Here is a 144179-nt window from a genome sequence, read left to right on the forward strand (position 1 = left end):
TATAGCAATCTGTCAAATTGTTATAAAAAGTTTGAGGTTTGACTTGTTTTAGATGGTGAAAAGCGACACTTCGCCTGAATGACACATCAAAATCCCTCCCTGATTCTCCAAACTGAGAGCTGACCTGTGTCTATTTCAGGTAAGACACTGAGTACTCATAAGCAGTTCACAAAACCTGTATTAAAAGAAGACAGCAAGCAAAAAAAAAACGTTTCATGTTCAGGTAATATCAGTGCAAGTGATATTGCAATTCCAATGTAGTTTTTGTTGTTTTTTTAAATTCTTAGTCTTGCCTATATGTCAATCATCGTTCACTGGTGTTTTGTATTTATGTGTTCAAAAACTATTTCTTTAACGAGACACATCTTTCCAATCACGTAACAATGGTATGAAAGGCTGATCAAGAAAAATTCACAGATACTATCTCTGGAGAGAGCACCTGTCCTCAGAGTTTGGATTTTGTGGTACTCAGAAGTGGACATAAAATTTCTAAGTTTCTGAATTTTAGGCTCTGGGTGATGACAAGTCTAAAGGGGTTTCTGTGAGATTTCATCAGTTGTAGAATGTGAAAAATGAGATTCATTTGAAAACTTTTTTTGTACTCCAAAATAGCTGTTTGCTAAGTGTAAGTGTAAAACTGGTTGGTTGTTTTTTCTCCAGCAATCAGATCTGATCTGAACACATCTGGTCAGAAACATGAATTTGATGCGGGCAGTGTTGGGTTTTGCACTTAAACAAATGCCAGTTTTTCATTCAGATGCTTCACACTGCTGCTGTGCTTTCAAGGCTGAAGAAGATTCCAATATATGTATTTACACAGAAAGGTGCTTACACAATAGTATTTTTTTTTGCAGATTTACAAAATTACAGTAACCAATGGTGCTTTAATGTTATAAAAATACAGTAAAATTCAATAAGAAACTGAAAATACTATTATTCTCATGGCCTCAAATACTCGATTATAAAGAAGCATTAGTGAGAAGCAGACTGACGGCATTGAAAGAGATGATGCTTTGCTCATAATTCTCCAGAGAGAGACCAACTGTGTCAATTATTACTGATAAGCTTGAGAGGATCATGAAAAGAGACTCTGCATTCCTGTTTTAAAAGTCTCTTCTCATGATCCTCTCAAACTTGTCAGTAATAATTGACATGGTTTGTCAGGAATTAGCTCTTCCTGCTCTTCCTGTTCATCTCTGATAAATAGTTTTGCACATAGTTTTAATTTATTTTGCATATATCAAGCGTTTGATTATGAAAAAGAAAAAAAAATTTTTTTGGTTTTTAAATAATGTCTTTATAAATGTTTGTATCAATTGTATGCAAATACAAGACTTTTTTTCACAGCAGGAACATTTTTAAATATTGAAGAAAATGCATGTAGTGTCTGAGCATGAGGGGACCCGGCTGTTGTGTATGGTGGTGCATTGTCAAAGATTACCGGAGCACTAAAGGAACCCCATGTCATTCATCACTCTGCTTTTCATGTTGTGACAGGTGCTTTTGAAAGGTCTAATATATCATTCCATCCAGGGTTTTATTGTGCTTCAGATCTGAACTTTTCACAGTGTCCAAGATTTCAGTGTTGATCATGTTTCAGCCTGTGGCTCTGACCTTGTATTTGTGGACATTTCAGATACCGTAGGTATTCATTCTGGAAGCACTTGAGGGTGATAAGTCCTTTGTAGTTTTATGTCAGATATTTGCAAGTCTTACAGTTATATCTGTTATTTTTCAGATGTTTTCTAAGAAAATACTTGATTAGCCAAGGCCAAGGGTCCCTGCTGCATGTGTCGGTTCTGGGTGACCAGAGCAAAACGATGCAGAGCGGTGTCTTTCCTTGGGGAAGAAAGCTCTGGTAAAGGCAGTGAATCCTCTCTGCCATGCTCTTGAATTTGACCCAAATAACAACAGGGTGTATAACTGAGCTTATTATGAAGACTAACTCTATTCCAGCCATTCATCTGAGAGAAACTGGTATTTCATATTGTATTAATTTAGTTAATAAAAATATTATTCAATATTATTCAATTTATTTCTCTTAACTCTTTCATCCTATATTAATGTGTAATTAATTTGTCAAAAGTTTTTGGCCACGACAACACAAGTGGTGAAAATATGATGTTGTGACATCCCTATTGTTTAATAAGTGACATCTAGCTCATCAGCATGCGATGATGCTGAAGTCTGACAATGTGATGAACTCAAAATTCATGTCTCAATGTTTGACATATTGCTGTTATGGAAGGTTGGATGACCCATCTGTGGTGTACCCTGCCTTTCTCCTAATGGCTGGTGAGGTAGGCTCCAGCCCCTGGAAAACCTGAATTTAATTAAGCAGGTATAGAAAATGGATGAAGATGGGATCCAATCCACCAGCATTATCCATCCATCCTTATCGCAGTAGTCACTGGGCAAGAGGCAGGGTACTCCCTGGACAAGTCACCAGTTACTCAACATGCATATTTTTGGTAAGTGGGAGGAAGCCAGAGTACAGAACCCACACATGCAAACTCAACACAGAAAGGCCCCAGCTGGGATTCAATCCAGGAACACTCTTGCTGTGAGGTGACGATGCTAACCACCACACCACCATGCAGTCCAACTGGCATCGTATGAATATGATTGCAAAGAATTTGACTAAACTGAATTGAATAGGCGTTGAACAAACAAAGTTGAACTGAATCCAGTGGTCAGAGTTTTCACTCCGTGGTGATGTAAATGTTTGACACTGTTGATTTGGCCACAAATGCTTACAATAACGTAATAAGGGGTGAACAGAGGTGTCAGTCTGCTGACTCCCAAATAATAAGCACTTTGACCCATACGCCCTTGTGTGAGGATACATATTACACAATCTTACACAATATTAATATCTTTTAAATACAGAACAACACTATGAAAACATTGTTGTCACTTCCAGATAGGTTTAAGCAATATCATTTACTGGTTAGGATTTAGAAAAAAGATGGTTAGGGCTAAAATTATATGACATAGCAGTTACCTTCATAGACGCCATTGTGTTGGTTGCCCATGTCATATGAAAAACATAAAATGCTACAATAAAACTTTGTCTCCCCTTGGCTGGCTTTAGGCAATAACAGCATATGGTTACGGCTAGAAATCAAAATTATTTTGGTACATTTAGAAAAAATATAGAAAAGGCAAAAAGGCATTATCATTATGTGATCGTCACCCTGTAGATGCCATTTTTACATGCAGTTGATCTGACAACCACTATTCTTAGTGATGTAATTATAGGTTATATAGTATATGAACATACAGTATGATCTTTGGAGACATTATAAGGAGGAGCCTGAGATGTTTTACAGGTTATTGTTGCCCCTGGGCTCTGTTTTTTTTTTTTTTTTTTTTAAATTAAGGGCTGAAGTTTTGAAAGCTGATGATTCACAGGTCTGGCTGAGCAGTTTCCCATCCAGGATTGGTTACATGCTCTTGACTCCTCCCTCGCGATTCCCGTCTGCATTCTGCTCGGACTGGTCTTCTCTCTCCTCCACTCATCGCTGGAAACGGCCTGCTATTTACCTTCAGTTCGCCTGTCATTAGTTGGGGCTGCGATTCAGATGTATTCTTTCCACCATAGGTGTGTCCTGTTGTGAAAGATTTGTTTATTTAAATATCACTCATCTTTAAAAAGGATTTGGGCTACCATTTTGATTCTTCGTTTTTGTACAGCCAGGTGCAGGTCACAGGTGACTCAGGGCCAAGCTGAAACCTTTGTTGTCTGCTTCGTGTGTAAACTTCATGCTTCTGGAGACAGGCTGCATTGTAAACAGCACATGAATTAGAATTTGTTCACTTATTTATGACATTATGAAGATGTGCTGTGTGGTCTGATAAATTCCCTGTGCGCAGGCTAAACAGACACCAACCCTGCTGAGCTTCATGAGTCAACTTACGCAAGCCGAATGAAATATACAACAACTCACAGTGACTAAAGTGCCTCATAAGCAGCACTGCTGTTGACGTCTGACTTTGCACTTTAAGAAAATATATGCCCCCTTTTGACAAATACACAAAGAGCATGCAGATTTAAACAGTACAGTATCCCCCCAAGCATCATCTCCACACCTTCATTAAGGATGCAGTTTTTAAAAAGCAGAAGCATTATGAATATTGAAATGAATAATATATGCTTTTGCTTTTGGCTACACCATGATCTGAGTCAAGCTGGCTTGCTCCCGCTGTAAGTTTAAAGGAATTTCAAATGTCAGTAATCTTTTTTCTTTTTTTTATTATTCAAAACGTACATCATAACTTCATGTTCTACTCGTACTTAACAGTTTTACACTGAAACAAAGCATTTTCCAGGCATAGACAGAAGGACAACATTTGTGATTCAGGGTCATGTAAATAGTGTTTTGCTCTCTGCAAGGCATTCAAACCAATATTCAAACCCTGTCGCTGCAGACACATATTCAATATGTTATGCTCCCTTGAGCTCCCTTGCACAAGGCTGCATCTCAGCAGTCAATGCACCACAAAGTTGGCATTCATTCATTTAATCTAATTTAATTTGAAATACAATATATACAACATTTGAAATGATACGTGTAAAAAAATATATGTCATCTTACAATACAGTACCAGTTAGAGAACGATAGAAAGTAAAATGGACACGGAAACAACATCTTAACACACTCGCGCCACTTAACAATACACGGCACGTGAACCTGTAGTAAGGTAGTATCGGTAGGCTTTCACATACAAACTCAGTATAATTTCATTAGCAGAAGCTGAACAGTGAATCATAGACCCTGACATAGAAAATGAGTTGTTTTATCCACTGAAAATACTTTTGTTCATGCACTTTGTACATGCTCCACTGGAAGACAGCTCACATTTCAAATAACTCAGAACCCATGTATCAAATTCCCATTCATCACTTGCAAAGAGCTTTGGGGACTGGACCCTCACAGCCAACATATATAACCAGCTTATGTGCTTGTGTACTCTAACTTGAGGACAGACTAGTTTTTAAGTATACACAAAATGTATAACTGATTCTGTTCACACTGCTCACACTGTGTAGGGGCCGAGGCTTCCAAACATGCTGCCAGTCACAAAGAATGCTGTGCACAGCAGTTTGCTGACATCCACTTGAGGAGTTTATGCAGCTTTTGTTGTTATCCTCAAGATGTAGATGTGTTCATAAATCTGCAGCGTGCAGCTACTTCTGACTGGCATCTTATTTCAAATAACGATCAGCGATTTTTACTCCAGAAATATAAGCAACACAACTCATATGCCTCGGACATAAGGCATATCAAAGCCATCAATTCCACTTGCAGAACAGCTACAGTAACTGCCCCGCGGTGACATCATGTGCTTACAGCTTACAAGCAGGTAAGACTAGGCGAGAACAGGCATCGCTGTGTGTGTCAAAAAGAACACCACAAGCACAGCACAATATAGATTGTGTTTCTGAGTGTCATCCGTTCTAAAGACCCCCACCCCCCCACCCCAAAAGGAGCTGATCCATGCAGGTCATGGAGACATTCACTAAAATGAATAGTGGCATTCTGAGGGAAATGCTGAGGAAAAACAATAAGCCTCAGTGGGAGACGTTCTAATTTCGTTTCAGATGGGACATGGGGGATTTGCTGAGGAATGATTTTGAAGGTGGTTGTACAAGCCTATCTGTGGAGGGTCCCGATCTGTATCACTGAGCAAGACCTTGAGGGAAAACATGGAACAGGTGGCTATCGTAACAGTGGAACAAGGCTTGACAAAACCGTTGCTGCATGCATAATGATGACCTGTTTAAGAACGCCAGTGTCATGTAAACATTTACCTCTTATATTGCATCAGTGAGCCATTTCAGTGTAGCAACTAATCTGCCTTCAAACATTGCTTATTAACAGGCTCTAATTACACAAACATGGAAAATGTTCAGGTTACTTTAAAAACGTCTCGCCAAACTGCTTTGAGTATCCCCTAGATGATGAGTTAACATGTCATGTGATGCATTAATTCTCACACGTTACACTCACACTCTGTGTAAGAACATACCATAGCGCAAGGTGGATATTTTAATCAAAAAGCATCTTCAGAAGAGAGCCAAGCGAGTTTCCCCGGAGCTGCTGCAGAGAGTGGGAACCGAGAACAAAGATCACAGAGGGGCAAGCATGTAGGAGCTGCAGGAGTGAAGCTATGAGAGCGCAACATCAGGGAAAAAAAACAAATTGAGATCCTATTGCTCCGGGGAAGATGTTGTTTTGCTGGTGTAGGGAGCGAGGCAAACACAACCCAATTTACTGAGGGGGGGGGACAAAAGAAAAACAAAACAAAAGAATAGACCTGGACTCTTCTTCACTGTGCAGTCTAATCTCAGCTCTTGTAGAAGATGGGTGAAAACAAACATAGTTCCCAGTCAGTCAAACATAGTTTGCCCTGGCAGAACATACAGTTCTACTGAAAGTCGAGTCACAGAAACAACCAGGAATGTGAAGAAAGCAGGCAAAATTGCTTAAAATACACAAAGATTGGTGTGATATGACCAATATTCAAGGCAACATTGACCTCTGCCTTTCTTGTGGGTTTCAAAGGAGTAACAATAATCAGCACTGAAGAGGGGACGTTGTTCAAGAGAAACCCCGGGGCCACGTTTCTGTAGGTTCAATATCAGTCTGATAGGTTGTTTTTAAGGAGAATTGTTATCATTAAAAGTATGTCTCTGAATAGGTATCATCCCTCTTCATTTGCAAACAATTCTAAGTTAAAAATATTCAACAAACTTAACAAAACACAGTAAATCAGTATTACACTCTTCCCCCAACAAGATTTGTGTTCATTACTCACTTTAAGCACCTTTCTGAGGAGCCTTCAGAAACATTCATACATAACAGCTCTTTCAAGCTCCACTAATGTCTTCTGTTATCATGGCTGAGTGATATGACTGAAATATAATATGATCATATCAAACCAATAGGATGAGAAATTGACAAATAGATATATAATATGACTAATGTATACAGTCATACATCAATGAAGCTACTCAATGTTGTGTTTAATAATTTACACTATAGTAAATGAGTGAAACAAAACCAGTAATGACACTTCTTTTCTTGTCATTTAACTTTAAATCAGTAAAGAATGAGACAGGTGAAAATTCTAGATCTTGGTTCATTTCGGCAAATCTAACGATAATGTCCAAAGCAACTCTGTTCCATCAGCCTCTCAAATACTTTAAAAACTTTGCCGGAAGCCCATAAGCTCCCACTGAGGATGAGGTCCCAAAGTTTTACAAGTTTCTTTAAAAGAAAAGCATATCACGAAAACAGCTGGATGCTGTTGTATTTTAAGGAAATCTCACAGGAGGAAACGCTAAATTACTTGTGGATGATTTTCTGTGGTGGCTTAATATATTTTTTGTTTCTGTCACTGTAAGCAACAGCAGAAAGTTAGTGAATAGTGGGATTGAATATTGTTTGGCTCATTGTTCATGGAGTCTTGCGTTGCTTCAGGGACACAGACAGGTCACAACTCCACCACTGTCCATTCATCCTCAACTCTGGTGTGTCCCGAAACATCAGCCCGCTTTACACCCAAGGGCGGCATTCATTCAATCTGCCAGCTCTCTGCTCACTACATCACTCGTCTAACTGGCTATTCCAGCTCGTAAATGTATCTTCCCACCTCCCAAGCCTCCTGTTGCATTTGACAATCGTTTGCTTTCCTTCATACTAGGTTTATTCAGTTGCTGTAACTGACTCAGCTGTGTTTCAGGGTCGAAGGACAGACTTCACAGATTGTTCTAAAGTATCCCTCCAGGAGACTGGATGCTTAATACAGATGTGAGTTAGGTGACAGGTTAACCTGTTCTGAGTGAAATTGAATAGGTTTTGAACTACGGATACAACAGGCTTAAGAATATACATTTTGTCAGCCTTTTTCATGGGATTTGATTACAGAATGAAAAGATAGAATATCTATAGGGTTGCAGGAGTCTATCCCTGCTGTCACAGGGCAGGGTACAACCTGGGACAACTGGACAAGTTGCCAGTCCAACACAGAAACAAACTATATTGCAGTCATGGCAACAGTCAATTTAGAATCACAGATTAGCCTAGCATGCATATTTTTTAACTGTGGGAGGAAGCTGTGGAAAATTCTATGGAGGAACAGGTAGAACTCCATACAGAAAGATCACAGCTGAGGTTTAAACTAAGAAACTTTCTGTTGTGGGGAGACAGAACCAACCACTACACCACCATGCTGCCGAATAACCTGAAAGAGTGTAACACCAATTCAGTTTTGGGAAAGTATATTTGTTATATAACAACCCAATACGATCCTATTGTGATACTGAATTATCGCCTAGCCCTATGATGGCAACTGCTATCAGGTAAAGGCTACAAGGTACAATGAATAAACCAAAAAATAGTTAATGACTACTCTGAGGTCAGCTGAACAGTCATTGAGACTGACTGTGAGGATAGATCAACTTTTAGATATGAAAATAAATAAATAGATAAAAAAAAAACAATTTGATTTGGCAAAATGAGTATAAATAAATACATACAAAATGAACAAATAAACCTGGAGAAACATACAATACTAAATAATAAAAATCTTTGCCTCTATGACATACAAGTCCTTGTGTATAGTCCTCATTGGCTGGGTGGTTGTGTAGTCCATAAACTTATACTTCTAATAATGAGCCATTCTTTCTGACTGGCAGTCACCACAATGCGAACACACTCAATGTCAAAGGCAATCTTGTGGTCAACATCTTGAACCTCAATGTTGCCATTTTTAAACTCCCCTAATGTAATGTAAGAGGAACACTGTTTCCCTTTTTTAGTTCCAACTAATTTCTCTCCTACTTCCACAGCGCCATGGTGAAGGAAGTCATTCTGTCGGTCGTCAGATCCAGTAGCGATCTTAATTTTGCTAATTTTGGTTGATTTGTTAAAGACTATAACAAAGAAATCTCCAGTCGAGGGTGGCTTCCCCCAGAAGTATTCGTCCACTGTGCTGTAAGCCTTGGTGGCATCGTAGTTTTCAAAGACATTGATGTTTGTGTAAAGGCTGGCAGGGGGGTTGTCAGGAATGTCTATGGAGTCTTCCTCAAAATCATCATCCTTCAGCTTGTTCTCTGCTCCTTTATAGGAGGAGTAGTAGCCCATGTGCTGGAACAGTGAAGGTTTGAAGCGGATCACGTCCTTCTGAGCCAGCAGCCCCCTGAAGTGGATGAGGAGCCAGTCGCAGGGCATTTCCTGGTAGAACATGAGGAGAAAATGAGCCAGACGTGGCAGGTCTCTGGAGTGGTACAGCTTCCCGATGTAACCCAGCTTAGAGAACTCCAGCATCACCCAGTAGGAACCTTCTCTGGATGTGATCACCTTCTTCAGCGCGGTCAGGAAGTTCCTGGAGCAGCGCACATCGTCCTCCAGCATCATGTAGAAGTGTGACAGGTTTGTGCAGAAGTTAAGGAGGAAAGCGTAGTCCACATTCTGCTTAGAGCGGAAACGGACCCGGTCCTCTGGGTCATTGTAATTCCTTTTCAACCCGTCAAGAGATGGATAGTACTCCTCTGGGGCCTGGATGACCAGGAGGCGTCCGGCTATGATGTGGTGAGCAAACTTTCTGGTTATTTCCTGGACCAGGTTCTCACACCAGACCAGGTCAAAGTCTGCCAGATGGACCACAACCACAATCTCTTTCAGTTCCTCGTAACTGGACTGATCAAAGATGGATTTGATCGTCTCCAGCAGGTAGTTTCCTCTTTTTCTTTTGACTGACGACAGTCCAATGGTGAGATACTCTGTGAACAAAATATAATATTCTATTAATCACTATATGAAACGTGACGTTTGCAGAATGCAAATAAGAATACAATGACCTCCTTAGAACACAAGCCTCAGTAAAGCATACTTATAACTAAAGTGTGTAAGTATTTGACATTGGGATCACCACGGTAGAATTACTGGTCACTTCTTGAGCTTTCAAGCACCTCTCATTGTCTTCATCAGTGCATCTTCTAAAGACAACCACCGATTATTACCTCCCTTAAATTCCATCTTGTGCCATCTGCAACTGAGAGACAGCTGGATGAGTACATCAGCCTGTGGAATCGTATAAGCCATGTAGCAACTCTAGAACTGGTGCTTACTACTGTTGAGGCAAAGAATGTTTGTGTACCAGTTTCACTTTATTTTTTTAAAGCTTATGACACAGACACATGTGACAAATGTGATTTTATATATTCATAGCTCATGATCACTTATATGAAGTAAGTCAATGAAAATTAATTTTTTTAAAGAAGCACCTGACTTACTCTTGCGGTTCAGAGGGGTTCCAGCGAGATAGCGGTATGTAACATTAATGGTTCCAGAGAAATTACTAAGGTCTCTGAAGGTGTGACCATATCGTTCTGAGCTTGGCGGATGGACTGATGCTTCCCTGAGCTGCCTTTTATCGCCTTCCTGGAACACAACACGAAAACACACATTACGAACAACAAAAAACAAAAATTGAACAGCAAATAAAAGAAAAGGGGAACAAAACATCTTTTTAAAACCTTCACTCTAAAGTTTTGTCCAAATTTGTGAAAAAAGTACTTCAGATATACCTGAACTAATCCTTAATGTTTGGAGGAAAAATAAATCAAAGCTTTTCCAGACAGTTTGTAGAGTTGAGCAGATGGACTTCAGAAAAGCACCAGTGAGATGAACACGCAAACGGCCCATTAATAATTCAAGTGACAAACACAGATAATGTACCATGATCACCACATTTTGATGGCATCATGAATAAGAAATAAATCATCTGGATGATTTCAACTTGGGTCCATGTTATGAAAATTTAAACATGCCTTCCTTACAACAAGTCATTATAAAAGGGAGAAACAATGGAACTGTGAACACATAGATCACATTTGAATTCAGTGACATGTTTGATCACATTCCTTGTTTAGACATCAAGAAGAAACACAACTGTGCAGAGAGTGTACATTTGGAGAATGCTGAGAAAGAGGTGCACAAAAACTGGCATAAAAGGGTTCCAGTTTTTCTCTAAAGTTCTATCATCTGTTCCAGTGTGGGAAATACTGGAAAGTCAGTAATCTTTTCAAATTAAAAATTTACTGCCAGACAGATGCATCAGTCATGCATTGTGATCCAACAGAATGCGCTGTAGAGTCTGCTTGATCTGACGCCTACTCTGGTAACCTCTAAGTAAAATAAGCCAATGTTATGTTTGCTATGTTGATTCAAAAATGGGGGAAACTAGTGAGCAAAGCTGTGTTGGAGAGGCAGTCATGACACTAAATTATCTGAGAAGCGATGTTTGAAATTCTTTTGGTTTTCAAACCATAAACAGCATCATAAAGAGCAAAAATAAGGTACATTTGTTGACCTTGTAAAGCAGCTGTTTCACTCTACAATGACAAAAAAATCTGCAGACTTATCTGTCCGCTTGGTAGTGTGACACAAATTAATGCTTGGTCACATTATGTTCTGTATTATTTTCCTTATTTGTTGTTAAATAGAAAAAAAAAACTACATTTGCATATTCTGTAAATGAAGTCTAAGCAAGAAGGGGGTCTCGCCTCCCTGTTGAGCTTGGACTGGGAAAAATGAGAGCTGGAAACACATTACCTCTTGTCCATTTAATTTTTCCCCTGTTCTTTACAGGTTAGTAAATAGCAAAACAGCATTATGTGCCCAACATAATTTTGGCACAACAAGAAGGCAAATGCCAGTTTTTGGTTATGTTGGGCTACTGTTCAGGAAATAGCATGCTAATGTAGTGCACCATGCATACTATGGGTGCATGGTGCTGTGGGTTTATGTGATACGTGTCTTCCTTCAAAGTTCTCTTATGAAAATGTTTGCTTGGTACTCTCCTGTACATTTGGTAATTAAATTTTATAAAGATGTTGTTTAAATTTAAATTAAAGATGTGTTAAATTTGTTCAAATTGTGTTATGCTAATCTCATTGGCTCAGTTGTTTTTTCAATAGGATTTCATATTGTGTGTCTAAGTTGTTAGCATCGTGCTAAAGAACTCTTACAGTTCAGCCAGTTCACCTGGAATATAATAGATAATAAGTGCATGACTGAGGCTCTAACCAGCAGACCCAAAAATGGAATTTCTGTAACTCATACCAGGAGAATATTGGCGCACAAGTCTCTGTTGTCTTTGTCTCTTTGTAATTTGTCCAGGAGAGAGATTCTTTATTGTTCTGAACTTTGACTTTTCTAATAATTTTTTAAAGAAAAATGAAAACCCTGAATGCAATCAAAATTCAACTGAAACATATAACACATGAATAAATCTCAACATTACCAAGAGCGAGAGCAGGACACATACTTTCTTCTCATTATTTTCTGGTTCTTTTCAGAGACAAAATATAATCTTGTGACAGGCTTCATGCAAACAGCATCACAGGCTTCATGCCTAAAGCCTGTGATGCTGTTTGCCACGCAAGTGAGGCAGCAGAGGCGCCACTTAAAAGCATGTCAACACAAGGCAATCAATGTCGCCCGACTGCCTGCTATTTGGGAAAGTCAAATACAGCAGGACATTTCGAGGAGCCTCGAATAAAATGCCACCACTGACAAGCTAGCAAGATATTTATGGAGTTGTATGTGCCCCATCGGGATTGTTTTAGTATTTTAAATTCATTAGAGCTTGAAAAAGTGCCAGCTCTAATACACAATGCTATTTACTAACCAGCACATAGCCATCTTCAATGTAGAGGTTTAAGAAGAGGAGGAAGGTGATGAGGAAGCCGAGAAAGGGAATAGCGGAACGTTTCCTTAGACACCTCATTTTGTCAAGGGATTTCCACACCAGCCTCATTCTGTACTCACTATCTCTGGGATCTGCAGGAGACATGCATGAGAAAAAGACTTATTAGTCATGCTTGAGTTGAATATGTACAGCTCGAAATGCAAATAATTAGCCTTTTTTGATCAAGCGTGAACAGATTAATGGGAAATTAAGGGTAGAGCCATATGACCATGTATTGTGTGATTATCATCCATGAGCATCATAATGATTCTTAACAAACTTCTGATAATTTGTGATCGAGGCAGAGGGAGAGATAATGAGCGTGGGAAAGATGTGGACTAAACAACTGCTTAACATATCACATGAGAGAGAACCTGGAGGCAGTCCAAAACATGAAAGATATTGATGTGCTGATTAAAAAGAAGCCTGGTTGTGTAAAGTTGATTTTCTTTTTTCTTTTTTTGTCCAATAATCATGAATTCAATGTGCAGCAAAACCCATTAGATTATAAGGGGCTGATCAGCAGTTAGAGACTTAAACTTCCTTGGTAACAAAAAAACTAAATAAAGTTTGAAAATTACAAAGGTAGAGAAAAAAGAGGATACAAAAGACAGCAGAGAGTATAAAATGGATTTGGAGGTAATCGTTACATAGAAACCTACTTTGGCTGCAACACAATCCGTTAATAATCCATTTTTCAAATCAAGCAACATATCAAAACATTTGTGAAAATGACAGGGATTTTTCTTTTTTTTTCTCAGTCCTTCTATTATTAATTTACTCATATATTATTGAACACATTTTTAATCCAGACTGATGTAGACAGGGACCGTTACTGGTAGAGGCAAACCCAGACGAGCATAACTTATTGTAAGTCACTTCATTTGTGATTCATGCACTGGTGCTCTCACTAAAGTTGTGTTATTTACAGCAGAACGCAAAAACCGTGTGATTATTTGGGAACATGTTACGGTAAGGGTACACGGATTATCATTAATTCATTTCAAGACAGCATTCAGTGTATGTAAGATCTAATTTGCCATCAGGTATGTACATGAATTTACAGTATCTCATGCATGCCTTAGTGTAAGAATAAAAGCTTAATCAATGCATTAATCAAGGTATTTTTTATTATCATTATTCAAGAATGAGTAACTGTGTTCACATCATACCTGCAATACATGAAATAGGCAGGAAAAAAATAGCAGTGATGGCAGTGAATGTGAATACCCACAAAAATAGTCAAAGCAACCATTCATTCTCAGGTGTAATCCATCTTTGCGACCTCTCAAATAAAGCCAACGCTTCTGTGTATTAAAGTTCAGGTAAATCAGAAATAAACCTGTCTGAAATTACAAACGCACGCTGTAATATTTCCTCACCTTTCAGCTGTGAACTAAATAAGCAACATTGTTTTAACATGTAACCTTGACATTTGCTTGGAACGGCCTGCTGTGATGCAGCTGGGACTGACACACTGGCAGCAGAGGGACGCAATCTGGCTATTTCATACCGTGGTAGCCATGCATCTGTTAATCCCAGCTGTCTGTGGTGAAAGTTTGAAAGCCACCAGGTGAATAATGAAGCTCTTGTTGGTGGCGATGCTCAACTTTCAATCACAGTGAAAATCAAATCAAATCAAATCAAAGTTAGTCTGCTGAGCCTCTACTGACTGCAGCTGGCCCTTTACTTATATGGTGTGCTAACAACTGTGGGGAGGGATTGTTAACTTTACTCTTCAATCCAATGAGCATAAATAGGATTCTTTAAACTGGTGTGGTAGCCCCTCCAACATCTGCAGTACTGTGTTTGATCTTGGAACACTTAGCTTGCTAGTGGTCAGATACACAGCTAGATGGCATGGTTGGCTGGTCCTAGGTCAATGCATTTTAGTGAGTATCTATAAGATTACAGTTTTAGGGGCAGGGGCAGTGTTTGCTTCTTTAAATAATCTCTGGGTTGCACCATTACACCCTGATTTCAAACCTGCCCTGAATATCCAAAACAGAAAAACTGTAAAAGATGTTTTCAATTGATGTCTAACATGCTTTAAGAAGTTATTGTTTGACACATATAACATTTTTTCATGCTAATCTCTGAATTTGTTTTGCTCTGATTTAAATGGAATCATCTTTATAGAAAAATTAAATGCAAATTTAGTTTCATCAATGTTTTCTGGCCCTGGATGGATGGATGGATGAACAAAGACTGACAACTTACATTGCTCTTCAAAGCCAAAATCAATTAAAAGCTGCTATAAACAACAAGTGAAATGGGAGCAGTGGGGTTGTGAGTGGTAGGCTGGACATGGCATCTGTCAGCTGTGTACCTGAGCTATCTTATACAATCAATATCCCCTCTGAGAAGTTGACGATATTCAATTTCTGAGTCAGTCATGTTAATACTGTTATGTGTACTAATAATAATAGTAATAATAATAGTAAATAAGGCTTTCTTGATCTGCGACACATGTAGGATGTCTCAATCCCCAGCAAAAATAATACAAACACATTCTGTCACAAAAGCTACATCACTTATGGTTTTAGCACATATTTATGAGTCAGTCTCAGACACAACATACTGACAAAGTTCTCATAGCAACTTCAGACCGACTGAAAGAGAAAAAGTGCATCAACAGCAGCAGTAGATGTAAACACCTGTCAGATGTAACAACAGTGTTGGTCTTTTCCTTGCCAGCAATTAGGCATCAGCATGTGCTTTTGTTCCACTGCTGCACAGTCCCCAAGATGCCTAATAGAATACAAACTACATATAAGCTAAGTTCAATGACCACACACATCGATCACTCGCACCAAGAGCCAGCTTTTCAGCAGGGATTTGACTTGTCAATACCTCTTCGTGTACACTTGAAAACTGAATTTAACATATCCATCAGGCACAGGCTCTTCTGTGCAACTTTAAACTCAGAGGCTTTTAATATGGATGGCCATTTGAAGAAAATATGACATTTAGGGCAAGTTTTTTGCATTACTTGTTGTAGAATTTGAACAAGTATGTTTTAGTAGGGAAATAGAAAGCATTATTCATTGACCCTTGTTACTTGGTGTCACTGGGTTCATAAAACTGAAATGTTGGCGGCACAATCAAGAATAACTCAAATTTTAATAAAGTAGTCGAGATGTAATGGTTTAACATTAGATCTTTACAGTGTTTTTTTTATGTTGAATAACAAACTACTTTGCATTAAAAAAAAAGAAACAATTCAGACTGCATTTTTCAATCTGGTCTCATTAGAGCTTGTTGTCCTATGCAACAATGAAAGACTGTGAAAATAACTGTATTATATTCTATCAGATTAAATCGGTGAGACAACAATAATAAGAAAAAAAAAATGTTTTCACATCCTTAAATACGAAGTCACTATGACTGTACAGAGCTATAGCTTAAGTAGAATACACTGCATTGTCTCTGCTGCATGTGTGGCATGTCTCCTGTAAATTGAAACATACTGCAGGAGCACAGCAGGTTGATGAGAAGAATCATTAGGGCAACTCAGGAGGAATCTCTGCTGATGGCTACAACAACCAGAGTTCTCCTGACAACACAGCTCAGATGGCTCTCTCTGCTCCTCAACGCCCACAGATTCCTCTTTTGTGAGGGCTCTCAGCAGCAGATTTTTCTTATTGGACCAATAAAAGCTGTGTTCAGATCCCTGGCATGTAGTAAAAGATTTTTAGTTTTTTTTCTGTATCGTTCTACAGGAAAGCTACAATTAGACAACTTCTGGGTTTCATGTTGGGAAGAAATCTGATCTCACAGACTGGAGTCTTGACTGTCAGTCTAAATGAAACAAGACAAAGAAAGGCACCTCTCTTATTTCAATAATTCAGTAAGGACTCCGAGCAGGAAGAGAATGAGATGCTCATACTTCCAAAGGCACAGCTGGGAAACATGCTTCATTCTGCTACCCTAAATTGAGGCACGGCACAGCATCGTCCACTTTATATTCTTGGAAATCGCGAGAATGGGTATACAGATCAATGGATGATAGTGTGAAGCAACTGTCAGAATCCATTAACAAGAGATGTGTGTATGTTTTATTGTGTTCGTTCTTTTGGCCTGAATGCAGACTGGAGCTGCAGCAGTGAAATGGACGATGTGTGTTTTAATGGGTGTGTCATCCTGAAAAACACACAGTCCCACACGTATTCCCAACACCATTTCAGAACACAGCACACTTCCAGAAGCCTGGAGCTGTTAAACATTCATTATGAACCACATGTAAGTGTGTGAACAGGGCCAAATAATCCACAACACTGCCTCTCTGCTCAGTTTTGCCGTCCACCACCCTGAGCCTTTAACACATTGTGAAAACTCTGCTGTCAGTAAAAGGTTCAATCCTGTTAGACTGACATAAAGGAGCTCGGTAGCAACACAACTGTGACAAAAGCCGAGCGTACAAGACAAAGACCTCAGATATTCAGTTACAAATTCAATTGTCATTGTCTTGAATAATGTTTAGTTGGATTAAGATTTCAGAAGCCTATAAATTTACTGTACTGAGCTCTGGCTGTAACAAACAGTCACACTCTGCTAGAACCTTTTGGGATAAGTCGCTTCTAGATGAGATAAGAAAATATACCTAGACAGCCTCCGAAAAATCCTCAAAGGAAAATATCACCTGTTTGTATCACACTAGCACCTTGGAATTTGGAAATTGCTCTCAGCTGAAAGTCTGCACATCAGTCCTTGACATCAAAGGAGGCTGATAGTTATGTTCTTGTGGAGACACATGAGTACTCCAGGGAGTGAAAATAATAAACATGGGACTTGGAAAATTACGTGAAAACTTGTCTCAAATTGACGATGAATTTATTTTTCCACTGTTAAAAGAAAAATTATTATCCATATAGACTTCAGGATATGAAAATAGAATTTTGGGAGGTAGAATGAGCTTGAATAATCATAAATATTATCCTGAAGCCAAAAGAGTGCATAATAAAGAAAGTCTTAACATAGTAACCATGAACTATTTTTAAAAGATGGATGGTGCTATCACCAATTCACAGATGGTTGATTTTAAGACTCGAGTTCAGCATTAAACTTTTACTATCTTCGGTTTTTACAACCAAAGGTAACAGGGATGGATCTGAATAAAGATTTGAGGACAATATGCACATGCATCACAAATCATAATGTACAATTTTAAATGATGCATAATTAGAAATTAGCCTAAAGCTGATTTGAACACCAGTTAGTAGAAAATTATCACCAGCCTATATTAATTTCTACTGCATAGAAATGTGTATTAACATGAGGGTCAATGGGGTTTGACACACAATCAAGTGTCAAGTGGCCAGTTAAAGTCAAACTGATGGCTTTTTTGCACTTGATACACTCACATATTGGACAATATCTACTCACAGAAGCATAATTTCAACATACTCTTGTTAAAGTGGTTTATTTGAAGAATAACATATTAGATTTTAGTGTTGATAGTTGGTGTGACTACTTACGTAAGTCAGTAACTTTGGTCAATATTGTGGTGTGCGTTACAAGGTGCAAAGTGCACATGTTTTTTTTTAACATAAAGAAGTTAAATGTCAAATGATTGCTTGACATTTGCTGTAAAACCCTTCTAAGAGTATTATTTAGCAACTTGGAGCTAGCTATCAAACAAATACCCGTAGCTATCAAAAAAGCTAGCTCAATGTAGCTAGTTCTAAAAGCTCATAATTCATTCATCAAGAAGCCAGAATATCTGTACAAAACCAATGCATCCATGGGGAGACCATACAAACTCCACACAGAAAGAGCCTAACCAAGAGTCAAACCAGGAATCCTTATACTGGGAGGCGACAGTACTGACCACTACACCACCGTGGAGACCAGAGTGCACATAATGACACCAATGAGTATGAAAATATAAGCCTTGTTTACGGCCTCCTTAACAGTCAGCTATTGCATCAGATACACTACATTTATTTGAGAGACTACATGATTTTCTAGCAGTTTCTCATAGTTTAGGGTAGGGTTCCAGGCAAAAACTACCTAGATAAACTCATTCTCAATGTCTTCCATGTGCCTTTGGCAGTGACTATGAAATTTAATTGATCCACGAATTGTCTTCTTTTCCCCTGTTACACTCTTCTCCTCTAATGGTGAAATCTAATGGAGGCAGACTTCAAATGGAAAACAAGGAGCTCCCCAATGCGGAAAAGGCAATTATGTGTTTGGGCCTGATGTGTAACTTTATGCCAAGCTTTTAATGACACACATGAAGCTAAACAAAACAAAAGGTGCCATCCCCTCTCCATTTGTAATGGCTCTGTTGCTGCAGAGTGGTGACAGTCCTCTTACCACTTGATTTTTGTTGAGTCCCGTGACAGTAAAGCAAAGAGCCAGAGTAAATAGAGGAATGCAAAGGACTGTGCTGAACAGCGCTGACATGCCTCAAACCTGAGTTTTGTTCCACAGTAATTCCACTTCCCATCTTCCAGAGGTTGTTCTTCTTCAGCTCATTCCCACGGAGGTGGAATGACAAAGTAAAAATATGATGGAGAACACTCGTAACCTGAATTGGAAAACAAAACTGATATAAAAAAAATCAATAAAACTAACTTTTTTTTTTTGTTTCATTTTGTGTAGTATCAGCTTAATGAATTAATTCATTTAATGCCTGCAGGGAACTGAGAAAGGCAGAATAATGAAGATGAGATTTGAAAATAAGATATTCTCTTCTCAGAGCCTGAGGTACATGCAGCTGTGAGTCCTTTCATATGTTATTCAGAAATCAAAATAACCTTCTAACAAACAATTTTCCTACCAGCTTGAATCAACACTCAACTTTTGATTTGTGCAACGTTTTTTGAATGTGAAGTTCCGTGTTTGTAAGGGGAAAATCTAAATGGGAAACTCATTGTGAATAAGAAAAAGGGAAAAGATTAATAAAAGGGGCAGCAGAAAGCAATTCTCCCACATTTCATCTTGTTATCTATTTTACATTATTTCCCCCGGGTATCCTGCACCTTGCAGATATACAGCTCGGCACAAATAATCAATTAAGCCTGCAGATTTGCAGGGATTCAGCAGTTGCTTTGTGTCAGGCCTTCAGCCACTTTCAGTGGATTTTCTTTTTCGATAAAAAGCTGAGAGTAACAGAGGCTTTTTTGTTGATAACAAAATTGCAGCATGGGGTGGAATAATGAATGTCTCTAATATGAAATGGCTGTTTTGTTAATAATTCAAATTGGTCAAAGTGTTTACCAATTACTACATTGTTATAGTCAACAAAGACTTGGTGACCCTCGCCAGATGAAATTAGGGAATGACAGTGATGGCCTTATCCATGAACAGTGTCCTAAAAAATAAGAAGCTTGAAAGCTTTTACTGGGGGGATCCACTTTGTAATTCCTATAAACCCCACATGTCGCAACAAGCTAAATGTATTTGAAGTTGCTGACCTGCCATTTCTGCAAATGTAATCTCCCAATGGGACTCATCATGTCACTGAAGCTACAACACAAACTTTGCTTCCTGCTGTGAGCTGCCAAGTAGTTTTCAGATCATGAAACAATCCCAGACGTGGTGTGCTTTACCAGCCCCGGCTGCATCAATCTCTCGAGGCCAGCCGGCTGTGCTGAGCATCCAAACAGATGTACCACCGACCACAGCAGCAGCACTGCCCTTCCCTCCATTGTCTCCAAGCGCTGAGCCTGTCACTGCTGTCAACAGTTTGAGCTCACACAGTCTAATGGGAGGAGGAGGTGTTGTGGAGGTGGAGGTAGAGGGGAGGGAGTGTGTGTGCTGAATGTGATGCGTTCCCCACGGACATACTGTCCAAGTGTACCACTTTCCCTTCACATAGCCACAACCAACTACTACATCTAACTTTTCTGTGGCCCTCACAGGGAAGACAAGCAGTGACAATGGTGCTTCCAGCTGTTCTCCCAAAAAAGAATTGTTGACAAACTTTGGATCTTAAAATACCCGAATGGTTTCAGACAATCAGACGTTCTGATATGAGAAATTATATCTAAACAGCATCAAACAGCCGTTTTGTGAATTCCTGGTGGTCCCTGTGTCCTTGCCTTTATACGCTCTCACAGTGAGAGGACAGTGCATTGTTCCAATTCCAGAATGTGTTGGAGACATCAAGAAAGCCTTTCAATTCATCAGCACTGGCACAGGTGGTGCAAACGATTGGACTGGAATATATTCTCATGAAATATCAAGCAAGTACGAGCCGTTGAGGCAAGCTTCAGAAGAATCCAGCATCAAAATAAGCAGAACAAACAGCTCTGGTACTCTCTGCTGTGCTACAGTTCAGCACATATTTTCCCCTCCCTGGTTGATTTCTACATATTTGGCTGGAGAGGAGAAGGCATCATAAAGTTCATAGCTTTGAATGGACTTGTATCATCTGGGAGAGCTCATCAGTATTGTGGTAAACAGGCTGCTTTTATCATGAGACAATCAAGGAGCGTAATGTGCAGATTGGGTGGCAACTTAAACAGTGCTTGCTTCATCACGGAGAGGCTCTCAGACTCCACAGTGGTGATCAGAGTAGCTAAGTCTCAAAGCGAAGCAGATCAATGATGCAGTGGTCACCAGGGCTTTGTTAACTGCTGTGTGGTTAGAATATTGCCTGTATGTTCGTGTTTAAGGTTAAGAGGACGTGTAAAAGCTGTTCACTGTTCCTGCTGTGGTGTTTATAATGAGGACGAGGAGATGTGAGACATGATTTGAATCGGCCTCTCCCAGGCCCTTCTAAGCAGTTAGCACTTTGACCCAGATTAGCGCTCTGCCAGGGGTGCACTTGGGAGGGATGCTGATGGAGAGCCGAGCAGTGATAATGCCTGCATATTTCCACTGAAAACACACACTTGGCATGTGTACACCCATGTAAAAATGCAGACACATGCATATGGTCTAAGTTTCTTCTTCATCCCCTGTGTGATGTGAAGATGTGGCCAGTAACAGAAATGAGTACTTACTGCCTACATCTGAGACATGAAATGATTAATATTTGAATATTGTGAACTCCTCTCAAGGGCAAAGACATTCAATTAGTTCTTTTGTTATATCACATCAGGCCTAATGGACCGTGTCTTTTCCTAAACTCAAACTCCCCAACTGCCCACTGTCATGTGTCATAAACATATGCTGCTGTGCCGCTCCCCTGAAGCCCTTTACTACATTAGAAACATAGGCCCATGTAAATTAGCAGAAAATATCCTGTCATCTTTGCTACTCTATGAAGAAAAACTGAACAGTGGCTACAGGCAAGTGAGAGAATGGACAACACAAGAAGGAAAAATGGTCAGTGAGGAATAGGCCAGAAACAAATTCCCTCTCCCACTCCTTTTCTCTCTTTCTCCAAGAAAAGGGTTGAGAAGACTTGGCTCTGCCTTAAAAGCACTTAAAAAGCCAAGGTCACCTCCCGGTCAAATCTGTGAAATGAGAAAATGGCTGAAGGGGCAAGAGGCCTGTGGCAGATAACATGAGAATGCACTATCTCCCCCCTACACATTTAGTGAAGGGGAGGAAGCGGCACTGGGAGGCTTTTCCGTGTTGAAATGAGGACTGGGGACACAATAAGATGGCCCAGTTTCCCCCACTGTGACAGCGCATACATTGAAGTGCTTTTAGGGAATGAGGTTTTTGGTCAAGCAGAGAGAAGGAAGTAAGAGAGCTGAATGTGAGCTCAAACAGCTGAGTTTTGAATTTAATCATGCAGGTAAATTTAAAAAGACGTAATCTGGGGCTCCGATGCAAGTCAAGAATCGTTAGCATCATCACAAAAATGTACTGAACTGAACTGGCGCTGTGATCATCCAGCGATACAAAGTCAATATCTGCTACTGTCATCGCATGGCCGTGTATGGAGGTGATCCGTCAATGCCACATTATCTCTTGACACAGATGGCTCATAATTCATTATGCAGTATATATAATACAAAATTATATATATTCATGAAAACAGCTTGCAGATGTGACCAACAAAATGTGTGCATTTGCAGGTCTAAGTTTTGTCCCTGTTACAGCTTCATAATCATCTGGTAGAAGTCGTCTCAAATTTGTCACATACACTTCCTGTTTTGACTTCCCAGTACCAAAGCTGGTGAGAAAGGCTGTTAGAACCCTGCTTTACAAAAAAAAAGAAAAATCTGTATGTTTCTTAGAAGCTATTGGATGAACATCAGAATTCATAACAGATTTTATCTTACTGTTTTCAACAGTTTAATAACAGCAAGCCACAACAACTTTATATGGAAAATTTTGCATATTAGCTTTAGGCAGCTCTTCTAACTGCTAAATACTGGTCTATATCAAAGCATAAATATAGTCAGGGTTTGCTTTGCAGTTCACAGTGGCACTGGGTTTGTAGATGCCCCCAAAAAATATATGGATAAATGTCAAACTCTGATTGGACAGATTCTCTGAAGTACATTTTGTTGATGGAACTAAAACTTACAAATAATTTAGTACAGTTACATGCACAACTGATTTGATCTATGGTTAGAGTTTGACCTAGCCATTTCATTAAACCACCATCCTTGTCCCTGTTTACAAGAGGGGAATTGAGTTATTGATCAAAATACGTCAAATGTTTGTTGGTCTGACCAACACGACAATTTGTTTTTTCTAGTGTCACATAAATGTGTTGAATGTTTTGTGTTGAGCTAAATACACTCATCGGAATCAAGTAGAACATATGGTTATGTTTCTACCAGGGGAGATGTCATGATGGGCTTCTGCAAATGTATAAAGCAGTCAAAAGAGTGTCAGGAGGTCCTGGGATAACAGCCACTACTGAAGATACTGTATAAAGCACGTAAACTGTGAATCCAAAGCCTGTATGGAATTGTAATTAGCAACACAGTTTGTATGTTTAGAAGAAAAAGATAAGCTTGAAATCAAAGAATCAAGCGCTGTAGTTTTGTATTTCAATTGTCTGTAGTATGTTCATATTTCAGACTAAAGGTCATTTTGACCCAGACATAAACATCTTAAACGGGTGTGTTTTGGTCAGAACTGCGAACACACCATATGTTGCAAGGGGATCCAACAACAGCACACGTTCTGTGAATCTAAGGCTGTAGACCTCTGGAGTTCCTTCATTATCCCCTGCACTGGCACTGTTGAGTTACTTCAGGATTCATTTGTTTACAGCAAATTTGATCAACTGAAACTCTACTTTAAACTGGATGGGACCATGTACATTTTTAAACAGAACATAAATAATATAGAAAAACTTAACACATTTATTTGGGAAATTATCATCATGCTTGAGTGAAAGTGACTGCAAAATTCAGCATTTAGGTTGCTCAGTGTGAACAGTGTTAGTGTCAAAGTAAATTAATTGTACCTAGTACAGCTTTCTGGAAGCACAGCATTTGAAAGAAAAAGAAACCAGGCTTTTACTGAGTTTACAACCTGCGGTGGAGTGCAGTGCTGTTCACTATTTAAATCCGATGTCTGTAATCTGAAAAGAATTAGACATAAAAAGGTCTTCAAACGCATTTGTCCTGCAAACAGGAGATTAAGAAACAACAAAAAACTGAGATGAACAGCACAATACCTCGTAGGAGAAGCCCATGTTTCCGGCCAGCCTCTCCAGTTCTCCTGGAGGCCTTCTCTCAGCTGATCCATTGACCATCTATCCCTGCACTCGACTGATGGGGGAATATCCTATAACCCTGCATCCTCGGATTCTTCCTTGTCTCCATCATGAATATTTGATGAAGGATGCGTGGGAAGGCCAATCACTAAAAGACATTTATCTCCAATACCCCTGACTCTGCAGCCCCTGCTGAGCCTCTCAGCGTCTAATCAAAAACAAACCTTTCATGGATGAAAAGGGCCTTTCAAGAAAATCATCGATGCCACAGTAATATATGTGTGGAAGACAAGCTTGACTGCATGCTGTGAATGCATTAGGAATTAGACATGAGATATTCTTTTTTTTTTTGTCAATCTAACGCTTATTAGTTCTTCTTCAAATGTAAAATGAAAGAGTGCAGTCTATTGTTTGTACATTGTGCCCGCCGGGGTAGATTGTGTTTAGCCTCCCATAAGTGTCAGCGAGCACATGGTGTATATTAATTAGTTATTCTGGGACTTGCGTCCATACTTACTCAATCTTAATGGCCATGTTTGTGCAATGGCAACACGAGTGTTCAGCAAATTCCTGCGGTCAGTGCCCAGACCTTGAGTTTTCCATCATCAGCCTAATATTTCATAACCTTGGTTATGCAAAACACTGTGGCATTTGTGATGACAGAAACGAGCTCACAGGTCCTCATAAAACCCGCTTCCAATTCTGTAACCTTTTAATTATGCTGCGACAGGGCAATTCGTCACTCTAGTTTAACTACAACAGTTCATTCTCTGATGAAATTGTGGATAATTTGAAATTTCTGCTCCAAATCACAGTTGCTGTGGAGGGCTAGAAATGTAAGCACTTGTTCAAGAGATATTGTCCAGAAACTGTTATTAATCTCCTCACCCCTCCTGCAAATGCATTGTGGTAATTTTGTGCTGTGGGGCAGGAAAAGTCTCTATAATTACTTCTTGCACCTTTATCTTCTTCTGTGATGCAGCAAACAGCCTAGTGTCCTACACTATGTGCTGTAAAGCAATACAATATTTATAATCAAATCTGTTGCTACAGAAGCTTTCATTAATTGTTTGTCTAACTCTGTCATTTTTTTAAACAGTGGAGGAATTTTATTGCTATAATCAGACGGAACTAAATGAGGCACCAAAGCAATGTGACAAAATTACACTTTAATTAACAAGCATTTCACTCTTGTGTCATTAATGGTCAGAGCTAAACACTTGTGTCTCCAAATTGATGGCACTGGCTAATTTTACAGAATGCATTTCTTTTTATTTGAACACCAGTCTTATTCATCCAAAAACTTAACAATAACTGGGGCAAAATGCATACGCAGTGTGCAAAAAACTAAGTACACTCTTACTGTTTCCATAGGAATTAAGAGGGTAAATAGCAGCCAAGTGCAGTTAATTTAGCACCTCTATAAAAGTCAAAGTTTTGGCAATTTTCAGGTCTGGAACATTCAATGCCAATACATCAGCAATGATCTTAGAGAAGCAATTGTTGCTGCACATCAATCTGAGAAGGGTTACAAGAACATCTCCAAACAATCTGGAGTTCATCATTATACAGTGAGAAAGATTATTCACAAGTGGAAAATATTCAAGACACTTCAATCTCGTCCATCTTCCCAGGAGGGGAAGTCCCAGCAAGTTTGCCCAAAGGTCAGACTGTGCAATATTCAGAGAAACTGCAAAAAAAGAAGAAAGTTCATGACGGTACAATTAGAAAAAGACTGAACAAGTATGGCTTGTCTGGAAGGGTTGCTGGAGAAAGCATCTTCTCTCTAAAAAGAACATGGCAGCACAGCTTAGGTTTGAGCAAATCTGAACAAACCACAAGGCTTCTGGAACAATATTCTTTTGGACAGATTAGACCAAAGTGGAAATATTTTCTCATAATGCACAGCAGAAAGTTTGGTGAAAACCAAACACAGAATATCAGCACAGACACTTTATACCAAATGTCTAGCATGATGGTGGATGGCTGATGATGTGGGCTTGTTCTGCAGCCATAGGACCTGGGCACCTTGCAGTCATTGAGTCCACCATGAGCTCCTCTTTACACCAAGATATTTGAGAGTCAAATGTGAGGCCATCTCTCTGACAGCTAAAGCTTGGCTGAAACTGAGTCGTGAAACAGGACAACGATCCTAAGCAAAAATCTACTACATAATGGCTGAAAAAGAAAAGAATCAAGGTGTTGCAATGACCCAAAGTCCAGACCTCAATTTTAAGAGAGCTGTGCATAAACAAATGCACTTTTCAAACCGCAATGAACTAAAGCAATGTTGTTAAAAAAGAGTCCTTGGCAATGATGTGAGAGAATTAATTCAGAGAGAGTTAATTCACGTTATTGCTGCTAAAGCTGGTTCTGCGGGATACAGAACCATATGGTGCATTCATTTTTCACACACAGCTTCTGGACTTAAACTTAGTTTTTGTTTTACAAATATTGATACAGTATAATAAGCCATGGGTTTTTGTTAGTCTGTGGTTGTATTTGCCTCAATTTAAGACCTGATGCTTTTTTACTATGTCCTGATACATAAAACCTCAGACCGTAGTCTAATTTTCACATGACTGGATCTGACCAGAGGTCAGTGAAATTGCGTCCTTTGTTTTTTAGATGTAGAGCCAAAGGGGAGGCTTTTTCTTTGAAACAGCAGCTGCCTGCAATTACACTTAAGGTGGATCTGTTGCTGTCAGCTTGGGATGCTGACAAAAGATGCCCTTTGCCTTTGAAGTGCTTCATCTTGCCCCAGGTAAAAGAGTCCATAACTTGTTAAAAAGGAAAACTTTTTGTTTAGTTCTCCGCCTCAGGCAGGCTTTCAAACCAAGTGAGCCCTTCTGATGTTGAAATATACACATTACACATCCAAAATAGTATGTCAAAGGAAGAAAGAGACACACATCACTACTCGGTACATGTGCAACCCGGCCACTCTGTCAGGAGAGTATGTTGCACATTTCCTCCTACCTTTTGAAAAAGCAGATCAGAATCCACTAAAAGCTTGTCCGTGTGCATTATTAATGCCTTTTGAGTGAAAGAAGTAGCCAAGAGTATGCCTTGAATCCAAATTATCACCCAGAAGTGCATACATCCTGTAAATGTTTCAATGTCTATAATTCACATGTTTTAAATATTATTTAGTGTATCACAATGCTCATTTTAAAGGCTAAAACACAATGACTGCAATATTCCTCCTGAAGGTGAGAGCGGTGTTCTTTCAGCACAAATGTGTTTCGCAGACACAGCCATTCTCACCTCCAGAGAAGAGGCTCTTGTGGTTTATTATTCTGCGTAAGTCGGTACACCAGCCCAGCTCCACCTTTGGCTCATTTCCGAACAATTTCCAAGCTTCCTGTAAAATGAATATGCATTGGCTTTCGCAGCGAATCCATTTGCAAGACAGAATGATAATGAGGAGAAAGTGCTTTAAAAAAAAACCAAACAATTAATCTCATGTAAAACGGCTGCTCAATGCCTCTAATGAGATGCCATTTTAATAAGCTGGTATGTTGAACAACAAAGCCATTTGGTAAACATTATTGTTTATTTGTTTGATGACATGCAGGCAATGGAACAAATTGGATTTTGTGCAAACTAAACATTTATTAGTCCTTGATGCAAAGAAATTGCACTTTTTAACTCGTGATGTGCCGCCCGCAAACTATGGAGGTTGTTACTGAAGCAGAGTTTCACACAGATAATGCACGTTCCGATCAGTTTTGCTTGTCAGTAGCTTATACGAGGCAGCATTAGCATTAAATAAGTTGTAATTGAAGTTAAACTTCAGCACTTTGCAAGATTCAAGTGTATTCAATGAATAATACCTGATCAAAATCTAGTTTGTCTCCATCATAAGGGGTTACTCAAAAACTGATGCTAATTTAGATGGAAAATATTTATAGGAACCTCACAAGCACAAGCTTAGAGCAGGCAAAGGTTAATTTCTTTTTTCCTGCATTATGAAATCCACCTTTCTTCGGCTGCTGCTTGGACAAGTGGAGAGGAGAAATGTGGTTGGACTGGAAGCCGAGCTGTGTCAAAGCCAAATGAAAACTGTTGAGAGATGGATCAAATTTGAGGGGTAATCGGTAGCTTGTAAACAACGCTGCCTCGGAAAAAAACAAATCTACTTGTTATCGACTTGAAGCATGCCGACTGCATCTCTGCCTGCTTGAATGTGTTTACTTATTCATCAAGGTGGAGAGGGCCAGTTATTTTCCTCACACTCTGGGTCTCAGTGGTTATCCTTTTCCTGCTGTCCAACAAGAGGGGCAGAGCCAGTTAAATATGCATGGTAACCATTGAGTTGAGATTGAAGTTCTCCAAGCGTTGTGCTTGCCTTGTTAAGTATTCATGACCTCTACACTGTGTCTGTGTGGCCTGCATGTGCAATTGTGTGAAGGCACTCCAACCTCACCTGCCCCCCAGGAACAAAACGAATAGGTGGGCGGCAGGTTCAAGAGGTTCTGAGGGAAATCTTCAGACTGTCTTAGATGAGATCTCATTCAGTTGTAATGGGTGGTTGGGGACCTCATGTTGTGTTATCTGACCTGTACTTTCTACTGATTGCTCAGTATTCAGGGAGTCACTTGCTAAATGAGGGATAATAGTCTAAAAGTGCCATGGGTAAACTGTGCAAGGAAATTAATACATGGAGATGGACTGGAAAGGCCTCTGGGTTTTACTGAGTCTCTAATCATCCGATGCACAATAAAAGTCTTTGAGTTAGCTTAAAGTTTAGCAAAATTAGTTTTGTGGTCAGATCAAATGACACAGCAGTTGGAGACACTTCTTGTTTGCTGCTGCTATATAACCCTGAACTTTTTACCAGGGCAGCTAAAGGTGAGCCATTGTGTTCATATTAGGAATTCATCAGGTCACACTGTGTCTAATGGCTGGCAAAGACTAAAAGAGTTTTGGGGGAATTTGTCCCAGATTCACCCTGCTGACATTCAGAGGAGACCTTGGTCGGTAGTGGTAAACATTCTTGCCCTGAAGACTAATGTTAGCTAGACAGTTTTGACAGGTATCAAGACTAACAGTCTGTTATTAACCTCCAGCTCCTGCGGAAGAATAGACAATCCCTGTCTCACCAAGTCATCTCTCATCCAGACTCATTAAACCAACTGTATTTTCTTTTCCACAGTAAAGTATTATTGACCTTAAAGCAAAGTGTTTTGCAGCAATCACCAAACATCTCACAAGGTGTCTCATTGTCCCCTGGATTTCTCCTTTGGTCCAAACTAAGGTACATGTTTTTGTACACTGTACAGCCTACATTCCATTCTAAGGCTGGTTTCACACTAAACTTTATAACTTAACTTTACTAAACTGTTATAACAATAATATGGCATTGCTACCATGACCACAAATTTAAATCTCCATACATAAGGCTAGTTTGAATTCATCCTCATCATATGAAGGCTGTACCAATGTTAACAAACAGAAGGGGGGGGTGGGGGGGGGGGGTGGGGGGGGGGGGTGTTAAATGCCTTAAACACCTTTCATCATAAATCTTTTCATGTTGAAAAGTCTGAAAGTCTGGATCAAACGAGTTAAGTGTGAAAGGCATCGCAGATAGAAAAGATTCAGGCACATTCCTGAGCCTGCAACTATATTGAACAAGGTTACTAAAGTCTGAAGTCTGACAAAATGATAGAGACAACAGGTGGAGAGTATTGGTTGATGGCTCACTCACCAACTCTAAAATATCTGGTCGTACTTTGAGCTTCACAGATCCTGTCTTTGAGGCGTTCACATCACACATACTGTAGTGATTGGTGGCTGCTGACAGAACACCAATTTGCCTAAGATCTGTGCCATTTATCTGCAACCTCTAAAATTTGTCTGTGAAGTGAAAAACTGGGCTTAGAATATGGTAGTGAGCAAGACTTAAAACAGCTTCGAGCAGAGCGGTAGTTATCTTCAATCAAATGAATTTCATATGCCAAACTATAAAAGTCAAACTTGGAATTTTGTGAGTGAAAGGAAAATGCGGAACAGAAATGATTAAGAAATGGAATAAAGAGGCTAATAAAATAAAGAGAAAAAACTATCCAGGTTGCTAGGTGAAGCGGATGTCGTGAAACTGTACACCTGTACACCATCATGAAAAATCTGAAAAGATGGCTTAGAATCAGTGGTTTATAGCTCTGCAGCCAAAAAGAAGGTGAAAAAAAATCATGGTCTTAACACTGTGGATGTAAAATTAAACAATGACACAAATGGGATGACTGATGTAACAGCAATGGGAGGAAAGACAAATCACTGTCACCACATACTGGTCTGTTTACCTGTTTTTTTGTGTGTCAGCATTTGAGTGTCTGTTTAGCCATGTTTTTATTCTTTGGTATGTGAATATAGTAAATGTCCTCTGTATGGATGTGCTAATTAGCCATGTGCTCTGGTTTTCTATATGATGTTTGGCTGTGCAAAGCTGCAATAAAGCATGTTGGTCTTGTGAAAGCTGCAGTTTTTACAGACTGGTTATTCACCATGGACGAAAATTCAACACATTCTAAACATAAATCCTTGGATCTCTAATTTACACAATTAAAAAGTAATCAGAAGATTTCTTTAAGGCTTTAGTTTAACTTGCACTAGATAGATAATTTGAATATATGCATATATATGAATATATGATCATTTGAATATATGTCTTTCTGAGGTTCTTTCTAAATACTAGGGGCATTTATTTTATAAATTTTAATTCAGTGACAGATAACCACAGAAATGGTAATTTATTCTTGGTCCTTTGCCATCAACGTGATGTATTCATATTTCGTTTTAAGCCAGTCAAAGCATTTCAGTCCAGTTAATAAGCCATCAAAGAGAGCCTAAAAATATCCTGTAAGCCTCTTTTTTCTGCTCTATTCACGTCTCAAAATGGAATATGACAAATGATGGTAAAACCTCACTGTAACTGCTTTAAGTAGCTTCAGCACTGTTAGGATGCCTTGACCCACAGTCAGATCACCATACTCACTCTGCGGCTCCACTTCAATGCATGTTTTGTTGTGTTTAGTGGTCTAATGTTGTTGAACTTGGGGTGACCAGAAAATATACAATTTTTAACAAGTGCTGTGATGTTAAATGTGTCTGGCGTGTCATTGAGCGTCCTTTCACATTTCCTCCCCCCGCAGTGGTGCTGTGGCGCTCGTTTTCTCACCTTGTTTTATTCTCGGCTGAGGTTGGGGATGCATGGGCAATTCAGGAGGAGTGACAAGGGATGTTGAGCCACTGCCTGCTCGAACTTTCATTTCTGTCTCACTGGCTGAGAATTACCGCCCAAATTAACTTTATATACAGCATGACAGCGATAGCACAGTTCAGACTTCTATGGATGTAGAGTCTGTTTGAAAACAGCTCCTGTACATTCCAGTTAAGATTTTTAACAACCTGGCAAAAAAATACAAACAAATCTGCAAATATCGGATAATGAAAAATTTGTAACAGTGTGTTAGAATGTTGCTCTTTGCAGCTTAAGCTGACCTGACTGAGTGTAAATGAGCCTTTACCTTAGTTTTCCAAAAGGCATTTTCATTATTATGCCCCACTTATCAAACTGGAACAGAGTATCTCTCTGACACGGTGCGGTCACCACTTCTGTGAAATCATAAAGCAGAAAATCACCATCCATCTGACATTTTTCACAGGGGAAATGGCGGCAATAACTCCTGACTGAGTTGGCATTTGGAAGTTGGACGCTTGCGCCTCAGGGACAAGACAGAAGTTGTGGGTTCAGAGTCAAGAGGGAGCACAGAACAAGTTTTTTTTCTTTTTTTCTCACTGTTGTGAAGAGGATCCGCTTTATCAGTCCCAGCTGCTGGGGGACTGGCCCTGTTGGGCACAGACGTTTGATGAAACCCCTACATTTCACTCTACACACTTCGTGGCAGGGAGTCTCCCAGAATAGAACACAATAATATGCATGGTGGGATCTTTGCGGGGGAACTGTAACACACCATATGCGAGCAGCAGCCTGCAAAATATTGAAACATTGCATTAGGTATAGTTGTCTGATGCTGCTGATAGCTTATGTTTCTAACTCTGACAGCTTAAAAGCAAGGATTTATTTGAACATCTCAAGTCTTGGTAACCTTTTGGATGGGTGAGATTAGATAACAGGAAATCATCTTCATGACTGTTTAAAATAAAGTTCAGAGATGTATGTAGGTTTGCAGATATTTCAGTATGAATGAAGCTGCTTCACATTTATGCTTCTACTATTTCTAACCACTTTGTAAAGTACTGTATGAGATTTATTGGACAAAAAAACTAAACTCTGAGACAGGACCGTAATTGCTAGGATCCTTGTTGGTGACCCGCTAAAACAGATACAAAAAGTACCAGGGCTTTAGAAAACTTCTATGATACCTCATCTGTTGCTTTTTTCTGCCAAAATTGTAACACCAACTGTATTACTCGTCCTGAATCTCTCCATTTTTCATTGTTGAAATCCTGTAAATCCAGAAACTCTGTACTGTCTGGAATTCAAAGTATGCTCTCAGTGTAATTGTCTGGTAACGTAAAGTACAGTCTACATAGAAACAGCTGCCTACATGGGGTTAAAAAGCAAGTATAATTCTGGCCTCATCCATCCTGCAACCGTGATAGGCTAACAAAGTGTAATGTTATGTTACCAAACATGACTAATGTTATCTAGTTGTTGGTCTTTCTTTTGTCTTTAACCTCCACTTCAATGCGTCAAATAATGAATATTTGACCCATTGAATACCCATTGTATACCCTCCAGCTACACACCAGGTCATCAAGGAGACCTATCAAGAAGATTTAACATGCAACAATTTTAACAAGCTCCTCTCAGTCATACGCTGCTTTCCAAGAATCACATGGGAATTGAGTATGTTGATGTAAGGCCTGAATGAACACTTTAGTGCTTTCCTATCAGGTTTAGTGACAATACTGTTAACTGTTAAGTTTGATCTTGTAACGTGTTAGGATCACATTTAATGTGGCACAAGTCTGAACTACAAAGGACTTGTTGGACGGCAGTGGTGGGCTGATTTGACATATGATCAAATTTGTTCAGATAAATCTCTCAGACCGCATTATTAAATAACAGTGCTGACCAAACTTCCTCTTCAATAGTTTCATTCACTTAATTAGTTGCTGCAACTAGTTATTTTTTCCACTACATTTTACCGAGTGGATTAGAGAAAATTTTTTCAAAACACTAACTATTCAGGAGGTTTTTAGATATCTTTAAAATATTATATTTTTAGCTGATTTCATCCATTCATAGTATTTAACACTATGCCTATGGCACAAGGACCTTAGTGGTATACCTCAATTAATCTACTATCTAATATCCAGCTAACTACAAATATAGCACAGAGACCAGCTTCATCACTGTTGAGGACATGTATGAATAAAGCCGTCAGTAACAACGCAAAAGTGACCAACGTCTGAATGACGGAATGTCTTCACTTTAACAGACTGATCAAACTATTAATGATGTCTCAACTGTACTAACACCTCCCTCTATTCAAACTTTGTGCTATTAATAGTCACTGAATTATATAGTCCCTCTTGACATTCATTCTCTCTCTATTTCATGCCACCCATCCTCCTTTTGACATTAAATTAGATAAACAGCTATGGTTTGGGTGGGCTAAAGAAATGGATATTGATCCACTTAAGCCTGTCCACAGCCCTTTAACCGCAGTCCTCTTCTAAAGTAAATTACCATCAGCCTAACCTTGTGTGGATGAGACTTGTCTTCAAAGAAAAAATGTCCCACATTCACATGAGCCTCAAAGCTAGGAAAAACAAGAGTTATCTTTTATAATATATTGAAATTACAGTCTTGTCAAAAGAAAGGCAGACGGTTCAATTAGATGCTGGGCTTCCTCCTGCAAGCGAGCAGCACAGCAACAATCCAATCAGAGGGAAAGCTGGCTGGTTAATATGGCCTGTCACGTCTGAGCTCCCTTATCGCTGGCTAATGCCACTCAACGCCAAAGGGGCCTTGCAGCCAACTGGTTCGAATTGATTTAGAGAGCATCAAGAAGAAACCATCTTTATCTGAGGAAACACTATAACCTGGTTGAAGTACATAATGACAGCGAGGTGGCTTTAATCCAGCCCACATAGCTTAAACTGTAAGCATTGCTTTGAGATACTCACCACTGACATTTAACAAAGACTGCAAAGTGACCTATGGGGCTCCTCTCAGATCATAAAGGTCAAAAGCTGAACTTGGGGTTTCACAAGCAAGCAGAGAACAATGCTAACAAGCTTTTTGTTAAACATTGATACCAGTTACGCAATTAAAGTAGTTGTTCCTCCACTGCCACTGTGATACAGATTCAGAAGTAGAACTGGGACAGATTAAAGGTTATAAATGAGAAAAGCTCACAAATGATGAACCATAATCATGAATGCCTTCTTACCCAACTGTTGTGTTAAACTACAAATACAATTACAATGCTTTTACACAAACCTGGTGACATTTGCATTCTGTCTTTTTATAATGTGTTCAGGAAAAGGCCATTGCAGCAAAGAAAAAGAGAGCTGTTAGTACCTTGAATTGGCTCAATCAGCAATGAATAAACCATGCAGCATAGTGACAAGGGAGTCAGCATCTCCCATTCATTGGTACACAGGGCTTGATGCTCCGGCTGTTGAGCTAGTGTCCCAGCTTCGACTGCCGGTTGTAATTCTCTCAAGAGATTGGAGCTGACAATCTTCGGCGTGCCAGGCACAAAATCCTTTTTATCTGTCAGGACGAGTGGCTGTGGCCCACCACTCTTTCCCAGCTCTGCCTGTAAGCTCTCTCAGTAGACAAAGTCTTAGACAACATGAAGACAGTAACTAAGGTCTGATAGCACAACTCACTGTTATCTACACTCCTGACACCAGGACGCTTGGTTGGTTGAGGCATACCCAGGACTGCACAATTTGAGTCTTTGGTAAAATTCAGATTTTAATTTAATGTTATTTTGAAAGTCCAAAAGAATAACAGAGATTTTCTATTTTCATAATAACTTAAGGTTAAACAGAAATTGCTTTGTAAGGAACTTTTGACTGTCATTTTATTTTCAGAAGTTGGCAGCTGATATCAGATTAGCATATCTGATCTCTCATTTGACATTGTACACATGGTGTTTCGAGGCAAACATCTTAAGGTTACTTCCGAGATCAATGTTTCTGATGGAGAGGCTTACACAAAGCTTGTTCGTGTAAGAAGGACACAAGAAAGATTAAAGAGCATAAAATATGGTCGAAGAGGACAAATGTGGAGCTAGGTGAGAGATGGCAGCTGTACCTGCATTGTGAGCCAAGGTGCTGGTAGAGAGTGAGAGGGGAGTGTTGATGGGCTTGCTCGCTGGAATGGAGTGATGTGAGGCTAAGGTCGGCAGATGGTGGCCGATAATGAGGGTGAAGAGGTGTAGAGAGGACAGGAGTCGTGCTGTTCTCAGGCTCTCAAGCTAGAGCTTGGTAGCAAAGGCTCTGCACTTGATTCAGGACCAGTCAGTGAGAAAAAGAGAGTGGGAGGTGGAAGGAGGAATGATAGAAAAGGCCTTGTGACGAGCGGAAGCCCAGCAGCTCTGTGCAACCTTTAACAAGCACACCCATCATCCCATGACATCTGCACTCGAAGGCACCAAGCAGTCACTTAAATGTTAGAAATATTCAAGCATTCACTCAGTTGAATTTCTCCATCTCCTTGAGGTACATTCAGTCCTAGAATTTGTTTTCCAAGTGTCTTGACCTCACCTTCATTAGTTAGTTGACATTAATACATAATTAACAAGCAACTAATGAGGATGTGCTAATAAAGCAGCAAGAGGTGTGACATGGAGAGCACAATTGATTTATTTTTTTATTTAGTTTGCTCTTGGGTCCTGCTAGTGGACATGTTTTTATCTACCCACCTATACTTTCTCACATTCAGTGCAAACAAAGTGTCTGGAACCGTGGGCCTGGAATAAAAAAAAATAAAAAACAGCAGACAGCGATATCAGTGGTGATGTCTTCATACATACCAATATTGAAATAAAGACCCAGGACCAATGAGCAGCTAGAACAAAAATAGGATCAAATTTCTCTCCCAAAGGTCCAGTAACTGGTCTCCTCAATTCACAGATGTTTATGAACTGTTGTTAAAAGAAATTCAAGATGAGCTATTAATTGTCACGAAGTAGTAAAATTTCTCACTTCCAATGTTTGAAATGTTTCCTTTTTATATATATAGATGAAATATTGGTTTAAGAGATTGGCAAATAAAAAAAAAATCTTACACATTACAACTATTTTGGAATTGGGTTTGTCAATTGCCTTCCTGTGTTACGCCGAACTCTGCAGAAACTGATGTTGCTAGATCTTGTGACAGAAACCAGTAACTTGATCTATGGAGAAAAGTCTTGAACAATCAGCACTGTTGCTCATAATAATCAGACCTGACAACCCTAAGAGGAACTGTAACAGAATCAGAGGTTGTTGCAGCAATATCGTCTAATCATCACACATCTTAAGCCCCTTTTCAAACGAGCCAAAAGCTGTGAGCACAAGAAAAAAGGAAGTTGGAAAATGAAAATCATGTAATGAAAGGATGTCAGCAAATCCTGAGTAGATGTCATCATTTTTGTTGGCAGAAACATGTGTGGCTTAGCAGTTTCACATTAGCATTCTGACAGGATTTCTCATTAGTGTTGACAGTGCTCTTTACTAATTCTTCTTCTTAAAAAGACAAATTACAAGTTCTCTCTTAAACAAATATTCTGATTAGGCTTCATATTTTTGAAAAGGGAAATTGTGCTTCATCAAGTCCCCTTCTGCCACCCCTCTCTCCACCTTATTTGGATGTGATGACAGCTGACAAGCTCCACTGATTTTTTCATTAACAGCTCATATCATCACCAAAGTGTTGGTGGGACACAGGAAATGATACTCCGGATGGCTTCTCACACACAATGCATCTCAAGTAGACCTCAACTCTGACACGTTGTCCTTTGGGATTAGCCAGTGATGAACCTGCATTATCATTATTGATCTGCAAGCCAAATCAAGGGGGGTCAAAATCAGCCACTGCTTCGCACCTTCACATCGCAAAATTTTCATTGCTCACGGTTGCTAGAGATGCTGAGCGCCGTCACAGATCATGATAACAGTCAATATTTTTTTAATCTGAGGCATTTCATCATCTTCTCGATGATTTCACAAGAGAATCTTTGTTTTGCAAGAGAAAATGTAATTATGAGGCTCATCAGAGCGGCGCTTGATTTGTAAGGGAAAGTTACCAGCATTCTTCATCTTCATTTACAACCCCACATCTGATACACAGATATGCTCCTGGGGCTTCTGAGTCAATAACTGTATCAATTTAAAACCTTTCATTAAGGTAGGTATAACACTTCAGTGGCTACCTTATTTTCTCCTTTATCTTGAAGGCTGGAATGAGCAAATAAGGCACAGGCGAAAGCCTCAGCTCCATAGGGGATAAAATCTATTCTCTATTATTGCACTGCCGTTGCTTGAGGGCCGTCAAGCTAAAGGTAATGGCATTGCTAGTGATAAATTTATGGCTGAGCTGCTCCATGTCCATGAGGGATATAACTGGCTGGGAATTGTCCAGATTGTTGGAGTCACAACTAAAATGACAAACAACTCTCCAGTGACAAATCAACAATTCCCGTTTAAATGACTAAGTGTGCTTTAATGGCATTCAATGCTTTATATTTGCAGAATGCAGCGTGAACAGACAAGCTGTACAGAGAGCTGTCAAGCTTCTAGATGATTATAAGTAAGAAAATACAAAGATGAGTAGATTTGATTTGGGTGACTCGATGCAAGTTGCCTTGGAAACCTGCGGCATGCCATCAACAGGATGGCACTCGGCGGCCGACCTAGCAGCTGGTGAGAGTTGAGGCCTTGCTAAAGTCTGCAAGTGGACCATCAGAGAAATTTGGCTTTTGTCCCGTTCATTATACCTGCTCTCAACGGATTTGGCTCCCTTACTTTTCCATGCTATGCTCAATCCATTTTCATCCCTTTGTTGTCTCCCTTTCACGGAGTCAGTCGGTGAGACGGTTCTGTGCCAGTTAATCAATACTCAGGCTGAAGCAAGCTGGCAGTTTCAGCACAGCCAAGCTAATAGGGTGCTAAAACGACTCTACATTTCCATCTTTTATGTGGCATAAGACTGTCTATTAAAACAGGACATGGCTCCTCTAGGACCTAACTTTTGTCATCACATACTCTTATAGTAATTGGTTTACCAAAGGTCAATTGCTCAATAGATACCAGGCCATTGGATATGAATTGTGCTGTTAAATGCCTCTGTTATAGCCTGTACTTCTGTTATAGTTCATTTGTCTTAGAATGAATGGAAAAATTGGATCCCAAATGACTACTAAAGTTGCTAACTGTTGCATAGAGTCTATTCAGATTCGACTCACTGTGTATCAGTTGCGAATTCTCTAAATAATACCTTGAGCCGCAGCAGTTGCTATCTTTCATTTACTAATTGAGCACATTTCATGATTAGTTTTTTTTACCCCTACAGCTTTTCATCCAGCGTTAGCTCTGATAGATATACACAAGTCAGCAAGATCAGCCGCACATGGGAGCTGTGTCTCCCTTAGCAGATAATAGGAGCATTAAAATGCCAATCTGGGATTTTGTGAGTACATCAGTTATGCATATTAATTCTTATATTCCTCAACACCATGGGCTGTACGGTAAATGGAAAATGTGCTCTTTGCAAACATTTCTCTCAATTTGAAGTTAAACGTGTCTATTAGAGCTATTTTTCTCTAGTGTTTGCAAATCAAGTGAAAATAATTGATCTAACTGTATCTTTAGTGAAAGATGAAACCTCCTCATTTTAGTGTCATTCATACATGCATCAGTAGGTCAGCAATTCACATTGAGAATGGTATCTGTCACCAAGTGAGAGCTTTGCTTCAATTAGATTATTTGTTCAACACTGCACTGGGAACAACAAAAGGTAGTATGGCAGAGGAAATATAGTTATGTATTTAGAGTTTTTGCCATATGAGGAATATTCTTCCGACTGCTGACACAGTGACAAGGGAACAATTTTAAGGTACATCCTGTCAAGAACACAACATAATGGAGGCTTTAATAAATTATAAGGACAGCATCCATTCCCGCTATCAGCTCATTCCAAAGTGACTGAGGCAGAGTGTATCAAATAAACCTGCCGCAGACGTCTCTTTCCTGTTTATCAAACATCCCCTGGCAGGTCTGCTGGAATTGCACACTATCAAGTCAACTAAAACATAATTACTTTGTTTATGTGCTTCCTCTACCCTGCCTCTGAGGGCAGATGTGACCCAATTATGACAACTGAGCAGCAACTGATTGGTTGCGCTTTTGCTATTACTGTATGCTCCAGTTAATCTAAACAGGTTATATCAGTGAACTAATGTCAACTAACTTGAAAATATTGGAGACAGATATTCAGTGATTTTCAGGCTTTGCTTTGAGGAAGAATTCCGAAACAGACACAGAACTCTGAGATAATAGCAACTTGTAAAAGTGATAGTCTCCCTCTGCTAAAAATCAACTTTTCACCTTGTTATTGTGTTCATATGGTGTTTTCATGTGTTATACGACATGTCACAAGCACAGTCAGCCATCATTTCTCTGTCCTTCATGCTACCAGGGTCAGAGCCATGAGAAACACCACCAGTAGCCTGGCCAATATTGTTCTATATTTCTGGGCTTTGACCACCGTTTTCTCAAGAAAACACAATGTTTGTGGCACATGGTTCCAAAAGCCTACAGGGAAACGGGTTTTTCCTGGTGAAGGAGCTACATACCTTGTTAGCCTTCTCACACAGTCACCTCTCAAGCATATCCGGTCAGACTGTCTCTCTTCTCCTGGCTGACAGACCCGTGCAGCTGGACCGGTATGTTGTTGAAAATCAAGTAAGTGCAAGCTGTTTCTGGGCCTTATGTGAAAAGCCCATGATTGTGACGTTCAGTGAATGAGAGCAAGCAACCCTGATCATTATTTTATCGCTGTTTGTTCTTTACAAACAGCATAGCAAAGTGAGTTTTTGCAGAGATGGAGGAGAGCAAGACGAAGTGCTGAGAAGTGGAGATGAGAGTGGAGCTCCTTGGCATGTCAACTGAACCCCTGCCACTGAATAAAGAAGAAATTGAAGAGTCATGCCCCATGCAGTATTAAGACTATAAGAGACTATTTTTTATTTTAAAAAATGTAAAATAATACAATTTTCAAGAAACCAAAAGAATTGTTAGGGGAAGTTGGAGCGGGACTTTAACATGTTAGTCGAATACATATTTCCATGAGGAATTACATTTCAAAGAATACTTTTTTAAATTTTTTTTTTCTTTATTTGTGTGAAAAGGTTCATTTAGATTTATTTGCATTGTAGAGATAAGCTGTCAAACCTTGAACATTGAAACTGGGCTTGCTCCTGACACATCCTCAGACTGCAGGCTGCCACAAACACTGATACTAATTTTCTTTATTCGCTCCAAGTGACATATGTCATGGTTGTCCTTTGTTCTCTGTGTTGTATTGCTTGTGAGGTTTTGATGATAAAAAGCAATTTCCTTTGTGGTATCAACACAGTCTGAAACAAGAGCGATAACAGGTGATTTTTTCATTTCACTATATACCTCTCTGTATCACTGTAAAGACTTCTCCTCCCAAAAAACAAGCACAGAGTAAAACCAGGAATTGTGTCTCCATAGTCTCTAACATCGAAGCAAAACAACCCCCCGAGGCAAGGCGTATGATTGAGGCCGGTGAAATTAGATTAACCATCAACTTCCCGCTGTGGTTGTTGTGAGAGATCCTGCTGCCAAACATTTGACAAGAATGTCACGCAGAAACCTGCTGCCACTTTGGTAAAGCTGCCAGCCCTGGCATCTGACCTCTCTCTGCGTCCACGCGGCAACAAGTGCTTTCCATCTTCTCCGACTGCTAAACCTGTCAATCTGCCTATTCAAAGGTTACCCCTTTCCCCAAGAAAAGCTCATTTTCCCTTTCCCTTGGCCCAGTCAGTCTGTGTTACTTCAGTTTAGCTTTCACTGTATCCATGCAGCCTTGCATTAGGGCACCTGCGGAGGGAGTTCTGTCTGCTGTTTTGAAACTGCTGTCCAATTAACAGCGGATGGGATGGAGGATCAAAAAAATTACCCTCACTGAAAAGCTGGGCCCAAGCCTCTGCCCATCAGTGGGACAAACAGTAAAACTGTTTTCACACAGCTTTTTTAAATGTGCACTTAAAGCATGGTGAAACAAATCTAAAAAAATAAATAAGCAAAGGACATAAATGGTTGAAACAGATATACTGTACAATCCCCACCCATCATGTCAACAAATATTAAAGTCATGTTTATTGGAAAAAAAATAATTTTCACAGCTTTAAATGTGCGATACCCAGATGTCCTCTGGTGAGCTGCCTGTTTACAAGGATCCTGTTAGGCCTGTGGTCTGCCAACATCACAGAGAGGTTGAATCTTAATACAGCCTGATGCTTGTCTAGCTTTCAATCTGCTACAGATTGCAAGCCTGTGTGGGAGAGTAATGAGAGACCAATTCTGCCACAGAGATTTCCTCAAAGACTGCTGGATTAGGAATTCACAGGGGCCGCTGCTCCTGCGAGAACGCAACCCCCTTTTCTCTACAAATCAATTCTAATTTTGCTTTCCATGTCGATATCCTGCTCTTTTTTCGTTTAACCTGACTTGCTGTTTCCCATCATTCACTCTTTTAGCATTGTTACTCTGGTTAACTTAGTAACAAGTTCCAGATTATTAAGCAAAGGGAAGACAAAATTCTTCTGAAATTTCTTAAAGGCTCTAGCCAGAAATATTTTGTTGGGAAGGAACATTCCTTGACTTTTGGACAACTACTAAGTTGGGTTAAATAAAGAGGTCCCTTAGGCTTTTTTTTACCTCCTGTCTTCCTATGAAGGTCTCACAGTGTTCTGTTGGTGCATTGCATTTTATCTTGGCCTTCACATCAACTGTCAGGTTACCAGCGTGAGAGCATGTTATTGCAGCACAGAAACTGCCTGAGGCAACATATTAAAAAAGGGTCACAGGCTGGCTTTCCCCAGGGCTGCTTGTCAAATTTAAGATTTGATGTAACAAGTATGTTTCACTTGAGGGTGAAATGTATGCGAAGAACCATCTCACCGGTAGGAGAAATGATGACTCTGACTGCATCAATAAATTGGCTGGCGATACTTTAATTGACCTTAGAAAAATATGTGCTTGATTAGTATTTTTGAGGGAACTCAGCAGGGTTCAGTTCTAAAGAAGAAGACACTGAAGAAAAGAGCCCAAAAGGAATATGTATTATATATGTATGTAGTTTTCATTCTTATACAAACAACTTCAGTCATTAAGGTAAATTTATAGCTTTCAACTGGATCAAAACATTTTTGCTCATTTTTTACACTTGCTTCACGTTGCTTTGCATTGCAGGCCATAATACAGGACAAAATTCACATTAATCTGAAAACTGTCACAAAAAACTATACAGATGAACACACTGTGTTGGGATGTCTTTAAAAGCCTCACTTAAAGCTCAGGTTTATCAAGGAAATTGTTCATTGTTCATCTGATAATGTTTCATCTTGTGTTCTGTCAACCATATACAACCTAATACACAGAAACCAGTAATTACATAAACAATGCATTGGATGAAAGGATGTGGAACTCTTTTGGGGGTTTTGCTAAAGGAGCAAATCAAGCTAGCCCTAAAAAGGACAGCTGCTATCAAATGGGAGAATGTAGCTATCAACCACATAATCACAAAATTGTTCTCGCAAAGGAAGCCAATGCTTTTTTGTAATTTCCTGTAGCTTATGAGTAGCCGAGTAGAAAATTGTCTGGCTCGGGCTCATAGGTACGTACCTGCTCCAGTAACAACTCGGCCCAATTATTTTGTTTGTCGAAGCCCATTTCAGATCCTCTGACTCACTGGCTTTCATCAAATTTTCTGGATGATAGTTTCTATCATAATAGCTCTAATCATCTTACTTCCTCAAACTACAATAATGTGACACTAAAGAGATATGAAATGACAAGTAGGGTAACTCAAAATTGATGTGAACTATGGCATGTAACCAAATAGACAGCAAACATACTCAGAATAACAACAGACAAATAATCTTTGAAATTGATAAATTCAACTAATTACCCCAGGGAGAAGTGGAGTCTCTTATTTGAATTAATGTTGCATTCTTCTCCTTTTTAGGTAATAGATTGTCAGGTTACACAACTACTTATGAATCTGGGCATCTCATATATTGCTGAACAATAACACAGAACAAGGGCAGTAAGTTTAGCATTATTGGGCAAAGAGTTTGTAATAATCATTCAGCATATTGTACTTCAAGTGTTCTGGGGAGGCAATACGTTTCTACATATTCTTGGCTTAATTTTCAGTCCTTAAAAGTTAGTGCATGACAGCAGACTTCAAACAATCTTTTTTTTCCACATTTAGAACCTTTCAGACATAACTGTTTGCACATCCCTCCAGAGTATTTACAAGGACATAGAAGGACAGCTGACTTGACTGGCTCGGAAAAGTGACTCAAAAGCTAGGGATCTTGCTATGAAGTTTGCGATTCAGTATGGCTGTAAAGATAAACCAATAAGAATGAGAACCTAATTCAATTCAAGTCAAATATATAATTGCGTCAGTATGCAGGCTCCTGCGTTGAAAAAACTGTATCCTAAAATGGTCAATGTCCTGTTTCTACATTTAAAATCTGACGCATCAATGTTTTGCTGCAGATCCTACACAAAATCAAAGAAAACTGATGTCAGTGTCATAATAAAACATCATTGTGGGTCTGCACCATGACTAAGACGGTCATTGTTTGTGAAGCACGTAGTGAACCAGGCGAGTCTGCACACCATTTGAACACGGCATCAGCCAGCCCACGTGCCAGATGCTCCACTTACATCTGGCATTAAAGTGGTGTGATGCCCACGGCCATTCCTTGTGAGGTAAACACATGTACAATATGTCCGACAACCAACGATGATGTGTTTTACAATGCACCATCAAATCTAACTTCTTGAAATAATTCTGATTTTATGAAAAAGAAGGAACACTGGACAAAGTCTTTAGAGCATCGATTACATCATCTGTAGCACGACAGATCTGAACACTCAACAGATGAGACGTTACGGTGACTCCTAGATGCTAATACGGAACATACAAGTTAAAGACATGAATATTTAAGACTCATATTAGAAGTTAGCCAGAACTGCACGGGGTCTATAAACTATACTTGTGATTTCCTGTTGTTTTATTAAGTATACCTACAGTATTTGAAGGTAGCAAACCATTTATAGAAATGGTTTTCATTTACAATGGAAAATGAGAATCTGAATAAGCCTAACAGTATCCGATTGCAAAAAATCACGACTTGCATCAAAAAGAATCACTCTGACAAAAATCAGTTTTTCCTGAACATGATCTTATCTCATGTATCTGGATACCTATCAAATTACCATATATGAGAGAGATACACACTTCTATTATTAGAGCATTATTAGCAACACTTGCCTACAGTGCAAAGCAACCAAAAAAAAAGAAAGAAGAAATAAAAAAAAGCTTCTAAGCTTCTAAAATCTTGTAGTATATAAATATTTTGTAGTTATCAATTCAGTGGTTTGTGCAATGTTGTGTGCTATTGACTACTGATAAGTCGACCACAAGGCATGTGTTTTTTTGTTTCTTCTACATGCTAAAATCAACAGTACATGTGTATTTAGAAAACCAAACCTCTAGAAAGAGTTTCTTATGGGATCATGAGCATTCTTATCCCTTGTTATAAAACTCCTGCAACATAAATACACCTTAACTGCCACTCTGTAACAGTGTTACAGGACTATGATTATATCTGTAGTGATGGATCCAAATAGATTACTGTATCATAATGTTGCTAAAAAGTTATCCCATTTAGGTGGTCTATTGAACTGTTCTATAACACAGAAATATAAATATCTAAGGTGGCAATGCCAAGAGAGGCATATCATTCCTTTGTCATTATTGTATGAATTCACACACACACCCACATACACACACATATATATATATATGTTGTGGTAGTAGCTCAAATGACAGTGGGCAGCTGCTTGTGAGAGGATTTGTTTCTAAACTCTGCAATTTGATTGCTTTTGAAGAGTTTGGTCTGCCCCTGTTTTGAATCACACCATAGGTATAATACATAAGGAGTTTAACTCAGTCTCAAACTGACCCAAGTGAAAGTTCCACCTGTCTGTTTAGTAAACCTGTGACCTTGGACGAAGGATGAGATTTCCTCTGATAGAAGCACAGGTAAATGGGTACACTCTGTCCCAAAAGGTTTGTCTCAGGAATACCTAGTGCACTGCTTTGCTGGAGAGAGGGCAGATAATAAAGCTCAGTTAGGATCAGCCTCCACTAACTCTACCCTATTGTCAGATGCCTTGCTCCCTGGGAGTCACTACGCGTTATCTGCGATCATCAAAGGCACTGTCAGGAAAGTGTGGAAGTGGGTCTTCCACAGGCTGTCCAAGACGCAAGACACATTCAAATGAGACAGACTTATTAATTCTTCAAAAGCCACACAACTTCCTTTTCCCCAAGACTCATTTTTGTACATTTAAGGATGATAAAAGCTCAGTCAGGGAGCTCTACCGCCTCTTTTCGCTGTCTCCTTTTCTTTCTCACACATACATCATACATTATGCAGGCATGAGCATTCAGCTGACTTCAAGAAGACATTATTTCTTTCTTTAAAATAGCTGTCATGTTTCAATGTCCTTTGGTGAAATGGAAATAAGGTTGTGCCAGACAGAAACGTTCAGAAAATAAAGCACACACTGTAAAACCTGTGGTTTATATGTTTCTATAACATGCCAGCCAAGTCAAACAGCTCTTAGTGGTACATTTGCTGAAGATAAACCCACACATCAAGAGGGCCCGAGCTAGCAAAATGTCCAACTGCAAAAATGATGGAATCTATACACTTGGAGGTGTTCATTCAACAAAAACAGTTTAACAGCTGAACATTCTGGCTTTACGTAATTCCTTATGTAACCTCTAAAATCTTGAATTCTTCGACAACTTGACAAATAAATAATAAAAATGAGTGGAATAAATGGCCAAAAACTTGAGATGATCGGTTACTCTTTGTCCAAGATATGGGGAACAGAATATTTCCGAGGGAGAGAGTGAGGCTGAAATATTCTGTTCCCCCAAGTAACTTTGTTTAGAAAGGAGCAAACATGTTCAAATTCACAGGAATAGTTGAGTATCATGAGTGGAATAAATGACCAAAAACTTGAGATGACTGCTTAGCGAAGGGTCAATTGGTAAATGCATGACCTGTATGAGACTGGAAAGGCAAGTAAACTGGAACTCCTGGAAACTACATCGCATTAACAGGGGATTACTGGACGTCAGTGAGCAACAAAAATTATCTTGGAGTAACTGCACACCATATAGACAATGACTGGATATTGCAGTTGTTTGCTTTAATAGTTCAACATACAGGAGAATGACACTTTGCTGAAACATGTGCCCAGCATTTCACAGAAGTTGCAGGGGATGGGATAATGCAAAAAATGTGACAACAATTGGCACAGATAGTGCACGGAATATGGTAGCAGCAGCAAGACTTATGCTATATGAACACACACCATGTATTGTGCACAGTATGAGGTCCATTACCATGTCAATCCGTGACTGTCTCCGTGGTTTGGAGACTGTCCTGGCAAAATGCCACAAACTCGTTGGACATTTTAAGCACAGTCCAACTAATGCTGAATAACTGCGACATAAACAAGTGGAGAAGGGGCAGAAGGAAGAACCTCTACTCCAAGGCGTTTCCACCAGATGGAACTCCACTCTGAGCATGATCACTCGGCTTCACAGAAACAAAGATGCTCTTGATGCACTTGACCTCCATCAGCAGAGGAGCACTCCAGCCATGCTGACTGATGCCGAATTGGAAAAAATCAAAAAGTGAAATTCTCCTTGAACCCTGCAGGTAAGCTACATAAAAAATAAAATAAAACACAGTAAAATTTAACTTAGTAACAAGTTGTAACAAAATTGTAACAAAAGTATGATGCTGTTGTTGTAGTTTAAGCAGTTGTGGTAGTTGAAGGAGTAGATAAAGTTGTAGTTCCTGTGTGGTGCTGTAGTAGACTGGACAGGTGTGGTGGTAGGAGAAACTGTTGCATTTGCTGGTATATAAGCTATAAGCTATATGAATTAATTGGATTATGATTACAATGAATTGAATTCCAATTGGCTTGAATTGGACTATATTATTTAAGTGCCTTGAGATGACAATTGTAATTTGGTGCTATATAAATAACATTGAAATTAATTTAATTGAATTGAAATGATAGTTGTGCATCTGGGTGGAAATCCAATTTCATTCAGTTGGGTTTATTCAGTTTGGTCACAAATATTGACTCCTGAATCAGCTCATTTGGTTTTCATTTATTTTGTTGCACATTTTCTATTTTGAGTCTGACGTCTTTCTTGGTTGACCTGTATGTTTTCCCTTTACAACCTTCCCATTTTGTTTGAACTTCCTTCCTTTAGACACAGCTGACTGGGCACAACAAAACAGTTTTGCCGCACTTTGAGTTGAATTACCTTATTGAGGGAGTTTTATAATCCTTTCCATTGTTTCTACTGACAGAGCTCGTGTTAGGGCCATGTTTCCTGTCAATCAGCCAGGTGCAGTTCATTAAGCTCTGTAAACACTCTATGTTTATATATATATATATATATATATATATATATATATAAAACTGTAATATAACGTATTAATGTACTGAAAGGTTGTACTTTCAAATATTTGCAAAAGGAAATTACACTGGTGATCAAGCTAGGACTGCATTTGCACATGCCTGCAAAGTACCTCCTACTTTCACTTTATTGTTCTGAATTATTTTTAAATGCTAATTGTCACGACTGTGGTGAGTAGAAGGGTGGACCCAGATGCAGACTTTCAAAAATAAACAGATTTTAAAAAAAGCACAAAGGCAAAAACAGAGGACGCGGCTGAGCTGGATAATCAAAAACCTAAACTGTGGCAAAACTAACAAGACAAAGAAATAAACAAGACTATGAGATCGAAGACTAAGATTATGGTTAAAACAAAACAAGACTATGGAACTATGAATTTAAATAAACAAGACTATGAATAATAACAAGACTATGATTAACTGTGAGGCAAAACCTGACTTGACAAAACATGGACTTAATGGGGAACTCCGGTATTTTTAAACCTACACCTTATTTCTGGTATGAAATACGTTTATCTACTCACCGAGAACTATTTGGCGAATAGTGTTCTTCGGAAGCTATTTAGAAAACTCGCGATCGGCATATATATACATATAACAGAGTGAACAGGGCAGGGACGATGCGGCCTCTAAATAAGGCATTATCTGTCTTTATTTCACCAATACTTTAAGAAGAATGAATGAACGAACGCGTACTATTGCTCTGTTAGCACATAGCTACTGTTATGTGGCTACTTGCAGCTATAGGAGAGCTAACGGAAGGAATTCTACACACACCTCTACTCAAATTAATTTTGCATTCTTAGGCCAAACCTGCCAAAAAAAACCAAAACACTATAATGAACACATCTCAAGACAAAAGTGTACATTCTCATCCCATCCACTATAACAACCCCACAAATGTTAGAAAATGAAACTTATTTGCAAGCAATCCCATTTGGCCTCACACTGATCCTGGTAAGCACTAAGGAACTGTAAATTGCTTTTTTTTTTAGGAGGAATTGGTAGTTTCCATTTAATAAAAACGATACTCCTATTACACACAGTTCCTATTTTCTAACAAGCTGGCATACTTTTCTGAGGTCTTATTGAATAATGTGAGGCATGCTTTGGTCAAAATATCACTTGGCTTAAGCACAAAAGCTGTCCTCTCGCCCCTTTTGAAAAATGAATTGAAATCCCTGAACAAGAAGGAGCTACTAAAGAGGTTTAGTCATCAAGGCCTCAGCAGTACATTGGTGAATAGTTAGGTATGTTCATATGTTCAATAAACACATACATAATGAAGCTATTTCTCCAGTCACACCAATAATGCTCAATCTTTCTTTCTATATAGACATAGCTACTTTATTGATCACACAAGGGAAACTGTTTAGCACTCTGGAGTGTTAGTGAATGAGTGGAGTGAAGTTATCAGTACCAACAAGCAATGCTCTCTCATCAACAGTAATGGATCATCCAGGAGATGTACACAGCTTAACTCTGAATAATGTATACCATTTATAACTCAGTTTAACCATTCTATATACGTTAATATGATCAAATAACCATACTTGGAGATCAACATCTTCATCAACCCTTTAATTTCCAGACTGAGAAAAAAAGCAAAAGAAAAATGTGTCTATAACTTTTTCATTCCTTTGGGGCAATAATAATCAGAATCAACACTCTTCTTACAAATGACATCACAATTTAAAAAAGTAGTGGCTTAACAAATACTTTCTTTCTAAATCTAAACAGACTGGAAGAGATGGTTAAGGTCGGAAAACGTCTAGAAATTTTTAATAAGATACAATTTCACATTAGTCACATTAATGGGTTAAATATGCCTTTAATAACTACAAAAAGTGACCAGGTAACACTGCACACTGTTTTTGCAATTACGCAAGCCTTGTCATACATCTTATCAATACAGCGGCAGGTTGTCTGCATTACATAATGTAACTTCTCAACAAAAAAGTTTCAGACTTAAGGGGTTTGAAGCAAAGTGCAGGGTTTGTGCTCTCAAGAACAGTAAGTTATTTTTTTCACAACATATCCCCTCTAACACTCAAGAAAAATCAGAAAAGCTGCAAGTTTGAGCATGCTCTTCTTGTGTGCAGTCTTTCTGACTGCACATAAGATCTGCAAGTAACTGGTTGATCAAACGTGAATTAAAAATTAACACACTTATTCTGATAGTTCTAAAGTGCCCTTATTTACCTGCATTAGCATAATCAACACCTCAAATATAATTTATTAACACATTACATATGCATCTTACTACAGTAGCTATTCCTTAACTGTCATCTCTCTTTGCTACAGTGATGAGGCAATCTCTCCATTGCTTGATTCATTCCACCACCATGGCTGTCACATATACCACTTTATCACTTTGTCTCTGTTTGACTATTCTGAACTTTATCTGATGAATTACAACTGTTCTGTAAGATATCCTGTATGAGCAGTGGCTAGGGGTGGGGTTAGGGCTACATCTTGTGACATTCTCTGTATTCTAGTTTCCATCCAGATTTCAGAACTGTTACATCCATACAACATGTTCACAACACTTTCTTTTGCAGAACTACAGAAAAAAGATGGATTTGATGTTTGATAAATTTAATTTGAAAGAAAACCTTTCGTAATTCTTTCGAAATTCTTTCGTAAGTGAACACTTCTATTCTAAATTTGATACAGTGTAAAAATAAAAACTGGTGTTTACAAATCCCTTTTCAAGAAATCCAAAGACATTAAATTGACAATTATACAGTGGAATCTGCCAGCGAACGTGTTTTCTGGCCATTCCACAAAATATATGTCAAAAAGAACTTTTTGAAAGGCTGTTTCACAGCACTCTGTGGTTCAAAATTCCGTCAGTTGCTCCTCTGACCACAGGCAGGATCTGTGATTGGTGTGGTTGGGAGTGAGCTCCGATAAACTAGCACCCGACACCGGCAGTGATGTCATGGTGTACCGACACACCCTGAAGTCCGTGTCTCCTTCACAACAGTAGAGTGTGTTATTTGAGCACTAAAGGTCAAGAAAAGACTGAGTTTTCTGCTAGTGTTTATTTGTTCTTTGTTTGTGTCAATTACAGCTTATCTGACACAGAAAAATGCCTCAGATACTAGTATTTGTTCACTGCAGGGGAATGTGATTACTCTAACTGTGGTAAGTTGGCAATCTATGTTAGAGGTAATAGACTAGAATCAATGCAGTACCAAATAAGTTTTTCAATATTTAATCATTTAAAACAAAAAGGGAAACATTTGCATACAGTTACTTTTACATGAATGTCGATGTAGCTACTGCTAAAAAGTCACAAAGAGGGGCCAATCTTAGAAAGCACCAAGACATATTGAGGATCTTGCCCAGTTGAGTTGTTTAGTGAAGGCTGCCGGGACTGCAAGAGGGTTAGAGGTTAGCGTAAGCTGCTTTGGGCCACTGCAGTCCACTGACTCTGAACAGCAGGGTCAGCTGCAGAGACCCTCTGCCAGGTAAAGTATTCTAACAGAAACACACGGACAATTCAAACATGATTACTGGAGGAGAAAAGGTAGGAAAACTCTTTGATGAGGATTATGACTGCCACCAAAATGGAAGATGGGATTTTCTTGAATTTACACAGTGCAAATTTACATTGATATTTAATTGGCAAAACTCCGTCTAAGGATGTATATGAATTACTAAAGAAAACTAAGATAATCAGCCGTAGTAAGTAATTTATCTCCAAATAAGTCATTTACCACTGTTTTTTGTAAGGACCCCTAATATTAAGAAATCAAACCAGAGGGTAACTTTCAGCAATTAATTTTCAATACACACGAGAAATGTATAATTTAAGACAGACTACAATCATTGCTACATCCTGACCTCGTAGCTTTGATTCCTAAACCAAATCTGTAACAGCAGCAACAGCAAGAGAAAAGAAACATTCAACAAAACTAAAGTGAGTGAGCCCTGTGATGGACTGGAGCCTGTACCCTCCCTTTCGCCCACCGACAGCTGGGATAGGCTCCGGCTCCCCCGCATTGGTTAAAGCGGGTATAGAAAATCGATTGATGTATGGATAAAGTAAGTGAGAAAATGACTGTCCCTGACTCATTTGAAGTTTCATAAGAGCCCTGTAATTGAATCCACAACCTCTCCTGCCTCCATAACAGAACTAAAAAAAAATCTTTTGTATAACACTAAATGATCCAGAATTATGTAAGGTTGTCGTGAGACCATATGGACCAAGATTCATATCTGTATATTTTCAAACTGATGCATTATGTATTACATTTGCATTCTGCTTACTGTCAGGAAAGAATAGCTGTATGTGTATGTTAAATACAACATGTGCTTTGAGAAAACAGCAGAATTTGAGGTCCTGGAATGATAAGAATTTGAATAAAAAAATGTGTGTTTTGACTTTTGTTAAAAACACGTTTTACATGGCAGCAGCAGACATGGGCGACATAGTGCCGGAGGTAACCTTATCAACAAGATGTTTTATATGTTTATTATGTCTGCAAAGACTATATTGAGCAACTTAAGTGTCACAGTGGGCTGCTACAACACTGAACCCACTACCAACATTTGCCGTTTCGGATGAGACCCAATCGGGCGTCTAGCTTGTGGGACAACTTTGAGAATGAAGTTGTTCTGGCAAAACTGTTGTTCATGAGTGAGCTGTTTTACCTGCACATTGAGGGAAAAACAAGTGTACTAAGATTACCTGACAGAGCTACCAAGAAAGTGCCGTTCACATTGTACAACTTACAAAATGATCAGGGGCTTGTTGTATCTGTAATGAACAAACAGGGTCCAAGTTGGTAACGTAACCATGGTAAATGTCTGCAAAGCTTTCAATAGTAAAATGCATTTTATCGTGTATTTTAACCCGTAACCTCAATATTATCCTTTCCTTAACTAAGTACACTCCCCTCCAACCTCCCTGTGCCGTCAGAGTTTCTCCTGTCACCATTTTCAAATGGTGCAGTAGTTGCATAACTTTCTGCCACAGAGGGTAAACCGTGCATTGAAAAGTGATGCAAAGGGCTATTGACTAAGCACCAGTATGACTGGTTGGGAATGAGAACGTGTTGGGAGATGGCACATAAGAAAGCATTTGGACTGTCAAGACAAGTATTTCAGAAACTAGTAAGGCAGGCATGTGCCACTTTGGCGCGGTGTATACACCTGTCGATATTCATCAACTGTTTTGGTTGTTTTTTGCATTTTCATATGTAAAGTGAATGAAAATGATTAGGATTTATTTTTGTTTGTTTGTTTAAACAAAGTATCTGTGTATGGATGAGTCCCCATACTTGCTTCGCTCAGGCACTTATATAACTGACTTTCTATGACAACTGCAGCCGTGACAATGCTAATGTGGAAAATCAGTTCCTTATTTGTGCAGTTATTGAGAAAAATACATTTGAAAATATAGATCAAACATATTTGCTGACATATTAATGAAGCCTGGTTGCCAAGAAAGAGAGACCACTACACAAATACAACTCCTAGGCCCTGAGCATGTTACAAGCTGTTTGATTTTCTCGATGGAGTACCTCAAGGCTTCTGGCACAAACTATACTCCAGTTTGAGGAGCTGGGGCTCACAGTGTCAGGGGCTCCTCTCTCAACGTCACCTTTTCACGTGAACAGATAATTGTCTCCACCTTACCCAGGGAGATTGGTGTATTTCTAAGGCCTGTAGTTGGTACGCTTCCCCCCTCTTGCATAGCCTGAGATGTCATAGTGGTTTGCCATAATTACTTTTGCTGATAGAGGTGAGGGAGGACATTTGCATCAGATGAAGTGCCGAGAGGTTGGGTCTCCCCGCTCCCTATACACAGGTTTTAATGTCACCGTAATCTCTAAAGGTTAGCACTGGCACCACCATGGTATATCTCCACAACTAGCTGAATCAGTAGTTTGGAAATAGATTTGACATTGAGCTCGGGTAAAGGCAGAACATAAACATTCACAGGCACACATACGCATTAATACTAAAAATAACATACAAAGAAAAACACTGGAATTATGTTGTACAGCTTCTCTCAGTCTTATTGAGCCTCTGCAGAGTAAGATTAGCAAGGTCAGGCTGTGATTTCAGCATTTCTCTTTTTACAAACTCTTAATGCTACAGAGATAAACACAGACTGAGTACAACTGGCACCTCTGTTGTCAGAGTTTTTCTTCCTTTACCAACCACTGTAATTTGTTGAAGGTTTTTTTCACCCAGAGCATCTGTGTTTGCAACATAATCACTCTAACCTGAGTATTTTGCAAGTACATTAATGCAATTTGCACTGAAGAACACAAACAAAAATGAAATTGCCTAATGAACATCAAAGAATATAAAGTAATGAAAATTTGACAAAAAAAAACAAAACATCAAAATACCAGTATATACTCTGTAGCTGAAGCTTGTTTAACTGTGGTCAGCATCACACTGACTCATCCAAACATTGGTCCACAAAGCTGTGAGTCAAAGTCAAAAAGTGGCAGAATCTTCCCATTAAATCTGAGACAAAGTTAGAAATGAATTATTTAAGCCTTTCCAACTATTTCTACTGAGAAGGTTTGCTCTTGAGCTCACATGCTACACTTGCATGCAAATTATCCATGCTATTTTTAACAGCTTGTTTATGGAAAAAAATGTGTTACTAACCACAACTAAAGTCACATCCCTGGCAATGTGGTCCTAGATAAGGAAATCTGAAGACAAAAAAAAAAAGAATTAAATAAATCAATGTAAGTGATCATGTAAATAAAAAGACACATCAGGGAAATTCCTTTTCAGACGTCTTTTGTTGGGCAGCAAGACTGTAATGTTGTGCTAATCAGCACCCGAGCTTTTACAGTCTTAGTTTGAACGAAACTGAAAGAACAGATGGCGTGTCAACTTGTCAACTGTAGAAATGCAAAACTGTAAGGGCACAGTCAAGCATGCTTAATTTGGCTGACCAAAAGATAAGGACATGTGACACACAGTCAGCAGCACAACATTGTATAATATAATCACCTGTTCTTTACATTGATCGGCCACAACATACAAAAATAAGGAGAGGTTATATGAATAAAAGTGACCATCTCGCTATTCATGTTGACGATAGTTTGACAAGTTCCACCTACTTAAACTTGTTTGCAGACCAAATAAGTCCAGTTAATCTAGCTGCAACCAACTGTATAATAATGCAGCATATTTTTTCAACTTATATATAGTATTTTGTATAAAAAACCTTTATCATTTAAGTTCTTCAAGTTTGATAGAAAATTCAATATTTCCCTGTGAATTGAAATGGAATAGTAATATAAAGCAGCAGAAAATGAAACCACTGTTGTTGTTTTTTGTATTATTCTCACAATGGGTGAACCAAAAATAATTTTTTCACATGCTTAAATAACAATCCCTGACTTCACCTTACATCAGGCAAACTGATCTTCCTAATTAGTTCCCACTATTATATACACAGTGCAGTTAATGCTGAAAAATGTATAAAAAAAAACAAGTGAAAATGACAGGTACCAGTCAAAATAAACCATGTATCTCAAATGAAACAGACTATTTCCTGGTGATTCTGAACCACAGCCAATCTCACCCAAAATTTTCTGGTCAAATAAACCAGCTACAGAAGCAACTCATGTACATTTAAACCACAGCAGGATATTAAGGAGCAATACTTAAACTTAAAGCACTAGTCAACCCTAAACCCATGAAGAACAACTTTAAAATAGAGATGGAAATACAACATTTTTTTTAGTTTAATCGAGCTGTCTTTATACGATTTGACAAATTGACTGGGGAAAATGGGGATAGTGGGAAAGGTACTGACCAATAAAACAACTTCCTTACCATATATATAACATTTCACTTTCCTAACGTGAGTTTTTAAAGCACCGCTCATTTTTACCTGCCTTAAAAATTACCTCTTTCTCACTAAACATTGAAGATAGTTGACAATGAGAGTAGTTACTTCATAGGTCTAATGTGAAGAGAGGTTTTCTGGTTGTTTTTAGAATCCATAGCTACAAGAGAAATGACACAAACATACGAGACAACAGTGGTCACATCTAATTGCAAATATCATAATGATAATGTATTTACTTCTTCTGGTTTTCAAAACTGACAGAAATGCACTGTTCACCAGCTGGTTAAGCTTGCGAGCAGCCATTAGCCAGGCTCGCTGCTAATGCTAGCTGCTGCCATCACACTGAAGCATAACCATTGCTACCGCCCCTAACTGCTAGCAACCATAGCTGTTTAGATAAAAAAAAAAAAAAAACATAACTGCGCTGGACAGTATTTTTTTCAAAATGACTCATAGTGTTTTACTCACAATTGCACAAGTGAACCAAAGCATTCAACTATTAAGCTTATGTTGAAAGAAAAAAAAAGAAAAGAAAACACACCCCAGAGGGCCACAATTTTGACACGTCCCTGAGTCCACTCAACAGCTGAACACTGATGCTGCAGATGTATGTGGTTCAGCAAGCAAGTCTCTCTGTCTTTGCACCATTGTTTTTATTCCTCACAATCACCCACTCTGAGATAATTCTGCTTTTCAAAGTCTCTAAATCCCACAACTCCCCGAGCATAGGCGTCTATTCATTAAACTTTCTCCATTCTCTTCATGTTTATTTTTTTCTCCTTTTTCTGTTTCTAAGATTTTGGTGATATTTTCACTGTTCCAGATCTTTGCGTTGAGATACTGTGCATGTGCCCACACCTCTTCACCCCCCTGACACACACACACAGAAAGTAGAAACACACACCTTCGCCTGAAGCCAGGCCCCTCTGTGCCAGTCTACCTCAGAGAAGCTAGAGCATAGCTGGCATAGATCGGATGCTCAAATGTATTCTGTGCTCCGCCTGCCAATGCTGCTCTTTTGAGCTGCAGCCAACTGATGACAGATCTACATTAAGCCCATAGTCTTCCCTGAATTCGCTCCACTACTCCTCTCCTTTTTCCTGACATAAGGGCAAGATGCTACTGTGAGTCCATGAACATTACTGGGAATCGGCATCCCTGTGGGGTCGGCTCTGTGAGTCTCTTCTCACATCAAGTTGAGAAATAGCTATAGAGTGCTGAGTGGGTTACCAGCTTGCAGAAAAACACCATGTGGGTGTACAACAAAGTCTCTGCCATTCCAAAAATCCAGAGAGAAGATCTAATGCGGGGCTTTAACAAAAATCCAGTATGTTCTGCTAACATATGAACTTTTTTTCCCCCAATTTTTAAAAATTTTTTTTATGAAGATATGTTTTGTTGTACTCCCTTTACCTCAAACCTACCTCTTAGCAAGAGTGGTTTAGATTGACACATACTCTAGGATCTAAGAGGCTGAAATTGATGATAAAATGCCCCTTACTACGCTCTACGATGGATTTGTTTTTGTTGGATTTGTAAAATAAATGGAGCCCTTGGGTTTGTGTGACTAACGCCAGAAACTAGATGTTTTAAGACTGACAACGGACTGTATTTCACAAAACTATGAACTGCAAAAACTCGATTTTTGCTTCTAAAAGCATATTTCTGACAGGGGAAAAATAAATCTAATTAATAGTTAGATGGAATTTGGATTGCAAATGAATAGGTTAGCTAAAGCTACCAAACAACACAGTATTGTCTGCCTGGGCATTCCCCTGGTACAGTTCAAAATTAATTAGAAAGTGAAAATGAAAATATGAAACTAAACTATTATGGTCAATCTGAAAATATCAACTTTATCATTCCAACAGGTATTTTGCCTTATATATGAGCATGTACCCAAAATTTTAAAAAAAAATCCCCCCACATACCAAGTCAAAGCTTCTCATAACCTTAAAAAAACAGCAATGCTTTGTTGTTGACAAACTCCCATCATCAGCTAACTTGTTGGTCAATTTTCTTACAAACAGAAGTGTATTCATATATATAACATATATTTCATGAATTCTCTCGTTTTGCAATGCAGTAAAATGGACTTTTTTTTTCAGATTTTCAACGTATTCTGGAGTAGCACATTTGCATCATCAGCAGTTAAACTAGAAAATGTTCAGACACAGAACAGTAAACTCAAGAGTCATTTCAATTAATAAGTGAAGTGACTTTGAGCACGGACAGTGAATATAATTTTGCCCCATTGGCTCCAAAAGACATAATAAAACAATTTAAGACAAACCCCACACTGAACATTCTGACACGATATTGACATTTTTCAGACCAACACGTCAGCATAAAATGATCCTAGTTTGTGACCTGTCTGTGTCTCTGCTTCACATTTTCATCAGATCTGGCAACACATATATATCTCAAAACAAAGAAAAACAAACCAAGATAAGACATACTTTGAGATTTGAGAAATTACTTCGCCCATCTATCTGCACTAATAAATACATATAACTCGCACTCAAATCTACTTTCATATGTTCACACAAAACATAATTTGCATCTACTTAGGATTCCAGATGTGGCTAACATTCATACTTTAAGTGCAGCTTGTAATGCGCCATCTTATGTCTCTAAAGGATCTTTGGATAAATTGGCCGCCTGTGAAAAATCACACCGATAATAGCCACGCTTTGGCTCATGGAAGTTTAATAGATTTCAGGGAGCTCATCCAGAGATTCCACTGGCAACAATTCACCAGCATTCAGTTTGTTCCTTCCTCTGCGCAGCTTCATACCACACTGTGAATGTTTCAGAAGTGGAGCTTATTGTCTGCCCAAATGTACAAATTCATTCAATTACATCAACTAAATCATTCACCCTCCGCTACCATAACCCCTGTGGTACACTTCCACACCTTGTCCATGTTGATGTTGTTCTTTAAAATCTGTGGTGTTATAACACCTTGTGTTTTATCAGTGTTTAAAATCCTTTGACTGGTTGATTTCTGGCCTGGTTATGTCTCTGTAATGATATGATGTATGTCATCCGGAGTCTGCACAGGGTATTATGGTCTGATTTGCTACATTCATGTCCTGCTTGTATTAGTACAAAGACTGATGAGACTGTCAAGTTTAAACCCAAATTGTTAATTTAAGATGCAATTGTTGTTCAGTTGTGTTGTGTTTGAACGGAGAGAAATGTGCCAAGTTTAACAATCAGAGGGCAACGCTGCAGATTTAGTGGAAATTCGTGAGATTCAGTCAGGGCTCGTGATTAAGTGCATGTTTCATGGTAAAGCAAAGCTTCACTGCTAACAAATCCAACACTCAACATCTTAAATTTCAAAAAAGTACTTTTTTTCACATTCACTAATGCATTGCTCATTCACTGTCTGAACACCATTTGATACTAAGAGGGAGAAAAACAGAAATAATGAATACATCAGGGGAGGTGTGAATCTGAACACAGCTGAAGGTGTTTATCGAAGACTTGATTTACTTCCCCTGCAGTATTTTGGACTAAAAACTACAACTAATACCTGTTGAGTGTAGCCAAATCACGTCATCAACTCAGATTCCACTGCACATATAAAAAGCGATATACTTTGAGGATTTTTTAAATAATAAATGACAGCTTATTTGAACATAAAAATCTCTTTAGCAAATTGACTTTAATGGAACTAAAATCTTATACAATAAATAATATCATATACTGTAGGTTCTACAGTAGCACTACAAAACAATTTAGATAGATTTTTAGATTTTTATGACAATTAAATATTTGGTATATCAACAAATCAAAGTCATATGATCTCCATTTTACATTTCATTTTCCTGCTGTATTTCTCATGTATTTTCTTTTGTCAGTAGGTCACAATTGACTTGGCAATAAACATTTCATAGTATAAGTTAATGTTTGTATCACGATGCGTTTATCCATCTAATAAGTGCCACGAAAAAAAAAATGGTACCCCGGCAGAGAATGTGTGCGATGGCTAACAGCTGCTGATGAACAAGGAAAGACGGCCAGAGACGGTGCCTAAGCATTAGGAAAAAAACTCAACCAGCTGTTATTTCTTAGCGGTATCATCTGCCTATTACTGTGCCATCCAGCAGGAATAGCTTGCCATCACATTGTTTAGCACTGGAGCTAGCTTTTGGTGTGGTGCAACTTTGTGCTGATAGCTGAAAACACGCTCTTTTTTTTTTCATTTTGGAAACTGATGTTTTCAATCACTTTTCCAGGCACCGTGATTGAGTGTGTAATTTTTGACAATGAAAGGAGGAAAAAACAGCTGATGGTATCTGGTTGGAGCCGTCCATGTTGTCACTACAGAGCTCTGCTTTGATCCGTTGGAGCAAAGCCTTTGTGTGGGCAGCAAATTGGCAATCAACCTGTCACATTACCATTCAAATGGTCACTGCAATGCTACTGTGAGAAGGTCGTGGTCCGTCTCAGCGGAGGACAGAAGTCTATTATGTTGCACTTTTACAGGTCAAATGATGTATTTTTTGGCTGCTGGAGAGAAGCGCCCGCAGACAAACTTTTAAACTGTATACACATTTCAATGCAGCACTAATGAAGATATGATGAAGCTTTCCTTTGCAGCGGTGACTCAATCTCCCTTGACACTAGGGCAAAGGAGGAAAGAGTGTATAAAGATGCGTGACAGAGACAGGACAAATGAGACAGAACAAATGTAAGAGTAAACACGAGAATCAGAGTGCACGAGGGCTCAAGAGGGAGAGCAACACCTTCACCGTGAATACATTGTGCCCATAGTAACGCTGAATTCTTATAGCTCAGTCTCTGCATTCAGTGGATGCACGGCTGTCTGCAAATAGCATGCATTATCACGGCATCTATCGCAGAGCACCCTAAAAATGTCAGCTGAAATACATGCACACCTTTTTTTCAAGCCTTCTATGAGTGTGCTGCTTCACAATTCAACAGGCAGGCAAATGTCAAGGCAGTGTTGTATGGAAATGACTCATCTGACCTATATCAACTCTTTCTTTTTTCGACTAACATGGCTCACTTTGGTATAGTATCAGATTCACTGTATAACATGTCATTTCTTAATGGCTCAGTTTAACTAAACTCTTTGGGTCGCTACTAAAGAAGTCGTTCTCAGTGTATTTTCTTTCCAGCAGGAAGTGAATCCTTTTTGCCAGTTACAGGACCATTGTTATACTAACATTTTAGTTGGGAGGAGGGCATGCGTTTACTCCCTGCCTTTATACAGTAGCATCACTTACAGGTATTATTCTTTGAAATCTGGCCCCTCAAGGCTTTAATAATTTGAAATCTAAACAAACAGTCATGCTCTGTGCCATGCTGTCCTGTAGAAGAAACAGCTGTTTGCATGAATCTTTAATGTTCACCCAAAATTGGAACGCCATTTCAACAGATGAGATGTGGGGGATCACCTTGATTCAAGCTGTTTCAAGTCCCTGCTGTTTCAGAATGTCAAATGTCTCATTCACTAGAGCACAGCACATGAAAATGTCTTACATTATCAAAACAAAAACAGGTATGATAACAGTTGAACTTCTGTATTTCAACCTGGAATTTGTGGCTGCAGAAAAACAGAGAAACTACTTTAGTAAAGACATTTTTCCATGAGGGGCTGAACAGTAGTAGAAATGAATATCAATGCTAAAATAAAATCAAAGGCAATCAGCTCGACCTTTTAAAGGTAATCAACACCCAGATAGACACCTCATTTCCAGAAAAGTTGGGAATTTTTTAAAAATGCAACAAAGATGCAACGTGTCATTTGTTCATTAGAACCTTCATTTAACAGACACAAGTCCAAATAAATGATTTTATTGCAAAAACCAGTGCTTCTGAGCGATGGCGGTGCATCAGTGTCCATGGCATAAATGACTTACATATGTATGAAAACAGAATTGATGCAGTGGCATATATTGGAATATTTGAGAGACATGTGCCATCATCAAAGTGACACCTTTTTCCAGAAGGTCTGAGGTTATATCAGCAGGACAAAGCCAGGCGTCACTCTGCATGACATCCAACAGTATTCCCTCATAGACACAGAGCGTGCGTGCTTGACCGACATGCCTGTATTTCACATCTGTCCCCTTTTGAAACTGTATGGAGCAGCACGATGAGGAGAATCAGACGACGACAACCGCAGACTGTTGAGAAGCTGAAATCTTGTTTTCAGCAAATATGAATAAAGATTACTCTTGGAACACTCAAACGATGTGTACCCTGAGTTTGTGAATTAAAGAAATTATAAGGAAGTGTGATGAGTGTAATGGTAAACAGGCTCTTTATCCCAACTGTTTAAGACTGTGCTGCTGGCATCAAATTATAGATATATTCAGATCTTTTAAAGTACACTTAAGCTGGTCAGTGAAAACTGAAAAGAAAACTGATGTCTGTTAAATCAAGATTCAAACAAATAACGCATTTTAGTTTTTGCTGCATTGTAGAACACTTGACTATTTTTTTCTGAAAACGAAACATGCAAAAAACATTACAGAAATAGTCATTTTTAACATCTATTCTCTGTTACGTCAGTAAAGAGTAACAACTAATTTATTTGTTTTCGAAAGCAGCTCATTTAGAAATATTATGGACTTTTTTGGATGTATGAAATAACATTATGACTTAATCACGACATCTTGTTACTTTATAATAATATAATATTAAATTACTAAATAAACAGTTCATTATGTTGCCCCTGCTTATTGGTTTTACTGACATGTAAACACTGAAACGTGATATTGGCGAGGATATAATTACAACAACAGACGGCCGTGTGGTGGAAGCTGATAGCTGGCAGCTACACACTCGTACTGTGTCGATGAATTGACTTCAACTGTGCGCTAATAATTAGACAAGCTGGTTCATTGAGAGTCACCCACACGTCCTGCACACTCATACACACACACACACACACACACTCTGCAGCTGCTTTGTCAGATTGTTTTGTAGTTATAATTCAGAGGGAAATTTAGAGGCTCCTTCGGGTTTTGCATCTCACCTAAACCTAAATACCTAGTAAGTATTTTCTTTTCTTCTCATCAAGTCCCAGCACTTATACACAGTTTGTCTGCAAAATAAAGCACTCTGATCAAATAAACTAAAAAGTAAACACCATAAGCATGATATGTAGTCCTGCAGAGGAGAGCAATGCGGCTGTCAATATGGCTGTGGGTTTACAATTGTGTTGGCGACTGCTGTCTGTATCGTACAAGTGCAAAAAGCAATAACACCACCAAAGTGCAACTGTTGGTGGTCAATATTTTCTCTGCCTGATAAACCCTGTGGGCAGGAGCGCTTCGTCGTCTAGCCAACACAAACACAGCTTTGCAGTTTCAATCTGTCACACTGTGTGAATATGGAGCCAAAAAGAAAGAAAAAAAGAGTGAAGCTAAACATATATTTATAAACCCTTGTCTTGCCACGCTGCATTCTCACTTTCAAAGACCATTCAAATATGAAGTTTAAGCACTGCCTCAGATGAAGTCATGCTCCTCGTCAGTGCCGAGAGGGTTATGAACAGCTCCCCGCTTAAAGGAAATTAGTCGTCATTCCCTCTGAGCTGTGTGTTAGATGCTGTTTACCTTTTATAATGTCACTTCTCTTCAAATGAAAATCGGCTTTTTGGAAAAGCAAAGTGAGGCAACTGCTCTGAAGTAACAGAAAACACATTTACAACACATGCAAAAACAAAATAAGAAAGAAAAGGATTACCTTGTAAAATTTAGATGGATTTGAGGAGGGGATACATGAACACGTCTGCTTCAGCTGTACCTGGAAAACAAAGGGACCCGACACGCCAAGGTCACTTCACAGCTGTTCAGTTTCCACTGTGTCATGGTCACACATCATTTATAGCATCTAACTGTATGCACACATCAATCCATCAACCTGTGAATCATCTACTATGTGTATGAAGATGAAAACTAAGAAGTGCATGGGAAATATGAGATTTAACAAAGTTTGCACAGATATTGTTCCAACTCACATAAAAAAACAAAACAGAAAAACATCACACTCATTCACGCCCACAGACACACAAAGACAATAAACTAGCTATTAATTCCTAAAGCAGCTGCAAACTCGGCATACTGTGGCTTACTTCTGAGGATAAATCTCCAGAGTCCCCTAAGGAAAAGAACGCTTTGCCAAGGATGTCCAGAAACGTTAACTGTTGCCGTCTCTCTTCACATTCAGATACTGACGGCCAGGATGAGAAGCGCTCCGCTCTTACACTGAGGCAGGGTAATTGGCTAGAGATGATGGGCCATAAACATACATCACAGGGGCGGCGAAGCGCCAAGCAGACAGCTAACTAAGGCTCTCTTTCTACTGAGTGTCTCTTGTTTGTCATATGCACACGTGCACTCACTCTCCTCATTGTCCTCTTCTCCCTGGATATTCACGCTCTTTGAACACATTGGCTGGCCCACCATTAGTACAGCAACAGAGAGGGAAAAACTCTGCCACTCCCCTCAATTTATCACCATAAACTCCAACCAAAACACTGTATTCAGTATCCTGTGTGGACCATGTTTAACATTTTCTTGGCATCATGACCACAACCCAAAAGAGACTCTTTCCTGCCATTATCATCCACTGATATATAATATCTCTACGCATTCAAAATGCATCTTCACCATAACAGATAGGATGCCCTCTGTCTCACCATTACTACCAACACACATTGGCGGATAATAGGCTATCCATTCCTGCGGCGCTATCGCCATGGTGCAGACTTTCCTTCCATTACCATAACACTTCTGTCATAATAAGCAGGGAGATCCTTGCAGTCATGACCATGGCGCTCTGAGAGGAGGTCAGTCATGTCAGACTGTTTGCTCACATGCTGGTAATTGGGAAAAGTAAGGCTGGGTAAGAAAGGTAGCACTGGAGCTCCCCTTTCTTCTAAGTGGCTTGTTGTGGGAGGCCACAATTTTAAGTAATAATAAAGTAATCAATTTTAGTAATCGCATAGTTGCAGCTGTTTGCAACATCTCATGATGTTCTCTCATACATCTTTTTTTTTTTTAGATGAGGAGGATAAGGATTTTAACTACAAAATCAGCTTCATTCATCTAATTCTCATCTTTTGGGTTTCGCAGATTTAGTCTTTTTTCCAGAAACAAGTGACAACCTACACACTCGTTCACTCAGTCAACAGACAGGAACTTCAAGGGGAAGTGGAAAACTGACAGCAGAGAGACGGAGAGACAACATTGGGGGCGCGGGCAATGCACTCATTATTCAGAAAGACACTCGAGGCCACAGGAAATAGCACACTTCATTTTTCTTGTCAAAGTTTGGCTGGCTTAATAGTGTGCTCACAGCAAGTGGTAAAACAAAAGAGGTGGCATGGCCAGGCCGCGACGTGGAAGACAGAGGCTGCCATGAAAGTTGCAGCTACCCGACATTCCTCTCAGCAGTAGACCACCTGAGCTGCTAAAGCTGCTGAAAGTGTTACAGCAGCAAATAAATGCCTCATCTTTCAGGGAAAGGCGACAGCAAGTATACTAGGGCTAGTTTTCACAAAGCAAAATGAAATATGGTCTCAATTACACTGTAACTATAGAGAGGCACAGATGTTCCTATTGTTCCTCCCATTCCACATCCTCCTGAACGATCCCTCATTATTGCCTTCATTACCAGTGCCATCGATATGGCAGGCGGCTGCCAAAAAACCTGGATGTATCCACAACTCATGATGCAAACACCAATTAATCATCCACCCAGCAATTACAGCACGTACCTTGCATTGATTTCTAACACTGACACTTTTTCTATGTAATTTATAGAGAAGCCACTGAGGCTATATAGTGATGCAAGCCATGCAAAACAATCTCCCCCTGCTCTATGTACCCACAAGGCTAGATTGGTGTTTTGATCAGGAAGATGATGGGGCAAGTGTTCTGGTGCAGCCGCGAGTCAGATAGAAGCTTTGTTCCATTGCATTCCATTCTCTAGGCATGGCAGTGGCCTGTGGTGTCAGACAGCCTCTTTTGTTCAACTGCTAATTGGGGTAATTTATTGTCCTAACAGGCAGAGCAGCTGTAGCTTTACAGCGCAGCACCAATTAAATCCAGATGCTGGAATGAAAAGACAGAGCTGAACGTGACTGGGGGACCAATCACTAATATTAATTCAGATCTCTGTGAGAAGAAATAGACAAGCTGGGTTGAGAGATTCTCCTTTATGCATAGCATCTTAGTATTTGACTGCAACTGTTATTATTAAACTTCCCATCTTTAACGTCAGTGGGAAAGCAGTGCATAATTTCTATTAATGGTTGTCATTATTTGCCAGATTTAACAATGAAACTAAATCTGCGAGAACAATAAAAAACGTGGCACTAGGACTGTAACTGCTGTGCATCTGTGATTACTGAACTTTTAAGCCTTGTTCTAGTTTCAGTGTTAAAAGTAGTTTTTCTCTACTAAGTGGCTCTGACAGAGGATCAGGTGAATATGAGTATAGGATCTGGGGAATATGAGGAGCAAGCGAAAGAAAATCAGGTCACTATGAAGATTTCTCCAGGGCAAGGCTAACCCTGACATACTGTGCTTGGCCCGCCTGCCTCTTCAGTCCAGGCTCTTTAGACAAAGAGCCCCGGGGACAGACACAAATGTGAGCAACACAGAGAAAGAAGTCATCACCTCGGAACTGCAACTCACAGTGAGGCAGCAGATTCACAGCGACTTATTTAGATTCAAATTAAGGGAATGAGGAAAACGAGAGCCCCCCCTGTCAAAAGCAACTCTTTTTTGTTCAGCTGTTTCTTCTGTGACTTTTTAATGAAGTGTTTATCTACTCCGCCACCATTTACTCTGAATGGAACCATGCGTGTCTATTTTATTTTAATTCAATTAAGTGCTGTTAAAAAAAACCTTCTTATCAGATTGTTCTTAACAACCTTTCCAAGGCATACCCAAAGTAAATTGAGAGCAATTCTAGAACCTTATTGAGTTAAATGCTTAATTCTGTTTATTTAATTTTTTCAAAGTTATCAGTTTTTTCTTAAACCATCAGAATCACTCTCTGGCCAGGAGATGATTAAAAGTTAGTATATTCCTGCCGTAAATATCACTGTTACGTATCCACACAACTGCAGGTTGTCCTAATTAGATAGCCTGATTATTCAACTAGACAGCCTTCAATTAACAAAGTAATGACGTCACAATAATGTTAATCTTTCAAAAAGTAAAAGCAATAATAAGAAGTTGGATTATGCCATCATTATTACCTAAATTCTTAGCGTTAGCTAGTTCTAAATAAATAAATTGATTAATTAACAAATGATTTCTCAAATGCTTCCCCTATAAATGATTCCTAATTCCTAATAATTCCCCACATCTCAACCTCAGGCACTGAGAGTCTGAACTGATCTCTCTTTGTGGCTCAGTGTCTTCACAAGAGCATCGTTAATTTGGACCATGTTCTTAAAACAGTCCAATGAAAAATGGTTGGTGCACATTCAGTCTTTTGCTAACTCTTGCAAGAACATTGACCTCAAATATAGTTTATCCACTGGGCCCTTACATCCCCTGAGGCTTGGAGTATATGTAAGATGCATGCTCCTTTGTACAGCTGACAACAGAATATCTCCATGCAAAGCCAAATTCATCACTCTTGTAGTTTGGATGCAAGTGGGCGGGGCACAGAGTTTGAAGCTTAGTAGAAGGGGTGGAGTGAACCCAGTGGAGTGATATACATTTACAATGAAAATCTGAATGGCTCGTTGGGTGAGATATTTAAAAAATGGTGGTTTTACAAATTCAGGACAAAGTAAAACCCCACTGTATGAGATGTTTCACTAATTGTGTATGTGTAATAACTATAGACTATGTAAAACAAAGCCACGGCCAGCGGTCTATCAAGTTTTTGACTGAAGTATGTCTGCTGCTGTGATGCTGTTTGAGAAAATGTTCGAGGCATTCTAACAAGACATTCTAACACTTCTAAGTTTCTAGTACATGTAAATATATCTGAATTCACTGCACTGGTAGTTGTCTACTTGAATGGAGATTTTGTCAGATGAAACTGTAATTACAAAACCAGAATTGTATTAGAGCAGATCAACAGTCTGTGAATGAGCTGACACTTAGTCTTAATGGGCTGATTTTCAATTGCGTTCAGCTGTCTGACAGAAACAGAAAATGATGTGAATGATAAAAGCTTTACTGCAAATACAGTGGTTAACTTCTGCTTTAACTAAATGATGTAATAAGATGGAACTTTGGACCATGTACAGAGCACCTAGGTCTATCTGAGTCTAAGCATATACATGCAGGAGTGATTTGAATCTGAAAAGAATTATCTGGGTGTGTTAGTGGCTTCAAAAGATTAGATATTTTTTTATTTCGATAAGACTAACATATTAACATGCACTTTAAAAGTCCACTTTTGGTCTGACTAACATATATTGTTTTTTTCCCTAGTGTCACGTAAACATACTCTACATAATAGCTTGAGACAGTGAGAAGCTGTGAGTTGATATTCTGACGAATGACTGGAACACATTCAAACTTGGCACTAGCGCAGAACACAACACCTAACAATCCCTTCTATTCAGATGAACCATGAAAATGTTCATGGACCCGTGCAGTATGCCTTTGTAACACCTCTCTCTATTGGAATTTAGTTTTGGAACAGAGCACCTCTGAATCTCATTGTGTTCCTTACAGTAGACCAGACTTCAAACAATGAAGACAGCATAAAATATGTGTTTGCTGCAGCCTTGAAAACAGTCATGGTGCTCCATCTTCAACTCAGCGTCTTTCTTCCCTCTCACAATCACAGAGGGACTCGGTCTCAGTTTGAGGGCAAAGAGCTGTAAGCAGTCTGACTAGATGGCAGAAAACCTCTGTGCTTATGAGGATGAGAAGCTCTGACCCAATTAGCTCACTTCGTTAAATAAAATTCCACTGGCCTTCATTTAAACTGCCCCTCATCCCCCTCTGCTTGTGTTTTTATGGTACAAAAGTGATTACAGATTTAATTAGCTAAGGACCTTGCTTCAGGGAAACTCCTAAATCCATATTGATATTTTCTGCAGAGTTTGGGAATAAAGGCCTCAGCTCTGCGATGATGACTTACAAAGGTGGCTACAGAAACTTAACAAGAAAAGAGGATTTGCAACTTTTTCCCTTTACCTTACCTTCTGTTACCTTACCTTAGGCTCATCATTATTTTGCAGGAAGACACTGAGAATTATGCAATGAAAAAAGCGGCTGATCAATGCCATCTCACCGGTAGGGATTTAAACAGACCTCATTTCAAGTTAGTTGCTTTGCAGTTTTTGACACATGTGTAACGAATAACTGTTTACACACCTTAATTCTATATTTTCAAAAATGGACTACATTAGGAGGGTGTTGAGGTGAAACTCTTTCATTCAAATGTAATGTCAATAAATACAACAGTGCTCAAAAGAATATTGATGAAAATACTGTCTGGTAACTGAAAGTTACTGCAGACCAGAAATCTCAAGTGGATGTCACAAATTTAAATCATTAAAACCTGTACAAATGTCACACAACCCACCAGTAAACACAAGCGTCTAATACAGACAAGGTTACAATATCCTGTTACAAGTGCCAGTCATTTCAAATCAGCTAAATTCTGAAAAGCAACATTCAGATAAGTGCCAATGATTCAGAGATAGTTTTGGTCAATGTGTTCTGCATCTTTAGCCATCAACACAATGCCTTTCTGCATTCAACCACACCTTATTCAAACATACTTGGTTAAAAAACTCAGCCAAAGGCCTGAAATTGTGTATCACTGTGGCCCTAAAAATCTGATGTTCCAGTGTGGAGGTGTGTGACAAAGCAATGTCCGCAACAATCGCTCTGGACTTTTGCAGAGATTTTCCAGAACGTTACCAAGTAATATCTCATGAAGATTACAGAGTGATGCCAGCTTCACACTAAGATATGGCGTGAACGTCGCTGAACTGCCATATGTGTGTATCGACACCACCAGCCTCTGTTCAGTTGTTTTGAAACACAGGGATGTGTAATCCATGGATAATATGACTAAAAGTGAAGACATGGAAGTGTTCAGCTATAACTTGAGAGCAGTAACATACAACTGCCCACCACAGCGAAACTCCAATGTGAAACTGACATGAGACAATGTAACACTTTTCTCAGAGCATTTTCTGCTATCAAGGATGCACTGGTAGCAGTTGCTTCTTAATACTCTTTTCTGCTGACCTGAATGTTGCTTTTCACTTGCTAAACAATAGTGTCAATATATATAATATATATGGTATTCATATCAACACAAAAACAAGATGTGCTGTAAACAAAACAGTCATTTCCACAGCATGCTTTTTGCATCATGTCCTGCTGCACTACACCCAAACGACCTTCCTTCGCATTTCCAGCTGTGAGGACACATCTCCAGCAGACAGTCTGCTGCACTGACGTTCACGTGTGAACAGCAACTGCAAAGTAAGTCTGCACATTCTCCATATTTCTACAGATAATTTGTGTGTTATGTGTGAAAATAGCAAGAGACATAATGGGTTAATATTGTTGCATTTGTCTCTCAAACGTCTTAAAGGATTCTTGATCGAAGAAACTGTGTTTGGCAAACTTGTTCTTTATTCTATCATCTTATCATCCTTGTGTGCTTTTTGACCATGTTGTTTTATTTTCATGAACAGCTGTCCAGATTCAAATGATAAAATACTATGTGAAGATGCTCCCGCTGCAGGTACAATTGAACAACACTGTGTTGTTGATATAATTTCTATCTAGTTTATCATTATATTATTACATTACAATTAAAATGCCAGCTGGTAAATTAAGTCTTGTTGACTTTGGTGAGAGAATCGAGAGACACACAAAGAAGAATGTGAAAAGTGCGACTGACACTGAATTCCCCAACGATCTCAAATTTAGATTGAAAGTATTTTCATTATGAAAAGGCTGGAAGAATCTTAAAGAGAATAATCTAAAGTGGCACTTTTATCATGAAAATCTACACAGAAGTATCACACGGTGATAAAAGCTCAAATGAAATCTTTTCAGCCAATATGTTCCTTTGGATCTGCAGTTTTCTATTTTTAACATCCCATTTTCTCAGGTATGAAATGTAAAGGCAGTGTGCAGTGAGTTTCTTTTCATCATGGCTGTACTGAGCATACAGTATATTGCTGAATGGCAGACCAGGGGAGCTGTGAGGTAAAGTGCCGACGCCGGAGAGGAAATGAAAATGAGGGTGGAGAGGGTTTGGAAGTGTCAGAGCGGCTCATCAAACTCCCAGCACATACTGTGAATATTTCACTACTGACATGTCGCAGCCGAGCTGCATCTCTGGAGAAAAACAAAGACAAAGAAACTAAGACAAATACATTCTGTAGATAGATCCAGTAGATAGACAGCTTTATGGATAACTCTCTTTCTGCTCCTATCCCCATACACCCCATGGATAGCTGTCTCAGGCTTCATCTTTCAGTCCTGAATTTCATGAGGCAGGGCTGACAGGAAGAGTTCTCCAAACCTGACAGCACTGCCTTCCAGCACCAACAGGGGCTGTCTGAAAGCTCACCAACATCACACAAGCAGGTAACAATCAGAACATGCCAACAGATGTGCATGCAGACCTGCTTTCAAACACACAACATACTAATAATACAAATTACATTTACCCTAGGCATGTACATACATGAAAAATGTGATATAAAGAGTGTGCTATGGAAATTGTGTCTTTGTGGACATTTTAGTAGATTAAAGAGTCTACAGTCATGCAAGCAATAGTAGTGATCGGAGTTAAAAGCTAATTTCAGGACACAAACGTTCAATGGCACTGCTACCATACTGACAGCAGGTGTTAGTGTGATCATATTAACCAGATTATTATGCTGTACACTTGCTTACATGTGATAATTAGCACATACCCCATTAACACAGAGCAAGGTTGGGTTTTAAGTATCGTAGAAAGTTGTGTGAATATCCATTACAAATTTCACAACAAGCCATTTACATGTTGATTCAAAACTAAGTATGTGAGTGTCATTCTTCACTGGATCAGTGAACATGAACACAAGCAGAGAAATGTAACAGAACATAATGAAGTGACATTAAAACACAAAGAGATAATATGCAAAATGCAGTCTAATATATGAAAATGAATAAAAACAAAAGTCAACCAGAAAAATCAGTAGATCAAGTAAAAGTTATTTGAAAATAATTGGTTTTTAGCTTAGTTTTAAAGGCCCTGATGCTAAATCCTGTTTCCTGAGGAGATGAGCCTAAAACTAAAGGCTTTGCCTCCTATTGTAGTCCTAAAAATTCTGGGGAATAACATTCAGGCAAATATTCTGAGAACACAGAGTTCTTGTGGGGTGATATAGGTGGAATGATAAGATATTTCAGAAAGGATGGAGCTAGGCCATCAAGGGCTATATATGTAATATAAACACGTTAATTTTACATGGAGTCAATGTAGCAAGACAGGAGAACTGGGATCTCTCATGGTGACACCAGTCAGTATTCTGGGTGCAACTTTTTGGATCAACTAAATTATTCTCTGTATATTCACTGGACAACCAGCTACTATAGCATGACAGTAGTCTAGTCTGGATGTGATGGATACTCAAACTAGTTTTTCAGCGTCAATTTGAGAATAAGAAGTTCCTGATTTTGGCAACATTCCGTAGAGGAAAGAAAGCCACTGTAGATACTTCTTTAATATGTGAACAGCCTTACCCAAAAATGATTCTATTGCAAAATTCCAGTCTATTTAGATATTTCAATTTCAGAAAACGATAGTCGTGTTTCCATCAACTTATTTTGATGCACAGAAGAACGTTTTGATAGAAAATGCAAAATCAGAAATTTTCTTTTAGATGGCTCTTACCTTCTTCAAAAAAAAATATCACATAAACTATTTGTTTGGAGTTTTTTTGCCTCTAGAGAACAAATATGTTATGGTTCTCTAGAGTATTATGGTTAATACTAGCCAAATAACAATAGCAAAACATTATTTCCTGCTTGACATCGCATCAATCAGATTTCTGAAAACTTTTTTCTTCTTCTCTGGGCATATTCCTCAATGTCTCTCCAGTTAGCAACCACTACTGTTTAACACACTGTTTAATGTGCATCATAGCTCCCTTCTGATGACACGACACAACCTGGCCTACTTGTTTTAAACATTTGAAGTAAGTCTGATGCACATATTCCCACAAAATTCTGAATGCTCACTTCATAAGCCCTTTTTCGACCTAAGATAAGTAACATTATTGTCTGAAAGAGGCTAGATCTGCTTGACATTTGGATTGACACACAGCAAGTGGTGAAAGACGATGTCATAAGAACAGATCCATAATTACATAGTGCCATAATCAGTGTCTTTTTTTTAGCGCTCTGAGGCTTTACTGAGAATTAACTGTGAATCTTTTGCAAGCTTCAAACTGGTGAGGAGGGTTGGGGGTGCATCGACAAGAAGTGACAAGTAGTCACAGCCTGATGCTATCTTCCATTAGCATTCATGTCACAGTTCTAAGATGGCTAAGCCGTTGCTTAGCTTACAGCTCACAGGTCATTTACCAAATTTCATGGATATACCACAGACTGTGTCTATATGCTTGACTAGTCTGACATCTTTCCACATCTGTATCTTTCTGGTATGTTTTTCTGTTTTTTCAATCACGGCTGTAACTTGTGGGCCTCTTGATGCTGGCAACATTAGAGAAGAGCTGTGAATCGTTAAGATTAAATAATTGTGTCAAAGAAAAACGTGTAATACTTTATGTCGATGCATTGCAAAAAAAAAAAGCAAAGAAAAAGATTATTATTCATGTTGTTCAAGGCAGTTTAAATTTGGTTATGTGGCAAAACAATACTTGTTTATGTGCCAGTAATACTGCAAGTAAATTAGGCAACATAATCCTTCATTTGAAGTGCCGTATTTTGGTGTTGGTCTTTATTCAGTGAAGGCAAATACTCATTATCTATATAAAGCCACAACCTGCCACAGTCCCAGGCTTCTGAGATAATCATGCTCCGGTTTTCAAATAACTTCAGCTCTCATGGAAGAAATCCATCGCTAGACTAATACTTAACCTATTCAAAAGCCTATGAAAACATTTTTTACCTCTTTGGACAAAATGTCACAGTTGCTTTTTGCAAAAATAGCTTGAGAACCCAGCCAATATTTACATAAGAAAGCTTCCCATTGTTGTAAATGTGATCCTCCAGAATTGCCAAAGTATAACAGTTCATTTCTAGCCTCAGACAGAGCTCTTGGAATCCAATTTTCCCCTTGGGGAATTTTATTAATTTTATATTTAGGATAAATAATTAACTTCCTTTTATTTCCTCGAGGTTGTGAAAGTTTTCTTTGCCTTCAAGACTTCTACACATCACTAAAAACAAAAGCCAACACCATGCATTAAATTGTCCAAGGCATCTTTTAATAAAGAGATGTTTTCATTTTGGCAGCTTCATTCAGGTGCCCTGTTGTGATTCAACGAATGTTATGCTACAGTGATCAATAGGCAATGGGGGGGTGGGTACAAGAATGGTAAATCAGACAAGAAGCACTTACGTCCACTGTGTATCCTGTGGGCCATTATTGGTAGGTGTGCTCACACATCAAGGTGGCAGAGGTCTTCAAGGCTAAAAAGGAATAAGAAACAAAGGACCATTAAATCCCAGAAAGAAACCCAGCTCTGAGCAATGCACGCACTTAAACACTGCAGTGTAAGGACTGTGAAGAGAGTTTAGACCTGCAGACAAAGACAGAGAGAAAAGGAGAGGGAACGTGACATTGATTTTTCCCCTCTGTAGTGCCAGTTCATCATTCTGTGAGACACACTCTATCGATCCCTCGCCTTTAGTTTGTTTGTAATTTTGGGGGCTCAAAACTGTTCACAAAGATAGATCCTCTTATATGCCACTTGCCACTGAGATGAAGAAAGGAGGATCAAAAGATGTGTGAAGATGACCTCATTTAGCAAGGTTCTCTTGACTCAGTTGGTTGTTGTGGCCTTGTTTACAATGAGAGTTTCAATGGAGCAGATTTAAGTTAGAATTTCTCTTTTTCCCATAACATTGTTTTTTTAGTGGTTCATGTTGGATCTGCATTAGTGCATTTAAAGCTAACAGCAAACAACCACCACCCCCCACCCCCCAGTCAGTCTTTTCTCTGTGGGAACATGAACACAAACCACATTGTTAAGTCAAAATGACTTGGGGTTTACATCACATTACATAGCCTCTGAACACTTAAGTTCATCCTTCAACCAATTACCTCCTGATGCCTCATGGAGCCAGAGTCAATACAATTACTTACTAAATGCAGTTTTAACTCAAAATCTCTAAATGCCTCCCAATATGTAGCTAACTGAATAATTTCTCCCCATGATTGGAAGTTTGCAACAATCAAACACACGTTCTACTTTAAAACGGAGGTACATCGAAAAAAAAAATATATTGGCGGTGAATCAATTTTGAATCAGATATATCAGTTCTTGGTACATAGGGATATTTTTGGGGGATTTTTTGTTTGAAAAAGGGTTGGGTGAATCAGGGAGGAATCCTGACCGGTGAACTCAAGCTAACAGTTACTCAGAGCGGAGTCACAGACAAGCAAATTTTCACAATCTTTAAACAACACAAACCTCAAAGTTTTCACAGCAGGACTCAGAATTTGAGGTTTTATGGTGTAAAATTGGCTAATTATAGAACACTATGTACAGGAAATTTTATACTATATCACATAAGACAGTAGATTGTCTTGTCCTTTTTTTAATCTTTAAAACTGAGAAATGTCTGTGTTGATACGCGTCACTGGCTGTCCAACATGTGCTAACGACTCTAAATTCTGCCAGTCTAATACCAAAATGGCAAAAACAAGAACGACAAAATAATGAAAAGCCTGGAAAACCACAACCACTAATAATCTTTTAAATCTTTGCAAAAGTAATATCCAGCTGTGAGCTAAGCCTGACGCAACTCCTTACTCAACTATCAGCAAGGATACATTAGGCATCAACCGTGACATGTGGCTACACTGATTTCCCTTAGTTGAGTTGAAAAAATAGTGAACCAGCTGGTGCAATTTGTCTTGTATTTTTTTCTTCTTCTTTTTTTCTATGCAATATGTTTTTTTTTTCAAATTGCAACCATTTTTTATTCTTCTCTTATTTTTCTATGGCACTGTGCTCTTTACTTTCCACTGTAACACATAACTTTCCCTGTCAGGGATCAGTAAAGTATATCTTATCTTATCATCTGTGGCCCCCATTTGAGGAGCTCATAGCTCCTAGAAAGGACACGGACTACAACTAGGTCCTTCACAAAGCCCTTTGAAAATCCAAAATATCCCTTTCACTTTAATGTTTGCCCAGATTGTTTAACCAAGCTACCATCAGAGAGAATAAGTTCTTGTTCACTGATTTTCTTATATTTCCAGATCTTTTAAAAGAAGTTAACACATTGTTTTTACTTTGTAAGTGAGAGCATTTACCTGAAAAGCTAAAAGCGACAGGAAGCTTTGGTTTCATATTTCCTGTTTGTGGGGTGGGCTTACTGTCAACTTTGTATTGGTAAGCACAATGTAACCTCCATTACTTCCAGGAAAATACTCAACTTGGGATACAACCGCCCATAAACAGCCTTATCTTAACATCTCATCTGCACTTCATCATAGCTTCATTCCCCCACATATTCTGAGCAACAGAGAGGTATCACCTGACAGTTCCTTCAGAGAATACTAGAAGGTCATCCTCTCCTGGAAAACACATTTTAACCAGGGTTCTGTGTGCAAACAAAGCAAACTGAAACGCCTCCACATCTCACTGTTCACTTAAAATCAAGTTAGATTTGTAGTGTTTTTTTTCAATTACTATTTAATCACCATACCAACACCTGGGAAAATAATTATGTAGCTGTCAACATGAAGAGACAATGCAGTGTACTGTTAATTTAGCCTGGCTTACACACATAGATATACACACACATCTCACTAACATTTGCTTGCATTGTATTTCATACCTAATGTTTGTAATCTATTCTTTGTGCTGACAACTGAAAACATGCTAAAATATGAAGCAGCAATGGATTTTATCTATGGAATTTAGGGGTGACTGCCTCAGTGCACCCATACTGAAGTTACTGAAAACACTTTCCCACTGCTCTAACACAATAAAAGAAGAAAAATATTGTAATTTGCACTTATTTTTGTATGGAAAATGCCAGTGGTAGAGTTTTCTTTGTTACTGGCTATCACCTTATTCTTCAAACCTGACCACAAACCCTACAACATCCTGATTTGCCCTTACTACGTTATAGCCTCTGATTTGGTTGACCTCTTCTTCTGACTATTTGTCATCAGAATTTAATAAGCTAAAAAAAATGTGGCTTTTAGAACTTTATGTAATGTTAATTCATTGCGACCGTCCACTAATGATGACAATCCTGTTTACATTAGACAATTACGTCTATTATGAGTCTATTTACATTCTTTGCTTTCAAATCATAGCAAGGTTCTGTGGGCCAACTTTACCAAGTGTAATTCAAATGGAGCTAAATACTGAAAAAGTTTTTGCATTGCAGAGACTAACCTGGTGAAATGCTTCTAAATGCAATATTGTACAGTTCTGGAGACTACTTTAGCAAATGCTTCAAAAGACATATTTACACTGCAACCTCATCCTGACTCTTTCACCAGTGTGAAAATTAGATTGTCCCAACCTCATCATGTTATGGTAATGTTTGCTAACATTTTTCAAAAGCCTGGAGTTATCAACTCAGGCAACAGTGTTACTGGGTGTTTGAAAATTGCTTTGAAACTACAGGCTATGTACGTGAGTTAGCAGTCATAGTCTTAGCATAAGTCAGACCGTTGCCAAGTTTAATTCAAAGGATTTGCAATCTTCTACTACAGTGGAGTTGAGCTAGTTAAGGTATGCACCGTAGTCACCTGTTAATAATAGCCCATGTTTAAATGCCATGTGACAACTGTCTTGAAAACCGCAGATAACTAGTAACTGATAACTTTAATTGCTTATGAGTAAAATTTTAACTGTAGAAAGAACAAGCTTGCAGTGTTTACTTGGTTGTACCACCTGACATGGAAAGTGTCAGCCTTCATAAGAGTTGAAAGCTGCCAATTATTTCTCATGGAATATGGAATATCTAATGTAATCTAATATCTAATATATCTAATGTAATTAATGACAAGTACAGAGCAAATGACAGAAAAATCATTAGTTAGAAATTGCAGTGTGGTTGTTATGTTTACTAACAGTTAAAACTTTTCACATATTTGCATGTCGTTATAATTTGATTCAAAATTATAGAGACTACTACCAACAAAGATAAGTTTCAATAACAATAAACAGTATCAGTATTAAAAGGATGATTCTTCACAATCATACTTTCTTCACAGGATGCGAGGAGATGTTTTTGAAGCTTTGAATGGAGCTTTATTCAAGCGCTTTGGTTGGATACATCACATGTATTCACACAAAAGAGGTCCTATCCAACACTAGATGCACACTATCATAACGGTTATATAGGGCTGTGATAGTTTTCATTTATGGTTATGGCATAATTTTTTTGGACTGGTCTATTAGCTCCCCTCTTTACTGAATAACAGTAAACTGACATCCATATTTTTGTGTCCGAGTCCATTATTTAAAAAAAAAAAAAAAATTTCTATCACTTTATTCCTTAAAAACTATTTATTTTCATACACTTTTCAGTAAATTGAAATAACGATACTCTTTCATGTTTTGGCCTCTCAAACCCCTAAGATGTCAGGTGGTGCAACTGTCCGAGCAAATGAGTATACTAAGAAAAGTATTAAAAATGTTATGTAGATAATGATAAAGTCAAAATAAAACATTGGCATTATTTTATGTTTGTAGTCTTTTGGATAATGTTTTTTTTTTCAATATCAATAGTTTTAAAGCTGTTAAAATAACTGCCAAACTTTTGTCCAGCAATTTACTTTTCCGAGATGTCAGGGTGGCACAGCCATAAACATTGGACTTTTATTTTGAAGTGAAGAGACAATAGCTGTAAACAGGATGTTGCATCAGCCAGGGGAACCCAAGTGATCCTGAATGATTTGTAGATCTCTGTCAAATACTGATAAAAAAAAAATATATATTTTCAACTCTTATGTAGGGTGGTACACTTTTCATGTCAGGTGGTACAACCAATGTAAAACTTTAAAAAAAAAAAGTTTTATGATAAAATAAAAATTTTCTAAAGTGGTCTGTTTGAACTTCATGACAAGGGTAGAAGCTAATGCTAGCATCCAAACAGAAGCCTGTTTAATTTGAGATTAGTTGCAATAGTCAGGTGGTGTAACCAGTTAGTCAGGTGGCACAACTGCAAGGAATGTCACTATATAATGCTATTCAAAGCTCTAAGATTATCCATGAAACTTCTAAAATGTTTATTAGTTTTAAATTTAAAGATATTACACACTTTAAAACATTTTACATGATAATTTGTACATTTTAGATGCCACTATCAACTAAAGAAAAATCAGCACAACACAGGGCTAAACTTAGACCAGACATGGGCAAACTAAGGCTCTTTAATCCGGCCCGCCGAACTTGTCCAAATTATAGTAAAAACCCATGGATGTGTAAAAACCTCATTCATTTCCCTTTCCCTGCAATACCCTCGTTTCCCTGATAGATGGCGCACTAGTCTAGACAAATTGACTTTTGTTGGAGTGTAACTTTCCAGCTGCCATTTCCCCCCTTCGGTAAAAATGAGCGGGCCAAAGAAAAGAAAAGTGGACGCTGAGTGTCGAGTGTTTAAAAAGGAGTGGACAACAAAATATTTTTTCACTAAAGTCCGATCAACGGCTGTATGTCTGATATGCCAAGAAACTGTTGCATTTTCAAAGAGTACAATATCAGCCGTCACTTTGCCACAAAGCATGCTAACTACGCCAGCAAGCAGTCAACACAAGAACGGGCAGCTACTGCTCAGAGGTTGGCAGCTAATTTACAGACTCAGCAGAATTTCTTTCACCGACAAACTGCGATTCAAGAGTCAAGTACCAAAGCAAGTTTTTTGCTGGCATTCAAGTTAGCAAAGGCTAGCAAGCCTTTTTCCGAAGGCGAGTTTTTGAAAGAATGCATGGTAGAGACAGCAGATCTCTTGTGTCCGGAAAGCAAAGGAGAGTTTGAAAAAATCAGCTTATCACGCAGGACAGTGACTCGCCGTGTGGAACTGATTGACAAAGATATAGTCAGCGAGTTAAACAAAAAGGCGGAGTCCTTTCATTTATATTCACTAGCACTGGATGAAAGCAACGACATGAAAGACACTGTTCAGCTCCTAATTTTTATCCGAGGGATAAATGACAGTTTTGAGATAACGGAGGAGCTTTTGAGCATGGAATCGCTGAAGGGGAAAACGCGAGGTGAGGACTTATATGAACAGGTGTCTGCTGTCATCGAGAGAATGAAGCTGCCTTGGAGTAAACTTGCCAGTGTCACCACGGATGGATCGCCAAATTTAACTGGAAAAAATGTCGGGCTGCTGAAAAGAATCCAAGATAAAGTGAAAGAAGAAAACCCTGACCAGGATGTTATTTTTCTTCACTGCATCATTCATCAAGAATCTCTGTGTAAGTCTGTATTGCAGCTTAATCATGTCGTAGATCCAGTTGTAAAACTTGTTAACTTCATACGAGCAAGGGGATTTAATCACCGTCAGTTCATTACGTTCCTAGAGGAAACCGATGCGGAGTTGTCTGATTTGTCAGATTTGTCTTATTGAAATAGTGTAGCAAAAACACTGACTTACTAATGCAACATTACCTCGTAAGCAGAACTTTATAGTTTGGCTGCTCTTTGTTTCAGGGGGTACACTGTTGTGGGGGAATTGCTCACTGGCTCTGGTGTGCACATAACGTTGTCGGCACTGGTGCTCGAGCATTCAACAGTTTGTAATTGCCCTACAGATTGTAAGCGTTGCCATCTAGAGTAAAGGAATATAAACGTTATATTCTTTGTCGCAGTGGTCCTTCACGCTGCTCACAGTCAACCAAATACCACCTGTTGGCAAAGCTAACAATATATTGGCTTAGTGCCTGCGACACATGTAAACAAGTTGACAGAGAATCTCTGCACCAGTTGCAGGTGCTGTCTTTATCAGCGCAGAGGCATAGAACATAGAACATAGAACAGGTATCAACACTGGTAAAAAAAATCCAAACAGTATCCATCCCTAATCGCAAATGATCTTATTACAGACAAGAAAGGAGTGGAGGCCCAGGCAGGAACTCCCTGGAATCATTATAGATCCATACAGTTCCAGCACACAATTTAGAGTGACTTCATTTGTAGAGATGGGGATTAATCAATTATGGTGCATAGTGATTGCAAGATAAGATTGCAGATTCTTAGAGTTTAGTGCCACATGCTTTTACTGTGCAATGTTTTGATATGTAAAAGCAATGTGTTAACCTGACACACCAGATGGCTTTATACACAAAACCTGCCAGTTTTACTGTGAAGAATGTCTCCTGATTGTTCCAAGAAGCTGCTTCGCTGCTTGGAAGCTCTGTCATTGCCTCAATCCCTGTGCAGAAGTCTTGAAATCAGAAAATTCAAATAATTTACCCAAAAAACGATCATCTGTCGAATTCTCTACATTCCTGACTTTCCAAATCGATATTGATGTGAATGGCTTTGACAGTTTCTCTGTAATGAGCCGTCACCCTCATACTTACCAGCAGTGAAAAGACTGACAGCCTCAACACTCGGTCTGGAGGTCATCCATGTGAAGGGGGTGCTGCATCCTGCAGATGCTCTTGCCATATTTGCTGCTGAAAGGCATTCTATCTGGGGTACTTCTTCATTTCTTTACTCCCCAGGTTTTTAAAATGTCATTTATGCCTAATAGCCATGCTCATTAGCTGCATGTGAAAAACACACTCTGGTCATTACCAGCAACATTTGCAGTCAGGCTTCATGCCGAATTCTCTTGCCTGAGTCATCTGTCACAGCCCCGTTCCTTGGCAGTTGGCATCATAAATGACACAAAGCACAAATCTTCTAATTATCTGCAACTACCTTTATCTGCTTACATTGCCAGTGAATGTGTTTTGACAAGGCTGTTTTATCAGCGTAGCGAGAGACCAGATATGAAACAACATCCATCATACTGGGGCTGTGAAGGCCACTTGGGAGACTGCACGGGCAGTAGTGCTCTAAAAATTGCACTTTACCTTGCTGTGATTCCCTTGTGTACAGGCAAAATGGCTGAAGGGAGAGTTGTACATTAAGTGGGACTGCAATGTAGACAATAGCACTCAACTATCTTTCATTATTTACTTGTACCACTGTCAGATATGGACAAATGTTCGAAGAAACTATTGGTATGCGGGGAAAAAAATGTCCAAAGAGAGCCTGTCATAGTCAAGAGGGTGAAAAAGTTCATTCTACATCCAATAGATCCACTTTCATCATTATTTTTAATTGTCCGTTCCACTTAGATATGAGACATCTCTTGCTAGTTCTGCCTAAACACTGCAACATAAATAACTGTTCTGGAATCTCAGAGGCATAAATTTGAAAAAGAAATTATGTTTATTTCTGTAAAGGAGCGTTGTGTGGGTGTGCAATAGTCTGTCCAAGTAAGAAATAGTGTGAGGGGGAGAGTGGGTGGGGAGCATACTGGCTATTCTTTGTCAACTGCTCAGTGCCATTTAATGGCCTGTAAACCCCTTTGCTGGAGAAAGAACAAGCAATTAGCATACTGAGTGGATTACAAGATTGCTCTGACTCCTGGATTAATGTGTGCACTTAATCTTCTCTTTGCCAAGCGATTCCTGGATATAAATGGAAAGAAGATTCAAGGGGAACACACTTCCTCACCTTTGCAAAACACATGAAAAGGGATTTCAACACAGATTTTAAAAAATATCACCAGTACAGTCACTTAGCACAACTGGGCTGAGCTGACCAAGAGTTTTTTTAAAACTATCTTTCTCACGTCGGGGGATTACTGCGTGGCTTGAGTGCCCCTCTGGTCTGTTAAGATGCCACCAAAGTGCACATAAATTTCTAAATTGCCATTTCAGACCATCCAGCTGTGTCAGATTCTGCCATCTGTCAGGAAAATTGGCATAACAAATCAGCACACAGGGATTCTCAGTTAACATAGTGAAACTGTGCATTTCCACATGATTATCCAAGGTCCAAGATTATCATTGCAAAGTGTTGTATTTTAAAACAAACCACGGTCCTTTCCTCAACCTGATCAATTAGTTTTGATAGAAACCAAACCACGTTAAACCCAAATCAAAGAGCAAGTGAAAAAGGAAAAAAGGAAATGAAGTGAGGTTCAAACATAAACTCAGGTCTGATGGTGGTACTTCTTTTTGGCATTTAGTCTTGCTGTTGCAGGTGCATATGAGGTGATGCTGAAGGACACCATGATAATTGTCATTTCATCTTGTCCACCTTGACAAAAGGAAAGACTCTCTCAAACAACAAAATAGAAACACCATGTAGGACCAAGTAAAACGATCAGACTTTCTGCTTGTCATTGTTTTGGCCTTCATTTGTACCCTGTTTAATCATAGCCTAAGACCCTGGCTTAAGTTTAAAATAAATGGCCCCTGTTTCCTTTCAATATTGTTTTGGTCTGACCTTAAGCTAAAAACAAATTAACTCCACTTGTATGGACTGTTGAAAAGACTGTGTAACAACTAGTACTTTACATACTTAGAACCTCTATTTCGTGTCTTTGAACATAGAAGTCAAACATTTGCAAAGTCTGAAAAAAGTATGCCACACAGCACTTCATCTCCTTGACTGCTTTCCTCTGACTACCTGTACCATAAATGATAACCATGGGGCTGCACTCCATATCTCCACAAACACAGGCTTCATTTGCTATCTCTGTCATTGTTCCTGACTTGCTTGACCTATTTGCTGGCTTTGATATAATCTCTATTCCACGACTCCACACCTAACCTTGGGATCTTTTACCCAAAGTGTCAGACCAAAACCGAAGTGAGCTGATGACTTTGCACGACTGCGTGTGAAGGCCATATGTCTTAAAATGACAACTCCAGCTTTTTGCAGGCCACATTCAGGGGCTTGTACAGATCCAACACTGCAATTGATAACGTAGTGTTAAAAAAAAACTACTCACAGATATTCAGACTCTTCACATCAGTTATTAACAGAAAGAAACTGTATATTGCAAGCTGTGTCAGTAATGCCAATGAGCCATAATGTTGTAAATAAGTTTTTGTTTTTTTTAGAAAGAATCCACTGGACATCCTGTTTTCCCTCAATCTTTGTGAAAATGGATTCAAGACCAATAACAGAATGCATCACTCCCATCCCTTAAACATCAACACAGATTACCATCTTTCCAGAAACTCTCTGCCTCCATGCTTACAGATTAATGGCTTTTGGGGTGTTTCAGAAAACTAAACTGCCGAATCACTGAGGTGCTGATGGTTGATGTATGTCTTTGCTGTCCATTGCGATAAATGCATTTCGTTTCAACAGCTAGACTGGCACACCTATAGCTTCAATATGTTTCCGCTGTCAGCCCCTGGATCCTTCTCTGTGGAAAAGAGATCAAAATGAGACTTGTATGGTGAAGAGAAAGGCAAAGACGGCATGGATCCCTGGACACATAAAGAATGTGTTTTCTTCTTAGAAATCAATAATGTCTCATTGCCTTGAAGATCTACAGGTAAGCCATCACTTTTAATTTATTCATTCATTCTTCTCAATGAGCACACTGTGGTGATCCACTGTTTTCCAACCCTCCTTCTCCCTCTTGGTTAATCTCCTGAGGGGTTATTTAACTTGTTTAGATATATTCTCTGCCTCTTTAACAATGACATTAGTCTGAAAATAAGCTGTGAGGTGAGCTCAACATCCTATTACCCGGAAGCTGTCTTTACTGGACTACGTGACAAACAAAAAGCTCTCGACTTGCTCATTTTTTCCCTCATCGGGTTATTCTATGTTTGTTGTGCTGAAACTCATGACTATTTTTGTCCGCACACACCACAAGTCTTATTTTATAAAAGCAGCAAGTCAAGATGACAAATCTTTCCCACCTATTTATTTGCTTGTGTTTACCTCCAAGGTGCCCTGTGGCTCGGCAGGGCTAAAAGCAGCATCTACTGCCCAGAAGAGATTTAACAAAACTTATTTATTCACCTAAATTATCAGCACTGACTGAAGGCAGTGGGAGCAGACAGTCTCTCAGACAGGTGCCACAGGACCAAGGTCTCTCTTCAAAATTGAATTGAGGTCATGAAACACTATCAAACATCAACAAATACTCAGCTGTGAGGTAGGTAGTAAAAAAAAAATTACTTAAGAAGCAACCTTAGTGGGATAAATGACAGTTGCCACATGTAGTTTTCAGGAATTGGCTGTGATCATTTTTGCATCTTGACCTAAAGAACACACAACTAGCAGTGTTTTTCCATCTGAAACATCCATCCATCCATTTTCTATACCCGCTTAATCCGTTGGTCGGGTCACGGGGGACTGGAGCCTTTCCCAGCGGTCATCAGACGAGAGGCAGGGTACACCCTGGACAGGTCGCCAGTCCATCGCAGGGCCCCACAGAGACAAACTAGACAAACAACCACACACACACACGGTCACACTTACTCCTAGGGACAATTTTAGAGTCACCAATTAACCTAACATGCATGTTTTTGGAGTACCCGGAGAGAACCCATGCATACACGGGGAGAAATGAGTTGAGCCTGGAACCCTCACGCTGTGAGGCGACGGTGCTAACCACCACACCACCGTGCAGCCTCCATCTGAAACATAGATTAATTAATTAACTCTTGAGGCAAGTTGAAACCCTTATCAACTTGATTTCCAGAACAGAAATCTTTGATGATGTCTGTATGTTGGTTTACAGTCACTGAATCACATGCAAGCTTGTGTGTGTGTGTGTGCGTGTGTGTGTTTGCGTGCGTGCACTCAAATTATTTCTGCTGAGCATAACAATAGAAGCCAGCTGAATGTGAAGTCCTCACTCAGCAACTTTAATGCTGGCTCCGCGAACAAAAGGGTCAGAGCTTACAGTAATTTTTGTTCTCTCCACACAACTATACGATGCTTCACTGGGGGCAATGAGAACCTGTCCAGAGTTATTTAAAGGGATCTGTTTGTATGAAGCGAGCAAACTCTCTCCGTGCACATCGGACACCTTTTGACCTGCTGACAATGTAGGCTGGGAAATAATGAGGCCTTGACAATCCGGTTCGACATTCCCTCACAAAACCACTGAAGTCAGCTCTGGTTTATTACAGGTAATGTACCATCTGGTTCCCAGGGTGACTCCTCATTAAAAATGGAGCAGATAAATAACGCACTGGACCTGGTATTGTAAAGCATATGCCACGTAGTGTATGTGGAAATTCTTCAAAATGTTCCATTGAGATATTTTGCATTTGAAGTCATCCCCGTCGGCCAGTCATAGTTATGCCCTGAACTAAGATTCAGTCATTTCAAGTCAAGCCAAAGGCCTGTTTATTTTCAAGGGGATGTGCAGTGTGTTTCCTTGATTAAAAACAAAAACTGGGGGAGACAAAGCAGTTTTCTAAAGGACATCTAAAAAAAGATTCTGAATACTTGTTTTCAATTGACAGAGCAACTAGGAGGCAGCAAGAGCTTCCCCATAAAATGGTCCGTATTGTCTCCAATAAATGTTCAAAATCACTAGTTCTGGGAGTATAAGGTAGCACAATTGGCAACTTTTTAAACTTGTCAGTAATGCAAAGTAATCTCTTCTGTTTATCTATTTCCCCAGACAATGATATTTTCCATTACTGTCATCGTGTATTACAAGGACATATGCGTGTGGGTGTGTAGCTCTGTGAGTATGAAAGCGAAATAAATAGTACTCCCTCAATGCTGCTTAATTTAAGCCAGTCACTTGGGATGGGGGGGTTTATGTAAGCATCTGTTTACCATCCAGCACCATATATATGATGTATTCATTATAAGAGGGGCTGTAAAAATGCTTCTGTCACACCTAATTTTTTCAAATACAGAGGGAAAAACAACTGCAGTAAATCACATTTCTCTATATTGGCTCTGTCCCATTCAAAATGAATGGATGTATAATTTGATAAGAACTGACAGAGAAAGCAAGGTAACAGGACTGCAGTTCTGGTTGTTCCGGCAATTTTTTTTAAAGTCCAATCCCTCAGCACAACCACAGCAGAGCTGTGGAGGGCTGGACTGGTGCGACTTGCTGCAATTGTACATGCAGTGCTGTTTGCTCAGCAAGTCCAATCAATCATTTTTATTTTTCTTAATGGATTTGTTTAGAATTCTGTCGAGTATACACTAAATCATATAGAAAACCTCCATGTGATGCAGTTCGACTTCCTTTCCCACCCAGGGAACAGAGGTTACAACATAACCCTGACAGTTTACTTTGTTCAAGTCACATAAGAGCTATGGGAAACAAGGTAAATCCCCAAGCTGTCACATCATCTTTCAGAGATCCAATGAACTATTTTAGAGTATGATGTTAGCAATGATGCTGTAAGACTCCTGCATCTATCACACATAGAAAATGAGAACAAACGCAGCTTTGAGAGTGTAAAATGAGCTCAAAATAACATAGTTAGCATCTTATCTTAACTTATCTTATCTATTTAAAGAAGAGAAGGAGTATTGTACTCATATTAGATTCTTATAACAGATTCAAAGTGCACAACTGCAGTTTATATGTTGCACAGTTGTATTATAAGTAACTCATAGCAGAGATTTCATAAGAGACAGATATACCACAGAAATCTGCCCATTTCATCATTCCTCCCACAAACCACGAGGCATGTCCAGCCAATCAACCGACACAACATCATTGTTAAAGTTCATGACAGTTACAATTGTGAGGTGATTGCTTTGAATAATCATGGGGGAGGAACACTGGCAGGTATTCCATTTCAAGATCAGGAGTATAATAGAAAAAAAATTCAAATTTAAAGAAGTGGTGTGTATTGGGACCCTGACTCAAAGACTTTCACTTTTCTCACAGAATCTCAAGAATGTCTCTCCAAGAACAAACCTAGGATTTTGAGACGTAGAGCCTGTTCATGAAACATTTTCATTAGAAGTCTATTCCTTTCTTATGAAGACTTTGTCAAACTTACTTTGATAACACCAGATACAACTTACTTCCATGGTATTTTGGAGCACTGAAAAATGACCGGATATAGATATTTTTTTGTTTTCTCTGCTATGTCAGCAGACCTGACTGTCTAGTAAAAAGACACACTCAAAAACAAATTATATACAGTGACAGGAGTATAAACCTATACCTATTGTCCGTTATGTGCTGTTTTAACAACCACAATGAGATTGTGCCTAAAAGGGGGATCAGTACCAGCTGCCTGTGGCTGAACAGTATATAAGATCAATGGAAGTATCTGAGAATAAAAGCATCTTCTTTTTCTGTATTATCTGTATTTGTCAGTCAGTTTGGAGGGTGGTAGTCTGAGTTAGGTATGCTGTGTGTGCTATTGTGAGCTTTCAAACTTGATGCATTCTCTGTCCAATGGTAATAATACTGTGCTTTGAGGGTAATTGAGTACATCCTATGTAAGAGGCAGACATTGTTAATGAGAAGGCTAGAGTTGAGTTAGTGGATTAGGTCAATGTGAATAGAGAGGGATATTCATTGTGGAAAAATGAGCTATTATTGTTTTTCTATGTTGTTCTCTCTGTGGTATTTTGAACCAAGCACATCACAGACATTTCAATAAGACCTCAGAGAATGTATCCTTTAAAAACATTTTGAGCCTGGAAGTATTTTCTTGGTTACTATTTATGAAAAGGGAACAAAGTTGCTTCCATTTGTGTCATAAGTCACCCAGCAGCAGTGTTGTTACTATTCAAATTATAACTTTTATGAGAGTTCTACCGTATAATTAACTTGTCCATTCACATGATGGCAAGTAAAAAGTGACTTCTATTGATACTTTGCAGCCATTTCCCAAAGCATTATGGGCATGGGAATCTTTTACTTGTTGTGAAGTAGAAATTTTTATGTAAGATATCAGATTTTCATCCCCAGTTCATCCACAGAAAGTTCCTCTGCAAACCAAGCCATCCCTACTCTGCTAAATACAAGTAAAATACCTAATTCAACAGATGGGGAAAGTTTTATGCCTCAGCAAAAAATGGATAGGGATTATTACACTGAGCCTTGTCAGACAGCACTCTGTGCTGAATTATTAACCATACTAAAGAGTGTGTGCTCCATGGTATACCATAAAAAGCCAAATTAGCTATTGATAAAATTAAGCACTTTTAAAAATTACATTGAAAGATCTACACAAACATATTTTACAAAGACACCCGTGAAAAACCTTATACAGTGTCACAATCATGCCTGTCACAATAATTACAGAATTGCCTGATTGCAACCATTCACACTGAGATTGGTCATTACATTCTGTATAATCACAGGAATTGATTCCATTCACCTGTATGAAATGAAATGGATATGAATGAAATGAACTGCAGAAATGTTGTATTGCCATCATTATTTCCATATCGGTCACCCACCTCTGCTTTTCCATTGCATTTCAATGTTAATCTTCTGACATTGATGTCATGGATTTAAAAGCAAAGCCAAACACCACAGTAACACTGATTTGTTTAAGCAAAATGGAAAAAAGAAATTCCAATAATTAGGAAGAGATGATTTGTTGGAGCCAGTCAGTGGTGCTAATGCCGCTGATCAGAAACTGTGGAAAGAGACAGTGGAAATTCTTCTGAACAGCTGTCCTAATATTTCTTTGCTACACAATTCTCTTCTCTGAGGTTATTTCTTCAGCTCTGTAGTGTGTAAGATCATTTTTCCCACCACCACTGGACACATAGGACTGCTTCCTATAGATGGACACATTCTGTGGAATCTCTTCCTGAAGGCTACAACTACAGCGACAAACTCAAAGAGCAAAAGCTGCTCGTGTCAGCAAAGTTGGCAACTCATTTTAGATGGAACTTTTACAATTCAAGCACTCATTTCTAAGAAGTAAGTTACCGTGTAGTACCATCCTCCAGCTAAGTGTTGACTTTCAAACATACTATGAAACCTTTGGCCCTCCAGCGGTTCCAGAGCTGGGTGACCCTAATTACAGTGTTGGCTTTGCTGCCAAACCATCTCATTGGAAACCAGCCACAGCTTTGGCGACCCCGGCATACTAGCTGCTCCCAATGGAAAGCAATTTAATGCTTGGCTGCTCAAAGAACAAAATATATGCAGCACAAGAAATCCCTTAGATAAATTAGAGTGGGTGAACGGACTCTGTATGAGCTTTATCTGAGGCCCGATGAGCCACCTGTCACCTTGGAGGTGACATGAAAGCACAACATGGCAGGCAGCAGTTGAATTTTGTCACCAAGTAGCAGGTATAGTTATTCCCATAGTGGGAGACTGCTGGGAGAGGAGCAGTGCACCTGCAGTTCATTGGTGTGTTTGAATAGCAGGGATATTGACAAAGTGAGGACACCCAGTAGATAATTCCACAGTAGACTGAGGCTACAACATTATCAACCTCACACATTTTGGACTGTTAATGTGATCAGGAATCAGTCCAAGGAAATAAGGTGTCCCAGAAAGTTTAAAAGCAAAAGGGGGGAAAAAAAGCTAAAAATCCCTTCAGAAGAGCCATTCTTTCAGTTTCCACAGAAATCAACCAGCACTCTCATGTGCAAAACATGCTCCTGGTTTGCTTTTCATTAAATCCAAATTAATTTAAAAAAAATTTAAAAACACTACATGTACATGTAAGTGAAATATAAGAAGGTATTAATACTATGACTTGAAAGCACAGGGTTACAAAGTGCAGTAAAAAAATGTACAGGGATCACCTTTGGGCCATCATTAATTCAGGTTGTACAGAATTTTGGTCATATAAAGAACTGTGCAAATGGCCCAAGTCACCCTTCATTCTATCATATTTTTCCTCCAAGGAGCCAGACTTTTGTTTAAGCTTGAAGTGGTCTTGACCAATAGTTCATACTTCATGGTCTCTGAAGGCCTTACAAAGTTTTTCTTTGGATATTTCTTTTCACTCATTTTTGTGTTCTGTCCTTGTTCCTAACCACTTTGAGAATGTTTTTTGTTGTTGTTTGCTTGTTAACACTGAACACTGACTAAGAATAATTTGACTATGAAAAAGGCATCTAACTTAAGGAACAAGCCAGTGTTCTGTATACACATGAAAGACAATTTAACAAGGAACCAATTTTATATTTTACCTTTCGCAATCTAGATTGGAAAGACACATCTTTTGCAGTTATTTCTTTTCTTGCATCTGTGAAAAATGCAAAAGTTAACATAGTAAATAAAATAACTGTGACAGACACAAAATAATATTTTGGCACAAAGTAAGTGATTCCCAATGAGCTGTTTGACCGTCTTCATCATCTGAAGAATATCTGAAAGTGATGTCCAAAAGAAATAAGAAGAAAATCCAGCAAAAACCGGACACAGGACCAAAGACATGCATTTGCTCCTTCAGCTGATCCATGTACTGTTCACTAAAGCCTCATCAGAAATGTTCTCCATGAAAGGGTGGCTGTCAAGAAACAATTCTTTAGTCAGAGAAACAGGGAGAAAAGGCTGAGGTATGCCACATGACACAAGGAGTGGACTGAAAATGAGAGGCAACAGGCCTTATGGAGCAATGAATCTACCCCAGATCCCAGACTTCAACGTTATTGATGCATTGTGGGATCATCTTGACAGAGGACAGAACAAAATGCAGCCAACATTCAAAGAAGAGCTTTGGAATGTTCTGTAAGTAGCCTGTAGAACTATTCTTGAAGACTATTTAAAGAAATTACAAGAGATCTTTTCTAAGATCAGGCTGTGTTGAAGACTACAGGTGGTCACACTAAATAATGACTTTCAAGTTCAGTATAATCTGAGTCTTTTATGCTGTATTCACACTGATGTTTAGCAACATGTTCAGCTATTTCCGATTTTCTTCACAGTACAGAAATGAGTGATGTCTCAACATATTTGCATAGTATTGTTTACAATAACAAAAAGTGCAATCAATCAAATTATCTCATAGCAACTGCGACTGTGGCCCCCAGGGGTCTTAGGTGACGGTGTTTACTTAATGCGCTCAGTTGGTGACTCAGTCCTCTGTCTACAATCATTAAAAGAAATAACAAGCTGAGAATCTTTTCTCTTTCTCCATCTGCTTCTTGCTCATTAAGTACATTTTTTTTGTAATGATCCCCTTTAGAAACTAGTTAAATTTTCACCCCATGTCTTGCTTTTCACACTACTGACAATACTTGTTTGTTTCTGTTTATATTATCCCACCAGTCTTGGCAGATGTATGTGGTCTTGGTCAGCTCTTGTTTTGATCATTTATTCTAATCAACATTGTTATTATATCATTATATCATTGTTTCTCTCCGTCACCAAACTGATGTGTGGGTGTTTCATATCTAATACGTCCATCTGTAACTTGTCAAAGATGACATATCAGGTATACAGAATGCAACAACCAGATGATTACCAGCTGGACTTCTCTCAGCTCAGGGCCCAGTCACTGCTCGGGGCACAGGTCTTGCCTCACTCTGTGATCTATAATAGTCTGAATACAGTATTGTACTTATGGCAAAATTCAACTTGTTCTCAGTCTCACCTATGGGAACCATGGTGTCACCTTTTAATACTGATTTAAAATAAATACAAAATGCCCTTTTTTCGCATGCTTATATAATTTCCTGAGGGCCTAATGAAATGGCTGTGACTTACTTCTGTTAACATATCACAAGGATGTATGCCACAGCTCCATTTCAAACAATTTATTTACACTGCTGTTCATATCAGCAATATATGAACATACTGTATGAGCAACCGAGCTACACTTCACCACCCCTGTTCCACCAGCTGTGCCTCATTTGAGATAATTCCTACAACTTTGTGTTTCCATGCAAACATAAAATTGGACATCGACTACACTTAATAATCCTTCAAGCACATTATTACCACATGAGAGTATACACTGACTAGCCTAGAGCTAAAACAAGCACAAACAGGAAAATGAGCTCACCAAACACCAAACTGAAAGAAAATTACTAGAATGGCAGTTTAACTCTCTAACACATTTTCATCATCTGCAGTTTGACCAGACAGATGGTACTGATCCCTCTTTTAGACAATTATCTAAAACTAGACCATTTTATCAAGACATCACATCATAGATAAGAACACTGAAGTAACAGTGGGTAGGCTGTAGTTCAGTAGTCGTCATTGTCTGTTGGAAGGTTGGTGTTTCAATCCATAACTTCTCCCAACCACATGTCAAAGTGTTCTTGGGCAAGACACTTAACCCCATGTTGGTTCTGATTGTGTCCATTGGAGTGTGAATGCATGTGATAGAGAAAGGGGGGGTATTTATGTATGTGCGCCCTATGGATGCATGTGTAATAGCACTTTAAATGCTGAACTAGTTAGAAAACAGTTATATAAAGACAGTCCATTTATTACTTATCAACACAGCCAACTGGCGGTTAATAAATGGGTCACCGTTGTAATTCCTTCGTCACATGTATATTCCATTTACCCTGGCTTCACTGTTGGTCACTCTTCTGTTGAGTTTTCTTCAAGTTACAGAAGCTAACATTAAAATCTGTTGTTTTATATTGGTGATATGTCACCAAGTTTATTTTTATAATGGAGATAATTTTGATGCCATTCAATAACAAATGGGACTGAGCAGGGAAATAAATTAAGAACTGCAACAAGAAGTTGGATTTGTTTGCCAAGATATAAAACATTCAACAACGTACCAGGTTCGCTTTAATAGCTCACTTCTTTTATCAGTTAAGAGAACTATATAAATTTACTGTTCATAGCAAAGCAAAACGAGAAGACTTAAAACATCCCACTTCCACAAAAGAGCATAATTAGAAGTTGTGGGTAGAGCTAGAGGTGTGGAGGCTGAATAATTCTATCCTGAGCTGATACAGAGACTTAACAGTACTACCAAAAGTCTAAATTGCTCAGTGAATGAGGTATTTTCAGACCCAGGACCCTTAAACAAAATGAAAGAGTTGTCTTTTATCAGATTTTTTAGTTGTTGGTCACTTTGAACACCCAGAGTATTTTAGTTTCTTTCCCCCATATGCTCCCCCTTTAAATTAAAAGATGGATAAAAGGGAGTAAGTAACAGCACAAAAGCATGTCTATGATGCATGCTCCTTTCCAGCAATATCTGTATACTAGGTGAAAGAAAAAGAATGTTTTAAGTACACTATGCAAGAGTGGTTGACAAGCAAATCTTCTGGGGTTGAGAGGTGCCCTGCTAAAGCTTAAACTATGGTGACCTTTAGAGTGAAAAAATGACCAGGGGAGTCAAACCCATTAAGCACAGTAGCTGGGGTAAGCCGCACACAGAGAATCCATCTCCTTAGATTAGCCTTAAGTGAGCAGGCCACAAGCTGGAACCTGCGTCAGTGGGAGGGGTGCCTACAATGTCTTAAAAGCACCCTCAGCAATACAATCTTACATGCCCTCCAAAGACTGGAATTTTGCCTACCTACACACACCTAACCGGCAGTTACACAGACAAGACCCTTTTTCTGTCATGTTCATGAACTATAGTCTAACATTGTCTCCTCAAATTAGATTTGCAACTGCAAGTTTATAGCAACAAATCTGTAAAATCCAGATTTCTGCCAGATTGTTAAAGCTAGCAGTTTCTGTGGTCTACATAAGATGTCCTTTGATGCTCATATTTCACATTCCATCCCCCCCACCATAGCTCATAGAATCTTTTCTTGTGTTAAAATCAAGTTATTACATGTCTGTCTGTGTTTTTATGTGTTGCAGTATCATGAGAAAACGCAGACATCAATGCTACGGCTGAGGATTTCTGCTTTGAAACTCTGGTGCACCATCTACATCTACATATAATATTTTCAGAAACCAATTCTGACAACTTGCAGGATGGGGTAGTACAGCTATTTTGCGTAAATTGTGAGTAACCAATGTAACAAGAAGCTTGCAAACTATGAGGAGAAGTTAGCACAAGATAAGTGGAGAAGACAGAAGCAAGGCTGGCTCCTTGCTCAAACAAGCTACGGGCACCTAGAGCTTGTGGCTTCCAAGTTCTTCAGCTAGTCAGCTAGGAGCCTAAAACTAGGTCTGTTCACCTGAGCTTGCTCACTGCAGCTCTTGGCAGACGAGCAGTCTCTCTAATACTGTTAAAAGCCATACAAAGTGAATATTATGGCCATTCTGATATTTCAACTTGAAAATTATCTTATATAGTTTCAGTTGTAATGTTTCAGTAAATCTCAAGAAGAGAAAGTTAATTACCTTAATATTAGAAGGAAGGCCAGTGTCAGCTGCTTTTGGATGGAGCCAGTTAACATATTTATTCACTAAATAAGAGGTTTGTTCAAGGCAAAAACTTTGACATGTACAATCTTGAGGAACACAGATACGTTTTTAAAGGGATTAATAACTGAATGAGTAGGACTTTTACGATTTTAAGTTGCACTAAAGATTCAAACGCAGTTATTTATGCCATTTATTGAGTGAAAAAAAACAAGATTTTCTGATTTCTGAAGCACAAATAAAAACAACAACTGATTATATAGTTCATCAAAAAACTGCCTGATACTTTGATATGTTGAAATGGGGCTAATAATATCATTTTCAGTTTTTGTACTGTTATGAAGCCCACAGTCCTTTGAAATGTTGTCCACTTTATGACTTTACAGTAAGTATGCTTACATTACACAAAAAAAAACCACAAATCATTATATTATGAATATTTACGACAAAAGAAGTAAGTAAACTTGTTAGTTGACTGAAATCCTACTAAATCAAGCTTCTTAAAACAGAACTAAAACACCCAGATAATGTGGTTGGGTGTTAAATCTCTCCTGCATGTATTTGTCCATCAAAGCCTAGGTGGTCTGCAAGTTCCATCTCTTTGCATCTTTCTGTAAAAATAATAGTGTATGTGTAAATAGGCTGTTTAAGTTATCTAAATAGCTATGAGGCCTCTTTTGTCAATATCATCAACCGTTCTTATGGTTTTCTCGATCAAAGAGTAAGTGGTCTGTACTTTCTTAGCGTCTTTAAGCCAAATCTAGCTTCTATAAAGCCTTTTACAGTCTGTTTCCCATTTACACATGCACTTGTTATATATCTGCACTCTGGATATGTTCAGCAATATTTCATTACATTCATACTTTAGTGAGTATGTGAGGTACAAAGTAGAGTTCAGTGTCTTGCCCAAGAACACTTTGTAACATGAAGGAGCTGGGAATTAAACCATCCATCTACCAATAGATAATATGGCTAAAACTGGTATTTCCACTACATCTGTCCTCTACACCACAGAACACATCCTGTAAGTATTGTGTTTAAAATGAAATTGTCTTTTTTTTTCCCTGTTTAGCTCTCAGATGCTTTTTGCTTATTTTTTGTAACAAAATTAAAACTTAATCAAACAGGTTTAGTTCAGCAAGACAATAAGTTTGGTTTAGGTAAAACAATTTGTTAAGGTTCGGGCACTTAAACTAATTATGTTTGGTTTAAGATTAAGAAAATATGTTTATTTGGTTTGTCACAAAGGGTATCTAGTGCTAGAGACAGAAAAATACTGACAAAGAGGAAATATGATGCATTAGAAGATTAAAAAAAGAAGAGTAATTCTCGATTCAGAGGCTATGTATTGAGAAACAAATCCTCCCACCTAAATGACTAGAGGACAACAATTTCCAACTGTGAGCACATAAGTATTTTCTTATAATCATTTGCTTTTTTTCTGTCCTAATGAATCCTCAAATTGTTGCTTTGCTACAACAAGATCTTCGCCACCTGCAAGCCACTAAACATCAAGAATATTACACTCAAACAGTATGATTTTAGGTTCATCCTCTTTACATGGTTTGCAGACTTTGCAGCACAAAGACTAACATTGCAATCATGGCGTTGCTTGTACAGACTGTACAGTTCAAGAATTTGTAATGAAAATCACTGATACCGTGGACCTCCTCCATATTACCAAATATAATGACACAGACAGCAGCACCAGCATTTGACTTTACTTATAGTACCGTGCGCATAAACGATACCAAGCAATATCCTGTGTGTTGCTGTTTGCTGTTCAGCAGTCATGACCTGGATTTCTCTCTAAGTGCTGAGTATATTTACCCTCTCTCCAGTGCTATGCTTTGTTACACTCTGTGAAACAAGGAAGAATTCCATTACATGGTGGCCGAGGCTCTGACAAGAGCTCACTCTTGTTTCAATCACCCCACAGGTGGATATGCAGGGATGAGAAGTAGCGCTCCAGTCACCACACCATGGACCACCAGAGGGCAATGAGGCGTGAGGAGGCACGCAGAGTGTAGCCAGTGGCACGGAAAGACACGCAAGAGCAGATCTCGCTCAACAAATAAGTGCATCAATCCATAGTAGGTGAGGTAGGAGAATTCTAGTATAACTCCAGTTTTAAAGATTAAGGCAGTAATAATTTGGTAACTATGTGGTAAGTGAAGAAAAGATAAAACACATCAAATGTAAAATACAGATTTTGTTATTTTTTACACATTAAAGACAGCGTCCAAAATGGTGCACCGCAAAAACTGGTGGCAAAATTAAATTTTCTCCATGGAGAAATCCTCTCCTCCCCACACCCCCACCTGCCCAGAGTAGATAAACTGACTCCAGAAAGACAAACACCATCTATCATCAGGATTGTCACACTTTTCATTGAGTTCATAATTTCCCTGTGAAAACGACCGTGGATCCATGGCTGCAGAGACAATTTAAGGCAGTTATCAACCATGTTATGAGTCCACATTGATAATTAATGGGTGACAGCAGCAGTAGGAGGGTATTGTGGGAGCAGTATTAAACCCTGTTTGTGAAGCCCAATGAATGTCACCTTATTTCTCTCAGTAACATGATTTGTTTGTTCGTATTCCTCTGGGCGGGACCGTCTTCAGTGATTGAATGCCATCTTGTCCTGGAGGAGGCCAGATCATTTAACTGCGTCTCTCTCTGGTTCCCAGTGCTAACTCTTTTTGTGTACATCTCTCCTGTCTGTCTGAATCTATATACAGCCCATAAATTATACTAACAGTTGAAGCCCACAGAGAGATGTTTTGGTGATAACACAAGCTGCAGAGTGACAGTGAAAAATATAGCAGGGAATTAAGTCAAGATTGAGGTGTTAAGAGGGTCACATCAACATGTAACCCAACTTTCATAGAAGCTAATGAGAGAGTCAGCAGATAGATGTGAATGAGCATCACAGACACATCAGTGTTAATGTTACACATAACCTACCTATTTTTACAGTATTTAATTACTACAGGGTCTGTAACCCTGTTTTTGAAACTACATTAATTGATCAGCTTGTTCTTGTACCACATAAGTGGAGGAACAGGTCAACTGAACGTGTGAAAAAAAAAAACAACAACATAGGTCTTAGAAACTGCATAGTCATGTTTAAACTGAGGTAGTTACACCTTGGGAGAATCTCTGCTTGGTCTTAAAAATAAATAAATAGAAACCGCTCATAGTCATTATTTGTATCATTTTAAGATGACACATTCAGACTGTTCACCTACTGAAATGCATGTAACATTTGCATTTTCTTTTCTACTGCAAAACATTTGGTAAACCTGAGGCTGAAAAGTTTCAGAACAGGATTGACAACATCAGTAGTTTCTTTAATCCTGATGATAAATATTAGTAGAGCTTAAAGATTTCCAGTTTGGAAACTGGCTGACTGAATATGGGAATGCTTTTGATTGAAATTTGAAAAAATAGTCCCAGGTTTGCTAATGGGAAGAATGATGATGGAATGACTTAAACACAGGATTGTCACAGAGGACACAAATGTGTATGACCCATTTAAAGCTTTTTTATCCTTGTTTTAACTCTTCTTTGAAGTTTAGTTTCTGAAATACTTGTTAGGTTATGTCCAAATGACTCAGTGACCAAAGTGACTTACACTCACATCTCAGGTAGCTTAAAGGGGTCTTCCCTAAGGACCTCTAATGGAGGTAATACCTTTCATGCAGGGGGAGGTGAGGATTTGAACTCCAGTCACTCACATGGGCAGCAATCTTACCACTACACTACCCAGTGTTATGTTATGTTGATCAGATTATAGTTTGGGTGCAATCATATATACTACTCACAAAAAGTTAGGGACATTTGGCTTTCGGGTGAAATTTATGGAAAATGTAAAAAGTTCACGTTACAGTGATATTATTTCGTGGTAGTAGAAGCATGCACTGGTATCTATGGGATTCAGGTCTGGAGAAAGTGTAGGCCACTACATTTGAGGTACCCCAGTCTAAAGCAGCCATTCCCTAATGATGCAACCTCGATGAGCTGGAGCATTGTCGTCCATGAGGATGAATTTAGGCTTGTGTTGTTCATGCAGGGGTACAATGACTGGATTAATTATGTTAATCAGGTAGTATGGGCTTTTCACTGTACCATTCAAGTGTAGGGCAGTTCTATACTGACTAGACACCTGCCCACACTGTAACAGCACCAAAGGCTCGTGTGGTGGCAACAGTGGCTGATGCATAGCGCTCTCCTTGACGTCTCCTACACATTTAGCAGCCATCATTTCTGCTCAACATGAATCGACTTTCAGCACTGAGTCTCACTGGTCCCTCGTCCAGCATACATAATCTCTGGCCCATGCAAGATGATGACATCTGTACCTGGTGGTGTGGTCAGGTACCCTTGCAGGTCGTCTAGCACGCAGACCACGCTGATGTGAACGGTTTAGAATGGTCTGACGTGACACTTGGGTGTCTCTCACCTCTCTTAAATGTGCCTGGAGTTGAGTGGCGTTGATCCTCCGGTTCCTCAGGGCACTGTTCACAATGAAGTGGCCATCAGTGTGGGTTCATGTTGAAATTTCACCCAAAAGGAAAAAATCCCCAACTTTTTGTGAGTGTAACTGTAATATAAACGTCCCATCTGCAACAAGCTAGTCCAACTTTTTCTTGATTACCAGGGTGACTAGTCTTGTAGTGACAATGGCACCACTTTCCTGAAAACGTGCCCATGTGGCATATGTTTATGCAGGTAAATCACACCAATAATTATGTTTAAAGAATGTGTGGTTATGATAGCAACTGCATGTGAAGGGAACAAAATGGCATCCAGGATCGTTTTCTGACCCTAACCAAATATCAGTATTGTGTATATCCAACCAGGAAGTAAAAGAAGTGTTTCAGTAAAATGCTTTTGTGTTATTGATGGAACATATGGTGGTCTAAATCTCACATCACACAAAGGCCATTGGTTGAAACTGCAAAGCTTAGTTGCTACATCCAGTGTCTGTGTCTTTACTGTTGTTCTGTGTAGCAGTGTACTACATAACATGTTCTGATACCTTCATTTCTCAACAAACTCGTTGAGTGACTATAAATTTCTGTACAAACATGTGTAAAGTCCTGTTAGCAAGGTTAGCACCAACGCTATCATGACTCGGTCCACCACTGCTATGTAAACAAAGGAGATATTGGTGCATATTCTGATGATAAATCAATGCGATAATAGTGCATATGTTGATGTTGCAAGCCCAAAGCCTTGTTATTCCAGTCCACAGATAAATGCTAGTCATTTTCCAAAAAGTTAAGGCCCAAAAACTGCATTTGCATCTAGATAATAGGCAAAAGAACAGCAAAAAAAAAAAAATAACCGTGTTCATTTTACTTGCATAAAAAGCATGTTCAACATGTGTTCCACTGATTTGTAGTTGAAATGAAATCACCATTGGTATATTCAGTAAAGCAGCTAAACACTTTATGCATCACCTCTGTCAGTTTGTTTTTTCAGACTGACTGCAACGTTCAGTCCCCCCTTTTGCTGTCATTTGGCAAGAATTTTTTTGTGAAAAACCACACTGTTGTAGGTCACAGGAACAATTATGTTAAACTTACTAAAATGACTAAATTCACTATGTTTCAGTTCCTACAGCCTCTCCAACACTAGCAGTGTATCCACATTATGGACTTACTGACATTCTGATTCTTCCGCTTCTCATCCTTCCCAGCCTCTCCCTTCTTTCCATTCATCTTTTGGTGCTTGGCTCTGGTAACTGCATATTAGGTATGGGCATAGGCAAATCATGTGTCACACATGCTAATCGTGATTCCAGCAATCTGACGGCAGTATAGTACCCCAGACAGACTTTAGTGTGACACAGCAACCTGAAGGCCATGTCCTTAGACAGAGAGGGGAAAAGCAGTGACATTTGACCTATCATTTGCTTTCAGCAGCTATTTGGCTCTGAGAAATTAAATAATTTTGCACCACTAATGATGTCTTTCCAATAGAACCAATCCATTCCAGGTCTTTTAGAGCGTATAAGTGTCACAAATAACTTCGTTTCATAGGAATACTATCGTAATTTCCACTTCAAGACTCTGGTAAAAGATGAATGGGTAAAGCTATCAATTCAGACATGACTTTGCACTAAAACATAAATGTACGGAAGCAAGACTGCGTTAAACTTTGATGAAGTAGGTCATGAAATATGAAAGCGCTTATTAAGAGGGGTGTTAATAAGTCACCTGTGCCTGGACCAAACCTAAAAGTGGGATGTGCCTTCCTCAAACAGAAACTATTAAAAACAAGTGTGTGCGAGGTCATAAATTATTAAGACTACCCATAATAGTAATAAAAAAAATAGTTATATATTGCATATTAAAATATTCCTTTTCAAGAAAAAATATTTTGTAAAGTATCAAATATGCCAAACTATATGATTTCAGGATAATTATATATATTATATATATATATATATATAAAATTAGAATTCAGTCCTATTAAATAAGCAATCTGAAACTGTCCAAAGTAATCCATTGATCTGATTACAGCTAGTCGTCAAATAACTTATGGATGTTGTGGTTTAATTTTTTTTCTTTGTAACTTTATTGTGAATATCTTTGGAATATATTCAAACAATCAAAGGAACGTGCAGAGGCCACTGATCATTACTTTGTGACATAAATAACTCAACCAAACTTTTTAGTCAACATTGGCCATCATCAAAGATCAATAAAGAACAAACTTCAGAGCCAATCAGCCCCAATGACTGCTTGGTAGTGTGTTGCAGGCAATGAGATTCTACCTTTTTACTGTAATTTCCAGCCTTATATCACGTGAATTCAATGTTTTTCAATAGTAGTCTATAGCCAAGACAACTGACTTCAGAACAAGGTTTCACAGACCACCAATTAGCCACCAGATAAGAAGTAAGAAAGTAAGAAATGCTAAACATAGTTGTAAAGTATGTGATTTAGCCCTAATCCATTTACTATGAAAATAAGACAAATACAAGAAGAATACAGTGTAAAGCACATTCTGCTCATTGTTCAGCACTACTACAGAGAGGATATGATCCTGAATGTCTTTTACTTGGACTGTCACTTATTTTTAAAGGTCATCAAGTTGCTGTGATCAATTGATCAGTTTTGTTATAGTTGTGGCCATCCACTTGTACTGGAACAATATTTACAACTACCTATTTATAGACATAATTATAAGCCAGGCTCTTCATTCTTGGATTCAAATTTAGAATTTAATTTAGTAAGATGTTAATTAAGATGTTAATTTTTAAAAAAAGGTGAATGAAAACTGTAAAAATAAAAAAAAAACAAATCAAACTTCCATTAATGCGTAAACAAGTTGAGGCAGTACTTAAAAAAGCTTCATATGCGTGGCATGGAAAGAGTAGTTGGGTTTTTGGCCATTAGCGAAGCAATTATCCATATTAAATAAATAAAATTTCACAATCCACTGAAGAGCTACCATGTTCCCAAATGTGCATCAAACCTTCTTCAAAACAGGCAAAAGCACAAAAGCATGGATGTGTATCTTTTGCTAATCTTACCCGGCAAATCACTTGTTTCCAGTCTGAGCCAAAACATAATAAATTCACATGACTGACCGTTGTCTTCGCAGATTTCATACAATATCCCAGAAAGAGAAAGAGATGAAAGTAATCCCCAAAGAAGACCTCTCTCCATTTTCCTCGTGAGGATGTCCACCACAGGTGTTTGTTTTTTTCCTACTTGTGGTTTGTTTCTGGTTAGGACAACTACTTCTAGTCCATTACAACTACAAGCAACCTAGCCTACACCATCAACCTCTGGTCACAATACGGAGCCTTGTTCATTCACTTCAAACTAGTCAATGGAAATCTACCTGAATCACGTTCCTTATTAGTGGGTTTTCAAAAGATTGCTTCAGATTTCCTTCACTAGTCAATGGAAACCCTACAATTGTTAATGTTCTTGGTGTGGACAACCATTTAGACTAGATTAGTGCAATTAAGGTAATTTAGTGTCCATCGCTTGATATTTTTATAAAATTACTAAATTTGACTTTGACAATATATAAAAGCTAGAGTTTATTCTAGATCTGCTGTTGCAGGTTAGACACTTGACACATAGACAGTTGACCAGAACTACCAACTAATACTTTCAAGAGAGTAGCTTAGAGTCTAAAGGTCCACTAACCTATGCACAGAGGAAAACCAGAGACGCAAGATGGGATCATGCACACAAATAAGAAAAAAAAGGTGTACTGTACTTTATTTATACTTACAAATTTATTTGGAATTCTGTTTTGGGAAAACATTCTCATAATCTTCAGAAATCACTCAATCAATAGCCTCATTATTAATTGAATAGATATTAAGATCTCATGATATCATAGTTTGTCTGACTTTTAAAAAACCGACACAGATGTTGATGTTGTATTCTAACCCACTTTGAGCACAGACACTGGGAGAGATGAATAACATGTTTGTGTTGCTCTTTTGGGAGTGACAAGAGAAAGGCGGAACTTGAAAATAGGCTGGAAGTGATAATGAGCCTGATTTTAAAAACAACACAACGCAGCCATGAATATTTAACAGCTAACAGTAAGAAATGTGATGAATATGCCCCTCTGAGTGAAAAATGGTCTCTGAAAGGCTGCTGCAACCAGGATGCTGTTGTCTAAAATCACTCTGTACAACAGTATCTGCTGCTATTAAACAAACTTATATTTATCATATAGCATGGATTTGTTTGGTGATTTTGGATTTAAAAAAGGACAAAAAAAGTAACAGATTGTGCATCCATTCAAACTCTGGCATCCTTGCTTTATTTTCATGTTTTTATGAACACAAATGGTTCATGAACAATGATGTTCAGTGAAACTTCCCCCACATGTCTGAAGAGGAGGTAGGTGAAAAAATTCTGCAAGGTGTTAAGTTCTGTGGACTCACTTTGTTGCTAGGCAACCACAAGGGCACTGGTTGTTTTTCAGGGAAACAACTTCACTGTCCAAAAATAAATAAAGATGGAGGGACCATGACGCCGGTTAAGACGCTGGGAATAACACTAACTCATCATCAAGTCCTGCAGCTGATGGGGCCAAAGAGATGTTTGCATTTGGTAATTTACTCTTGAGACCAAAAAAAAAAGTTGTGAATAGTACCATTTGTGTCTTAATGGCATCAAAGGAAGACAAAATTGTGATAAAATTAAATTTTTCAAGAAAGAAAGAAATACATTTTCAAATATGACTCAGAACTGTCTGCTTCTAAAATGAAGTTCTTCTCTTTGGACCTGAGCACTTCAGGGAGAAATTGTCTAGTTATATAGTTACTCTAGATGGTATTTCCTTGGCTTCTAGTTCTACAGTGAGGAACCTTGGAGTTATTGTTGGCCAGAATTTATCATTTGATGCACATATAAAACTGGTTTCTAGGACTGCCTTCTTTCATCTTTGTAATATTGCTTTATTATTGGGCTGTCCCACATATTCTCTGAAAAGCCTCCAGCTGATCCAAAATGCTGCAGCCAGAGTTCTGGAACTAACAGGAGAGATCGTGTTTCTCCAGTTTTAGCATCTCTTCATTGGTTTCCTGTTAAATTCAGAATAGAATTTAAAATTCTTCTCCTCACATATAAAGCTCTTAATGACAGAGCGCCATCATATCTTAAATATCTCATTGTAAGGTATTTTCCTAACAGAGCACTTTGCTCCCAAACTGCAGGTTTACGTGTTGTTCCCAGAGTTTCTAAAAGTAGAATGTGAGGTAGAGCCTTCAGTTATCAGGCCCCTCTCTTGTGGAATAAGCTGCCAGTAAATGTCCGGGAAGCAGACACCCTTTCCACTTTTAAGATTAGGCTTAAAACTTTCCTTTTTGATAAAGCTTATAGTTAGGGATGGCTCAGGTGAGCCTGAAACATCCCATAGTTAAGCTGCTATAGGCTTAGACTGCTGGGGGACCTCATCTGTCACACCTTTCCTCACTTTGCTCTCTTTTTCCCCCGTTTAATTTCTCAAATAATATTATGTACATGTGACATTATTGTGGTCATTAACTTGTGTTTCCCTGTTCCAACAGGTATCCTTTGAATGGTGTTATGGTGTTTTTCCCCCCTCTTTTCTGTCTTCTCAAACCCCAGCTGGTCGGGGCGGATGGCCACCCTTCCAGAGTCTGGTTCTGCCAGAGGTTTCTTCTTTTTAAAAGTGAGTCTTTCCTTTCCACAGTCGCCACAGGCACGCTCAGGACGGGATATTGGACTGAAGACAAGTTTCGGTGCAATCTGTTGGTTTCCTTAGCTAGGATATTGTTTTTTTAATTGACTTTATATAAATTAATTGGATTATTTTGAAATTAATTAATTGGATTTCAAAGGATTATGCTTACAATGAATTGAATTCCAATTGGCTTGAAATTGACAATATTATTTAAGTGCCTTGAGATGACAATTGTAATTTTTCAAAAACTGAATTGAATTTAATTGCATTTCTACTACAGGGTTAATGATTTCAGGTTCTCTGAGCACTGTAAAAAAAGAATAAATGCTTTCTGTGTCCTTTATCTCATGCTGAAAATATAAGCACACACCCTAAAAACAGATCAAAAGGCTACTAACAACAGTAACTAGGTCTCCTTATCAAAGGAGCTTGGCTTTATCTCATTAAAGCAGGCTAGAGAAGGGGGGGGGGGACCTTGAGTTCCAAAGGGAAATAAAACAGTTTTGCCCATATTTGCTTTGTTACTTAGCTAGCACAGCTCAAATTAATTAATCTCATCTTCTTCACTCTATTCGTTATTCTAGCTGTAAACACATTAGTCAAATGAAACTCTGAGCACACCTGGCTTTCTTATTATTCGTGCTTTCCACGACAGGGTATTTCAGCTTTCTGACATTCTGCTGGCTGAGTATTAAAGAAACCCAGTGCCATTTATGGTACCTGCTGCTTACTCTACCGATAGCTGCCTCCCAGAAAGCCTTAATGTATGAGATTTGTCAGTGTCAATTTCCCAGTTAATCTCTCTGGTCCACCTCGCTGCTGCCTCTGTTGTCCATTCATTCTGGTTCTGATCTACCCGCTCAGACTGTCCCACGAAGAATACAAAGGCAACGGGAAGCGCAAAAATAGGATCTGTGGTAGCCGACGGTGCCGTGTGACCTCGCATGTGAAACAAGCACAGTTGATACACATCAAAGAAAAACTGCTGGCATATGTTCAGAATTTTCAAGCACAGTTTGAGCTTTCATTCTCCACGAATCCTAAAAATAAAAACTAAATAGGGCAAGACAGGACTTTACCAAGGACTGTGTACTTGATTCTTATCCATACACTCTGTACTGCTTCAAGAACATATTATGTGCATATAAGGAATATTGAGTTTTATTTTTTCAAAAAACAAAACATTTTTGTATAGCCACAGCTATGAACATAATCGTGATGATTTTGAAAGAAGAGAAATATCCAAGTTTTTTAACAGATGTCTGGTATTAGAAAAATGTGGGAAAAAAAATAGAATTAAACAACTAACTATGCATTTTATCAAATTTCACCAGAACAATCAGTGCCTGTCTTTCCTTTGGGTTATATAGGCGGTGGCAATGAGCAAGGAGAAGTATCCAAGAACCAACAGAAGGACAACAGGTAAAATCAAAAAAAGTTGTCATCTCGACTGTCATATTGTGTTTTTCTATCCGTTCAGCTAAATAACCTATAAAAGTAGGTTGCTTAGTAGCTCACTTAATGTTTTTTTTTTTTTTATTTGAAGAGTCCACATCTTGCACAGCACAGTATGGAAGAAATTAACATATATTTTCAACTGTTTAACACATTTATATTGTTTTAAAAATATTGTTTTTGGTTTTGTTTCATTTTAAGCACTGACGTTGGGAACATTTATCCAGTTAATCTGTCTTTATGTTGCAGTAAAAAAAAGAGACGTTCATTTGAAAACAGAATATCTGTAGGTGCATTTCTTTTATTCAGTAGTCTAGATGCTTTTTGCAAACACAAACTTCGTTTTAAGTTAGGACTCGACTGTAAATATCATGCCCATTCAATTTCTAAGTAAAATAAAATGTGCACAAGAATACACTTTTGTCCTTTGCTTTTGATGCTACTACTACGGTCACATGTGAATTTCTTGAAACTGAAAAGAAAAATGTTAGTGTGGCTTTCAACCATTTTTCAAAAATTTTAATAAAACGTTCATCACAGTACTTCACCACTGCTGGGCTGCAGACATGGAGCAATCATTAGACATGGGACGAATGATGTGTAACTGGAATAGAACACGTTTTTTAAGAGAGTATCATTTTGTGTGCTTTTTTTCTATGTCATAGTTTTATGGTTCATATTGAAGAGCTTTTTCCAAACTCACCGAGCTCAAAGTGAGCTGTGATTAACCAGCTACAGTTACATTCAACACACTGGAGCTTAAACACAAAAGAGGGATAAACTGCTAATCAATGAAGAGAGAAAAGCCTTTCACTCAAAATGCATTACTCTCGCTTCTGAGTAGCAACAGTGTTCTTCAAACACCAGTATTACTCAAGGGGACAAGTTTTTATTTTGGCACTCAATTGGTGTCTAGCAGGCCAAGAGTTATTTGCTTTTCTACAGATATGGTTCAGCCTCAACCAATTCCAAGAATTCAACAAAACCTAAATTAGGACTTTGACTCACATAAGTTTTAAGTTTCAGAGTGTCACACTCAAATCTAACCAGTGACAAACTGTCAATTGGGCCTGTTAAAATGTCAACACTTGTTATTTTTTTCCGCAAATACAAACTATGTTCATTTTTCAATGCCGGATGTGGTGTTGCAACTTAAACTGCAGTTTTCTGTCCCAGCTAAAGAGCGAGCATGTAACCTTTTCTAGCTTTGACTTTGTGCAACGTACTGAGAACACGTGATAAAATGTTTACATGCTGCTTGTAACAGATTTTATGCATGTCTCTGTAGTCCGCACAATGTCTGACTGTGTGTCACCCTTGTCCACACAATTACTGGGAGCTCCCTGATTTTGGACATCTGCAATATTTCTCTTAAACCCTGCATGTTTCACATTCATTCAAGATAAATAAACGGTGAGAAATACTCCTGTTGTGAGTGAGGTAGCAGCCTAAAGGCTAATTAACTATTGATCTTTAGGCTGAAAATCTGGAGGTGAACAAGGACAGCAAAAACAATTAAAAGAAGTATTTTACATCTTTAGTTTAGAAGATTGATTGAACTTAATTGTAATTTAGATAGAAGTTCTTCTTCCCGCAACCAGTGACATTCCATTTGTACAAATGCAAATAATGGGTGGGAACCAGTTTGCCTGACTATAAAGCACTTTTCACACACGATAAACACAACATTAATGGCTTCATCAATCTAAAATAATGGAATTAAGTTAAATTGAGACTGATTATTTTTCCACTAATGTTGCTTACCCTTCACGTTTGTAAAAGTGCCGAAAAGAGCCACGCTGGCCAGGAAATATCTGTCATTTACACATGATTGGGCAGTGCATTATTATGTGTCATAATATAAAAGTCCTTTTAGAGTCACAGTTTTCTCACAAAAATGTAGTTGCAGTGGATAAAAACAGTCGAAAATATACATTTTCCTCTTGATTTTTAAACAATCACATTATGTGCCAGGAAAAATTTCACTTCAGTACCTGCGTAGCCATCATTGAACTCAAGAAGAGTTCATGACATGACATTTACTTAACCTGAGGAAACCATTTCTGCTGACTGTCATAGAAGAAACTGCAGTGGAGTTACAGTTTTCTGATAACGACATGTCATTTAATCTATAAAAGTGTGATGATGAATAAAATAGGGGAGGATGGAAGCAGCTGAAAATTTTTCTAAATATTTAAAGACTGGTTTTTTTTGTCCATTTGGGGAAAATAACAACTTGGTGTTGCAGCTAAATATCCCAAAAAAACCAAGGAGGAGAAAAGTTTGGACAGCGACGTTATTTACGTATCTAAAAACAGGATTAGTTTAATTCCTCTGAACAGCTGATCATATATCAAATTAACCAAGCTCTTGTCTTTCCGTGTGTGTTAAAGTGATATGTATTTGTTACTAGGTCAGATCTAGTCACAAAATATTGTGGAAAAACACCAGCTCTGCAAATTACACATGACACAGACACATTCTGTTGCCAGCGGATTACCAGAAAGTAGTGCATGTGTGAAAGGGACGTAAGTTATTATGTTGCAGCAAGCTTGCGAGGCAAAACGTAGAGACACCAAGGAGTTACTGCTCCTGACTAAGAAATATTCAAATATGCCCCAAAACACCCATTCAAAATCAGTTTGTTGTCTTTATAACTTATATTCAAAAATTTAGATATAACATGTTAATTAATCATCTCTGGTAGAAGAATTTTCTCAACTTTGGATGGAGCCAGATTCCCTGTTGACTTTGTGTTTGTCTTTATGCTAAACTAAAGGCAAGTTTTATGTTTCATATACTGACATAAACCTTTCGCTAAACTCTTGAATTGAGGTTTTTTATTCACAGTGGCAGACAGAACTCAACACGCTGCAACTTAAAGAAAAATGCGCAAATAAATTAAAACTAGCAAAATTCAGGAAACACATTTACTGTACATGTGAAAACACATTTACTGTAGGAATACATGTGATAGGACGACTACATTGCAAAAACTAACATGACATGCAACTTCAGGAAGATACCATAATTAGCACAAACAACAGCAGAAAGCTTTCTGAAGTCAAAAACTAAATGTCCTCTTGTGTGTGCTGGAAGCTCAAACTGTTAAACTGATGAAGGTGTTTTCTTAGTTTACATGGGTTTTGTTTGTTTGTATTCATTTTCCAGAGTTTCTCTGCATTAAGCTCCCATAGCTGCTGCATTTTTCGCATGGTGCTTAAACGTGGAAGTTTGTGATGTGAATGAGGAAATCCAATTTGGCAGCCAACAGAACAAAGCAGCATTTAAGCTGGACGAGCTGGATTTGAGCCAGGATGGTGCTGAGAGAAGAAACTGTTTTAAATATGTTTTCCGTCAGCCTCACTTTAATAATCTATTTTGCCATATTCCATTAACCTCTGGGCTTGTGGTCTCATGTCAGCTCCAAATCACAAAGAGTTGTTGACCATACAATAACCTTCTGAAAGGATGTTTGTTTTTATCTGTAGGTATCTGTATGTAAGTTATCTGCACTGTATCAACAGTGCAACTCAAAGCATTGCACCATCTGTACTTTACATTCACCTGTTTAATGTCTGATTGTTACTACACACTTAACTGTGATAGTAGAATGTGTTCATATCCAGCATAAAGGTCAAAGGCTGTGAAAAAAAATCCATCCTGTTTTTCTTTCTCATTTATTCAGTAGATGTCTGAGGTAATAAAGTTCTGCACCGTGCCAGAGCTTGACTGTCAAATGATTCATCGAAATTAGGCTTTGATGGTCATTTTTCTTATCGCCCTGGTGCCTTATGGATTATTAAAGCACAGTGCTGTGCATTATATCTGACCTGTTGATCTGACATCTTCAGCTGAGCACAAACTGGGATAAAAGCAACTTCAATTCATCAGCTACTTATCAGCTATGTACCATATTGTCTTATTAGAAATACATGGCTGCGTTGTGTCCATAAATCCCCAAATCCTTTTAATGAGTGACTTCTGGCAGCTTGTCTTATACTGCACTTTTAAAATCTTACTCTATGGCACTTTGATTTATTTCCCACCAAGTACAAGGACATTAATTTGTTGCATGTGACATTACTGCTCACTCAAGGCTCCCTTGGGATAAATCATAATGCCTGATGGTGTCTATGAGTTAAACCCAAATAGTAGATGCACAAATTATGTTGAATTTGAAGCACAATGAAACATCTTGCTCCAAACCACAAACTGCTAAAGGTACAGAGCAGAGTTCTGGAAATGATCTTTACTCAAGGCTCCCTTGGGATAAATCATAATGCCTGATGGTGTCTATGAGTTAAACCCAAATAGTAGATGCACAAATTATGTTGAATTTGAAGCACAATGAAACATCTTGCTCCAAACCACAAACTGCTAAAGGTACAGAGCAGAGTTCTGGAAATGATCTTTAAGGGGAAAAAGCAAAGCAAGCAAACAGGGATTTTATGTTGATAATTTCCAAACTCTGTTAATTAAATAAGACTGAAAAGGGTCAAATCTGCCTTGTGGAAAAGAAATAAAAATTTTCAGTGTTTGAGGTCTTCAATTTGAGTTTCAATGTGGGATGCATCATTTCTGAAATTCTGTACCAACACTAATACCAATGTTAAAGAAAATGACTTGGCCTGTGGTTGAGATCTAATACCCATTGTTTATCTCATTAAATATCCATTACAAATGACTGAGACGTTTTAAAGTATCTTAGCCCTTCATCACGTTGTAGTTGAACAATGAATAATTTCATACAAATGTATCAGAAAACCTTAAAAAAACCTTAAAACGTAAAAATGTCCGTTGTATACAAACGCAAATAAAATGTCAGTTTAAGGCCACAGTCAAGACAACACAACCAGATAAATATCGACTACTGCCATCATATTTTTCAAAAGACTGACCGCAATCAACGTACTTAATATTGGCCAACATTGATTCTATGTCGATACATCTGTGCACCCCTATGTCAAATCTTTACTGGTTGCATGAACAGTTAACAGAAAAATGGGAACTAAAACCTTAATTAAGATCTAAACATATTAAGCCAGAAGAAATTGTGATAAAATCACAAATTTCTAATTGTCCTTTGTTATACTGCTGTTTTTTTTTTTTGTTTCTTATGCTTTTCTTTCCCCCTCCATGGTTGAAAAGATCATGAAAACACAGCAGCTTTGCACTGTACATTACCATATGATAATGATACCAAACTTCTTTGCAGGTTGATTTAATGGGTAATATCACAGTTATCCTGTCAAGTCCCGAGGCCAAACTAATGTTAACAGTGAGAGTGGACTGCTGTAATAATGCAGCCATGGGATAATGGCTGACCCTGGAGACCTGATTATGCCATTTGTGTAACTCATTATAGCAACAGTGACAGTAAAAGCCATCATAATACCAAAACTTCAGCATAATGATTCTTGGTAAAGTACATGTGTAGGTAAAGGCCACAAACAGTAGACAAAAGCCTCTGGTGTCATCTCTGCAGCTTTCCAAGACATGAGTATGTAAATTAACATCCAGCTCACAAAAGGTCATTTTTTTTCCCTTTGCAAGCCTTTTTCCTTTCCACAGGCAAGAGCAAATAGCTGTTCAGATCCCCATGAAATTTTTTGATTTGAGCGTCATTAAACAATTTGGATATCTATTTCTTTTAATTGTTTCTCTTCTCAAAATTCTTATGCAGGAAGGGACGATCATTATTGTTCTTAAATGAAGAGGAGGGCTGCATCATCTCAAGAAAGCAATTCAAGTGCTAAAAACTGGAGTTAGGTCAAGTAGCTATCTTTTTTTTGTTTGAGTCACTGAGGCTTCAAATCCAGGTGAGATCACAACAAACGCACACACACACACACAAGTACAAGTGCGTATTATATTGTAAACAAAACAACCTTGCGCTCACCTCATCATGTCAGCATCACAAGCGACAGGCGAATGTCAAGAGCACCACAACTTCACTGTGCAGTGAAGATAATTTCCCTGGTCCTCATGTTACCATAAATTCAATAAACACTTCCGAACAAATGTTAATCCATCTAACATGAGCAATGGGTAGATACTGAGCCCATGTCTGACAGTCGGGGTGTTTTTTTAAAACCTTGAACTAGGGATGCAGAGTCAAGGTAAACTAATTAGCACACGGATAATAGAGCATATAGATACAGACAGTATTATCAAAGCTATTTCTCAATGGCTGCAGCTACATTTGCATGTCATTGATAATATACACACAGCTCTTATTTTCCTCTCATGAATAAAACAACTGCAACTCTCGCCAACAAGACACAGCATCACGTTCCAGTGAAACAGGTTAAAAACAATGCTGCAATCAAAATAATTAATTATGGCTCTAAATGCTGCATTCAGTGACATGCATTCAGGGAACAACTACCGTTTGATATTGTATTGTTTGTTTAGGAGGGCTTTGTTTGCTTGTTTTTACTTTATGCTGGACCATTTTTCGGCCAGGTAAATACTTTACGAGGTGGTGTTTGAGACCTCTGGCCAACACAACAAAATGAAACTCAACAAAAGAGAAAAACTGAGAAGGCCACAGGGAATAATTTATTGTTAATTTGGTGTGTTGTTCTCATTTAAATATTATTCTAATTCATATTTCGTAGTATGTGACTTATTTTGAGGTTCTAGAACGTGCTGGTTCATAGTGGCAGTACGTTGCAGCAGCTGTGATAATATTCTTTTTATTTTGTTGAGATTTTCCATTCAGCCTTTTTTTCAGCAAAACATTGATTTTTGAGCGATTTTTCTACGCTGGTTTAGAAGCTGCGCTGTTTGAATGATTTTTTCCCCTCATACTTCTCATACTCATACTTTCCTTGTTAACATTTATTGTGATAAGTTACCTTACCAGTGGAAAAGTTGTTTACAAACAGGAGCAGCTGACGCCAAATAATGCCTGGACAAAGAGCTCAAATCCCCCACGAGTTGCAGCCATCTGTTGGGTCAGCACCACCAGAGCCAGTGATTCCAAGTAACTAAACAAGCTGATATAGAAGGTTGACTCTGTGCAGGGGACTGCTCTGGAGTGCTTGGAACTGATTATGCAAAGAATAATGCTGTACAAGTTACTAAACATGATGGACACTGCATACCCTCAGCGTCACACAGTGATCAAACAATGAAGTGTGTTCAGTCAGAGGCTTCTTCAGCTTTACAGCAACTTAGAATGGTGTCATTCTATGATAATTATTATTTTTGTTTAACTTTTATTCAATTTACTAATTATTTTGTTATTGTTTTATACCATTAGAAGACTACTTTTTCAAGCTCGGATCTGTTTCCAATAACTAGGAAGAAGCTGCTGTGGTTGAATAGAGTGATATAATACACATATTGTCAAATATTAAATAATTTGCTGTCAAATCAAAATACCTCCTCAACTCTTAATTTATTATTCATCATAAAAATAGTACATTAGTAAATACAAATCCAATGCTTCCAATACACCATGTGATCGGCCATCTGTAAGAGCTGACACTGCTCCCAGCAATCATGATTGGCCACAAAAAATCCTGATCAGGACGCCCTTAATTTTAAGACTTGGTAAGGACCAGATGATTTCTTGACCTGACGACCTGACACATAAAACCTTAGAACCGAAAGAAATACATGTACTGTTTTTCAGTTAACAGTACATGTATTTGAAATTTCCCCACATAGCTAATTTTAGTGTAAACCTGTCAGGTATTGGCATAATACAGGGGAAAAAACACTAACACTGTATGCAACGCACTCCTGCTTAAATCCCACTCTAACTATAAGGGAAGAAAATATCAATGTTGTCGTAAACACAAGTACAAATCCCTGCTGTTACGGCAGTCATGCTGAGAGACTTCTGATGTTTCGCAGTCATTTCCATTCCACAGAATTGCATTTGCATTTGTTTGATTTCCAGCAGCAGTCTGCAGTGCCCCTTTGTGCAACAATACAGACACAAATAAATTAAGATCCGTCCTTCCTGGCAGAGATTATTTATCTCCTTACTCAAGCTGTCTGAACTTCGACAACACAGCTTCAAGTTATTTATTGCTATTTCCATACTCTGCACCCACCGCTTTGACAGTAAAGACTACAGTCGGCTCCACGCCTGTGAATGTTTTTGTATAATATCAGCCTTATACATCTACTAATAAAGAATTTGCTTAGCCTACTTTGAAGTTGAGATGCGGCATGAATCATTGTAATGTAATACATGCCTATAGCTATAACCCCAATGCTAATCCTTCAGCTGAAAATCAATTTTTCATGTTGGCTTCAGCTGCCCTTAGGAAGACAAATCATAAAACTTGTCAAACCACCGACTGGAATCGACCAGACCGGAATCACACGGAGGAGAGTGTAATGCATTGTGTATAATCAGTAACAAGTCGCTGCTAGAATGGGAATATGTCATTTTATTCTCCTCAGCCTCTTAAAAAGACAAACATTATGCAATTAGGATGATTAAGATTAGCAGAGACTAAAGGCCAACAGTGTTAACATAGCTGGAAATAATAGAAGGATTTGGGGTGATTCACTTCGAGAAACTAATGGGGTTTTCAAATAGAAAACATGAATTCATTAGCAGATGTGATTGACAGCGGGAAATCAGCAGAAAAGAAGAAATCAATCTTAAAGAAATTGACATCGCAGCTCTGCCTGTTTAGCAGCAAAGGCTGGAAAAAGTCCCACAGTCAGGTGCAAAAAGAAAAAGAGCACCTTTAGTAAAAGAGAGAGCAGATCTGCAGTGAGCAGATGAGCACTGACCCAATCTGACCCACTTCTCCCTGATTTATGGTTTATGGTCTCTCTGCAGACACAGCTTTGTTCTGGGGGGTCATAAATCTCCCACACCTCAGAGCCGATCAGCTGACCCTCCAATCCTGGCAGCCACTCGCCTCCATGTAGTCCCGACTGCCGGCTGCAGCCCAGCTCTCGACACAAAGCAGAAATCACCCGAGCCACAAGCACTGGCAGTTAATCACCAGTAGCAGACAATAGAATGAAATAGAGCCAAGCAGGCCAGGAAGGCGATTCATCGCTATCGCTAAAACACTCAAATGGGACAGGCGAGGTTTACCTGTTTCGTAACCTCTGCTCCGTGCACAGGGAGCCCTTCTCTCAAAAGTGGAGTGAAGTTCTCACTGTCTGAATTAAGCCAGCAGGGCAGCGAGGAAGGAGAGCTAAGCCATAAGGATGTGAAGACACCTCACTGGCACAAACATGACACAATGACACAGTTATGTTTATGCCCCAAGCCACATTTAAAGGGCTAAATACTGGACTAATTATGAGACACATTCATTTGTGTCATGCACAGAGCACATAACTGGTGAGGTTCTAAGAAGTCTGATCATCAAAAAGGCCAACATTGTGAACTGCAGCCTGGCTCAGCAGGTTAACAGCAGCATGGAAAGCACCATGTGTCCGAAATTAGTTATTTTCTCTGAATGAGATTGGTGACATGTCCTCAGTGTCAGCAGTGAGAGAATAGAAACAAAAAGGAAACAGATGAGCAGAGGAGGGACACAAAGAGGGGTTTTTAATTTGAAAGGGAGGATAGACTGCATGAATGGAGCACTTGTTATCTGACCGGATAGTAGTCAATTGTAACAGGTACGGAGCAGCATGCGAAGAGCACAAATCGAACTGCATCACCTGTCACAGCAGCAGCATCATGACATAAAATCCCCACACTTACCTGCTTTAAGCATGGTAAAATATTCCTGCACACATCCCATTTGTGTACGGAAAGAGGAAGCTATGCTGAGGGTCTGCCCTCGCCAGCAGTCGAAATGATCTCCGTGACTTGGTCAGAAGCAGATAACTGGCTCTCAGAAAAGTGGGAGAAGCAGTCATGGTAATGACCGTGAGTATCTACTTCACACTCCTGTGCATGTACACCCCCCCCACCTCTTGTTTTGTCAGAGTCTCTCAAGAGCCCCCCCACCCCAAAGTCCAACCACTTCTTTCCCTATATCCCCCTATAGCATAACTCTCCTTCCCAAGGTAGCACTAAGAGCTTCTGCATACTCAGTGTTTTCATTGGTTCTTCCCACCCTGCTATCTCTCAACCTTTCCCACCTTCACCTCATACAACCCATAAAGTGTATCAAGATGTGTTGGGCAAAACTAAATACAATTTAGGGCCGAAGTTGTGGGATAGATATAAATAATTCATGTGCTCAGTTCAAGGGCTAAAGGCAGATGTGTACCTGAAAAAAATAAAGCTTTCAGAAGAAGCTATTAGACTTTTTGTTTCTCTTTTATTGAGAGACCCTGCTGTTTGTGTGTGTGTGTGTGTGTGAGAGAGAGAGAGAGAGAGAGAGAGAGAGAGAGAGACAGTTAGGATGGAGGAGGCAAAAATTATACAATAATAAGTCAATTCTGACATTTATTGATCTCTCTGGGCAACAGGGAAAATGTGACAACATCAACAGGTCTCAGATACAACAGGATGTTTGTGGCCTGTAACTGTTACCAGCCGTAATTTAATCTTTTAACAAAAGAGAAAAGCTTGTTAAAGCAGAAATTGGCCCAAAAGCTACAATTTAAAGATACAGTTTGACAAATGTTTTACCTGAGGATGAGCTAGTCATTTCTGATTCACTGGCTCTCCAACACATTGTAATTATTTCCTGCCAACATTCACGTTACCAACAAATATTTGGAAAAGACTCGTGTGCATTAATGTTGTACGTCACTGAGGTTTACAACCAGCTGTAGCAAAGTAAAACATTTAACAAACCTTTAATAGAGCACTTCCGAATCTCACAGAATAGTGACCCAAACACTAGTTCTTTTACTCCCTCCGTGTTTTACCAAAAACACTACACAGTACCACAAAAGAAATAAACAGCAATGTGTCCTTATGGATGTGCACACTGTTAATACAAAGTAAGGAACCACTGTTTCAGTGGTGTTGGTCTAGCATTAATCAAATCTATGACGTCTCAAGAAAAAAAGCCTTGTTATCTCAAGATAACTATATCATTAACTCGTGATCTCAAGATTTTAATAGAAAAAAAATTCAATCATGGCCTCTCTTGGCTTCTGACTACATAGTTTGTAGAGATGTGGAAACTGTTCATTCTAAGTTGCTCAGCGACGGGAATGTGGCCGATTCTGCCTCAAAGCAGTAACAGAACATAACTGAGAGTTTTCAGCAGTTTTCTGTGATATGTTCTGTGATTATAGCAATGGAGAACTCGGCAATGAGTAGTGAAAGAAAAAAAAAGTGAACAAAGATCTCACTTTGGATTTTTTTTTTTACTAACTGGGAAACACAAACTAGATAAAATGCATGCACTGGAGCAGATCTGTCATTCAAAATGTAAATATTCTGAGGCTAATCACAAATGATGTGAGGAACCACATTAACTGTTTTTACCCTGACATAACATCTGCAACTGTAAGGAACAATTCAATTCAATTCAGTTTTATTTATATAGCGCCAAATTACAAAAATTGTCATCTCAAGGCACTTAAATAATCTAGTCCAATTCAAGCCAATAGGAATTCAATTAATTGTAATCATAATCCAATGAAATCCATCCATCCATCCATTTTCTATACCGTCAATCTGTTAATCAGGTAACGGATGGGCTGGAGCCTATCCCAGCAGTCATCGGTCGAAAGGCGGGGTACACCCCGGACAGGTCGCCAGTCCATCACAGGGCCACACATAGAAACAAACGAGACAAACAACCATGCACACTCACACCTAAGGACAATTTAGAGTCACCGATTAACCTAACATGCATGTTTTTTGGATGGTGGGAGGAAGCTGGAGAACCTGGAGAGAACCCACGCATACACGGGGAGAACATGCAAACTCCACACAAAAAGGCCCCAGGCGGGGATTGAACCTGGAACCCTCTTGCTGTGAGGTGATGGTGCTAACCAGCACACACACATCCTAGTTAAAGAAACCAACAGATTGCACCGCAAACCTGACTCATCAGTCAACAAATAATAAAGCACCAGCAACTGCTTGCTCGAAGTCAGACAGAGAACGGATTCGCCACATCTTCGGCAACTTCCAACGCCTTCTAAAATGATTACCGAAAAACTTCTGAAAAGAATGTTTTAGAACTTGAACTATTTTCAGAATCTTTCTCTGTGACTGAGTTTCTAACCTCCTATGAATCAACTCCAGCAGTAATCTCCAGACCTGTACTTAGTGTCTGAGCACCTGTGTTGCCTGAAGTTCCACTAATAAATGAATGAACACAATAAACAGCTTCAGTTGCAGGTGCATCAACTGTGCCTTTTGAATTGTCTTCCCAATCTGCATTTTTATAAGTATAAGTTTAAAGAGTTTAATGGCTCACTGAGAAATGTTAACTGAAGCAACAGTGGAATCATAGGAGAGTAAATCCAGACATCCTCCTCTTTAGACATTTATTGGGAATCCTAGGGAGTCTACCACAGAAACAATTGGAAGCAATTATTCATAAAGGCCTCACTGTTTCCTGGAGTCAATTGGAATTTGATGGCTCAGCTAACAGCGGCACACACTAGTGTGATGATTCTGTACTATTAATGTGATAAATCCATCCAATTATCAAAGGGATGAACTGGCGCAATATAAATCAAACCTTTGTTGACACTCTTAATTGTGTAGTCTGATGTGGCAATGCTTTTAGAGACAAAGCTCCAGCAAAACTTAACTTTTCTTTATTTTCCAAACAAAGCCTCCAGAAAGTTTTTGTGGAAAATAAAGTAAATCCAGCGAGCAGGAAACCTCACCTTCAGGTCCACCTCTGTAATGCCAACTTCACCACACCTACTCTGGCTGATCAAAGCTGCTTCATGCCTTGATCAACAGCTGGTATAAAGAGAAAAAAAGAGAAATGGCAATATGGCATGCTTATGCAACCTATTCTAACCATCCCTCCACCCCCCGATTCTGCAAAGATAGCTTGTCTTTGGTCTTTATCATCTCACTGTCATTGATGCATAATTCATGAGGGAATTCACGTTCTTCCTTTGATTTTTGGCACTCTGGTACTGTGTATGGCAATCTGTTAGCCCCCATTAACATCTCTAAAGATAAAAAGAGGACTCTTATATTGTATACAGTATCTCGCTCATTCCACTTTGGAGGCTTTTCACAGTTATGATAAAACCTAAGTAAAAGTATTTGTTAAGTGACCATATAAAGAATAATTTAATCCACAAAATGTCAGAAAAATGCAGTGCAGAGTCATCATGCAGTTTTTTGGCCAAGAGCCCAGGGTTCAGGGATAATATCCCAGTCCAGTCATAAATAAAAAGGATAAAAAATACCATGTCATTTTTTTCTTTTAATTTGAACCAGAAACATTTTTATTCTCTTTGAAACAATGTCTACAGATAAGGGCGATATATAATGTAGTGCAAATGGCGAAAGGTAAAATTCATGAAATCATGAAAAACTTTTTCATTTTTGAATTTTGAAGTTTTGAATCCCCACACAAAATTCAACTGAGGTGCAGATCTGAGCCTTGACTAAGCGATTTAATAACCCTCCAATATTTTCTTTTAGAGTTTATTCTTGGTGGATTTGCGAGTGTATTGAGATCATTATCCTCCTGAAAGACCAACTTCCAGTTTAACTTAAACATTTTTGGACAGATGGCTTCACCTTATCTCAAAGCACTGATATAGGTCAGAATTTATAGTTGAATCAGTAACACCAAGCTGCCCTAGAAGCAACCCTTTACCATAACATTTTCATCATCAAGCTTCAGTTGGAGAGAATTTCTTCTTCTGAAAAGCTGTATTAGGTTTTTTTCAAAACATTTGAATTGTTACGAACTTAAGCCTTTTCAACACTGTCCAAAAAAAAAAAAAACACCCCCAACACCTGGCCTTTGAGTGCAGTATTAGAGTTACTCCATTCAGTCCCAGGTCATTATAGCATTAATAGGCTCCAATTCGGCACAGAATTGATGAGAACACAACACCTGGGTGCACATGCTAATTTTCATTGAAGATTCTGCAGTTGAGGCGACAAGAAAGGGCATAGCTCAATTATTTGTTTTTCAACTCACAGACAAAAAGAGAAAGGATTGTCTTTGGCGTTATATTCATGGGCTCTTTTTCTAGTTTAGTTTTGTTAGCAAATACTTTACCTTATTCGCAACTGCAGTTAAAATACTGTGCAAAAAGATTCCGATTGTGGGCACAAGCAGTTTGACACTAACAGCTACAACACTTGTTGCACCAACTGTTTGTTTTGTGCTGAATTTGCTAGAGCTGCTTGGACGCTTGGGGTGGCAACACCCATTCCGAAATCCCGCCATTCCGACATCCCGCTATTCCAACATCCCACCATTCCGACATCCCACCATTCCGACATGCAAACGTCCCACCATTCCGACATCCCGCTATTCCGACGTTCAAATGTCCCACCATTCCGACAAGGCTTTCCGTATAAGGAAATGTGTGTTACTCAACAGGTGAGTCCCTTCTTTCTGTTCATGCAATTTATATGTTTAACACATGTTTATAGACAAGCGTTATTAAAAACACAAAGTCTCGGCAACTGGAGGAGGAGAAGCAGTCCGCGGTGGTTTTCAATCACACACTCCAATGCCACTTGTTTCAACTTCCGAAAATTTAATCCAGGAAAAAAAGGCTTACAAACATGAACCTAAACGGCTTCGGGCTCTCCCACGTTGGTTTGTGGATGAAAGCTATATGTTCAGCTGTAATGTCATGTAAAAACAATCTCTACATGACATTTACTCCCAGGTGTGACCAGTTAGGTCCTTAAGATATCAACAGGCTGTATAAAGCCTTGCGCAACGGCTGTGTGTTTGTGCCAAATGCGCAAAGCCCATCCGCGCTTCCCAAAATTGGAGCGAGTACTCATAAATCACGTGAATAACATGAATAAACGTTTTTACTGCATTTTGTTGTGTTTTATACGTTCTATGCTGTCATGTCTCTCTTCTCCTATTGGCAAGGCAAGGCAGAGTGCTCGCAACTGTGTCCTGTGCAGTAGCCGTGATATCTGTAATTGCAATTATTACTTTTGCATATGATGACAGCGTGCAAAAGAGGCATAGGCTCTGTGGAGAGCTCCGCTCCAGCTGGCTGCTGTGACAGCTCACTGACACTGTATTTCTGCTTAATCAGTTTCAGTCTCGCCAGAGTTACATTAATATCTGTATTTTTATATTTGAAATTCAGGGGATTTTGATAATAGATTATTCAAGTTTGTTTGCGAGGCTGTGGCCTCTGCATGTGCAGAGCTTGTGCGCCAAACTTTAGGGCGTATTTGCGCCGGCATATCATTAGTGCAAAATGTTTTGGGTAAAAAACAGGCTATTAAAAGGAACTGTCGGAATGGCGGTATGTTAAAAAAAAAAAAAAAACATACCGCCATTCCGACCATAGGAGGAAAAAAGTGTCGGAATGGCGGGACGTTTGATAAAAAATTAAGTGTCGCCATTCCGACAATTGGAGACCCATGTCGGAATGGCGAGATGTCGGAATGGCAGCATGTAACCAGCTGCTTGTCCCAAACGGTCATTTCCAATTCTAAAGATTTGTAAATATCATTTCAGTGGATTGATTTAGTTGAAACAATTTTTTTTTATCCTTTGCAAGACTCAGGCAAGGCATTTACAACCTTTTTTATGAATGTCTTAAGAGAACTCTCCCGATGTTGACATGGTCACAGCACATCATTTAACAGCAAAGAGAATATGTAGACCAAAATATGTTCCATCTATCAACAGTTTCTGATCTTTGGCATCTAATCTATAACCCTGATTTTAATTTAATTGATGTGAAAGTGTGATAAATGTAGGGGTTCACGATTTCCATGTGACTTGTTCTACACTGTTAGCCCGGATTTTATATCTAATTAAATGTTTAATTGCAATACACTTAAAAAATCTAAGTTACATACCATTACTAAACAACCCTGAGTAAATTGTACTAATCTATTGATGTTGGCGAATGTATGATTAATTTTAAGTCAAATGAATTTAAATTTCTAAGTTTTTGTCAGACCACATCTTTTTTTTTCTTTTCAAATTAATTGAGTGAGAGGCCCTCGCAGTTACAGACTGGACCATCTGCGTTTAAAAGTAAGTGTGTTTGTTTCTCTCTTTTTGTAGTATCCTACATAATACTCAACTAGATAGATAGTAAAACAGAAGGAAAGACAACATGCAGCTTTATATTAAACAACGTCATTCTGTAAAATGTAACTGAAAATAAAGTACTTTGATATTTAGATTTGTGACGATTTGTTGTGGCGTGATGCATGCTGGTGGCGGGAACATAAACGCCCATGACCGCGACCACGTTCAACATTCAGTTAAAGTCAGACCTGTGCTGACCGTTCTCCGACCATACTACAACCGCAATTGCTGTTGCATGAATTCGAGGATCTATTGGTGAGGAGATGAAGTTTTTGTTTTAATCTGTGTGGTGCTTAGGACGTTTACTGTTAACCGGTTTGACGGACATTTTAAGGCTGGCTGTCCACTAGCTTACTTTTCCTCGGTGGGGGAGGGGATGTTTAGTCGCAGTGGAAACTGTTCAAATTCTTGATTTTTTTTTATCGCTCAGCTTAGCCTGTTTGCTATTGTAGAGCTAGTTTTCTTATTCTGATAGCTTTATATGAGCAATAAAAGTTTATTGTAACAAGTTTCACCGTCTTAGATACAATTCCGGGATCTCAACTGAGAAGACGGTGTTCAGCGAGGCGGGCTGTCCTGTGTGCGCGGAGGGAGAAAACACGTCCAGCCGCTTTTCTTCGCTTTGCTACTGAAACTGGTAAGTTCACACATTTGACCATATTGGTCCTCAAAAAGGCAATTCAGGCAATGATAGCTTATGCGGGAACATTAGAAATACATCGTTAAAAAGTCCAAACGTTATGACAACTGTTCAAAACAAAATTCAAACACAATGATTTGGAAATGCAAGTATTGTGCTTTTAGCTGTGAAAAGAGAGCACATCTGTTTAAACATTATAGACTCAAACATGGAAGTTATGCAAGAACAGAGCCATTTCCTTGTTTGCATCAGGAATGTCTGTGCACATTTAAATCACTAAATGCACTTAAAGTGCATTTATCCCGCATTCATACCAAAACCCCAGATCAGCAACCAGCAGATGGACCAGTAAAATTGAATTGTCAGTCATGTGAGTTTACTGAGTCTTGTTCAGAGAGGGAGTTTTTCACTCACCTGCATTATGTGCATCTAAAAGTAAATCATAAGGTCAAATGCCCTTATAAAGACTGTAACTTTGAAAGCAGTGTTTACTCCACATTCAAAGCACACAAGAGCAAAGTACATAAAGAACAAAACTGGAAGAGGTTTAAGTCAGAAATCATTGGTGATGATATTTTAAGTCATGATGGTGATACTGCACAAGAACAAATGTCAGATACAGATGATATTGAAGACATAGACAAGGTCAGTGAGGTAACCAGTGACCGTGATCTCCATGATTTAGAAAAACAGCTTGGGCACAACTTAGCATCTCTTCTACTAAAGATGCAAACCGTTTTGCACATACCAGAGAGTGCTGTGCAAGATGTGGTACAACAGCTTTGGCAAATAAATCAGCTGTCACAACCACTTCTACAACACAGAGTCATGATTGTATTAAACAAATATGACTGCCGCCTGGATGAAACATTTGTTAAAGAGATGATTCGTGCTGTGTCAGAAAGTAACATAATGTCGCATTGTTCCAAAGATGGACCTTTAGGAACTGCCAAAAAAAGAGCATCCTATGTGCACAGAGAGTTTCCACTGGTAAATCCAATTGAATGTGTTGTGGGAAAAGGCAAAAGACCTCTTGCATATGTTCCTATTGTTCCCATGCTACAGAAGTTGCTCAACAAAACTGATGTTTTAGACAAAGCTATGTCGGAGAAAGTCCATGTCCCACAGGAATACAGGTCATATGCAGATGGCCAGTACTTCAGTGAAAATTCACTTCTTTCAAAGGATGAGTTCACAATTGCTCTTGGCCTTTACATTGACGACTTTGAAATAGCCAATCCTCTTGGAACATCAAAGGTGAAACATAAGATGTGTGCAGTTTACTGGGTTATTGTGAACATACCAGCAAAATATAGATCCACCCTTAACTCTATCCAACTAGCTCTGCTGTGCAACACCTCCACAGTCAAAGAGTGTGGTTATGAAAAAGTACTGCAACCTCTGATCTATGATCTTCAGTTTGTTGAGCAAAATGGCATTTTCCTGGAGCAGCAAGGTACAAGTGTCAAAGGTACTGTTTTGTATGTTGCAGCTGACAATCTTGCTGCTCACTCTCTTGCAGGATTCTTTGAGAGCTTCAGTGTCGAGAAATTCTGCAGATTCTGTTCAGCCAGCAGGAGTGACACTCAGCAACGTGAGATATGTTCCGGTTTTTTCCACATGCGCGATAAAGAGTCCCATGATAGGCAGGTGCAACAGGTGCAAAGAGATCCTGGATTGGGTCGGTCTTATGGTGTTAAAGGAGCATGTCCTTTAACTCAAAATCTTAACCATTTTCATGTGGTGAGTGGGTACCCTCCTGACATCTTGCACGATATCTTGGAAGGCATTGTTCCAACCGAGGTATCACTGTGTCTTTCAGACCTGATAGGCAAGGGTTATTTTACACTTGATGTGCTGAATCAGGCCATCAAATTCTTTAAGTACACCTTTAGTGACAGAACAGATCGACCTCAGACGATTGGAAAGGGATTTTCCACCAAAGGGACAATTGGTGGAAATGCCCACGAGAACTGGTGTCTCATAAGGCTCCTTCCACTTCTTATTGGTCACTATGTCCCTGAGGGTGACAACACTTGGGAAATCCTCATGCTTCTCAAGGACATTGTGGAGTTAGCTGTAGCACCAAGGCATACTGAGGAGACGGTGCATTTCCTGGACTGTAAGATTGTAGAGCACAGGCACTTGCTACAGCTAATCTTTCCAGATTTTCGTTTGAGACCAAAACACCACTTTGTGGAACATTACCCTCAGCTTATCAGGAAGTTTGGTCCACTGTGTGAAGTTTGGACAATGCGCTTCGAGGGGAAGCACAAGTTCTTTAAAAGGGTAATTCGCACTGCGCAGAACTTCAAAAATGTCGCCTTGACACTGGCAACAAAGCACCAGCAGGCAATCAGTTACCACCTTGATTGTAGCTCTTTTTTCAGACCATCAGTTGAGATGTCACGGGTTACCCCAGTTTTGCTTTGCACTTTCCCTCCAAATGTACAAACAGTACTTGCGCATAACAGAAGAACACCAGTATCAGTGCTTAATGTGTCATCTGTGTGTGTAGATGGAATAAAATATAATCCAGGCATGATACTTTCTGCTGGGTCAAGCTCAGGTCTCCCTGAATTTGCCCAGATTGAAAAGATTATTGCAGCTGATGCAGAGATTCTGTTTGTATGCCACAAAATGACAGCATGGTACATTGAGCATTTGAGATCTTACCAACTACATTGCAATGATGTTACCTCTATGTATGTGGTTAAGATGTCAGAGTTAAATGATGTCCACCCATTGTCAGCATACAGGGTACAAGGAGAGCTTATGGTAACACTGAAACGATTTGTTATTTGCTAAATAACTGTCCATAATTTCTCTCCAGATGGCTGTGCAAGATACATTTACCATGATGATTATTGTCACTGAGGGAGATAGAAGAAAGTTGACAATGACAACACGACCAGACACACTTAAAGATTTAATTGACTGGCTCAAAGGCACTCTCCAAGCAAGTTACAGCTTTGACTTGCAATACCAAGATCCTGAATTTAACAATGAACTGTGTAACCTCACAGATCTGTCTGAGCTCCCTGAGAAACCAACAATCAAAATCATCCCAGTGGTTGAACTTGTACCAGTCCATGAAACATGTACTGACACAAGCAGCCTGGCAGACACGGATATCCTGTCCATCTCCTCTTCAGACAGAAGTTCTCAGTGGCCAGAGATATTTGAAATTTCCAGTTGATGTTGAATATAGACTACGTCAAGGTAACCTGCTGCATCTCAGGGATGCCACCTATCTGAAAGTGACAAAAGAACTGAAACATGACATCCTCACAAAATTGGCAGAGACAATGTATGCATTTAAAGCACACCCAACAAAGGAAGACTTTGAAACTGTTGCAAAAGCTTTAGTGCAAACACATCCATGCCTTAAAAAACAGGGTCACCCTCTGGTTGGGATGGATGGAAGAACAGTCTCAAGTTCAAGATGGGTAATTATAGAACCAAAATGCGCCAGTGCGGTCGACTTGATGTCACGGTCAATGGTGGTAAACGTGGAAGGCACACTACAAGTGGTGACCCTCCCAACAAAGACATTAAGAAGCCAAGGAAAGGGGAAATAAATTTTCTGCCTGATTATCCTGAGGGGATGGAAAAACAGAACCTGGAGGGAGCTCGTCAGGTTCTGGTCAATGAAATGATGAAGAAAAAGCCAAATGGGTCCCTGGTTAAGAAAGAGATGGATATGACATTTGCGCTTCGTAGAAAGGAAGTTGACCAAGACAAGCCTGCCATCAGCCAGATGGTACAAAGATGGCCTGCTCTTTTCACAGAAAGTCAGGTTTGTATTCATGTTTTTGATACTTTTAATAAATGTTTTTATGTTTCAACAGTAATGTTGACCATTAAATAATTTCACCCATATGTTTTGTTGAGGGTGTCAGATAAGGTAATTTGACAATGTGCTTATATATTGTTTTACTGTGTTTCAGGTTTATTATGAGTTCAGCAGAATAGTGGGGAAAAATCTCAGAGAAAACTTCTTTGATGTACTAGACCGTTTTTCTCCAAGTCTGATGGACCTCTTCAGGAACAAGAGAGGCCTTACTGGTCAACTTTTGGCTGAGCTTTTACTTCGCACAAAGGTGAGTTGTCTACATTATCCCCATCTTTATTTGACCTCTGTTCCTTTCGTCTTTTTTTCTATTCTTTTTCCTCCTTTGGTCTGCTCTATTCTTCCCTCTTTTCTGTTAATTCATTTCTTACCTCTGCATCTTTTGAGCTCATACATTTACCTCATCTTCTGTCTCCTTTTCTACTTTTGTCCTTTCTCTGTTGCTCTGTTTTTTAATTCCTTGTATCCTTCTCTTTTTATTTCTTCCCTTTCATATTTCCATCCCTCATTCTCTTATCTTATCCTTTGTTTTTTCATTATGTCTTATAGACCAAATTATATTTTAAATAGACGTTAGTATCCTTATAACTGTTACTACTACTGTATTCAATGTCCCAGACAACTGAGCCAACAGACATTCGGTGTCTTTGCCTTCGAGGGCTGCCAGTCATCTTGGGAGATGATCCTTCTGCCTTCTTCAAAACATGCTCTGTAAGTAAATCAATTCGTTGAACATGTTTTTTCTTTCTTTCACTTTGTTTTCTTTGGGGAGAGGTTTATGTACACCTAAAGGCAGTTTGTGTGTACAACACAATACTATTTAACCGTTCTGATTGTCTTCTCTTTATTAATTTGTTTCTCCTTTAGGATGAAACTGTCCAGGACTCATACATTCAAACTCCAGTGGGACTCCTGTGTATTGATGAAGAAGGCCCACAGCTGAACCCATCCAAAGTGGGAATCATCTTGGAAGGACGTCTGGTGATGGATGACTTGGACAGTCTTCCTCAGGCCTTCTGCATCCTTTATGGACTGATTTACGCCTTGCACCTGGACTATCCCAAGTACATGAAAAATACTTTGTCCTTTGTCCAGCAGGTGATGCTCAGCCTTGGTAAAAGTCAGTTGCCACCCAAGATTCAGTCTTTGAAAAACCAGCTCTCAGTGTAAAGTCGGTTTCTGACTGGTGCAGATATCAGGTGCTTGGTTGAAATGTTGCAATTTTGACATGTTGCTGCTCATGTTTATACTTTGTATATTATAGAGGGGCACTGATACTGTGGTTCGATTACGTTGTAAAAGATGTTAGAGCTGTTTGTTTTTGGAATTGTTAAAAAATATTATCGTGTCTCAGAAGAAGATTGTATATCCATCCACTTCTGGCTTTAAGAAGTGAGCAGTGGCAGTATTGTGAACTTGGATATTGTTAAGAACTTTTCTACTATAGATTGAAACTTATAATTCAGACCTTTTTGCACACTTTTTCTCCAAATAATTGAAATGTTATTTGTTGTGATGTTAGTGTGAACATATTTAATCATCCAAAGTTAAAACAGCTGACAGAGATTGTCATAAAATATTGTTTTAATGTTTTATACAGAATATGTTAAAGACATGGGTCTCCATCCTGTAGCACGGTAAAGGTAAAACTTTAATAAAATAAAACACAAAAATGATGCCACTTTGTTGTTTTCTTTTTCTCACTACTATTTAAACATTGACGATAATAACTGGACTAGATAAATGAACATTACAAATACGTTTGAATTCAGTCAACTTGGACTAAAGTGCATTAAACTTAAAGATATTAAGTGTAATAATTGTGCAAAACACTTGACCGTGTAAACTATTCATAGTTAAATCAACTTGGCATTTAGTGTGTTTAACTTAAATATATTAAGTGCAATAGTTGCGCAAAGCAGTTGACCTTGCAAACAAATTTAAGTTGAATCAACTTGACATTTAGTGTATTGAACTCAAGCTTTCAAGTTAGATGTACTTAAGTTTTCATCATACATTACTAAAAAATTTTAAGGCAACCAGTTTCCTCAAATTTTTTTAGTAAATTCAACTTATCCGGGCTTACAGTGTATGTCTATTTACTTCAAAACCATAAATCTGATTTAGCTTTCTGCTCCAAAACATCCATCTAAATATAATGGCAATGAAGAGAATTTCTTGTGCTTTGCAAAGCCAGGGAAAATTATATTTTAAAAGTCCCTGTCAGCACTTTTAAAATGAGTGCTCTATCAGCACAATCTTTTGGTATTTTTCCATTTAATCCATTGTATTGAGGTACACAAATCTCATAGATGCATATCTTAGAACCTGAGATAATAAACCAAAACTTCCTTGACCCTTTTATCACTGACAGTATTGTTTCTATGTACTGCCCCTTATGTTGTCTCACAGATAGTAGTGCTATACTGATAACTTAATAAATTCCACAAAAAAAGTTCAAACCTTGAACAGAACTCTGTCTATGAAAATCAAAAGTCAGCAGCTAACTGTGTGAGTGCAGCTTTTCTTGGCCACTAATGGGTGGGAGTTAACATTTTGCTAAATGAGCAGCAAAGGAAAACACACAGAGAGAAAATGTCCATAGAGACAAAGATGGAGCAGGCAAAGCGCACTTCATTGAGTGTAAGATCATTCCACTTCAAAACACAAGGAGACTTAAGATTTCTATACAAGCAGTATAGAAAGTTTTTTTTTCATGGAGAGAAGTTTTCTTTTGCTACGTTAACTCAGTGAATAATGCGACAGTTTACTCTTTTTCTGTTTGAAACATGCTGTTCTGCTAAAGCCCTTGACATTTCTGGAATACACGCAAGATGTCATCAAGCGTTAGCTCCTGACGTTCTCGTAGTTGCAGTGTTACATGCATCTGACCAAGGGATCAGGTCCTTGTAAGGTAGGAAAAGGGGAGATTGGGAAAATCACAAACCCCACAAACGTAAGATTCGAGTTTGAGACCAGCTTTAGAAGCAATTTAACGCCTTCTTTGATTTTATTCACTTTATTGTCAGTTTCACTCACTTTTTGATAATGTGTAAGTCCTCTAACCAGTTCATCACTGTTATCAAAAAGCAACATTTGCATTAAAACTGACTTCTTATACAAAATTAGCTTCACACCATAAACCTGCTTGTTAGGAATACTTGCTGTTCAGAAAACATCTTGACTGGGGTTACTTTTAAAAGGAATATTGTAGGTGCATAAATACAAAAGAACATTTTACCACTGAGAAATCCTTAAGAGAAATGGTTTAAAAAGTTGTTCAATTTGTCTCCATGTGAACACATCTGAAAATGTCTGCTTTTGGGGTCTGATCCCCAACTCAATTGTCACATTAGTTCTTGTAATTTGCTCAAAAATGTGATATTTTAAACACAGCACATCTCTATTTGGCTAGTTTGCTCTGCATTGTCCGGAGTGTAAAAAAGGACACACTTTCAAGCTCAAAAGTGTATCTCACTGTGCTGACTTAATTTATTCATATGCCTGAATAATGTCCGTAAGGTCTTTAAATTCAGACTTTTTTAAATTTAATTTCTTACTTAATTCCTAAAATACTGCAGCTTTACATTGAATATAGGTCACACAAAGATCCACTCCAAACAATAAATTGGTATAACAATCAGCCAAGCTCACAAAGGCAAAACTCCTTAACCTGTTTATGTAAATGGCCTTTGCCCAACCACCGAGTAAATAATCTACTCAAGAATGAGTGGATCATTGTACGAATGGCTCACAGTCTGTTCTCTGACAGACGCTTCAGTTAAAAAACACTGTGAATGTGGTTCTGAACCTCTCTCAAAGGAAGTCGAAATGGGAAGCCAAAGCAAATGTGCCAGGGTAAAAGGGAGTTGTTAATGCATAGACAAATCCTGAGAGGAAGTGCATCCCAAACAGCTAGTTTCCTATTAAGTTTAAATGAAGTTTCCTCTTCATTTATTCATTTATCTATTTATTTTTACTGCACAAAATGTCTCTTAGTTTAAAAAAAACCTTTAAATTCTGAATAAATATAAAAATGTACTTTGTAACTCTACTGATTATCACCTTAAAGTTACATAAAATGATCAGCTATTAATGTATACTTTACCACTTCATTGCTGGTGCTAAACTTGAATGTCCCATTAATTTGTGGTCATGCCTCAGGCTCCTAATTTCCTTCCCGTTATTTATTTTCTTCCTACGATCAAGGTGCACTCCCACATTGTACAATGCATTGGGGACTTTTCAGGAAAATCTCCAGGCTGGTCTTCAAAAACATCTAATGTCTAAAATACAAAATCTGTCATTCAGAAATAATAATCTAATATTTAAACTGTGCTTTTTCCATATGCACTCCACTTACCACTTTCATCCAGGTCAGATGAAAGTGCTGTACCTGAAACATAGCATTTGCAAGAAGTATGACACAACCCCCAAACAGAGTTAGGTACTACTTTAACTATTTTAAGTGTCCAACTAAAATACAGTTTCTATACACTGCATGAAAAATATTCAACACAAAACTATATATATTTCCACTTAACAAAAGAAGATACTTAACAAAAAAAGCTAAAAGTTATCAGGTGTTAAATTGAAACAACCATAAAATACTTTTTTCTGGATGTATGGAGCACACAGTCAAGACATTGAATATCAACCACATTCTGAGTCAGATTTATGATAGTTCACTGCAGTTACACACTTTCTTATTCTTGTTCCTAACAGAGCTGAGTTTGTGTTTCATTTGAAATAGGTGAATCCATGGTGGCACTAAAACGAGAAGCTGAACTAATTGTTCTATCTCAAATGCATAAAACCAATCTAAAATATAGTAATACTGTATTTCCTCAAATAAAAACAGGGATTCAATTAGAAGTCTAAGGTCGGTCCCCAAGACAGGCTAGGGAGGGATGAGAAAAAACAAAAAACACAAATTAAAGCATATCTGTCGTAACAATGTGCATACCGAAGACAGACAATTCAGTTTCTACCACTTTTATCTTATCAATTCAATGAAATAACAATGCTGTTACAATGGATTAAGCATTTGTCAAAGTGTCTGCTTGACTCCTTGATTTTGAAACACTTCGGATCAGTGCTGTTGCATATGGCATGTATGCACATCTAAGCTAAGGACATGAGGGTTTCTATCCAATTAAATTCAGAGTGGATTTTAATGTGATACAGTGCAGGAAATGTTTAGCCTGTAATAACAGCTAATAATAGTTTGTTCGCCTCTTAGTTTATTCAGTTTTCTGGCACACAATGTGGTCTCTCCACAATCCATCACTGTTACTGTTACGGTTGATGGTGGAGAGAAGAGGACCCAAATGTGGAATAGCAGACCCGAGGCAGATGGAAACCTCACAGAAGCTATATTTTAAAAAAATTAAACAAAAACGCAGCAGAGTCAGAAAAAACTGAAAGTAAACTGAGTAAAACTAAATACGAAAACAAACCAGATGGCGAAACGAAGAACTGACAACCAACAATACCAAGGGGAATTTTAACGCAGAGGATCTGACAATGAGAGACCTTAACCGAGGAGTATATAAACTGACAGTAACTAGTGACAAAGTGGTTGCAGCTTTGGTTGATTGAGTTGGAGACAGATGTAGAAGTGGAGCTGAGAACTAAGCAGGGAAATTTAGGATACTCGGAGTAATTACAAGATCTAATGATGACTCTGACCTCTTTGCTCGATGTTTTATCAATGTGATGTATTCTTTTAATTTTAGCCTGCATGTGTCTGGCCCCACACATGCCAAAGGTCACAACTGGACCTTATCTTTAAATCTTATCTGTAAATATTGAATGTATTTGCTCTGAGGAATTTTTTTCCTCTGATCATCATTGTATTCTTTTTAACTTGTCTTTTTTTTGTGCTGCTCTCTTGTGGGTCAGCTCTCGCATTCTAAATTCTGCTTGTGTGTTTTCTGATGCTTTTAATTTGGTCTTATCCCCTCATAATGACGTTTCAACACATCTTTTTAATGATTATTGTCTTTCCATTTGACATATAGTTTGTCCTTTTAAAACAAGACTCGATTTTGTTTTAAAGTCATCTGCTTGGCTAAATGACAGCATTCGCTGACATAACATTCTCGTAGAAAGTATTGAGCGCTTATGGAGAAAAACTGGCTTGCACATTCATTTGCTTCACTAACAATTCAGTTAGAGATGCGAGGGCTGCATATTTTTCAAACCTGGTGTCAAAGAGCATAGGTAATCCTAAGGTGCTATTCAACACCATTAGTGATATTGCTACTCCTGCTGTCCCAATTTTCTCAAATGATGATTGTGAAAAATCTATTTTTTTATTGAAACAATAATGTGAGAAGAAATATTTCTCCTTCAGCGTCTTCAATGTCTGTTCCTAGTCCAGTTACACCTGTAATTTTAGAAAGTTTTTTTACCTGTTTCTTTATCTGAGCTGGTCAGATTAGTTGGCTCAATGAAAGCATCATTCTGTTCTCTTGAATTGTTACCTGCATCCTTATTCAAAGATGTCTTTCAGTCCATTGGCCCTTGTGTGCTCACTATAATTAACTCTTCCCTGGTGTCTGGTCAAGTCCCTGTTTATTTTAAGAATGCTGTCATCTACCCACTCTTAAAGAAACCCAAGCTTGATCCCTCTCTTTTTGGCAGGTAGACCCATTTCAAAATGAGCATTCATTGCTAAGATTTTGGAAAAGCTTGTGGCTAAGCAGCTTACAGCTGTTTTAGAAAAGTACAGCATTCTTGATAAATTTTCGCAGGGCTCATTCAACTGAAACAGTCCTTCTAAGAGTCTCCAGTGAAATCCTGATGCGGAGTGATGCATGAGAATGTTCGGTGTTATTGATGTTGGGCTTGACCTCGGTCTTTGATATTATTGCCCATCACATTTTGTTCGAAAGGCTGAAATACTGGGTCGGTATATCAGGATCTGCCTTAAAATGGTTTTCCTCATATCTGTCTGGTCGATCTTTTTCTGTGGCTGCTGCTAAATTCAGGTCCTCTTCCTCATCCCTTACCTATGGTGTGCCACAAGGTTCTGTTTTGGGGCCTTTATTGTTTCTTATATATCTGCTCCCTCTTCAGCATATCTTAAATTATTTTAAGGACATCTTTTATCACTGCTATGCAGATCATATTTAGTTATATATTTCTTTTAAACCCATTGATGTTTTTAAGGTACAGATCTTGCTCAGGTGCTTAGATTCTGTCAGAAGTTGGATGGCTGACAATTTTCTTCAACGTAATGAAGAGAAAACTTAAGTCCTTGTCTGTGTTACCAAAGGTAATGGAGGTTCTTTTCTTGGCCCGGCTCGCCTTATTTGTTAAACCCTCAGTTAGGAACCTCCGGGTAACTCTTGACTCAGTGTTGACTTTGGATGCCCATGTTAAATCACTGGTTCGCTCTTGGTTTCATCATTTAAAAAAATATGGCCAAGCTAAGTACCATTGTGCCACGCTTTCCTCTGAGATGGAAATGATCATACATGCTTTTATTTCATCCCATCTTGATTATTGTAATTCTATATTCACTGAGTAAAAAAATCACTGGAACTTCTTGAGGTTGTACAGAACGCTGCTGCGAGGCTTCTAACAAAATCTTCCAAGTATTCTCATGTCCTCCGTTGCTAATTCAACTGCACTGGCTCCTTGTCCACTACAGAGTACATTTCAAAATGTTCCTTTTAGCATTTAGAGCTCTACATGGACAAGCATACATGCACCCATACATCCCCAGCAGGCCCTTGGGGTCGTGTGATCAGGGCTTGCTGGCTGTGCAGCACACACAGTTGAAAATTAAAGGTGACAGAGCCTTTCCAACAGTGGCTCTCCCACTTTCTGGAACTCCCTTCCTCTTAGCTTGAGATCCATGGACTCAGTAATCTCTTTTAAAAAGCATGAAAACCCATATTTTTAAACTTGCATTTGATTAGCTTTTGTTATGTTTTTTAAATTTTTCATGTTTCATGTGTTTCATTGTGAAGCACTTTGTGATTTTTATCTTGAAAGATGCTATATACATAACACAGAACTGCATGCAGGGATAAAGTAAGCTTAACCAAGAACACAGAACCAAAGGACTAAGAAATGATAACAGACAAAAGACTAAGAACTCAAGTGGCAATAAACTAAACACAGAACAGCCAAGACAAGAAAAAACAACTCCAAAGTTAAAAAATGCACAAACCCCAATGACCTCAAAAGTTTTTTGGACATACTTAAGAAGGGGAAGAAAATGACAACAGAGTTTTGCACACCTACCAGAGACTGCAGAAATTACCATGGAAAAGGAATGGATTTCAAGTTTACTGAAACATGAAAACACAGGTACATGGAATCAGGGCACAGGTATATATGTGCACTGTTCCAGATTTTGTTTTGAGACATTAAAACGCGTACAACACTGGACAATGTTGCCCCTCTGAAAAGGAAGGTAATCAGTCAGAAGAGGTTGGCTCCTTGGTATAATTCACAGCTGCGTGCGTTAAAGCAGACTGCAAGAAAGCTGGAGAGACAGTGGCGTTCCTCTAATTTAGAAGAGTCTCAATTAGTCTGGAAAGATAGTTTAATAACGTATAAGAAAGCACTTCGTAAAGCTAGAACTGCTTATTATTCATTATTGATAGAAGAGAATAAGAATAATCCCAGGTTTCTTTTCAGCACTGTTGCCAGGCTGACAAAGAGTCCGAGCTCTGTTGAGCCATGTATTCCTTCAACTCTCAGCAGTGATGATTTCATGAGATTCTTCATCAATAAAATTGTTTCTATCAGAGAGAAGATTAATGGAATCCTTCCCATTATTATCACTGATGTATCATCAAGTAGAGCAGCTTTAGAAGTATCTTTCGAACCTGAATTGTATTTAGACAGCTTCTGTCCAGTTGATCTTTCTGAGCAAACAACAGCAATAGTCTCTTCTAAACCATCAACTTGTATGTTAGACCCAATCCCAACCAGACTGTTCAAGGAGGTTTTCCCCTTAATTGACACTTCCATATTGGATTTGATCAATCGGTCTTTGTTTATAGGATATGTACCTCAGACTTTTAAGGTTGCTGTAATTAAACCTTTACTTAAAAAACCTACTCTTGATTCAGAAGTGTTGGCTAATTATCGACCTATATCCAATCTCCCTTTTTTGTCTAAAGTTCTTGAAAAAATAGTTGCAGTTCAACTTTGTGATCATTTACATAGAAATAATCTGTTTGAAGAGTTTCAGTCAGGATTCAGAGTGCATCATAGCACAGAAACAGCACTGGTGAAAGTTACCAATGATCTCCTGTTAGCTTCTGATAGCGGACTTGTTTCTGTGCTTGTCCTGTTGGATCTCAGTGCTGCATTTGATACGATCGATCACAGCATTCTGTTACAGAGACTTGAACATGTTATTGGGATTAAAGGAACTGCATTAGGCTGGTTTAAGTCATATTTATCTGATAGATTCCAGTTTGTTCTTGTAAATGAAGAATCTTCCTCACACGTTGGAGTAAGTCATGGAGTTCCTCAGGGTTCTGTGCTTGGACCGATTCTTTTTACTTTATACATGCTTCCATTAGGTAACATTATCAGACAGCATGGCATAAATTTCCATTGTTATGCTGATGATACTCAGCTGTACTTATCTATGAAACCAGATGAAACCAACAGGTTGGTCAGACTACAAGCCTGTCTTAAAGACATAAAGACCTGGATGACTCAGAACTGTCTGCTTTTAAATTCAGACAAAACTGAAGTTGTTCTCTTTGGACCTGAGCGCTTCAGGGAGAAATTGTCTAGTTATATAGTTACTCTAGATGGTATTTCCTTGGCTTCTAGTTCTACAGTGAGGAACCTTGGAGTTATTTTTGACCAGAATTTATCATTTGACTCGCATATAAAACAGGTTTCTAGGACTGCCTTCTTTCACCTTCGTAATATTGCTAAAATCAGGAACATCCTGTCTCAGGGTGATGCAGATAAACTAGTTCATGCATTTGTTACTTCAAGATTGGACTACTGTAATTCCTTATTATTGGGCTGTCCCACATATTCTCTGAAAAGCCTCCAGCTGATCCAAAATGCTGCAGCCAGAGTTCTGATGAGAACTAACAGGAGAGATCATGTTTCTCCAGTTTTAGCTTCTCTTCATTGGCTCCCTGTTAAATTCAGAATAGAATTTAAGATTCTTCTTCTCACATATAAAGTTCTTAATGACCGAGCTCCATCATATCTTAAAGATTTAATTGTAAGCTATTTTCCTAACAGAGCACTTCGCTCCCAAACTGCAGGTTTACTTGTTGTTCCCAGACTTTCTAAAAGTAGAATGGGAGGCAGAGCCTTCAGTTATCAGGCCCCTCTCTTGTGGAATAAGCTGCCAGTAAATGTCCGGGAAGCAGACACCCTTTCCACTTTTAAGATTAGGCTTAAAACTTTCCTTTTCTATAAAGCTTATAGTTAGGGATGGCTCAGGTAATCCTGAAACATCCCATAATTAAGCTGCTATAGGCTTAGACTGCTGGGGGACCTCATCTGTCACACCTTTCCTCACTTTGCTCTCTTTTTTCCCCCTGTTTAATTTCACAATTGATTTTATGTACATGTGACATTATTGTGGTTATTAACGTATGTTTCCCTATCCTTTGAATGGTGTTATGGTGTTTTTCCCCCCTCTTTTCTGTCTTCTCAAACCCCAGCTGGTCGAGGCGGATGGCCACCCTTCCTGAGTCTGGTTCTGCCAGAGGTTTCTTCCTGTTAAAAGGGAGTCGTTCCTTTCCACAGTTGCCTCAGGCACGCTCAGGACGGGAGATTGGACTGAAGACAAGTTTCGGTGCAATCTGTTGGTTTCCTTAGCTAGGATATTAATTTTTTGAATTGGCTCTATATGAATTAATTGGATTATGATTACAATGAATTGAATTCCAATTGGCTTGAATTGGACTATATTACTTAAGTGCCTTGAGATGACAATTGTTGTAATCTGGCGCTATATAAATAAAATTGAATTGAATTGAATTGAAAATAAGTAATTGTAGAAAAATATGACAAGTCATGCTAATAACCACAGAAAGTAGAAATACTGTCACTGAAGTAAATAAAAGACAAATAAAAGACTTTTTGAGGATAACATGTACAAGAATAATTGTACCAGGAGCAGATGATTTGCTCTACATTGCAAGGACTGTTGAATATGTTCTATGTTCATAGTGCTTAAGCAGAGACTAAATGTGATATGAGGATCATCTGTGTTCAGTTTCAGCAGAAACTAATGCAACCTACACATATGGTTATAATATTTTGACTGTGACAGTTAATTAATTCTGCTAATTTACAACATGACATTCACAGCAGTAAAATATCACTTTTAGAGTTTTAAAAGTATGAAAGTATAAAGTATGCAACAACTCTGAAATGGTAAATTATGTGTTTTTCTATCACCATTTTTAATTCTATTTTGCATTCATGTTGCCCATTTTAGTCAGCAAAACACTGTGTAGGAGGTTTAACAATTTAAAGCAACAAAAGAATTTACTTCCATCTGGAGGTTCTAAGATTCCTGCTGTCTATTATGGAAAAAAGAAAACATCTGAGGGGGCTGTCAGAATTGTTAGCTGCTATTAGAGGTTGACAGTTACAGTAATGCAGTTACAGTAATGCACCTTAAACGGCTTCTTCAGGAAAAATGTACCTGTACCAGAAGCTGCAAATTCAAATGAAAATATTTTCCAACAGACTGAACCAAGAAATTAATGATTCCAGATGGGTTCTCAATATCCCTTCTGTAAAAAAAAAGTTAGTACAAAGCTGCAAAAGTAACTCCAACAACTTTAACAACAGCTGTCTGCATTCAAGGTGAACTCAATTAAAACACACTAGGTGTCTGACTACAACTGATTCTGTCTTCTTGAAATAGAATGAAACCTTATGTTGAGCATATGGGTCTGACTATTATTCCCACAGCCCAAGACCCCTCTTCTTCGCTCTCTTAATAAACATGATATTCAAGCTTCTCTTCACAGTGCTTACTGAACCAGCTAAGCACTTGACAGCAACATCAATGCATCTCTGAGCATATGAATATACAGTCTGGATTCATGCCTGGAGTGTTTCATCTCCTTCCTGTGCTAATCTTGGCATCGATGCCAAGCATGCCGCAAGTACTGTATAGTCCATTCTTTGACAAATTCCGCTGGGCAGGAAGTGAGTTGGGAACTCAGTCGCTAACATTAAGATTTCCCCTCACAGCAGCTGAATTCCCGCAGTCACTGAAGTGGCTTTCAGTCTCTTAAGCCTACACCTCACATCCTACGTTTCATAGCAAAGCTCAATAGCCACCCAATGGATCTACACCACTTGTGACCTGTACCACCTCAGAAAATCAACACAGTAAGACACAGGGGAGGAAGAGGACGGTCAAGAGGCAGACCAGCAATTATTTGTGGCATTTGTCTAACCTTTCACGGGTAAATCAAGTGAGTGGCTGCTGGGAGTAACTCCATAGATGCTGTTGCCATCATCTGTGTCTATGTGGCAAAAGTTCACTCAATCTTACACTGAGAAACATGTGAAAAATGTTTTAATGCATTTTGTCTAGTTACAGAGAGATACCAATACAAATGTCTTACTAAAAATGACATGTTCATCTTGTCAACATAAAAAGTTTATAATAATTGTGGCAAGGCAACAGAAGTAAGACTGGCTGTAATTCCATTCAAAAACTGCAAAGGATTAGAGCTTTTTAAGGTTCATGTTCTGCCTGAGCACACAGTCCCTCCATTCTTTAGAGAAAAATAACTTCATTTAAATTTCTTATACAGTATGAATGAAAGTTAAAGCATGCCTCGTTTTATTTAAGAGTCTAGTAATTTTTTTAGCAGAGGAAAAAAAGAAATATGGGAGCCCTTAGTCAGCTCTCATTCTCACAGCCAGAAAGAATCTTTTTTATGTCCAATTACTGAAAGAAGCATACGTGGATACAGTGGTTGCTTTTGGGCTCTGTGTGTGAACTGACCGCTAGCTTCTGTAAAGTGTACAATCTTAAAGTGAATGTCTTCCTTGAGTTTTGTGTTTTTGATTTTTCTGTTATGGCTTTAGGTTTTTCCATGTTTTAGGTTTATATTAGGTCATTAGTTTTACCATTGTTTTTCCCCGGTCACTCTTGCCCCATCAGTAGGTACATCCACGTCACCTGTTTCGTTCTCAGCTGCACTCCATCACTAATCACCTTCCCACAGTATTTAGTTTCCAGGTTCCCTCATGTCATTGCGAAATCGTCACCATCATTGATGTCACCGTCATTACTGCTCATGGTTTGTCACGTCAGGTTTTGCCTCATGTTTGTTCACAGCCATAGCCAAGGTTTGTTTGTTTGTTTTCTCCACAGTTTAGATTTATTGTATTCTGGCTCAGCTACGCTTTATGTTCTTTTGGTTTAAATAAATCAAGTTTTCCTTTAAAATACCTGCATCCGGGTCCAAACCTCCACCACACCACATATAACCAACCCACGGTTTTCTTTATAATAAAAAAACGGCTGGCTTGGGTAGCAAAAAACTCCCAAATCAAACTATTTTTCAGAAAGCCAAGGAAAATCAAGTGCTCTGACCACAGCTGCACAATGTGCTATTGAGCCCAGTCCAGCCCAAGCAGGTCCTGCCCTTCCCAGCCCCTAACCTGTCCTGTCCAGCTCAGCCCCGCATTGCCCAGCCCTTCAATGAGTGTTTCTGTATTGTATTGCTGTTCTGTTGTGTTTTAATTAAATTAAATTGTTCTATCCAATACCTTGAGGTTTACTTTTAGCTCAGTGTACAGAGTCGTTGAATGTACATTTAAAATGTAAAAACTTTTCTGAAAAAAAGCTACATAATCTGTTTCAGTGTTCTGTTTTATTTATTTCTAACTTTTATTTTATTTTATTATCAGCTGGTTCACACATTTTATTAACAAATAAACAATGGTTCATTCCTTATATTTAGATCTATTATTTTGTTTAATTTTAGGATAAGTTTAGTTAGCAAATATTTAAGTCAAACCTGAAGCCTTCGACATAGTGAGGTCTACAGTCTGATATCGGATCGGTATCGAGTATCGACCGATATGCAAAACCCAGATATCGGAATCGGTATCGGAATCAAAAAAGCTAGATCGGTGCATCCCTAGTTATTACTATTATTGTAATATAAAAACATGCTAATCGTAATTCACGTTTTGCAGAATCAACACGAAACTTCAACACATGAAACAGTCGACATACTTTAACAAAGTCACGTCAATTTTGGAATTATAAACATGTGGAAAAGAGATTATCACAAAAGTTATCAAGTTATCAAGCATTTTTGGACTCGGTAGTGAGCATGATGGATGTCAGCACACTTTAGAATTAGTCAGAAGCACATTCTTTTAGGGATTATACACTTCCCAGGTGCAGTTTTAACATATACTTTCACTGTTGAAAAAAGAAAGATACCAAAGACTGCCCAAGGCATTCCAGTCTGACGTCATAGGTCTTGACACAGCAGCAGCATCTGACATTGATGTGAGGCTCAATGAACCTGACAACAGTTTGAGAACTGTGATACAGAACTGTGTTACAACAGACTTCTGGGACCTATTTTGAGATGGATATGGGATGACTGTTTTTTCTCAGTGCAGGCTTTTGAGCCATCGAGTGGCAGACATAATATTATACACTGCACTGTCTGGAAATTCCAAAGTCTCTTTTAGATTAACACCAAGACTCAGGTCAGTCAGGCAGTCAAAATCTTTTTAGAGCAGCACCGATGAAGTGTCCTTCTGTACCTGCTGCAGAGATCGAACACGCTGCTGTGACCTCACTAATTGAAGGCCTCACTGCCTTTATAGAGAATATAACAAAAAAAAAAATCTATCATTAGTGCAACAGCATACATGGATCTAGTTTTACACTGACTCAAGTTTGCTTTTTCATCTGTCAGCGAAAATGAATTAATTCTAAAAAGCAATGGTTTCACAGAGTGCTCTGGTAACAAGCTGAGCCTCATAGTGTGAGACTCGCCCCTCAGTGACCCCTAATGAGCCAGCAGCCTCCTGCCAGAGGCAGCCCGAGCTGCTGCACTTGTAATGAGCTACTGTTTTGCTACAGGCCTTTCAGATGAGCCATGGAGCTGTCATTCGCACCGCAGGACACCAGCGGCTCCAGCAGATGATACAACTCTGTGGTGATTTTTAAGGACAATGCCTGCCTTTTGTAATGCCTTGATGTTACAATCTGACTTAAGCAATCATCACGTGTTATTTTCAAATGTTAATTTGTTTGGGAAGAAACAGTCTTCGTTTTGAGGAAAACACTGTGAAGTGCTTCTTTTTGTGGAGCTGCAGCTTAGGTGTGTTGCTCTTTTCTTCTTCTATATACTGACAGCTCTGTTTTGGCTTATCAATTTTACAGAATATAAAGTTTTTAATGATTTGTGAAACATTTAAATCCTTAAATCAATTCACAATATGTACTGATTTTCAGTCCATACTCAGTTTGTTCTTCTTTTAATACAATACAGTACTGTGAAAAAGTCTTGAGCCATCCCTTATTTCTATTTTTGCTTTTTGCGTCCATGCAGCCAGATTTTCTTGTAATTTTATAAAGTGGTCTTGAACAATAGTTCTTTAGCTCTAGTTTAGAGAGTTAGCTCTCAAAGTTTTTCTTTGTACTTTGGCTTTTCACTCATTTTCAGAACCTTTTTCAGAGGAATGTCTTGTTGTCTTGTCAGAGACTGTAACGCCAGGGGCGTAAATAGAGTTTTAGGGAATCCCATTTCAGCTTCTGCAGGGGTTCACATTTGTTCAAGGCCTCCCCTTTAAGAAAGAGATCAACAAGTAAAATAAACCTTTCAGAACCCTATTCAAGATGCTTCAGGTTGTTCCAGGTTTATATGGAAACCACAAGCAAGTTCTATAAAGTTGGAGCCAGACTGCCCAAACTTTTATGTCAAAAAACATCAATTCATTCCTAATAGAGGTCTAGAAGACTTAATAGAGGTTTCGTCCCAAGGAGCCTGTCAAAGGGTTTTGTTGCCTTACTGTACTGTCGAAGCAGAGATAACAGGCAACCTTCATTTTGACATGGACCTCCTAAAATGTTTTCTTTTTTGTCTTTTTTTTATTAAAGAAGAAGGATTTTTTTTAGAAGCAGTATCCTAAACCATTTTTCATCTCTGTTCTAAAAAAAAACAAAGCCTTTGTACTTTGGCTTTTCACTGATTTTCAGAACCTTTTTCAGAGGAATGTCTTGTTTTATTTAATTTTTTTCTTTTTTCGTTAAACCACTTAAGATATAATCAGTATGGTCTGCAGTGTGTCCTAAATTTTTAAATGAAGAATACTGAGGAGGGCAAAAGAAGGTCTAAACTTTATCCATAGTAGATGAAGAGTATCTCAACAAGATTTTCATTAGAAAAAGTGGAACAAAAAATCCAAAGACCTGACACAAGATCTGAGTAATGTATCTGAAACCTTCAGCTGATCCATCTACTGTTCACTGAAGCC

At 38.7% G+C, this 144179-nt stretch overlaps 1 protein-coding gene across 1 annotated transcript; it reads right to left on the bottom strand.

Moving 5' to 3' along the window:
• Positions 1-8570: 8570 nt before the first annotated feature.
• mgat4c (mgat4 family member C) lies at positions 8571-74629 on the bottom strand. Its single transcript, XM_072385270.1, has 5 exons — positions 74577-74629; positions 63732-63791; positions 12703-12854; positions 10304-10451; positions 8571-9790 (listed from the first exon to the last, which is right to left on the bottom strand). Exons 3-5 carry the CDS (start codon positions 12829-12831, stop codon positions 8634-8636), a joined length of 1434 nt encoding a protein of 477 aa, XP_072241371.1. The 5' UTR covers positions 12832-12854; positions 63732-63791; positions 74577-74629; the 3' UTR covers positions 8571-8633.
• Between the last annotated feature and the right edge of the window lie 69550 nt (positions 74630-144179).

Source organism: Leuresthes tenuis, unplaced genomic scaffold (genome assembly GCF_036924035.1).
Source record: "Leuresthes tenuis unplaced genomic scaffold, fLeuTen1.0.hap1 SCAF_5, whole genome shotgun sequence".
In the NCBI taxonomy this organism is placed as follows: domain Eukaryota; kingdom Metazoa; phylum Chordata; class Actinopteri; order Atheriniformes; family Atherinopsidae; genus Leuresthes; species Leuresthes tenuis.

What these genes read in the sequence shown, in the direction of transcription:
- mgat4c (XM_072385270.1), bottom strand. Translation starts at nt 12,831, where the DNA reads ATGAGGCTGGTGTGGAAATCCCTTGACAAAATGAGGTGTCTAAGGAAA. An exon ending in TTGAAGATGGCTATGTGCTG is followed by an intron (nt 10,452 to 12,702) that starts GTTAGTAAATAG and finishes GTTGTGTTCCAG; the next exon opens with GAAGGCGATAAAAGGCAGCT. An exon ending in AACCCCTCTGAACCGCAAGA is followed by an intron (nt 9,791 to 10,303) that starts GTAAGTCAGGTG and finishes TTTTGTTCACAG; the next exon opens with AGTATCTCACCATTGGACTG.